The sequence below is a fragment of the Xiphias gladius genome, chromosome 17 (genome assembly GCF_016859285.1).
Source record: "Xiphias gladius isolate SHS-SW01 ecotype Sanya breed wild chromosome 17, ASM1685928v1, whole genome shotgun sequence".
NCBI classification, from domain to species: Eukaryota; Metazoa; Chordata; class Actinopteri; order Istiophoriformes; family Xiphiidae; genus Xiphias; species Xiphias gladius.
In genome coordinates, this window is record NC_053416.1 from 1,248,397 (window position 1) to 1,390,491 (window position 142,095).

The 142,095-nt window shown below is 43.4% G+C and overlaps 6 protein-coding genes and 1 long non-coding RNA gene across 17 annotated transcripts in view; 4 read left to right on the forward strand and 3 right to left on the reverse strand.

Moving 5' to 3' along the window:
• The first annotated feature begins 1,489 nt into the window (after nucleotides 1–1,489).
• siah2l (seven in absentia homolog 2 (Drosophila)-like) lies at nucleotides 1,490–23,529 on the forward strand. 2 transcript variants are annotated; one of them, XM_040150407.1, is made up of 4 exons: nucleotides 8,388–8,981; nucleotides 10,042–10,271; nucleotides 19,557–19,736; nucleotides 21,335–23,529. In XM_040150407.1, the coding sequence occupies exons 2-4, from the start codon at nucleotides 10,059–10,061 to the stop codon at nucleotides 21,704–21,706; spliced, it is 765 nt and encodes a 254-aa protein (XP_040006341.1). In that variant the 5' UTR covers nucleotides 8,388–8,981; nucleotides 10,042–10,058; the 3' UTR covers nucleotides 21,707–23,529. The 2 variants fall into 2 exon arrangements, with proteins under 2 accessions (XP_040006340.1, XP_040006341.1); XM_040150406.1 differs by lacking the exons at nucleotides 8,388–8,981; nucleotides 10,042–10,271 and adding an exon at nucleotides 1,490–2,021.
• A 4,197-nt stretch (nucleotides 23,530–27,726) lies between these two features.
• Nucleotides 27,727–31,077, reverse strand: rbmx2 (RNA binding motif protein X-linked 2). The gene is made up of 7 exons (XM_040150998.1): nucleotides 31,055–31,077; nucleotides 30,828–30,943; nucleotides 30,551–30,602; nucleotides 30,273–30,402; nucleotides 29,272–29,455; nucleotides 28,885–29,055; nucleotides 27,727–27,818 (listed from the first exon to the last, which is right to left on the reverse strand). The coding sequence occupies exons 1-7, from the start codon at nucleotides 31,075–31,077 to the stop codon at nucleotides 27,727–27,729; spliced, it is 768 nt and encodes a 255-aa protein (XP_040006932.1).
• A 496-nt stretch (nucleotides 31,078–31,573) lies between these two features.
• On the forward strand, nucleotides 31,574–59,893 carry ap4m1 (adaptor related protein complex 4 subunit mu 1). 4 transcript variants are annotated; one of them, XM_040150388.1, is made up of 16 exons: nucleotides 31,574–31,689; nucleotides 33,554–33,612; nucleotides 34,301–34,386; nucleotides 36,654–36,760; nucleotides 37,425–37,521; nucleotides 38,352–38,462; nucleotides 39,362–39,439; nucleotides 40,911–40,973; nucleotides 41,201–41,267; nucleotides 41,744–41,797; nucleotides 45,266–45,372; nucleotides 47,667–47,758; nucleotides 52,284–52,328; nucleotides 55,287–55,337; nucleotides 58,510–58,627; nucleotides 59,387–59,578. In XM_040150388.1, exons 1-16 carry the CDS (start codon nucleotides 31,664–31,666, stop codon nucleotides 59,576–59,578), a joined length of 1,353 nt encoding a protein of 450 aa, XP_040006322.1. In that variant the 5' UTR covers nucleotides 31,574–31,663. The 4 variants fall into 4 exon arrangements, with proteins under 4 accessions (XP_040006322.1, XP_040006321.1, XP_040006324.1 ...); XM_040150387.1 differs by having other exon boundaries at nucleotides 31,575–31,689; nucleotides 33,551–33,612; nucleotides 59,387–59,893; XM_040150390.1 differs by lacking the exon at nucleotides 31,574–31,689 and adding an exon at nucleotides 32,358–32,772.
• Nucleotides 59,894–64,783: 4,890 nt separating this feature from the next.
• On the forward strand, nucleotides 64,784–97,564 carry arrb2a (arrestin, beta 2a). Of its 4 annotated transcripts, none has more exons than XM_040150394.1 (17): nucleotides 64,784–65,007; nucleotides 78,140–78,170; nucleotides 78,564–78,624; nucleotides 79,026–79,070; nucleotides 80,109–80,206; nucleotides 80,935–81,033; nucleotides 83,810–83,869; nucleotides 85,483–85,550; nucleotides 87,687–87,822; nucleotides 88,993–89,077; nucleotides 89,635–89,707; nucleotides 90,662–90,799; nucleotides 90,887–90,970; nucleotides 91,829–91,852; nucleotides 92,380–92,456; nucleotides 93,728–93,782; nucleotides 95,291–97,564. In XM_040150394.1, the coding sequence occupies exons 1-17, from the start codon at nucleotides 64,985–64,987 to the stop codon at nucleotides 95,379–95,381; spliced, it is 1,248 nt and encodes a 415-aa protein (XP_040006328.1). In that variant the 5' UTR covers nucleotides 64,784–64,984; the 3' UTR covers nucleotides 95,382–97,564. The 4 variants fall into 4 exon arrangements, with proteins under 4 accessions (XP_040006328.1, XP_040006329.1, XP_040006330.1 ...); XM_040150395.1 differs by having other exon boundaries at nucleotides 95,294–97,564; XM_040150396.1 differs by lacking the exon at nucleotides 91,829–91,852.
• A 3,853-nt stretch (nucleotides 97,565–101,417) lies between these two features.
• Nucleotides 101,418–108,875, reverse strand: taf9 (TAF9 RNA polymerase II, TATA box binding protein (TBP)-associated factor). 4 transcript variants are annotated; one of them, XM_040150417.1, is made up of 7 exons: nucleotides 108,750–108,875; nucleotides 107,271–107,352; nucleotides 105,808–105,944; nucleotides 104,689–104,823; nucleotides 104,491–104,572; nucleotides 103,239–103,352; nucleotides 101,418–101,911 (listed from the first exon to the last, which is right to left on the reverse strand). In XM_040150417.1, the coding sequence occupies exons 1-7, from the start codon at nucleotides 108,783–108,785 to the stop codon at nucleotides 101,754–101,756; spliced, it is 744 nt and encodes a 247-aa protein (XP_040006351.1). In that variant the 5' UTR covers nucleotides 108,786–108,875; the 3' UTR covers nucleotides 101,418–101,753. The 4 variants fall into 4 exon arrangements, with proteins under 4 accessions (XP_040006351.1, XP_040006354.1, XP_040006353.1 ...); XM_040150420.1 differs by lacking the exon at nucleotides 108,750–108,875 and adding an exon at nucleotides 107,518–107,950; XM_040150419.1 differs by lacking the exon at nucleotides 108,750–108,875 and adding an exon at nucleotides 107,450–107,950.
• On the forward strand, nucleotides 101,830–105,823 carry LOC120802540. Its single transcript, XR_005709237.1, has 3 exons — nucleotides 101,830–101,937; nucleotides 103,084–104,638; nucleotides 105,709–105,823. It is a non-coding gene; the product is annotated as an uncharacterized LOC120802540 (long non-coding RNA).
• A 24,557-nt stretch (nucleotides 108,876–133,432) lies between the features above and the next one.
• cdx1b (caudal type homeobox 1 b) overlaps nucleotides 133,433–142,095 on the reverse strand; it is a 10,500-nt gene continuing 1,837 nt past the window's right edge. The window contains exons 2-3 of the mRNA XM_040150409.1: nucleotides 134,641–134,789; nucleotides 133,433–133,684 (exon numbers count right to left, since the gene is read on the reverse strand). Of these exons, the coding sequence (XP_040006343.1) occupies nucleotides 133,433–133,684; nucleotides 134,641–134,789 (401 nt within the window). The remainder of the gene's footprint in view (nucleotides 133,685–134,640; nucleotides 134,790–142,095) is intronic.

Below are 142,095 nucleotides of genomic sequence, written 5' to 3' on the forward strand. Positions count from 1 at the left end.
AAACCCGACCATTGGTCCTTTTACTTTCTAGAGCAGCCGGTCCAGGAGGGGTCCAGATGTAAGGTAGCTGTGTCTAGTGATACAGTCAGTAGCAGAAGGACCCGGATCCTTCACTTCACACTTATCGGTTCAAAATCTTACTCTGTTCAAGGAAAGATCATCAGAAAATCGTAGTTAGAGTTCAACCTGTTACCACCCTCACTTTTGGGCACAAGCCCCAAAATAATGTTCCCAAAATAAAAAGGTAACTGGAGTCAAACCGTTTTGATCGCAGTCGTAACCCCGGTCTCCTCTGAAAGGAGCCTCCTCAAAATGAGAAGAGGAGACACTGAGCCGAAGTCACAGAGGAACCAACATGGTAGAAGGGAACCAGAGGCCCGTAGTGGGACCTTCGGTGTGGAAAACCCTGGGGAGCCTCAAGTCTGAACCAGTTCAGCGTGAACAGCTGCTGCAGCGACGCGAGCATCCTAAGATGCTTTGCACAGACAGAGTCAGGAGACCTACAGCTTTCAAATGAAGTAGGATCAGTCCAGGTCGTGCGAAGCCTGAGTCCAGTGCAGACCAGAACACACCTGAAGTAGCTCTAGGAAGTAAAAGGACGTACCTGCACATTACTTTTCAACAAAAAGCCAATCCAAGGTTTGAGAGTGTTACCATCATTATCGGTGATCCGTTAACATCTAAGCAGCATCGTAATGTTGAAGCCTCCTGTGCTGAAGTGTGTGAAGGAGGTAAAAAGAAATGAATCCAGCCCCTGCAGCTTCTTCAGATGTTAGTGCTCAGTTTCTCTTTATTTCATCGACCGAACAGCAACTCTGACGCGTGCCATAGGTTGGGCACCCTACTGGAACTCAGCCTACGACAGACACCGGCCTCTTTTCACTTTTTTTGACTGACTGCAGGACGTTTGCCTCCAGAATCTGCTGATGTCTGTGGAGTGTTTCCTGCTCCACTGGCTCCTACTACCCCCCCTCTCCATTTTTCCCCGGTCTACGGGTATTTTAACGGAGCCGGTGTGAACCACCGGTGAATTCGGCGTCAACACGATCCGCCAGGTGCCTCCGCAGGTTGTTAAATTTAACCCTTACTTTGCTGCACTGGCAGTTAACGGCTGTGCTCCGCTGACTGAGTCTGTCTCCTCCACAAACTTTTGTAGGTGCCACAGTAAATGTTGATCTTTTTTTTCTGAAATAAAAAGTGCAACATTTCAACCTCTAATTATCTGTTGACTTCTTTTCGCCCCACAAGTTGACAAAATATGGAATTGGCCCAAACTTTGGCAACCGTACGTATATTTTGGTTTATGGATAAAAACCAAATCAAACCAAAGTCAAAAGTAGATAAATGTGATGATTCACAAGGACGCACCGTCTTTATCTCGCGGTGTTTTAAACTCATTCATTTCTTTTTTCCTTCTTTCACTTTGCTGCTGAACTTTACGCAGTGACACGACTCCGCTCTCCGATTGGCTGAGCGTCCTGTCAGTCTGCGCTGCGGCGGCCAATGGCGGGCGGCGGCAGGCGATACAAACTGACAGCCGCCATGTTGTGTCTCCGGGGGCCTGGAGGGACGTCCGGTAGTAGACGGTAGATGTTACCGCTCGGCAGCTCACGGGGAAGGGACCGCAGCTGGAAGCCATGAGCCGCCCGTCTTCAGCCGGAGCCGGAGGTGGAGGACTCGGGGCCGGGAAAGCAGGCGGTGGAAAGCACGGGGGCCCGGGAGGCGCCGCCGCCGGTGTGGGCTCCGTGGCCGGGTCGGGGTCTGCTGCCCCTTCCTCCGCCGTGTCCCTGCCCTCGACCGGCCTGCCCGGGCAGTCGTCGGAGCTCACGGCGCTGTTCGAGTGCCCGGTATGCTTCGACTACGTCCTGCCGCCCATCCTGCAGTGCCAGGCGGGTCACCTGGTCTGCAACCAGTGCCGCCAGAAGCTGAGCTGCTGCCCGACCTGCCGAGGCCCGCTCACGCCGAGCATCCGGAACCTGGCCATGGAGAAGGTGGCCTCCACGCTGCCGTTCCCCTGCAAGGTAAGACTCACCTGGTCACCTGCTCCCAGAGGGCCGACGCGGACACGAGCTAACTGCTCAGCTCGGAGCACCTTTCGCGCTACTTCCTCGTCAACATGCTAGCCGACAGGTGCGCGCGCGCGTGTCACGTGGCGTCACAGGGTACTACGAGACCAAAACAAACCGAGTCCGGACTCTAACAAGGGTCTGGGAACTGTTCTGTCAGTAACAAGCCCGATCAGGATGTGTCGGCTGAAATCGGGGTTTCTAAAGACCTGTACCCAGACAGGTGGTCTTAATCCAGATGTGCGAAACGATAAACGGGGAAAGGGACAAATCTCAATGTTCCAGTTGATGTTTTCAACTTCTGTTGGGAGTGCCAGGGGCTTGGAGAGCTGCCGTGAAACCAGGACTCCCAGATCCTGTGCCAGGAGTAACAAAACCCCACTCACATTCGTAACCAAAAAATCCAGCCTTGGAACGGGGCCTTCCTCAACAGCATGTCGTGTGGCTAAGTCCAGATGTTGAGACAAGGGCGGTGGATCTGAAAGAAAAGCACGTCTGATGTCGTCGTTTATCCATTAAAGTGTGTGTGTGTGTGGTTAGTTCACATCTGTAATAGCGGCGGGACAGAGAGGCCTGAAGACAGCTGTGACACGCGGTCCAGTTTTCCATGACACGGACATGTTAATGTGTTGAAAATCGCTCGAGATTCTGAATCATACGATCAATATAATATTATCTTACCCGGCTGAAAAGAAAACACTGGTGAGAATTTTTAGTTCATGTTGATAAATCAAATTCCAGACCTTGGAATCTGATTTATCCAAATTCCAGACAGAATTCCAGACTTTGATTTTATTTTATTTTTATGTTTTTTCCTCCTATATTTGCAGACTTATTCAACAGAGTTCACCTTCCACTATTAATCTTAGAGCACACGAGACACACACACACACACACACACTGTCTTTCCCCAGCGTACGGACAGAGAAGGGAAAGAAAGCGTTCATGTTCTCTGCTCCAGGCACTTGGAATAGTTTGCAGAGGGAAATTAAATCAAAGAACTTTATTCTCAGCTCAGTTGAGCCTCTATACGTCGTCGTCTGGTTTTCAGTTTTTTGTCTTACTCGTGTGCCTGATTGTTGCGTTGTCCAGTCTGAAAACCTGTGACGCCGCCGTCCCGGCCCGGTCTCCCTTGGAGGAGAGGTTGCCGACCTCAGTGGGATTTATCTGGTTAAATAGAGGTTAAACAAATCTGCGAAGAGTGAAAATGCCGCCACGTGCGTCGTCACGCTGAGGCGTCAGACACCGGAGCTCACTGAAACGCTGAGCTGCCGCTGTAACTTTGCACCAGAGATGGTCTTTCTAATCTGAGATCTGTCGGGGGATGTGGTGCTGTGAGGCCGTATGACCTTACAAGTGTGGACATGTGTAGCAGGCTGCGTGGACTGATCAGGACTGACACACGGGGTTCGTGTCTACTACTACTGGACGGGCCACACAAGGTCAAGGAAAGGGGGACATCATTCCTGGCTGGGCGTGACAAACAACCCTCCGATTCCATTACACGCACATTAAAGTTGAATTGAGTCTCTGAGGCGCCTGAAAGCTGAGGAGGTCTGACAAGGGAGGGAAACGGGTCATGAAGCAGGGAGGTGAAAACCGATGCCTGCTCTCTGCTCCGATCAGAGAGGGAGCGAGCTGATGGGCCACTCGATGCTCTGATTTCAAAGGGGATAAATCATGACTGTGCTACAGAAATTAAAGCAGAGTTACGCCACCTGGGCCGCGGCAGCAGGTGAGTCCTCAGCTTTGTTGCGGTTGTAGAGTAAGTCCACAAACAGCCTCATCTTCGTCTACGGCGCAGAACCCAGAAGAACTTCCACACGCTTCGTTTCCCAGATGCCTCGGTGTCGTGATGATCCGATCAGTATCGTCCGTTTTTATGGATGAGTTTACTGATGAAAAGGAATTCTTAAGAGCGCCCACTGCTGAGCCACAAAGCAAACGCCCTCAAACGCTTTGTTGAGCCTTCGGACTGTTTAAGTTTTCAATTTTCTTCCCCCATATTTTGAATGAAAGTGACGACACTACATCCTGCACTTGTACCAAACTTATACAGGACAAACCTGGACATATTGTGCACCCTTTGAATTTTGGACTCGTTGGACAAAAAGAGACATTTAAAGACTTGAAATGGGCTTTGAGAAACTGTTGTGGGCATTTTTAACTCAACGTTAAACCAAACGTTTCATCTATTTAATCAAGAAAATGATTAACGGATGAACTGATAATGAAGGCAATTGTCGGTTTTAGCGTAATGTAGTGTAATAAAATACAAAAACGTTGAAAGATCTCAGTTATAACATTGTTCTAGTTCTAGTTCTTGTTCTTACCCTGAGATGTGTTGGTTGCTGATGTTGGTGGAGGGGATCTGCAGTGGACCACACATCTTTATGTTTAACATCCGGTTGATGCTTTTATGATTTTGCATACGTTGCAATTTTGTGATGTATTTTCAAACATCAGATCATTGTTATCGATTTCAGTCCCACACTCCCCATCATGTCTGCTGGTGTTGCTCCTCCTCCCTCCTTCTGTTTCCTCACCTCCCTGTGTGTGTGTGTGTGTGTGTGTGTGTGTGTGTGTGTGGTCCTTAATGCGATGAATCTGATCTTCCTGAGTGCTCACTAAAGTCTCCATCAGTGTGTAAATGAATTACCGTATTTTTTTTATTTTTTTTTATGAACGTCCCCAGCGCTGCTCTTCTCCCTCCTCATCCTCCGGCGCTGCTTCCTTCAGTTTTTATTCCCCCGCGCTGGCGACAGCCGTGGCTGGAGGCATAAATTCTTCGGGTTGTAAGTTCGTCTCGTGAATGTCATATCTCAGGAATGCCTTCGGGGGAATTTCTTCGAAATCTGGCACAAATGTTTATTTGGACTCAAGTATAAACTGATTAGAATTTGATGGTCAAAGGTCAAAAGTCCAGGTGACTGTGACCTCACAAAACAGGATTTTGGCCAAGAGTCAAGAATTCATACGCTACTTATGACAAAATGCACTTAAAAGTCTTCACTACATATATTATGCGTCTGGACAGACATGGATGACAACTGCAGCTTGACCCCAGTTTGATCGATCTTCCTTATTTCTGTGCCTAACTGGCCAAATGCGGGTGACCTGACATCACAGCACGGGGCGGGAAGAAAAGCTGTAGAAACCAGGACCCCTCCGACAATGTTTGGGAGCGCCGTCGTTTGGATTCATTGGCTACCACCAATTTAGTCAGTTACTGGAGCCAGAAAATCCTAATTTGGACAAAATGACAAAACTTACTGTGGAAAAATTTAACTCTCAAGTGAAAAAAGTTGCTAATTATGTTGATTTAAGTTAATAAGGACGTCGTATCCCATAACTACGAGATCTTTATCTGTCCTAATTAACAGATCCAAAGGTTATAAATCTTATCAATTCAGCCGAAACTCAGAACTGATGTCGTTGATTGTTGTGGTAGTCTGGTCCAACAGGTCCTCCAGCCCAAACTGCCATATAGGTCGTTAGGCCATTTCCTCAGACACGACCCGTAGTAGCGTGCTTGGCGGCAGGTGTGACAGACGGTCGTTGTCATGGTTACAGTAGTAAACACACGGCTGAGGTTTTGGTCACGGTTTGGTTCAGTTTAGGCCCAAAAACTGCCGGGTTGGGTTCAGGAAAAGATTGTGGTTAGAGGGCCTTCATCAGAGCCAAATGCTAGCGTCTGTCTTTCAGTGTTGAGACTGACAAAGGTGCTGGGACAGGTTTAAAAGAGAGACACTGTTCATATCTAGCAATTAACTATTTTCTATTTTTTGGCTGAAAAATGACTGAATTTATAACCTGATTTATTTTCAAAATATTTTGCTGATTAATTTGCTGTTGCTCAACTTATCAGCTTCTTAACTCGTGTAAAAGTTCCCACTGGACTGGATATGAATGTAGCGCATTTCTGCAACAATAAGTGTGTTTCCCTCCACCTGTTTGTGCAGCGCTGCAGGTGTTTGGCTACGAATTGGTCGGTCGAGCTGCAGAAAACTAATCTGCAGCTGTTTTGACAATCGATTAATCGTTTCAGTCATTTTCAAGCAAAGATGCCAAACATGCTCTGGTTCCAGCTTCTCAAAAATTGAAGTCAAGTATTTATTTATTTTTAACAAAATTTAAACATAAAATGTAATAAACTAAACGATCAACCGATTATTTGTGAAAATAAAAAGCAAATTAATCTATAATGAAAATATTGTTAGTTGCAGCTAGAAGCCCTACTAAACATTACATCTATCTACTTATCTGTATTTAATAAAGAAACGAATAAAAAATTTTGACCTGATGATGGTGCTACATGAAATGTCAGGATCACCAAAGTTAATCATTACGACGGTGAAAAGCAGCAAAGCTGAAACCGGTTTTAACTATTTTTGTTTGAAAAGTGACTGAAACGAGAAACGGATGATGAAAATAGTTGCCGATTATTATTCTGTCGATCGATTAATCGACAAATCGTTTGATCTCTAAACTGGAACAAACTCATTTACATTCAGGTACAACATGTGATGTCAACACACTGCAGAGTTGAAAGGAAGGAGAACAGAGAGAGGCATGAAAGCAGAGAGATCAACGTGTCCTGGAGTGTGTGTGTGTGTGTGTGTGTGTGTGTCGGTGGGAGGGGGGGGGGGTCGACAGATGCTGGGAGGAGGAGGAGGAGGAGGAGGATCACACTCAGATGAGTGATACTCCCCTTTTATTCTCTCTCTCAGCTTTCTTTCTCCCCGCCCCCACTGTGTGTGTGTGTGTGTGTGTGTGTGTGTGTGTGTGTGTGTGTGTGTGCGCTGCAGCGTCTCATTGCGGTCGGTTGGAGGACGAATGTTTTTCTGCCGCTCAGTCAGAGAGCGGTTGAGAGACATTTACTGAAAGCTAGAGAGAGAGAGTATCCTAGTTGGGATGTGTGTGTTTGTGTGTGTGTGTGTGTTGCTGGTATTCACTGCCTTTCGGTCGGACGCCACACAGCTGAGAGAGAGTGTGTGAGTGTGTGAGTGTGTGAGTGTATCAGCATCTGTGCCTTGGCTCCGAGTCTGTGTTTATGTTCTCGGTGCTTGGTTTTTTTTGTTTTTCACCACAGAAGAAGAAAACGGTTTTATTTTTTTCTTCTTCTGCTGCTGCAGTAGGAGAGGGAGCGGGCGAGCGAGGTTCAGCTGCATTACTGCTGCGTCTGTTCAGATTCACCAACAGGAGCTGGTATGTGTGTGTCTGTCGCAATGTCGGATCATGTGCATTTATTTTCCTTCATGTTTGCACACTGGGGGGCTACAGATAGGAATTCCTCTGCTTATTGATTATCTATCGGTTACTGTTTTGGATGAATTGTTGAGTCTGTCAAGTGTCGGAAGGATTCGTCTGTCGGACTCGTTTGTTGTTGTTGTCTGACAAACTGGAGCCAGCTGATGTTTGACATTTTGGTATCTCGGCTGGAGATACGGTTCCACGCAAATTTTTAGATGTGGTCGGTTTCTGAGGTGAAAAGAAACGTCGATGCTCACTTACTCTTTGTTTCATCAGCTTAAGAAAGAAGGAAAGAATTAAACAGTAACTGTGGCACGTGCAATAGTTTGGGCACCCTCCTAAATCTGTACTCAGTGACCCCCCCTCTGGCGGATATCACAGCCTGTAAATACTTTGTGTAGCAGCTCAGAGTTCAGCCTCTTCCTGCAGATCACTTCGGGTTCTGAGACGTTTTAGTCTGTCCTGCAGGTCTAACATCTACCCGCAGGTTTTCAGTGAAGTTCAGGTCGGGGGGGGGGGCGCGTTCCAAAAGCTTCAGCTCGTGTTTCTTGAAGTGGTTCGTGGTGGATTCTGAGGTCTGCCTTGTAGAAGCCAGACTCTTTTCACGTTTTTGACTGACGCCAGGACATTTGCCTCCAGAATCTGCTGGTATCTGTGGAGTGTTTCCTGCTCCACTGGCTGCTACACACCCCACAAAGCAGAATATTCCCACCCCCAGTTGGCAAAGGAGGGGTCCCTGAGTACCGACTTACTCTTAGTCCTGCTCTGACTGTTTTTGCTCGCTGGATCTCTTTCAGCGCAGTTTCTAGAGATGCATCTGAGACGCTTGATAAACACAGGTCCCAGTCTAGTTTTGAACCGTGTCCCGGAGTTAATCTCAAACTAAACTCGCGTGTCGTCACGGATCGGTTGTATCTGAGTCTGAGCAGAGGATTTAGACGGAGGTGAATCATCTGATTTCCTGTGTTTTTACAGAAACCGAACATGGTCAGACAGGCGGCCGGTCTTCGCCCTGCTGTGGCGTTTTAATCTCTCTGCTATATGATCTCCACGCGGCGCCGCATTCTGGCCGAGCAGCTGCTGACCGGCTGCTGTCTGTTGTCCTCCTGTCTGTCTGGTTATCTAAGGAGAGCAGAGAGGGACAAACAACAGCAGAGATTCTGGAGCGAAGCAGTGAATGAGCGACGTAGTCGATCAAGGAGACGAGCTGCCTGCTAACCACCATGCAGCTCTGCCCGTTCTGACCTTGTGTAATTTCTACTCGCACTGTAAACTAGAGTTCCAGCGATCCGTCGATCTTTTAAGCCAAAATGCCAAAACTTCTCTGGTCCTTGTCTCTCCAGTGTCTCAGATTTTCTGTTTTTCATCTTTTTTTTACATCATTATAAACTGATTATCTTCGGGTTTTGTACTTTTCATCGGACTAAACCAATTTGAAGAGATCACCTTGGACTCTGTTTGGGAACTTTGTGATGGACATTTTTATCTATTTTCTGATATTTTTGTAGAGCGAACAATTAATCAATTAACTGAGAAATAATGGGCAGATTAATCAGTAATGAAAGTAACTGTTGGTTGCAGCGCTAGTCTGAGGTTTAGAAGGAGCTGTAGTCATAGCAACAAGTCCTTTGGCAAAACCGGCAAAAGTGCAGCTTATTGACAGTAAGTTGGATCATGAGCAAGATGAACCTCAACATGAGCTAATTTTCAGATAATTCTTGCATTACAGGAGATTCAGTTTTAGATAAATTCAGTAATTACACCAGTGTTGGTTTAGGTCTAGAGCTGCAACCATTAGTCCATTAATCGATTAGTTGATCAACAGATAATATTGTCAACTATTTTTGATGGATGATCAATCATTGCAGTCTTTTTTTTTTTTTTTTGGCACCAAAGCCCAAAATTCTCTGGTTGCAGCTTCTCATTTGTGATAATTTGCTGCTTTTCTTTGTTTTATTTCATTGTAAATTGAATATCTTTAGGTTTTAGACTGTTGTTCAGACCAAACAAGACATTTGAAGTTGTCAGCTTGGACATGTTATAGACTGAACAATTAATTGATTGATAATTATTAGTTGCCGTCCTATTTGGGTGTATTTTAGCCCTGATCCAGGACTGTTTACTACTTATTGGTCCTGCATGACTATGTCCAGCAGTTTGGACATTTCGGTCGCAGACTTGTTCATAAAACTAGTTACAGGAAGAATGTTTAAAATACAAACTCATTGGATGGAAATCTTCTTAGCAACCTGGGAAAAAAAACAATGCCGGGCTGCTGTTGGCTAACAAAAAAACGTGATTTGTCTGATCTCTTACATGGTTGTAAAAACAAAAACCCAATGTCAAGGCGATTTGCTACCATCCGCTGTGTTCGAACTTTCAGCGTGGTTCCTGTAAATAATCTGAAATGACCGAGAAGTTTCGAAGCCACGCGGGACTGAATCGTAGTTTACGGTTCTGGATCAGGTTGAAGGGTTTTCATGTGATTTGTTGCCAGTAAGAAAAATATAGAATAACAGCAGAGTTATCTTGAAATTATCCAGGAGAGTGTTTCTGTTGTGAGGAACATGAAGGAGGTCGTTAAAAGAAAACTCTGAAATGAGCATTTACACCGAGGGAGAAACAACCTTGGTCTGTCTGAGGTTTCTGGAAAGTTGGGAAGTAATCTACCTGTTTGTGTGTGTGTGTGTGTTTTGTTTGTTTGTTTGTTTGTTTGTGTCAGCTGTGTGTGTGTGTTCGATGCTGTGTCCTGCCTCCTGCCTGCCTCTCCTCAGGGAGTTGGCTCAGTGGCGCTGCCTGCTGGGCTGGCATCGCCACCACGGAGTGGGTTCAGCTAGCACCACAGGGCTAACCGCTAACACTGGACAACAACAGCAACTGCAGCGGGGGTCAGAGGTCGGGGACAGGGCCGATCGCCCCGTCGGCCGCACCAAACCTCTGCCGAGCAGCCAGGTGAGTCCTGGACAGTACTGGACACGTTTTAATATAAAACCAGATCCGTCCTGAAAACGTCGTCATGTCTCGTAGCTTCAGTGCATTCTGGTCTCTGTGAGTCTTCCTCGGTGAAGGACTTCTCCTTAATTGGTTGTTAAACGTTGTTTCCAAAGTGGAAGCGCTGGAAAGAGGCCTTTGCTCTGATCCTGAGGGGCTGACACCATAACCTGATGTTTTCTGTTTTTAAATCGCTCAAATGTTTTTCTTTTGTCAAACTTTCTGAATGTGACGTCGCAGCGTCTTCGCCTGGCCAGTCACCTGCAGGAAAAAAGAAACGACCCCAGTCTGAAAACTGAAGGTCAAGATGATTGTGTTGATGCGGTGGATTTGTCAGTTGTAGATGCGGTTGCATTCCTCACACGTAGCAGAGGAAGCGTTGGCTGGGTCCGTCCAACGCTTCAGTCCCCGGGGCGTAATGGGGCCGGATACTTTTTACAGTCTGAAATCTAAAGTTATATTATTTTTAAAAAAGGAAAAATTGCAGGCACTAGGACCACGCGGAAACGTCGTCCGATTTAGCTCCGGGTCCCCCTTCAGACTCCCCTCCCCTCCCCTCTCCTCTCTTGTTCCCATTCAAACAGCCAGAGGCTCAGCAGAAACGTCCAAAACCAAAAGCCCAAAATGTCCGAATGTCCAAATGTCCTCTGATTAATCTCACTTCATCACTGATCTAGAGACTGACTCCACTGGGAAAAAAAAACAAAACCTGAACTCATCTGAAATGAAGCATGATGGAGTTGGCACTTACCAACCTGTCTCACCACACACACACACACACACACACACACACACACACGCGCGCGGTACTTTTATCCTGATTGTTATTGATCGTGGTGATACAGGCAGAGGCTCTGCAGAGTGTTTTTCCTGCTGTGGTGGTTTTTCAGCTCTGCTCACGTGGATCCGATGGATCCGTTCTGTACAGAATCGGTGTGAAGAAGAACTTGGCTCAGCTGAATCTCTCGTACTGGTATAAAGCCGTTTTGTTTGGGGTTTGAAACCTGAATCCTGCTCACTTCTCCTGACAGGCAGCTGTTCACCATCTGGGTAAAGATGCTGCATGTGCACTACGGGTGTAACCGGAGGTGAATACATTGTTTGGAAGTGAACGGACGATGCAGTCTGAACAAAATTTGAGCGATAATATTAATTCTTCTGTCTTTTACTGATGTGCGACCGAGTTTAACTCAAAAAATCGCACCATTTCTTCTCGGATTCATAACTCAGACAATCTGAACACGCAGACATGAGCATCGCTTTTATTTCTTCATAACATTTTACATTTAATAGAAAAAATACACAGGTACAGTTCATTACACGGGGCTCTAATATTAAAGACAAAATGGAGATTTAAAAAAACAATTGCCGTACATTTCCTCAGAGCAACAAACCGATTTCATCCGGTACTTTTCACACTTTCTGTAGTTCACCCTTTCCATGATAGTGCCTATAAAAAAGGTCCATAGTGGAAGGTATCACATGTACACAAGCCTTAAGGCATGTCTCCAACAGAGCGGTATCTGTAATGTCCGTCAGGCAGCTGGTGTAGCGGGACTTTTCTTGGTGCAGAGTCAATAGAGTGAACATAGCTCTAATGTAATATAAACTCTGGATTAACAGTTGTAACCTGAATATCCAGACATTCACTGAGGTTCATCCTCCAAAGCTTTTCAATAAGATTATCAGTTTTACCAGGCTTGTTCTGGTTACCGGTATTGAACTAAACAGTTTGGTCCAGGACTTGTGGTTTCACAGTTCTGGACCCAGAAGGCTCTGAGAGTGAAAACTACTATTTTCCACTGATCAGGCTCAGGGGCTTGGACTAGAGGTTTTCGTTGGTCCAAAACTTTGGCTCTGATCCGAAACGGCCCCCGTGGGGAACCTAACCGAACCCGACGTGCCTAAATTAATTTTCAAAAAAGAGAGACCCCGGGGGTCCGAGAACAGCCAGACCCGACTCATTACATTACATTTCCATTTACTCGTTTGACAGATGCTTTTATCCAAAGCGACTTACAATTGAGGGACAACACTGGCGCTTCGGTGCAGTAGGAGACCCTTGAAGAGTGGTGGTAGATCAGGTAGGACCCAAATAGACCTGGAGATAATTAGACCCGATCCAAAATGTGATCAACCCCAACAGAAAAATAAGACCAATACTGGAATGGCGCGCTATCAATTAAATGTATCAATTAACAAGCAGCTGTGGTGACAAAGAGCAGCAATATGTTGTTGTTGTTATTATTATTATTATTATTATCATGTCCTAGGAATAAATGTAAAGTTGTTCATTTTTATGCTTCAAAAACAATTTATACAAATAACTGAAAGTCCTAATAAAATGTGCTGTAGCTGACTGAGTGATAGGTAAGTTAAAACATTGTCTGTTGTTTATTTAATATCTGGGAATCAAATAAAAAGCAACTCTCATTTAACAGCATCAATCTTGTAGGCTGCTGATTTTTCTAAAATAAGCTCAGCTTCAGTTCCCTCGTCAGAACAAAGCTGCCGGATGCATCCTAGTCCGATCTGGTTTATTTCCATTTCAAAGAAAAACATCTGAACAGTGTTCGAATGAAATGTGACATTCATTAGAATGAGATTAGTTTGAACCTAGTCCAAGTCGGATCCCGGGTCCACGGAACCCAGTGGACCCCTGAAGACCTCTTGTTTGGACAAACTCTGAGAGCCAGAATTCGGTGCCTGACCTTTGATGATGTAGTGATGAAGCTGTGAAGAACGTTTCTTCCATTAAGATCAGTACTCGGTTGTGGTTTTTGTATCCGTTCCCTGACCCCTGAACCTAATTCTAACCCTGACCCTGAAACCAAGTCTTTACACTCACTGTGAAATCTTAAATGGGTCCTCACAAAGATAGAAGTACACACTCACACAGTCCTGATGAGACGCTGCACAGGTTTGCTTTTCTAAATTCATGAATGCTTCAGCTGGATAAGAGGATTCGTGTCTTCGTGTGTGTGTGTGTGTGTGTGTGTGTTTGGGACAAGCTGACGGAATATTCTGGCCTGCTGTCGTCAGAACCAAGGATTGACAGGTCCTGAAAAACCGATCAACAACCTTGAAGTCGGGGTCGTCGTCAGGCTTCGCAGGCTTCAAGTCTGGGGTGGAAACGTTTCCTGGTTTTAGCCTCTGGACTTAAAACCAACAGACGGAGACTTCGCTCGCCGTCAGACAGACTGTTACTAGCAGCTCGCTTTAGAAAACCTTCCCGTCAGCCTCCGGGATGCGATTCAGAGTCGAAGATATCAAGACCTTCTCACAGCCACGACGTCTTGGTGAAAAGAACTCCAGAGTACACTTTAAGCAATTGGTTGATTAATCAGTTGACAGAAAATTAACTGGAAACTGTTTTGATAATCACGTACTTAACTGACAAAAAAATTCCAAACATTCACTGGTTCCAGCCTCAAATTCAGAGGATTTGCTGCTTCTCTGAGTCTCATATGATGGTACATTGAATATCTTCTGGTTGTGGACTTCTGATTTCTGATATTGTTTATTTTCTGCCACTTTTAGTTATAACAATTAATCCATTACTCGGTAAAATAATTTACAGATGAATCATCCTTCTCTTTTTTTTTTTTTTCTTTTTGGGTTGTATATGTCTGAGAATTGTGACAGACATGAAAAGCGTTTCTGAAAGGATAATACAACAAATCAGCTGTCAAACTAATTGTTTTCTTTCTTTTGGCTCATAATTATTGAATTCATTGGACAGGTCAACAGATGTGTGTAGTAAATTGTGAAAACCGTGGCTTAAATTCTGGCTCATTTTAACGTCTCGGAGCTCAGATCTTTCCCTTCAACTTCCTCTCAGCAGTTCTAAACATAAAGTCTCACATTCTATTTAATATCGTGTTGTTCACTGAGAGACGTTGTTGGTTTTTTTTTTTAAAACAGTTCTGTGGAATTGAACGAAGTTTTGACAAACAACGCGAGTTTGTAGAGATGGAGACGCCTGATTCTGGCAGCGCTGAAAAAGCAAGCGCAGCGCTGTTTTTCGTCTCTCCATTAGTGGAGGAATTTTTACCACCTAGAAGACAAGCAGCAGTTCGGCCTAAATGAATTAAAGCTGAAACCTCAGGTTGTTGACGGCGTCTTGTTCTCCAGCCTGCTGCCCTTTTCAGGAGGCTGCTGCTGCTGCTGCTGCTGCTGCTGCTGCTGCTGCTGCATTCTGACCTGCAGCGGATGAATTTTTAATCACACACACAGTGAAGCCTCCTGCCGGGACGCTGACAGGACTGGAATAAACACACACACAGCTCCTGTGTCTCTCCATCACACGGCTGTGGTATCGGTTTACATCTCCGTTGCAATGATTCACATCAGTCTGTTGTTGGGCTACAACAATCAGCCAGTTACTTGGTTAGTTGATTGACAGGAAGTGAATCTGCAGCTATTGTGTTGATAACATTTTTCTCATCGGTTAGAGCAACGTAACCACTCCTCCTAAACAGAAAACAGCTCATATGATGCAAACCGAGATGTTAGCTTACTCTGATTATCCGGCTAAAGGCACGAGCACAGTTTTAGACGGCTAACGAGACGATTGGTCCGTCAATTAGCAGTCAACAGGCTGAAACAGATGTTGAGAACAATTTGAAGGCATTTATCAAGAAAAAACACCAAGGACTCTCTGGCTGTAGCTTCTCCAGTGTGAGAATGTTCTGCTTTTCTCAGTTCTATATCATTGTAAACTGAATATCCGGGATTCTGACGTGAAGACGGCTTTGATACCATTCTTCATTATTTTTCTGACATTTTATAGCGTAAAAGCTGGATATTTAAGGTCGATTTGATAACGAAGACCCTGTCTGTTCACTTTTTATTTCAGGTCATGTGTCTGAGATGATGAACCTGTTTCCATCAGCCTCCGTCTCATCTCCTCTTTCTCCAGACTTCCACTTTTTTAAAATCAGCAGGTTGTAAGAACCTTTTTTCATTATTTCAGTGTTTTCATTCAGGTCAGGCTGAGCTGAAATGAATCAGTGATTCATCAATCAGTCAATCAACAGAAAATTAAGCAGCAGCCATTTTGATATTCGATTTAATCTTTTTTTTTTTTTAATTCCCTGTTTCTCATGTATGTATATACTGGTTTTCTTAATCTTCTGTGATAATAAACCAAATATTTTTGTGTTTTGGACAAAATAGAACGATGACGATGAATTTGATGGAAATTTTTCACTATTTTCTGACGTTTTTATGGAACAAACGATCAATTGATTCATCAGGAATATAAAAGGCGGATTAATCAGAAATGAAGATAATGGTTTGCTGCAGCTCTAATTCAGGCGTCTCTGCCCTGATACCCACTGTTGTGGCTTCATGTCCCTGCAGCAGGTCATGTTGCGGTTTGGTCTCCTGTTGACGGACTCGGGGTCAGTGTCTCAGTGTGATCAGTCGTCTTCTGTAAATAAGAAATGTGACACCAGGCGTGGGTAAATAGAAACCATGAATAAATGGAAGCATCCATCATCCTCCCACTGTTTGCTGTCTCCTCCTGCACATGTGTACAGTAGTTTTTTTTTTTTTTTTTTTCCCCTTGTAAACACACACTCCTTATCCAGGCCAAGCAGCCAAATCCACTCCAGCAGTTCACCTTCCAGAAGCTAATCCACTTGTCATGCTGCTCGTCGAGCGTTATCTCAGCAGGCAGCAGAGTAGAGCAGAGAAGAACAGAAGCAGCCTGTCAGAGGGATTGTTCTGGCTGAGCCTCGGGACGATGTGGTTAAATCCTCCAGCCAGTTACTCAGGCCCAGCTTTTCACACGAGCGTCCGCTGCTTCCCTTTGACTCACATGACAGTCAGCTGATCAGTTTTGAGTTTTGATCGTTACAGAGGAAAAAAAACAGCCATTTTAGATAAATTGCTAACGTTCACTCAGGGATAGTCCTTATAGAATAAAACAGTGCAGTATATTGTAGCCTGTTGTTTCGCTGGCTGCTGTTGTTTTTCAGGCCCGTTGGCTGAGTCTTCCGATGGTGCTGTGTCGGCAACTTTAGTGCAAAAAAAACCCCATGAATCCATCTGTCTCTCTCTCCCTCTCTGTCTTTTGCTGGCTCGCTCGCTGAGCAGACATATGTCCGTGCGTTGGCACCTGGACGTAAAAGGTAGCCGGCGGGCGGGCCCACTGCGAAACTGACCAATCGGCAGGCGTCTTCTGGACACGCTGGTGCTCTCTGCAGGAGGTTTAATGCAGCAACCAAAGCAAAACAGCTTGAGATCTCGTGTTTGTGTCTTCCTGAATCTCCCCGGCGGTGAACAACTCCGCCTCCCTCCCTCTCCTCGTGTTTACGGACGCTCTCTCCCATCGTGGCAAATCCGGTTCGACATAGTTCAAGCCGCACCACTAATGATGCCGCCTGCCCCCCTGTTCGCCGTTCTCATATCCCCCCCCATACCTCATACACCGCTATAGGCTCCTGGTCTATCTATAGGTGCTGTTGATGAAGATGGAGGAGGAGGGAGAATCCCATCATTGTGACCTTCAGCATCCCAGAGAATTGAGGAGAAAGCTGCAGCCACTGTCTGCTCCTGACTGACCAGAATACACACACGCGCACGTTTGCTTTCTAAACTTGTGAGGACCCACATTCCCCAGCCCCTTGTCCTAACCTAAACCAAATTCAAACCTCAACCTTAACACCAAGTCTTAACCTCCAAACGGTCCGAGGCCAGAACGTCCCCACGACGATGGTTCGAGAACTGAAGCCGGTCCTCGGAAAGATAGAAATACAAGCCCACACAAACTTAATCTCTCTCTCTCTCTCTCTCTGTGTCAGGTTATATTTATATCACAACACGCCTCACTTCATCTGGATCGGTTATATCAGGAGATAATTAATATACAGGCTGTTCCCTGAGCCGCAGGCAGCAGCAGTGACAGCTGAGTGTGAGGGGGAAAAACTCAGAACACAATAGACTGAATATATCATCGGGTATATACACAGAGGGGGAGGATTCAAAATTATACCGTGGCCACTGAAAGTTCTGGATTCTGACTGGCTGGAGGGTGCGGATTCATTTTCAGACAGGCACCTGTGACGTAGGTGTGTGGCTGCAGCTCTGAATTACTGCGCCCACATTAAACTGCAGGTAAAGACGGCACCTGCCAGGCTTAGGGGAAACGCTCGGAGCTGATGTTATTTGTGGAACCAGAGCCCGGCAACAACTGCAAAACAGAAAAAAGTGAAAGTCGCTTCTCGGTGAGAACCGTGCAAATCTAACTTGAAATGTGTATCGTTGAATGTGCAGGAGGAAGAGTAAAGCTCGGCCGACCAGACGTCTGCGTATCTGCTCGAAGACTGTGGCTCAAATAGTTGAGTTGAGTTGAACTTCTGCTAAAACAGCGGCGTCTGGCTGATGATACTACGCCAGACCCCTCTCACATTTATTTAGTTAAGATTATCAGCTTTTTCCATCAAACAAGACTTGAAGTCCCACAGGTTAGACGGACCAGATCGAAAAACTCTTCTTCCTCGGTCTGCAACGCTGTGAAATCGGAGTTTGGGTTCTCGCTAGGCCCCGGCGTAGACATACCCGCAGAACGCGAAAGTGAGCGACCAAAGGGATTGCGCTGCTCACCGGCGTGTGTCCGACGTGTTTCAACATTGGAAAGACAGTTCAACTAATACTGCGTCACCGGACGCATCGCTACCACCAATCGGTGAACTTTCACTTCCGGTTTCAACGCTCGTCGGGATTTGAAAACACAAACGCGCCATATTTTATGATGTTTAAAAGAGAAAATCAAGAGTGACATGAGTTGTATGTGTAAATGAATGACTGAAATTTGATTACACACGGCCTTTTGTTGGCTAGTGGCCGTGATATAAACGGGATAATACCCTCCATGATTGCAATGGATTCAGGTTTGTGGCAAGTGGCTCTCAGCCCTGGTTTCGTCCATTATAATCAAGCATTTGTTATTTATAGATTTTTTTTTTTATCTCACGGATGGTTTAAGACAGTTCCTGAAAATGGAGGAGGGGGGTTATTTTGACCTACTCAACACAGGTGCAACCAATAACACTGTTGGGCGCTGCACTTCATTTCAGTAATGACTACAACAGAGCAATGATTAATATCATATGGTCCAGTTCCCTTTTTCCTGCTTTCCATGACATGTTGTGATAAAAGGTCCTAGAATCATATTAGTTTTTGGGAAGAAACAAAAAGTGATTCTGATTCTGAAGACTATCAAGATTCATGTTCAGAAGATTTTTTCTGAAAAACAAATGACCTTTTGTTAGGTACACGATGGACAGAGTTTTAAACGGGGACGCTGATTCCATCAAGCAGATATGTGTTGGTCGAATCCAACATATGAAGAAGCCAGTTTTTCTAGGGAGTCTGTCACTGTAGCAGGAGACTTGCGTGTTTTTGTGTCTAAATCTCCTGCTTCAGAAACCGTTTTGATTTAATCCAAACACACGTTGTTGCCTCTCTGTCTTCTGTATTTCCTCTCTTTGTTTTCTCACCTTTTTGTCGGAGACTGAGCAGATTTACTCCTCAGTCACATCTGCGGCCTCTGAAAACCACGCCCCCCCCCAACCACAAAAACATCACGTGGTTCCTTTTTAGAGAATAAGAAAGTTAATCCTGGGTTGACAGTATGATATAGTTTTACAAGTAATTAGACATTTTGAAAGTGATAAAATTCAGGTAATCCCATTTGCCAGCGTCGTGGCTCTATGGACGGTGATGTTATGATGGTAATGTAGATTATTAGTCTTAATAATTGATAATTTGTGCTTTTATTAATGATCTTCCTGGCATGTAAAGATTACCAGTCACCAAATAAGGACTTGACTGTATAATGTTGAGAAATCAAGTCGTTGTCTGTGTCTTGGACTGGCTGATGAGTTTGAAATCGTTATGATCCTCATTAAAATATTCTTCTGACGTCGAAACGTTATCACGTAGCTCTGTCTGCGTCTGTTTTTCCCGTTAGACCCGCTGGCTTTCTGTTGATGCTTGAAGACGGTCCCTAAATGTATGGATCTTTTGAATTTTTATTTTTTATTTTTATTATTTTATAATGCAGGTTTTATAGTTGAACACACGGAGCCACAAAGAATAAATTGAGGTTAATTTAAAATGTGATAATCTCCGCTGCCAGTGAACAGACAGGAAGGTGTCCGCACAGTGAGCTGGAGAATGTGTTTTCCGTGGAATGTGCCTTTAACGCTCAGCCCCGTCTGTGTCTCCTCCCCACAGTTTTCGTCGGCCGGCTGTCTACTGTCTCTTCACCACAGCGAGAAGCCCGATCACGAGGAGGTGTGTGAGTTCAGGCCCTACACCTGTCCGTGTCCCGGGGCCACCTGCAAGTGGCACGGCTCGCTGGAGGCCGTCATGCCGCACCTGATGCACGCGCACAAGTCCATCACCACACTGCAGGTCAGCGCCATAACTTTGACTTGACAGACCCGAAGCATGTGTTACCGCATCGTTCAGAAATGAGCTGGAAAAACCTGATTTCACTCGGCTGTAAAACAGGACTCTCAGATGGGGACGGGCAATAAAACGATCTGGATAATTGGGCAAACAAATTCCCACGGTAACAATAATAAACTGATGAATGTATCTGCTCTGTATTTGGGTCAAACCCTCATCTGCACTGTCACTGCATCAGGCTACAGCAGTAGGATTATGTGGCTGACAGGTGCGAGGCCCAAAACAAAATCACACATTGCTGGAAACGTAAAAATTTGACGACCCTGAGCAGACGAGGAAACTGTGGCGAAGAGAAGCTCAAACAACATCAGTGATGTGAAAATGCTTCTGGTTCCTGAAGCCGGATCCACAGCAGAGTTCAATTCAATCGTATTTATACAGCAGCCAGATCATGACAGAGGTTATAACAGGTCACTCTTCATACAGAGCAGGCCTAGACCAGGACTCCTTATAGTTATATTTACAGAGACCCAACATTCCCCCATCAACAAGAACTGGGAGACAGTGGAAAGGAAAAACTCCCTTCAACAGGTAGAAACCTTGAACACAACCCGGCTCGTGGTGGTTGGGGGGGGTCTCGACCGGTAACACAGTATTTCACAGTGGATCGATATCTGTTGTGAAATATTCAGGCCACACAAACCTTCTCCCCCATGTGAGAAGGCGACGTTACCGTCCCACCGAGGAAACAGAGAGACAGAGTCTGAGCTCCCAGAATGCAGCGCCAACAGCCAGACTGGGTAACAGGCCTCTGTAGTAACGATAGTTCAGACCCCAGCAGCGGTCGCTCCTGTCTGACCTTCAGTCATCGCTGAGTCTGGAACAGGAACCAGTATAACACATAAGTACAGCTGCCAGGACCAGTAGCCTCTACTGCAGTAACCAGTCTGTGCAGCAGAGCGCGTTGATCTGTCTGATGTTTATTTAAAAGCTCGTTGAGGCGTAAACGTGAAGCCATGTCGGCTGCAGAGAGAATCCAGACACTGATTCGAAAATAAAGGAGGGTTTAGAACCAGAACAAACCTTCATTTGATTTATTCTGGGCTCGGTCCTGATCTGAGTAAAACCGGCAACAAGGTTGAACCTGGGTCAACTTTTGCTGCAACGCAACACAACGTTGTGTGGAATGGCGCTGCGTTGCTCGCTCACATACATGCAAGCGAACAGTCCTGGTAGATCACTCTGTAAAACGAGCGCTGCGTTTCCACTGGTTACATCGCGGTCGTAACGACAGATACAATCGGTTGTCGCCATGACGACTTTCTAATTATAAATCTGTGCGGTTTTTTTTCATCCGATAAACCTTAAACCTCGGGGATCTGATTCTCAAACTGGACTTCCTGGATTTATTTGATCGTCTTACTGGCACCTGAACCTGTTCGCCCAAACCAACACAACATTGTCTATTGTTTCAGCGCGGAGCTGAACGCCTGCTAACACGCAAAAATACTAACTTTGCTTGACAGTTTATTCGGAAGAGTAAGGACGAATAAAAGCTAATGTCTGGGCCATGATGTCTTTTTCTTCTTTCCTGTCTTCAGGGGGAGGACATCGTTTTCCTGGCGACGGACATCAACCTGCCGGGCGCCGTGGACTGGGTGATGATGCAGTCGTGTTTCAGCCACCACTTCATGCTGGTCCTGGAGAAGCAGGAGAAGTACGAGGGCCACCAGCAGTTCTTCGCCGTCGTGCTGCTCATCGGCACCCGAAAGCAGGCCGAGAACTTCGCCTACCGCCTGGAGCTCAACGGCAACCGCCGCCGGCTCACCTGGGAGGCCACGCCGCGCTCCATCCACGACGGGGTGGCGGCCGCCATCATGAACAGCGACTGCCTGGTGTTCGACACCTCCATCGCCCACCTGTTCGCCGACAACGGCAACCTGGGGATCAACGTCACCATCTCCATGTGCTGAGGGAGCGGAGCGGCGTTATCGGCAGTGACAGTCCTAACAAGCAGACGGACATCACAGAGACGCAGTGAGCTCAGGAGGTGTGGCGTTCACCCTCTGTCTCGCTCTGTGCTGGACTGTTAACGTGCTGCGGCGTTGGTGATGCAGCTGGCGGTGCAGCTGCGGCGGTTTGAAAGGAAAAACGGGACATTTGCAGCAGATTCTAGCGCCGAGAGACAACTTCTCAAACAACTCAGCAGCCGTGGCGGCAGAAGGCCGGCTCCACCCCGTGTGATGTTGGTGTTTGATATTTGATGGATGACGGGACAGAAAGCGCCGACGGTGGAGGAGATCACCCGTCCAGGGTGGGACGCCTTGGCTGGACAGAGACCGAGCTGTCCTGAGTTTACTCTCCCGAGCAGAGAGGATTCTGGTCTCACTGGAGGGAACCAACCAGGTCTTTAGCGCAGCATCGGACTTCCTGTCGGCGTGTTCACAGTATTCGGATCTTTGCTGGGAGCAGCTGCTGTCATTGGCTGGGGTCCAGTTTACAGCGTTCACCAGCGGAGTCCTTGTGAGCGACGACTGTTAGCTTTACGTTTTGTTTTTTTTTCCTTCCGCTTTTCCTTACGAAGATATTAAAACTTGAAGACACGTGTGGTTGATTGACAGGCATCTCAGCCTATAACAGTGGTCGCTGTAGTTCATTCCTTTGCCCAAAAACCGCTCCTTCTGGTTCAAAACAACTGAGAATGAGGTCAATGAGCAGTGGGCGATATGGATAAGATTGGTTTACACAACTCCGTATCTCAGTATCGATATGTTGTGAAGATAAATCTAAAAAAAATCAACTGATAAAGTGTTTATGGATAAAAGAACTAGACAGAAATGTCTTTTATTTATTGGTAAATCCAGCAAATGAAATCACCTGACATATGAAAAATGAAAATGAAAAACCAGTACCAACGTAACACAGGCTTTCTCATTCATTTGCGCCACTTCCCACATTGGTCTAATGCAGCCAGAGATACACAAATTAAACAGACGCACAGCTGAACAGGTTGTTATTGCGATATGGTACGATATGATGTCAGGACTTGTCATTATAGATTAATCTGCCGGTTATTTTCTCAATTAATCCTTTAGTCTATAAAATGTCGGAGAAGTGACGCTTCAGATGTCTCTTTTTGTCCGATCAACAGTTTAAAACCCAAAGAGTTTCAGTTTACGAAGATATAAAACACAGAAAAGCAGAAAATCTTATTATTTGAGAGGCCGAAAACAGCAAATGGTTTTTTGCTTTTCTGCTTGAAAAACAACAATGAACCGATTTTTGAATAAAGTTGCCGATTGATTTTCTGACGACCGGTTGATCGACTCATCGTTGCAGCTCTGGAGTTTTCACCCACTGGAGTGACTCTTCCAAAACTTCGTTGGGCTGAGAAAAGGCGAGGTTTTGACCGTACCAGGCTCTTCGCAAGAGCAGGAACGAAACCGAATACCTCGCGCTGACAATCGCGGTCAAGTGATGGAACCAAAAATATTCCACACCTACAATACGACCCGCTAAAACACGATCACGTACCAAAATAGATGCACAAAGCTTTCGACTTCTGTGCAAGGTACGGCCAAAACGTTGCCTTTCGCCGCATCAGTTGGTTAAACTTTGAGGAACTTGAGTCGAGCGTGTCTGTGTTGTGTGTTGTGTGTTCTCCTTCCCCCCGACCCTCGATGGTCGGACGGGACGTTCACACGACTAACACCATCAAACCTCTCACATCCAGTCGACCCCAGACTTCAGGATTTGAAATGAAGCGACACATCCGCCATATTTGTCCAAAAAAAAAAAAAAAAAATCAGCCATTTAGTTTTGAGACGTTTTTGATCAGAGCAGCGATTAGTCGATTAATGGATTAGTTGATCAACAGAAAATGAATCGGCAGCTGTTTTGACATTCGGCCAATCGTTTCGTTAGGAAAGTATATTAAAAATCTTTAGGGAAAAAATGTGGATGCCATTCTGTCTTAACTTTTAAACATGTTATAGATGAAACGATGAATCGATTTTACACAAAATAATCAGCAGATTATTGACTCGGCTGTTTGAACAATGCGAACGCGCCTGCTCAGCTACGTCGGCTTCACTGATCGGAGCAGTGGCCCGTGTCCGAGGCTGCTGGCTCGGACTCCGGCTGTGGACCGCGACGGCCAACCGGCGGCCCGGCGGCGTTTCGACCGGACAGTCTGGCCTCCTGCAGCGTTCGACCTCTGTGGGAACGGGCTGAGCTGTGGAATCCAGTTAATCCTCGCACCTTCTTTGAGCTCAGATGAAATAAGGGAGGAATAATGCTGCAGTCCGTTTAGCCGCCAGCGCCTTACTTTTCTACCACCAGCCTCCTCCTCTTCATGTTCAAGCTCTTTCTGAGGGAGTCCTGGTGCTGATGTGCTTCACCTGACATCGATCCGTTTTTTTTGTTTTGTTTTTTTTAACTGAAAACCTGCCCAGGGAAATACGACTAAGACTCTTTGCAGAACTGATGTAAGAGAAATGTATTAAAAACTTGCTGCTTGCTTGTTCGAAGCCACAGTGACACGATGGACAGACATTATTATCTTTAAAGACACTGTGGGTAAAGAAAAAATCTACCTGACATTTCTTGTGTCTGAACCTTTGTAGCAACTGGCCGGGACCAACGTCCCCAGATACCTCCGATCACGGCCACGTCTGTCGCCGGACCGCAAACCCCTCAGACCCCGGCGGTGTTTCCTCCGTGTTCGTTCGGCGAGAGAAAACCCGACCTCGCCGGGCTGCACCGTAACCGGGCGACCGAGACCAGCTGTCCGTTCACACTGCGCGGTTCAGGTGTCGCTCGTTTCTGAATGGAGAGAAACCACGCACTGTTAGTATCTGGTTTCACACTGGTCTCACTGGGCTTGATTGACACTCATCCGGTGTGAAGTGTGAAATTTTAAAACCAGAATAACAGAAAGGTTTCCCGACTTTTTTAGCAACTCAAATGGCAAAAAGACAGAGACTCCAACTGAGATTCGACCGGGGAGAAAAACGATCATTCGCGCTTCCGTTGACTGAGCAAATTTGATATTAGGTCTGAGGGAGAGAGTTAGACACCCACGCCTGTAAGTCGGCTTTCAGCCTCCTGTGTGATGCGTGTTTGAGTCTGAGCGTCGACCTGGAAACCTGCAGAAATTAGTCGTTGATGTCACTGTGTTTTAATTCCACCATTGTACACTATGGGGGGGGGGTTGATGGTTAGTGACCAGCAAATTATTAATCTTTTGCCACGTTAACGTTACATTTATTAGGTCACATTAGTTCAAACAAGAGCCTTCGTGGCCTCAAGTCCCCGGTTTTCACTGCCAGGGGGTTTAGTCCAGTGGTTTTTGGGCAAAAGGTCTAATTAGGTCCGAGTTTCCTGTTTGCTCAGCTCAGTAACAGTCAGAGCGTCGACGCCGTGTGAACGAACATCGGGACGGTGAGCGCTGAATTAAAAACGCAGAGGAAACACCGCCACCCCCTCTGTCTCTCTCTCTCTCTTCCTCCCTCTCTCTCCCTCTGCCCCCCTATTTCTGACATATTGTAAATGGAGCTTTAAGTGCAGTATATTTTCATAGAGAGGACGCGCTAGTTTTATCCCGTCATGTATTTGTGTCAGCGTCTGTTCAGCTGTACAGAGATTTTCAGAGTCACTTTCTAAGCCGACCTCTGTCTTAAATTCTTCTTCTTCTGCTGCTGCTGCTGCTTTAGCCGGAGTCCGAACATCTGCACTGCCACACCTCGACATCTGTACTGATGCAGAAGAAACACGGGGACAAAAGAAAAGCAGGGGCCGACATCGAAAAGCTGCCGGTAACTTTTCTCCGTCGGTGCGGGAATATTTCGTGTCCATTGAGCAGCGAAAAGCCTCCCGGTGACTCGTCGGAGCAAACGAGGAGCGACCGATGGAAAACACCCGCTTCCGGTTTAGACACGAGGCGTTAACTCGCGCTGCCCGCGTGCATTTCAGTAACAGGCGGCCAATCACAGAGCAGACACCTGTCGCACGGTGAAGTTACCCGGGACACCGCCGTGGTTTCCGTTTGAGGAGCACTGAGGACTTTTCTTCTCTAACTGGGCCCGACATTAAAATCTGTTCCAGTTTTTGTACCATCAGGGAGCTCCATACTCAGCTAAAGTCTGGTCTTATTCCAGAGGTTGACACCTTGAGGGAGGGGGATGTGGTTCCTGTGGTTTTTCTGCGCATCAACACGACCGGCAGCAGCAGCAGTGACACGCGGCTCACGGAGGGGATTAAGGGAGGATACTGTGAAAACCCTCAGGGCCCGACTCCAGCAACCGGAGTCAAAACTCAGTCAGGTCACCTTCCGAGGAGTTCGTCCACAAACCAGCTTAGAAATCATGGGGAAAAGACTCCACTTCCAACTGCAGAACTTCATTCAGAATCTCCCCGTTTTTAAGTTTCCTCCGGTATCACAGTGACCCAGTGACACTTGTCTGAACATCCACGGCTACACCGAGAACAGGAGCTGTTAATAGTTAATTTGGCTTATTTCATTTTCCAAAATGCAAACAAATCTGGGCTGAAGTTGTCGCCCACAGCGTGGCTCACTGAATCCATGGCAACGTTGCACCTCCCGTTCATCAATGAAAGCGTAGGCTCCTGTTTGGAGGACTGGCTGGATTCTGGACTCTGACTGGGCTGCAGTCAGATCTGGCCACGCTGAGCGTCCAACGCCACTTCTCTGTCCACAAACCCCTCCCGTGCCGTCTCGTCCCCGTCACTCAGTGCGTTGTCGTCGCTTTCTTAAGACGAGGCCTCCGCTCCTCGGCTCTTCGGCCTCCCCACGTTTCTCCTAATTTGCCGCGAATCGTCTGCAGACAAGCGACCGGATCACCACGACGCATCCCACAACCTCCCCGGCTACTGAGGCCGTTGTTTGGCCCAAATACTGCTTCAACGAGCCAGTGGCTCAGTGTCACTGCTGTTTTCAGACTTCACATTATGGCCTGGAAGTGTGGCTTTATTACGGGTTGTTTTCTTCGTCTGTAATTTCTGAATCATTTTAACAAGGTTTCTGTCCCATGTTCAAACCTGCAGTTTTTTTTTTTTTTTTTTTTTAAAAAGACCTAAAAAGCATCAAATTCAGTTCCCATTAAAAAAACAAAGGTTCTTTCTGTCATGGCAGGTCCAGGTCTCATCACACACACCTAGACTCACCCGCCTGTGATCTGAGGCGGCTTTGAAACCACTCTTCTTTGTTCCCGGTGAATCACTCACTCCTGTCACGTTTCCATAATAAATGGCTGCAGCTTGCTTCCGTGTGAGTCTGATCTTGACACTTTGTTTTTTTTTTCTTGCTGTAAAATCACACGTTTTCTATTTTTCCATGGTCAGACGTGATGTTTCAGGGTTTACATCAAGTTCAGTGCTCTTTAAACCTTTAGTTCTACATCCTGGGAAACGTTTTTTTGTGACGTGTTCATCGCTGAGCTTCAGGTCACAGTATTTATCTCTTTTCTTTAAGCCGCACAAAAACAAGTGCAAAAATGAAAACTGGTATTTTGGTAACTGGTAACCGTGTCCCCGAACGTCTCGGCCTGGACCGACAAGTCTCTGCTAGCGGCACCCAGCCACCAAGTAGTCTGGGTCCCAACCCCCCCCCAGTGAAACCACAGACGGCCATGTTTACGGTTTAAAGATGTAACATGTTGTTCAGTGAGCTTTAGAGGTGCTGGGCAGAAACCGCCCTGCTGTTTGCCCATCATGTGTTGATGAGGCCGCTCAGACGATCCAAATTCTGGTTTCATTCTACCGTATCCCAGTTCCCAAAAGCTCATGTCCTACCAGCGCAGCGCACCTCGAGAATAAAACACGAAGCGCTAGGTTTGCTGAAAAGAAAGGCGGAAAGGAGGCAGTGACAAACGGAACCGACGAGCCGCTGTAGTCCGACAACCGAGCACAGCGGGGTTACCGTGCAGCAGCCGGTCAGGGCACTTCTCGGATCAGAGGCTGCGTTCAGCTGCCCTCAGACGGCTGCAGGCAGCGTAATGAACCGCAGGACGAACTCTTCCTTCAGCGTGAAGCAGATCAGCGCAGTCTGATATGCTGACGATCCCGCTTGAGACACAACAAACGTTCATTTTTTAAAAATGCAGATTTAACGTTTCCGTTTTCAAGCATTATTCCCTCATTTCCGTGTCTTTCGTTTGCTCTTGTTGATAAAATCGGGAACGGACGTGGCTCTGAGACGTCTGTTTCTCAGCGTGAAGTCAGACACATTTTCTCACCAAAAAAACCCGACGACTGTCGCCCGGCACTGCCTCATCCGAACGAACCTCCCACTTGTGATCAGTGAGCTCGGAGCCAAGAGGCCGCACGGACGCACGAGGCGAACCTCAGGGACAGGAAATGAACAGACTGTCGGAGCGCGGACAAAGAAGCTTGTAAGAAACACGGGGGAAAACATTTCTTTGTTTTATTAAAAAATGGAATCAAACTTAACTTTGCTGAATGGGGGGAAACCTGGGGGGGTCCAACTAACACATTTCACTTTGCACAGGAGCGTTTTGGACATGTCCTCAACGCTCAAGGAAAGACAACGTACAGAAACATTTTACAGTGAACTGAAGGAACCTACGGAATCCTGACAAATCTGTCTATCTTCTTCTGTCGTCTCTGTCTGTCTCTCTTCTTCTACTGCTGTCTCTATCCTTGTCCATCTCTCTCCTTCTGTCGTCTCTCTCACCGTCTCTGTCTGTCTCTCTTCGTCTTTCGTTGTCTCTGTCTGTAACTCTTCGTCTATCATCTCTGTCTATCTCTCTCCTTCTGTCGTCTCTGTCTGTTTCTCTTCTTCTGTCGTCGTCTCTGTCTGTCTCTCTTTGTCTATCGTCGTCTCTGTCTGTCTCTCTCCGTCTGTCGTTGTCTCTGTCTGTCTCTCTCCGTCTGTCGTTGTCTCTGTCTGTCTCTCTCCGTCTGTCGTTGTCTCTTTCTGTCTCTCTTCGTCTATCATCTCTGTCTGTCTCTCTCCGTCTGTCGTCGTCTCTGTCTGTCTCTCTCCGTCTGTCGTTGTCTCTTTCTGTCTCTCTTCGTCTGTCATCTCTGTCCGTCTCTCTCCTTCTGTCGTTGTCTCTCTCCCGATCGGTCTCTCTTCTCCTGTCTCCCTCTCTGTCTCTGAATCTGTCACTCTCCTTTTCGTGATTTCTCCTCCTGTCTTCCTCTCTCCTCCTCTCCGCCTCCTCCCCCCGGAGTCTCTCGTTCTCCCTCGCTCTCTGCCCGTTGTGTTGTCCTCCTGGTGGCGCCACCCTCTGGTTGTACTTGTCGTAGGCGCCGTCCACCTTCTCCTCTTTGACTCTGACTGCGGGAGGAGGAACAGGAATAGGTGGAGGTGAGGAGGAGGGCACTCGGCTCCCCCTCTCTCTCTCCTTCTCAGCCTTCTTCTTCTCCTTCTTCTCTTTCTTCTTTTTCTTCTTCTCTTTCTTGTCTGGGACAGAACAGGGAGAGGGGAGATCAAAATCCACCCTAAAAAGACCCTTGTATCGGGTGGACTCGAGACAACAAGGGGTGACCTCACCTTTCTTGGGCTTCTTCACGGGTATGCTGTACTGCTCCTCTTCCTCCGAGGAAGAGGAGGACTCCACGGCTTTGGGAGCGCAGCCCTGCTCCCTCAGATGCTTGGTCACATCGTCGATGTCCTCAGAGTCTTTGGGAGGACGGTAGTCTTTGACGTGATCCACGCGAATGGTCCGACCTTTAATCTGACGAGAGAAACACAAAACGCGGCGTCAACTTCTAAACGAATCAGAGAAATATCGGAGATAAAAAGGGACGATTTCAGACGCAATCACTGCTCCGACCTGCTGGAGGTCAAGGAACTGGCAGACACTCAAATATGAAGCCATCCTTCAATTAATTTCACTTTATATGTGTAAACAGATTCAGCATCAGTGTGTGAACCGCTCTGCTTTCTGTTCCCAGGACTCATGTTTATGAACCGGTCCTGGCAGTTGTTGAGGGTTAAGTGTTCAGGTTGATGCCACCTCTAATGTCTGTACAGTAAGTATGAGGCGGCAGGCGGCAGCCGGTTAGCTTAGCTTAGCATAAAAACTGGAAACAGAGGGACACAGCTAAAAAATACACCGGCCAGCAGCTCTAGATCTCAACAGTTAACACGTCGTAGCTCATCTGTTTAATCTGCACAAAACAGAGTGTGAGGTTTCAGGGGAACTATTTCTTGTCCAACAGCGGCTGGTCGCAGTGACTGTGTGCAGCTTGTTTCGCAGCAGCAAGGGCGGCAAAAGTCTGCTTAAGATGGAGTGCAGGCGACATATGAGGAGGCAGCTACGACTGAACCTCAGTCAGCTGATGATCAAACTGCAGGAGGTGGTTTCACAGCTTTTAAGTGTCGGCATGAAGTTCATCGATAAATTAAAAACTATTCACAGCTTTATTTTGAAAAACATCCTCACCCTACTTTTAATGCCTAACAGCTTTGCACAGTACAGAAGCACCAAGTAAAACCACAAACTTTTATTTTTAAATATGTAAGTTAACCAGGTGTGACAGCTGTGTCACCTTGATGCCGTTGAAGTTGTCCACGGCCAGGATGGTGCTCCTCTGGTCCTCGTAGCAGATGAAGCAGAACCCTTTGGACTTCCCCGTCTTCTTGTCGCGCACCAGGTTGATGTTTACCACCTCGCCGTACCTGAAAGGTTTGTTTTGTCAAGGATGCAGAGAAAGGAAATTCTCACGTCATCTGGTTATGGTTGTTACAGTGAGGGAGAATGTACAAAATATGCTTGGCCTGGGTGGACTGAGAAAAAGAGGACGGGGCAAAGCGCTGAAGTACGTACTGAGAGAAGACACAGATGATGTCGCCTTCAGTCAGCTCGTACGGAAATCCTCCTGCAGGAAACAAAAAACTACTTCAGTCATGAGTTGTATGCTCAAACTCAGACACAACCGACTTGTTTTTTAGAAGACGTTGTAGAAATCATTCAGCCGATCCCTGTGTTCACGCCCTCAGAGTGACCAAAGCCCGGTCTGAGAGGAACGACAGCTGGAGCTCAGCGCAAGAAAGCGGGCAGCCTTAGCTCCTGACTCGTCCGCACAGGAAGGTCCGTGTCTCACCGACAAAGATCCAGGCGCTGTCTTTGTACTCCGTGTGCCAGGAGACACTCTCGTTCACCCCGAGGTTGGCCTCCCGCTCATTCAGCTCGTTGATCAACTTCACCTTCGTTAGCGGACTGAAAACAGCGGACAGGGAAAACGTTGATCTGATGAGTATTTACCAGCTGTTTCTCTACAGTACATCACCAGGCTATATTTTCTATTCGCCGGCCGGTACCACCCGGTACACTATCTGCCACTTGTCCGTCATGCGTTGAGGGGAAATGTGGCGTCAACCAATGCAATATATCAGGCGTTACTGAATTTGTCCCCTTTCATCGCTGGGATTCACTACCTTTGTCTGAGGAGCGCGTGGACATGCCATTTGTTTTGATCCCCGAGGCTTTAATTGTTTTATACAATCTAAACCCTCCCGAGGCGAGTCACAGCACAATAACTATATAGGTGTGAGGCCAATATATTTACTTGACTAAAAACGTGCTTAAAACACAAAATATGGCAAATTACTGGCTGTTCTACATTCATACCTACTTTGTGTATATCAAATTATTTATTCAGTATTTATTAAAGATTATTTAAAAAACACCCACCATTGCAATAGTTGTCTATTTGTTCACAATTTACAGATTTGACTTGAACATAGACATTATACGTTGTCTTGTTTATATACATTTATATATGCACCTACTTGTATGCACGCATTGAGAACTGCTCGAAATCGGAGTCGGATTCCTTACGTGTGAAAACCTACATGGCTCACATGAATCGGACTGTATGGATGGAGAAACCGTCGAGTCAGACTCCAGACTGCGACGATTTGATGTTTCTCATTTAAAATGAAACATGCGCGTCTGGGAGTCAGTTAAAGATTTAAGACGTTTCGTTCGAGTCAAGGATTCATTTCAAATTGGACGAATCCACTGAGTTTGAATACTTAAAAAGAAAACCGACCGTGGAGCGCCATGGCAGAGGGAAATGAAACACGCAGCGAAAATGTTGATATTATTGAAATACGAAATCTTTGGAGTGTGCCGAATTCAAAACTGATCCTAAAAGTTTATAGTAACGTCAGCTGTTAAGTTTGAAGTATGTTCACTCGCCAAGTAAAAGGGGATCATTAAATTTTAAGAATTTTGAACAGGGTTCGGGGCAGCGAGAACGAGTGACGGTGGTCTGTTAGCTGTTAGCACCAGCTAGCAGGTTAGCGTGCAGCGGAGGAGAGAGCCCGTGGCACCGTAAATAAAGTCGGTAGACAGAAGTAGATAGAAACCCGAATAATTAGTAATTGGCAATCAATTAATGTGAAAATGTTCACTTACTTCATGGTGAACTACAGGGAAGAGGAACCGATGCCAAAGTGGAAATTAACTGTTTTGCAGACATGAGCCGTTTCCGTATTAATTACCGCCTCTGCTGCCGCCTGCCGTCTGGATGTCTTAACTACAAGCTAAATAAGTAAGAGTAAAGAGTAAATACTGAACAATTATTGTTCAGAGTGGATGTAAAACTGTATATTATCAGAAATCCAGTCTAATTATCCGAAAAATGCAGTTTTTAACCCTGGTTTCCTTATGTTTGAGTTTACCGCCCGTACATCAGGTGGCGCTGTGCGGCCAGCCGCCATTTGCTGACCCTGTTAGTAAACACCGGTCTGTCAGTTGAGAGCCAGGCAGCTAATTCAAATAACACACGTTTAAGTTGTATTTCAGTTGATAATTTAAAACTTTAGTTAACTGTTTTATCGGTAGAACTTTCTCAGCGTTGACCAGTTTATCACGGGCTGCTCTCGTGTGAATTCTCAGAAGTGTAATGACGCTACGATATCTAACTCTGGCGAGGCTAGCGTTAGCAGCACTACAATCACTTTCAATGCCTTTCATGGATTAATAACTAATAATCAACATTTCAACAGATTTACCGCTGTTTCACTGCAAGCCCACCTCGGGTAAGTAACGCAGTAACTGAGATATGTAGCTATTCAAGTCAGTGTCACATGCTCACGGTTAAAATCCAAACTCGTTTACAAATTTAGTCAATTTAACGTACTTTGACCTGTTTTCAAGCCCTGTGTGCAAGTTAAAACACCATCAAGGATTTCTCTGACTCGCCAGGAAGTTCTGATCAGTTCGTCTTAAAATAAATCATTCCTCACTCCGATAATGTATTTTGATTTAGTTTAATTTCTGGAATGGTTCACGCACTGGTTAAACTGGTGCACTTGTTACTCTCTACTCCCTGTCCGCATCTACGGTGGAACATTTGCGAATATATGTGTATATATATATATATATATATATATATATATATATAATAAAAAATGTACCTGCTTGACAAAGGGATGTTGAGAAAGACTGAGGTAATCATTACAACAAGGAGTTTTGTTTACGCACAAGGACACTTAAAATTGGAAGAATGTTGAGTGGAGTTTGGTGCGAGCTATTCTCCAAACGAGAAAATGTTACAGGCTGGTTTTAGCTGCCTGTTAGTCCTGTACAGTGAAGCTGCACATAGTAGATGTTTAGAAATAATGCCAGTAAAAAAGGAGCATTCAGGACTCTAGCGACTTATCACCGGCAGGGGGAGCAACTAGATCACAGTTATCTTGCTCAGCCAAAAACCTTGTATTTAAAAAAAAAAAAAAAAAGTTTGAAAAAATTGAGCGGCAGTCGATTTGATTTCTGTCTCTGACCCCCCCGTCTTGTCTTTTTCTGTATGTCTCTTAGCAGGATGATCTCTCAGGTCTTCATCTTGTCCTCGAAGGGCGACCACCTCATCTATAAAGACTGTATCCTCACCGTCTTGTCCCACAGCTAAACACAGCCGAGGCCAAATGCAAAGACACGCATTTGTTTCTGTCCCCTGATCTATACTTTCCCAACACAACCCATAGCTTAAAGTCTGTTAATTGGTCCCCTGGGCAAATTCCATGGTTTGTTGATTTTTGAAGTGAAAAGAAGTAAATCCAACCCCTGCAGCAAACAGATGTTAAGCCTTTCTACAGATGTTAATGTGGTGTTGACATTTTTTATTTCATCAAATGAAAAAAGACTGCTAATGCTAATGTGCAAAGGTTTTGACTCCCTGCTAAGTTTGCTGCAGGGGTTGTATTTACTCGTTCTCTCTTCAAAAATCAACAAAATAGAAACGTAATTTGTCCAGAGGAGGCCAAACCTTTGCGTACAGCTGAATCTGAACTTATCAGGATATAGTCAGACGGATAGCAGTACGTAGTGAACAGTTCCAGTTATCAGTATGTCTGTTAAGACGATATTTGTTACTGCAGCTGTGATGCCAGAATCAGTCACAGTGTGTTGAAGAAATCCTGCGGGGCATCAGTGTGTTTGCAGTTTAGTCTGTCAGTAAAATGGCAGCTGATTAATAGAGAAGCATCATTTGTTCCTGCTCTTTTACTCTTGGTCTATGTTGCTTTTTTTTTTTTTTCGCCGTTTAAAAGTTCTTAACCGTTCCACCAGTCCGCGGAGAAGCCGGAAGTGACGTCGTCAGTACTTTCTACGAGAAGGTCACAGCGCTGACCGGAGACCAGCCTCCCGTTGTCATGGTAACACCACATGTGTATGTGTGTGTTAGGATGTTATCAATCAATCAATCAATCAGTCAGTCAAACTTCATTTTTATAGCCCGTTTTGTGCAGGTTATTGCTAAATTAGGAATAATAGAATCAATAAAAGTATTTTTTTTTAAATGTATAATTTTGAAATAAACAAATAGATACCAAATAAAATAAATGAAAATTAGATAAAATAGATAAAAGACAATGACAAATTAAATCGATCGATGAGGAGGAATAGAAAATTTTAAAACATGAATAGAATAGAATATATTATTCCACAAAATAAATAATGGCCATAAAACACTGTAATCAAAAGCCAGGCTAAAAAGGTAGGTTTTAAGTTTGTGTTTAAAAATGAACACAATGATCTGTTGTCCGATGTTCTACAGACTGTTCCAGTGGCTCAGGGCATAGAACTAAAAGCTGACCCAACAGAAGTCTTTGTCCTGAACTTTGGAACGACTAAAAGACTCAGAGGAGGGTCCTGGTTCATAGATTGGCAACATGTCAGACAAGTAGGCCGGCCGAGGACCATGAAGCGCTTTAAAAACAAGTACAAGAGTTTTAAATCAATACAGAGCCGACAGGCAACCAATGTAAGGACATTAGTGTGTGTGAGAGAGAGAGAGGGAGCGAGAGAGTCTGGATGTTGTGAGGCCTTTCAAGGAAAAGTACAGGGACAAGAAAAAAGTATGTGAGCCCTGTGAAATGACTTGGTTTTATGTGTAAATTGATCTGATCTTCATCTAAGTCTCAACTTCTGACAAACACAATGTGCTTCAGCTAATAACACACCAACAACTCTAACCCTTCTTGTCTTTACTGAACACACACATTAAACCTTCACAGTGTTACTGGAAAAAGTCAGCGAACCCTTGGACTTAATAACTGGTGGAGCCTCAAACCAGCTCTTCTAGTAGTTTTTATTAGCTGCACAGTTCAGAGGAGGAACGTTTGGACCGTCCTGCCTGCTTCTGCTTGCTCTCGCTCACAGTCTCAGGGCGTCTGTCTCTGGTGACTCTGAGCTCTTCTTTCTTCTTTCCTCTCTGGGGTAAGGTCTGGGCTCTGACTGGACCGCTCCAGAAGTTGGATTTTCTTTGTTTGAAGTCACTAAGTAGTAGATTTACTTCCACGTTTCAGCTCATTGTCCTGCTGCGTCACCGATCTTCTGCTGAGCTCCAGCCGGTGACATTATCCTGTAAGAGAGCTGGATAAACCTGGGATTCATTTTCCCCTGGATGGTGGTGAACTGTCCAGGACCAGAGGCAGCACAGCCCCAAACCACAAAGCTCCCTCCACTGTACTTCACCACTGGGATGATGTTTTCATGTTGGTGCAGTTCCCTTCATATGCCATTCACAGAGCTGCCTGTTCTTCCTAAACAGCCCACAGAACTCAGTAGTGCTGTGGAGAGTCAGGCTGCTCTTTGACAAACTTCAGGTGCAGGGTGATTTTTTTTTTTTTTTTTAAAGACCAGCAGCTTCCCTTGTGGTCTCCTGCCATGGACACTATATTCCATGCACCATCATCACTATATAATAGACTAATGAACAGAGATGCTCCAATGATTCCTTTAAGCCTTTAGCTGTTACTCTGCTTGTAGCCTTTGGAGTCGTCTCAGCTGGACGTCCACTTCCAGGGAAAGACACCACAGAACCAAATTATCTCCTTTTATAGAAAGTTGGTCTGACCGAGGACTGGTGAAAATGTAAACTCTATGGGAACCATTTACAGCTTTATATCAACATCTCTTGATCCTGAGATCTATTTTGTGAGGCATGGTTCACATCAACAGATGCTTCTTGTGAATAACAAACTCAAAATGAAGAACAACACAATGATGTGTGTGTTATTAGTTGTAATTGATTGTGTTTGTTCATAATAGTAACTTGGGTGAAGATCTGAACATATTTTAAGACAAATTTATACTTTAATGCAGATAATTCCAGCTTTCACCTACTTTTTCTTGCCACTGTATTTGATTGCCAGATGCTCCTACACCTGCAGCTTCAATCTCAAACCTTCACAAAAATGTTTCATGTCAGGATCATGTACTACTGAGAACCAGGAGAAGCAGAGTCAATATTCTGAAATAAACAGTCAGATTTTTGTTCCGCAAAACTGTACAGACTTGACAGCAAACCGTCTAAGAAGAGAACTGAATTAAATCTAAACATTAATACTAGCAGGAGAGCTATACATATTGTCCATCTTGGACCTTAAACACAACTTCAGTCCTGTGTTCTGTTCTGCAGAGTCACAAAGATCTTCACTTCGTCCACGTCAGGCAGGGGGGACTGTACTGGGTCGCCACGACCACAGCCGACTCCTCACCCTTCACCGTCATCGAGTTCCTCAACAGGTACGTGTTTCCATAAAAGTGATAAATATTTAATCATAAAGTGAAAGCGAGGCACAGAAAACCGAAACTACAAAAATAAACAGTACTGTACGCCTTCAGAGCACCATACATGGTCTTTAGAAACATTCTTCCTCCTCTTCTTCTTCTGTCCACCTAACATTAACATTAGCTGTCTCTTTATTGGCAGGTTTTTATCATTTTAATAGTAGAAATAAAACTTGCAGAAAAAATAGAATAAAAACACTGAGATGTTTTAAATATAAATAAAGCGACTGTTTGAATTAAAAAAGAGAACAAAAGATCAAAAATCAGGCTCTGGATAGTTTTACTGTTGATCTTTTTATTATCACTTACACTGATTTCCTTTTGTTTTGTTTTGTTTTGTTTTGTTTTAAAGAAGTAGTATAATCACGTTTTCATGTCAGAAACAAGTTTTTCCCCTCATTTTGAAATATTTAGCCAAAAGACCCAGCGAGAGATTCAGAAGGATTTGCACTGAATAAATGGATTTGGTAATCTGTTCTAATCTGCCTGCAGTGCAGTTGGTGAACAGTGAGGAGGAACCAGTTCACATGTCAGTTAAAACGTGTGTGTGTGTGTGTGTGTGTGTGTGTGTGTGTGTGTGTGTGTGTGTGTGTGTGTGTGTGTGTGTCGGCGTTGTCAGGTTAACAGCTCTGGTTAAAGATTACTGTGGCAGTCTGTCAGAGAAGTCGGTGCAGATGAACTTTGCCCTCATCTATGAGCTGCTGGACGAGGTTGTGGTGAGTCTCCCAGCCCCAGGTCCTCCTCCTTGAAAGCCAGACCCAGGCTGAGGCTGAACGTGCAGCCCCAGAGCACCATCTGGACTCCTAGGGCCTAGAATGAACCTAGGACAAAAAACACTCAGACTAGACCTTAGAGCTGTTAATGAGGTTTCAGACACCGACTGTCGACAGTGAGTAGGACTGCTGCTGGGAGTGTCTGGTGTTGCCGTTTTATCACACTCTTAGGCACAAAGTAAAATTACGACGTAGATTCCCGACAGCTACTCTGCCAGGTCACTCGTGTGGATTGAACAATTTGATTCCGCTACTTGACGTAGTCTAATCAGTCGTCTCCTTACGTTTTATGTCCCACCTTATAGGTGGCAAAATTGTTTTTTTTATTCTTATTATTTTCATTTGCATTTGGAACAAAGGTTCAGTTGTACATGTTACACAGCACAACCCCTTTTTTTTGAAAGTCTTTTAATAAGCTAATAAATTGATAAAACACTCTTATTCATGTGCAGAACATTAGAACCATAAACAAACGTGTTTTGCCAGTTAGGACTGATTTTCCTACTGTGAGAAGTTTGATAAGCACAGGCTCTGGTGCAGCTCCTGAAGACCTCTTTCTGTACCAGGTAAAAAGACTCCAGCTGCCTGGAGGCTCCCTGTCTTTATAGACTCTTCGTTCTGTAAAGATAGAGGAGTCAGAATGGTCAGAGTGAGCTTTAACAGCTGCAGCGCAGCTTGTAACTGCACGAGGTCAGAAGTGTATGTTTTAGTAGCTATAAAAGTTAAGAGGAAGTAACTCTGTAAGACGGAATGTAACTCTCTCTGTCTCGTAGGACTACGGTTACATCCAGACGACGTCCTCCGACGTCCTGAAGAACTTCATCCAGACTGAAGCTGTGTCCTCCAGACCATTCAGCCTGTTTGACCTCAGCAACGTCGGCTTGGTGCGTTAACGCCAACAACACCCGACACCATTAGACCAGAGGTCGGAGGTCACAGGTTTGATTGCCTGAACAGGGAAAGTGCAGCAGTTGAAAAAAGGATCAAACCTGTGAGCTGTGTCAGAGGTTTTTCAGCCTTTACAAGGAGAAAACTCTCTGATAATCGTTGTTTAGTTATTTTCCTACTGTCATATTTGAATAAACAAAAAAATTTGTATCCAGCATAAAGTAACTTCAGTCCACATCTGTTAATGTCACATTTGAAGTTTCACAATTGATCCTTAAATAATCAAAACTATTATTCTGTAACAGTTTACTTTAGGTCCCCCTCTTGAACATTTACAAACAGTATATTAACATTCAGTAAATTGTTTGACACTATGATGTATTTGTCAACAACTATGACTCCTCCTGTCGGCACCACCCCTGGTGTACAAACAGATAATGAAGGACAACATAGTTTATCACATGTAATATAAAATATGTCTTCATAGGAGAACTGATCATTGTTGTTAAAATGTCCTTATATCTGTGTACGACATCGTTATAGTTGGACACAGAACGTTTGTTAAATGTGTTAAATAAACTGTCACTTATTATTCCTGCAGTATGTACAAAACAATGCTAACCTTTCATAGCTAAAGCCCCGGGGTGGCTGCAACTGAATTTGAATGTACTTTATCGAAATCGGTGTCAGCAGAGTTGGATCGTTTGTAGCAGCGTTCGTCGGCTCTGTTGTTAGGTCAGTTTAATTAAATGTACATATAGTACAGCACAGTGCAGAGCCCGGAGTCACAGGTCTGCGTCAGAGGACTTTAACGTCTCAACAACATACAACAGTCTCTAAGCGGAGAGCCTGGATTTACTCTGCTGCTGTTTTTTGTTTTGTTTCTTTGATGCAGTTTGGAGCGGAGACGCAGCAGAGTAAAGTGGCTCCTAGCTCTGCAGCCACCAGGCCCATCCAGTCCAGCAGAGAGCAGGTAAACAGCATCACACCTCTGGTCCCGACGAAGCCCAACATGACGACACAGTGACAATACTGGGAAACAGTCCACTGTCATAGACTTGAATCTTCACTCTCCACTTCACTTTTAACTTCAAGTTCACATGTGAGGCACAGTATCGTACATACGTCATTCAGAGCGCTCTGCAGAGTGACAGAGAGCACGCGCACGTGAACGCCCGCACTCATGACCACCCGTACACACACATGCAGAACTAGTTGAAAGTTCATTTAAAACTAATTACAAGCTAAGGTAAATAGAAATGTCTTCATTTAGTTTTAAAAGAAGACCGTGCTGGTGCAAATCTCACTTCAGCAGGTCGGATATTCCATTGTTTAGTTGCAAACACTGAAACTCTGTCACCTGATTTTTATTGTACTCTTGACCCGATGGATCTGGTGGGTTGATAAACTGGTAGCATGTTGGATATACTGTATAATCTGGAGCCGGACCATTCAGTGCTTTGTGAACCATTAGCAAAACCTTAAAGTCAAATCTGTAACGGCTACGTAGCCGGTGGAGTTGTGTGAGAATCGTGGTGATATGGTTAAACTTTTTGGTCGTAGTCAGGATCCCTGCAGCTGAATTAGCTGAAGCCGTTGGATGACCAGTGAAAAAGCTGCTATGATAATCTGCTCTGCTGGTGACAAAACCATGGACGAGTGTTTCAGAGTCTGACTGACATAGAAAGCCAGCATTTTTCTTTTTAAATAAAATAGCCACTAGTCAGCCCTGAAACATGTGGGCATATATCAGACAGGGAAGTTTATCCAGTCTGAGGAGCAGTTGGTGAGTTTCTGGGACTTTTTAGGAGTAGCAGCTTTTTCCAGAAGTATAATTTTGTCTTTTAGGAACACACACATGAACATGGACAAACCAGAGTCAGAAGCCGCTTCAGGCCACGGAAGTACAAGGAATTAAGTGAGAAGTTGTAGAAATGTATGTTCAATCATGGCGGTTTGGTTTTTTTCAATCAGCACCTTGTTAAAACGTAACAACATAATTGTAGGCACTTTCATAAAAGAAAAATGAGCAAACAGGATACAAAGATCCCATTAGTTTAACCCATAGAAGAAATGAAAAAGCATCCAGGAGCTCGCAGTTTTCAAGTTTGCAGTCTGAATCTGCATAAACCATTGTTGGTTTATGGCCTTTGAAATTTTGAAGTTTCCAGTGAATCAAACTCATGTCCACTGACGTATGGACATTGGAATGTTTCTTGCTTTAGGGATGAAATTCAGTCAGTTTTTTTCCAGGATTTGGTCGGAGCTGTTATGAGCACGTGCCACTTAAATTCGGTCGAAGTTGCACAGTCTAAGAATTTTGGTAATGAGTTAAAGATGACTGAAAGGGACTGACATGTTCCAGTCAATAGTCTGGTCCCAGCTGGACTGTGATGAAGCAGGAACAGACTTCCCATGTTCCATAAATGTGTGTGTTTTTCCAGGGAGTAAAGAGCGAGATATTTGTGGATGTGATTGAGAGGATGTCGGTCGTCATCGGCTCCAACGTGAGTAACGTCAACGTGATAAGATCACCAACTTTCTGAAAGACTTAAATGAGCAAATTCTAGGCCCCTTAAAAGTGTTACAGTATCTCAAATCTTATGACCTGAAGCCATGGTATCCTACCCTGTTGGATGTTTGTGCTGTTGCTTACGATTACACAGTAAAACGTGTTCAACCTCAGTAACCTGCTTTGTCTCTCTGGTGGATAATAAAACACTTTGTGCTGCAGGGAGTTCTGATGAAGGCAGACGTCGAGGGAGAGATCAGAGTGAAGTGCTACATGCCGAGCTGCTCAGGTGAGTTTAAAAAAAAAAAAAAAAAAGGGAGAACCTGGCGGAAGGACTAGAAGACTCGAAGCTGAAACCGCTGCCAAAGTGGCTCCTACAAAGTACTGGACTAAGCCTCTGAATACCTTTTGTAAATGAGAGATTTCCTTTTTTGATATTTAATAAATTTGCAAAACTTTGACTTTATTGAAAACAATGAAGTGTACAAAAAATGAAGAGGTGTGAGTACTTTCTGAAGCCACTGCAGGCAGGGCAGAGAACGCTTTGAGTTTGCAAATGGCAGAGTTTTTGCTGGCAGTGTTTGTGCATTACACTCCTAATGTTAATAATAATAATAATAATAATAATAATAATAAGGGCAGAACTGTACATTTATAGTGGGCTATTACCTCTTAATTCACTTCTCAGTAATTTCATTGAAAAGACCAACACCATTGTGGGCTATCATCACTGTCTCTCTCTAACACGCTGTCCTCGTTTACCAGAGATGCGAATTGGTCTGAATGAGGAGTTCAGCATCGGCAAGTCACAGCTCAGAGGTGAAACGCACACGCTCACACACACACACACACACGTACTGATAAATGCTCATTCAGGGGCTGCTTAAGTTGATCACATTTAGATTAAAAATGTCCTTCCTCTGTCACCTCACATGAAACAAGAGACCAGGTCACGTAAGAAAAGTAATAACATTAAAAAAAAAAAAAAAAGCGTTAAACAAAATCTGTTTGATAAGGACGGTGGTTTTACGAGGATCCCATTATTGGCTGGGATCCTTGGGGACGGGATCTCACCTTCCACCTCTGTATATGTTGGAGTCCCCCAGGGGTCCGTCCTGGGACCACTCCCATTCTCACTGCACATGCCCCCATTTTGTTACGTCATTCACAGGCATGACATGCACATGCTGGTTAAACCTGATGATCCTAGCATTAGCATTTTCCACAAGATACTGTTCAGCAGATATAAAAGACTGACTGGCTTCAAACTGTCTTCAGATAAATTCAGACAGAATAGAAATTCTGATCATCCACGCATCCAGCCATCACTTGGTCCACTCTGTAAAATATCCCCAGCCTTCTGCTAAAAACCTCGGCGTGACGTTGGACTCTAGCCTCCACTTCGAGACACACGCCGACACAGTAATCCAGTCTTGTTTCTTCCCTCCTAGGAACACTGCAACAATTCCCTCAATTTGAAGCTTTGAAGATTCGGAATCTGTCGAACACACTTTTTATCTCCTTGTTATTAAACCACTGTAGTAACCTCCTCGCTGGCATAAATCAGAGATCAGTTCACTGGCTCCAAACTCTACAAGATGCAGCAGCCAGACTTCAAACACAGAGCAAGAAAAGAGAGCCCATCATGCCTCTTTTAACGTCCTCCCGCCGGCTGCCGGTTGCTTTTATAACTGATTTTAAGATCCTGCTCGTTACGCTTAAAGCACTTCGTGGCCTGACCCCAGATTACATCTCTGAATTAATCTCTGAGCTTCTAACTGGCTGCAGTCTGAGGTCCTCAGGCAGGAACCTCCTGGCTGGTCCTGATGCGAGGTTGAGAACCGAATGTGGCAGAGCTTTTCCTGTCAGGGCACCACTGTTCTGGAAGAACCTGCCTGAGAATCTTAGACTAGTAAACTCAGTACCGTCTTTTACGTCGCTTCTGAAACCTCCCTCTTATCGTAAGGCTCGCTTATAATCTATAGTCATTGATTTATTCCCGGTGGTTTTTTAATGAGATATCTGTGGGAATGTGCTATATTTGTATGCTGATCAGTAGGAGTAAATGTCACCAGGTAAATGTCAAAGATACGCTGGAGGTCAGAAACGGTGACTCCATCGACCTGATTTACTAAAAAAATCATGCAGCACTAATGTGTGAAAAGGAGAAGATCAGTGTGTCAACAAAAAACAGACACATGCAGTTGCAGCCTGTAGGATTTTTACAGTTCATCTACGGTCCATTTTTCCTTCTAATACTCAGGTTTCAGTTACTGAAATATATGTATATACCTGTATTTAATGCGTGTTTATTTCCCCAATGCAACCTTCGCAGTGGCTGCTGTAAATCCCATTCATGCTTATGTTTGCACCTCCTTTTCAGAGACATTGAGTTTTCCCTGAAAAACTGCCACAAATTTCATAACCTTATAAATTAAACAGAACACAAAATCCGCCTCTGTTAACTTCCTCCTAGTATTTGCGAGATGCTCCCTTAATGCGTATGCAAAGAGCACGAGTTGTACCTTGCAAACACTCCAGCCTGCTTCGACTGCAACGCGTCGCAATGCATCGCATGTGTGAGGGGGCACGGTGTGTCACGTCTGTGCTCGAAAGAAAAACTGCACAAAATCCGCAGCAAATCTGGCTCTGGCGAGTTTATTTTTACACTGTAATATGTCCCGCTCAGTTCATATCTGGGTCACAACAGCCACATTTAAGGGATCCTTATCTGAAATGTTTGTGTTTTCATGTTCATGTGTTTATGTAATCTAATCATTTAACTCTCAATATCGAAACAGGCCTCAAATTGTCCTCTCCTAAAGGTCCAGCTGGGTTTTTAGGAACATTGGGGGCATTTTATGTCTCAATTACGGAGCTGACAGTAGAAAGAGAGGAAATGAAGGGAGAGCCAGTGATAGGAAATCACACGCAATTTTAATTAAATTAAAATTTAAGCATTTATCGTAATTTGTGACCAATATAATTTTCAAACTTCATGTTCCAGATTAAGATTTGATTAGAATTGAGGATGGAGCTTTAAGGGAGTACCTTATTTCTGCATTTCACAACTACTGTATGTTTCTAACGCAACAGGAAGAGAGGAGTAAGTTTTGAAAGATGAAATCCTCATAATTGATGGGCTTTATGTGGACTTTTCATGGATTTTAGCCATGATCTCAGTCAGACATACAGTGTTTTAACTGACTTGAACTGGTGCATAAATGTAGAATCTGTTTTGTTTGGATTATGTTTGTTTAAATTGGTAAATAATGTTTATACTTGCGAAGCTGCATTTATGTATGTGTTCATTTGATTTCCGTTGTCGGATATCTCCTGGCACATTATATGTATCTTATTTATATGTGTATGAGGTGAGTTTATTGTGCTTATGGACGCTCGTGGGTTTGCAAGTTAAAATATTTGGTTTACTGTTGATAAATTTCAATAATACCTTGAGGGATCCTGTAAAAAGCCAGACCCAAAAATATTCATTCAGTCTTGGCAGCGGAGGTCCCTAGCTGGGCACCATGAGTCATTACCTTAAAATTAACCTAAACCCGTGACCTGGTTTGAGTTAAGTTTTTATCACAATCCCAGTTAGAAAAGTAAGACGAATGCTGATTTGTGTTGTCAGTTCTGTTGGGTTTGATTTCTGTTGTTTAATGTTATTGAATCTGACCGGTTGGTCATGTGAGCTCTGTCCTCTGCTGAAAAAATACAGATCAACATTAATCCTGTCGGCTTTATTAAAAACAGCTGGACTTCATTTCCTCCAAAACTGAATTTCCTGCTGTTGTTTTTCAAGTTTCAGTTGACAGTGTTGTCCCATCAGGGACAAATTGTTGCTTTTCACAGACGAATGTGTCTTTATTTTGGTATTTATTATTTATTAAGCTATTTCAGGTGAAAAGTCTCATTACACTCGGCCTTCTGAGGTCTGCACGTACTCTGTTGATTCCCGTTGATTCGTGAACATGTTGGATAATGGATGATGGTTTTATTACCTACATAACATTTATTTTTTTAGATATGTTGTGTTCAGTGTGTATTATTTTGGTTAAATAGGTCTGATTCTTACGAAACTTTTGTGGTCATTTTAACAGGATGCAGTGTTTCGGGGCTTGTTCTGAAGTTGTTGTTTTTACTGGCAGGTTGTGATTGAAAAGGAAGGAAAACTTAGCTGTAATTGGTTTAAAATTTGTCTCTGCAGGGTGAGGCTTGACTTTGTATCAGGTGTTGGAATCGGTCTCGTGGTCTCTGATCAGCAGCGTTTTCTGTTTTCAGGTTACGGGGCTGCCGTTCGCGTCGATGAGTGCAGCTTCCACCAGGCGGTCCGACTGGACGAGTTCGACAGCCACCGGATCCTCCGACTCTGTCCGAGCCAGGGAGAGGTGCGCTCACCCACTCACTCTGTCATTTAGTCTGATGTGTTTGGGTCTGTTCTTTAGCTGTCTCTCTGTCCATTGGTTTGGACCGATGTTCTTACCTCAATGACATTTTGAACACAGCTGATGTCTCGCTGGCTCCAACTGGTCGACATGCTGCAGGTTGAGGCTGTAACCTGTAGAACTAGCTTGTAGTGGCTTTTTTGTCCATAAGCCAAACGCTGACACGACCTTAAGAATAAGTTGCAGGCTTCTTTATACTAATCAGTGTGGACAAAATATTAGGAACACCTTTTGGCATAACATAACAAAGTTCAACAACACCACAAAGTACAGCCTCCAAAATGACCATAAAATCGAGATTGAGGGCTCTATTTTCGTGTCGGTGCGAGGCACGAAACGCGGTGTCGCACCGGCGAACCGACTCCTGCGGCGGTATCTCGGTGGCTCGCAGTGCGGCCCCGTGGGAGGAGAAGCGCAGTAGACGATGTGGCAAAATTTGGTGTCGACAGCGTCTTGCGCTGCCCGCCGCCTGCCTGCTCAGAGCGGGTCAGAACATTATTGTTCCATAATATTTTAGTCACTTTATTTGGTGAAGACATATAAATCTTCCTACAACAAAAAAGACACAAGTTTTATAACGATTATGGATCAGTGCCAGCCAGAAAGAATGAAGTCTAATGAGTGATTCTGATGAGCTCTGTAATCTACGACAGTTTGCAGGCACTCTGTACTGACGGCTTTGCCCACGGTGCGATGAGTCACTTTACGGCCGTCTGGAGGCAGCAGGCATCTGCTCCATCCACAGTCTCTGACAGGAGTGACGTTGCGCACCGTCGGGCCATAACTACGCACGACAGATCTGCTGGTTAAATTTTGTGCAATGAGCGCTGTTGCAACAGTCCTGTCATTTTGCAACGGACTGTTTGCAAGATAACCACAGAAACCTGCGTGCTCAGGAGCACACAGAACTTGTTGTTTTGATTACTTATTCTGTGATTCACTAATTCTCCTGAAAAACTGTAGATCTAGAAGGGTTCTCTCTCCGTTGATAGCTCCCTCAGGACCATCCGAGCCTGCCGGTCCTCCCCCGGTTCCTCCATCCAAAACACCACCAATGACTGCTTGTGTCGTCTTCTTCTTTTTCTTTCTTTTTTTTTTTTTTTAAACGAGTCTGGCCAAAGTAAAACCTGGAGCTCCGCATTTTGAATCGCAGTTTCGGCAGACGTGTGGCTATAATGAGCAAAATGACGTGAAAGAGATCGTTGGGGTTTGATTTTCTAGCGGCGTGATGACTGCAGGATTTTCAACATGTCCAAGTGAATCCAAAAGTGAATTCAACTTAAAAGACACATCGTCTGCTGCTTGCAGTAGATCTGATCTGCTGTATTCATTTTTTAAAAACGCTGTATGTCCCAGACAACAATGGCTTTCCTCTGAGGAAAAGGATGTTCTGAAGAACTGTCCTCTCAGAGAAAACATCTGTGCCTATACCAACAGCTGCTTTGTCCCTGGCAAAGAGGATGCGGGTGAGAGTGACGTGGGCGGAGATCTACAACAACTCCCAGATGCAAACAGAAGTCCTCCGCACCATTACTGAGGCTGCTGTTTCAGTCAAACTGGAGTGATTAAAATTGCAGATGTTTTCAAAGAGCTGAGAGAAAAATGGAAGTTGAACAACCACCCAATTCCAACAGGGCAACTCCATCCGAGGAAGCGTAAATTAGCCTGAAGGGCCTGCGTTGTAGTGTTGCCCAAATCTTAAAAAACAAAAATACTCAATTAAAGAGTAAACAGTTTTCATATAACTGAATACTTTGTTTTCCTGCAGTAGAGCTTAAATGTAGTGAAAGTCTCGCAGAGCCTCCTTAAGGGAGCGTACCGCGGGTTTCAAACGCTTCAGCGCGTAAACATCATCCCATCACCTGTAGATTGATTTCCTTCCTCATAGTTAGACATTTGTTTCATTTTGTGTGAAAATGGACGTAGACTGATTTGAAACTCAGAAATCATCCATTGCGGCGAACACTGAAACCTGAACCAGAGAGTACTTTTTCTAGTATTTACCACCTGAAAGCTTTTCATTTTATCACATAACCAGGACATCCACTGTGCACGTCAACATGCTCACTCAAAGCTCTGATTTATATTATAGCACCTGCTCTAATTGAGTCTAGAGCAGTGGATTATTCCCCCTGACCCTAATGCCCTCAGTTCTTCTCTCTCCTCCTCGCCCTCTGTCATTGTTTCCTCCTCCTCCTCCTCACCTTCTCAATCTCTCGTTTTTCCTCCTCTTGCAGCAAACAGTGATGCAGTACCAGCTGAGTGACGATCTGCCCTCGGCTCCTCCTTTCCGTCTCTTCCCTACCATTGAGAGAGACAACGGAGGGAGGTAAGGACTTCAAATACCCACACACACACCCAGAAAACCGCTGCTGATTGTGCTATTGCTCCTTTCTGGTTCCGTCTAGTTGCTCTGAATACTTTCTGCTTGTGCGTGACTGACCAAGCACATAATGTGCTGTCAGTTGAGTGTGACTGCAGAAAGAAAAGCGTGAAGTTTTGTTGTGAGCTCCCCAGAATCAGAGAGTGATTTCTGGAAGGCTGTTTTGAAAGTGACATTCAACAGTCATACGAGGAGAAACCTGCTGGAAAACAGGAAACCAGACAGCTTCAACATTTCTCAACCCTCCCCCTGTTAACACGCAGTTTCACATCAATTAATACCGCTTTATTACAACTGTGGTCCTATTTTTGTAGTTTTGCCCGTCAGCTTTATTGTTTATGATAACATAACATTTCTTTTGTTAAAAGAAACAAAATACTCAACATAAAATACTTTACTAACACATTGACAACATACAGGTCTGGATTACCTGTAAAACTGTGTTGGCCCCCTATTGAACTGTGCTGAGAGAAAGTGGCCTGCAGTTGAATCTAATGGCTGATCCCTGGTCGCATAAATCAATCATGTAAATGGTAAATTATGAAAATATATACTGTCCTCTGTGTTCTGCTGATTCAAAGGGGCCTTTTGTTACTGCAGAACACTAATAGAAAAAATAAATAATAGTAATTCCAAAAAGTACCGTTGCTGTAGCATTGCCACAGTAGACCTGAATAGCACATACATGACAACCAGGCTAAAATTTCAAGAAATCACTTGAAAGAGGATGAAATTTGCAGTTTTCCTTTGAGGAAAGAAACAGTTTTGCACAAATGAAACTGTGACTTAATGTGACGCCACTGTGATCCAGAAGCTGAAGCAGGGCAGACACTGTACGAACTGAGGTGAATTTCTGCGAGATCAGTTGTCATGTGGCATGGGGTCTGGGGGGGGGGGGGGGGGTCACAGTGCCTGATTGATTACCTAATCGATCTACGATCTGACTGTCGGACGGTTGGATTTCAGTTGGATTTCTGGCTGTTCAGAAGTCTTGGTCGGCAGTCTCCAGTCTGGGCAGTTCAGTGGTCTGATTTCCCTCATGGCTGCTGTCAGACCATCTGTTATAAACTGTAGTGAGCTTGTTTTAATATTACTGCAGCAGTATTTTACACATTGCTGCTAAAGCTGTAGTCTTGAGACTGCTGTGAAAACAGGCTGCAGAACAGAAAGACCATGTTGTCTGCAGCTCCAGATTTTTCTTTGTTTTTCTTCTTACTTTCCGGTCATAGCAGAATTGCTCAACGTAATACTACCTTTCTGTGTGTTTGTCAGCATTGTTGACAAAACACCGCCTGCCCAGCTTAAGAAATGCACTGTATAAACCTCAGCGTCCTCTGTTTGAATCCGCCTGTGAACCTTGGAAGCGTATCATCCCTGTCTGCCCCCACATTCCCTCGATCATGGACTGTCAATTAAAGGCAAAAATGACTTCAAAAAAGGTGACTTAAGGATAGTCCTCAGCAGTCTGAGTTATACAATCCAAAGGGGTTTCTTCCGACGCAAGTCTGTTTAGTACAAAATTTCCCCCTCGTGTTTCCACAGTGTTTCCTTGCTGAGCTGCAGTGAAGGGACAGTAACACAAAGCAGGAAAAACAGTAAAAAGTTTGGAAAATACTGACTCCATATGTACTAACTCGGACTCCTGAGGCCTCACATAAGCTTCAGATGACAGACTTGAAAACATGTGAACCCATCCTTCAATACTGTATATGAAGTCACGAGTGGTTTTGCCTCAGCGTTTGTCTCTGCTGAGAGACTGTGTGGATTGTAAACACACTATATTTACATTATTTCCAACAATTCAAAAGACCACGAGAGGATTTTTACACCAGCAAGTCAGCGTTACTTTCCGAGGATAAGTTAAATAACTTCTCAGATAAAAGCGAAGGAAGGAGGGCACACGACGGAACACTGCACTCGATGGCTTGAACTGGAGAAGTCGGGGCTGATAGGCCTGAGCGTCCTAAGACTAAGGATACGTGCAGCAGTGAAAAGAGTCCTTAGACCGCAAAAATGAGTCACTACAAGTAAAAGTCCTGCATTCAAAATATTACTGAAGTAAAACCAGATTAAATATTATGAGCAAAAGTAATGGTATTCATAATGCAGCAGAATGGCCCCTCTCAGTGGTATTAATACGTAAAATATTACTGGATTAAATGTGTACATGCAGCATTTTAATGTTTAAGCAGCTTGAGGTTGAGCTAGTTTTAACTACATTATATAAGTGGGTCAGTTTTATCCGTAACATATTTAATCATATTTAAGTGCTGATCGTATGTTTTGCGTTTATGATCTTAATCTTCAAACTAACCAGGAACTAGAGCTGTCAGACTATTTTACTGGGATAAAAACAACAGTATTTCACTCTGAAATGTTGTGGTGTAGAAGTATAAAGAGGCAGAAACTGACCTTTTAAAATGTACTTAAAGCAACTTTAATATTAACAATATTAACGATGTATGAAATAACAGTGTGAACAGTATCTCTGCTACTGTTGAACCTACAGTGAATTATCAGCTGAATCTCCAGCTCTTTGTTTATCTGTCCAGACCAGAACTTCACTGCTCCGGTTCTCTCTCACCACTCTCACAGCACCGTGCGTAGGCTCGGCCACAGCGGGCAGATGTTTTCAGAGAAACAGCTGTAAAGAGCCACTGTCCGCTACCTGCTCAGCAGCAAACAGTAGACTAACCCAGTCAGAGACCAGCTGGTGAACATGGTGGAGCATTTAGCAGCTAGAGAGCCAGATGTTTCCCTCAGGAGCTGGTGGAGACCAAAACCGGAGCTAAAAGAGAGGGAGTACTGGATTTAGATTCATCAGGTGACACAGACACCAGATCCAGATGAAGGATCATGTTGCTCTGTTACTACTGGGTGTGGAAATAAGCAGCTGTTTGATCACAAGTTCAACAGGTCAACTTCAAAAGTGATGAAATGTTAATATTGTGTTCACTTCTTGTTTCTGCTGAAAATAACTGGCCAAAAAAATCAGTTATTGCAGGTTTAAGTACGTTTCTCTGTTTTTACGAAAACGGAGAGAGCTCCCTGTAAATGAACTGCATATTTTACAAATATTTCGTTTTTAGCAAATTTATATCAAGTTAAGTACAGATACCTCAAAATTGGCATACAGCAATTTACAATGCTTGAGTAAATGTATTTGGCTACATTTCACCATTTGATATATTGATAGGTGTTTGATATGAATTTACTGAAATCTAAATAGTTTTGAATATATAGTTTATATACAAGGATACAATTTTACAGGCTGTTTGTCTGAATAGCAAATACTTTCACTTTTAATTGTTTTGTAGTACATTTTGCTGATACTACTTATGTACTCAATCTTAAATAGGATTTTTCATGCAGGACTATTACTTGTAATGGAATATTTTTACGTTGTTGTATTGGTACTTTTACTAAAGTAAAAGATCTGAATACTTCCACTACTGGTGAAACTCAAATTTGACTCCAGGCCTGTGCCTAAATACAAACTGACCTGTCTGTGTTTAGTGTCTCTTCACTCTAATTGTGGCTTATAGGTATAAATGTGAATTCAGACATGTAAAATTAGAGGTGTAAGGGTTTAATGTGCTGTCAGTTTGGGCAGATGTGTTTGCTCAATTGTAGCACATTATCTTGATGACTCCTGCTTTCATGTCAGGTAATCCTGATTCCTGAGGGCCTGCGTAACCCCCCCCCACCACACACACACACACACACACACACACACCAAAAAAAACCAAGATAGCAGTTACCCATTTTTCCAGGAGAAAACTTCCACGTTGCATCTGATTATTTTTACCAGAAGTTTGGTTTATAACAATATCTTTGAGGCTGGTGGCACCGAGGAGTTTAATCTGACTTTTTCTTCTGATGTCAGACTTTCACATTTGTGTTCTAGAAGATAATCCACCTCATCCGCAGAGACCACAGCTGCTCTCTTCTTCAAAAGAAATACTGACTTCTGACAACTATAAATACACTGTGGCAATATGTAGTCCGCCCCAAATTTGTTCCGTCTGCCTTCCTGACCAAAGACTTTGAGCGTGTGCGTTGGGGTTTTCCCACTCAGGAAACTACATTGTGTTGGAAAGACCTCTCCAACCAACAGCAATTAAAACACCATTTTAAAACTATTCCATCAAACACTGATCTTAAACTGTAGCGTAGAGAGAAATAGCTGCAGCAGCTGAGGATTTTGAATGTCACGCATGAATCCAGAATCTTCTAAATTACTCAGTGCCACTAAAACCACACTTGTTTTTCTGCTGCTTGCATTTGGCACTGTGCTTCAGATTAAATATTTGGTACCATGGGAATATTAGTCAAGTCAAGTTTATTTGTAGAGCACAGAAGCAATTCAAAGTGGTTTACAGAGTGATAAAAAGTAAAACATTAACCCTAACACGGGGTCAGAAAAGGTTGAAAACTGTGTGTTCACAGTTGATGTTCTTCTTCTCTGCAGGCTGCTGATGTACATGAAGCTTCGCTGTGATCTGCCACCAAGGAGGTCAGTTTTTATTTCATCGTCAGTGGATATCAAATATCTTTACGAACCGTCAAAACCAAAAACTTTATTCCCCTCAACTATATTGTAGGTATCAAACTGTAATTGTTTAAAAAACTCTCTCTCTTTGCACAAACCTCTATAGATCAACCAGTAGTTTGTGCAGGTGCAGCAGGTGTGTTTTAATAATTTAAGTTCCTGAGTTCTGTTGGAAAATACACTGGCAAACATGCCTTCATATAACAGAAGAAGAAGAAGAACTGGTGTATCTATCTACAGAGCGGCCGCTCGTTGTTTTAAAGGGGCAGTCCACCAGTTTTACACAAAGTTCAGTTGGGTCATCCCATCAGGAGGAGTTATTCTTATGTTATATCTTTTGTGTCTGCGGATTTTTTTCTGGAAACTTTTAACAGGAATCGATGCAGGGTTTGAAAGAAGTGGGCCTTGAGGAGGGCAGGGGGGGATCTAAGGAAAAACAGGATCTAGCGGCATCATGGGAAATGTAGGATCCAGTGTTTTTGAGCTTGTCTGATAACTAGGCAGTTAAAGTTGGGATAGTTCAGACTCTGCTGCTTCGATTTTGATCATTCGTTTTTCAGTCTGTCTCTCCTGAGTTTACTAACTTTATGGAAATGCACCACTAAATTGCTGGAGTAGTCCTTTAGTGAAAAAAGAAGAAAATAACTGGCCCTTTACCGTCATGCTGTGAGTACAGTGTGAGTAGTTTTCTACATAACAGCACAGCACAGTAAAAAGTGTTTATTAGAGATGTACTTATCCAACCTTTCCTCTCCTGGCACAGATTCCCAAACTCAAATCTAAAATCTGTATTATACCGCACTGTGTGGAACTCAGCAGCATGGCTCGAGGGACTGAAATGTCGGTCAACCTCCTTGGTCCAGACTGATATATCTCAACCACTACTGGATGGATTATCTTGACTTTATGTGCATATGTTGAAATTGAGCTCAACTATTAAGGCAAAAAGGATGAGTCTTAAAAGTGCTCCTGACAGCTCAATAACAACAGAGCAAACTCAAGCTGCTGCAGAAACGTTTTTTATTTAGTCAGAATCCTCCAGAACAAATGAATAAGTGAACATGGAGTGGGGATTTTGTCAACCAACAACAAGTTGCTTTTTTTAACAGCGTTTTGGGCTGTTAAAAAAAGAAGAACTGCTCAATGGGCAACACCCATGGAGCAGCCACCACGCTACAGACAGAAATTGGTCTCAGTCCTCCACAAATGAAAACATCAAATTATGATGATTGGTGAGTAATTTGGTGACGTAAATGGTGTTTTATCATAGCATTGTGGCTAATTAGCTCAGGACAGGACAACAACTCAGCCAGCTAAGGCTAGGTGGCACACTTCTTCTTCTTCCGTGGTAATATTTAACAGGTACAGGAAGCATTTCGGAAGCAAATGTTATCAAATGTCATGGTGGAAACGATCCTTTACTAAAATAAAGGTACCAGTAGATGGATGTAAAAATACTCCAAGCAAATGAGTATAATCAGCTACACATAGTTCCAGTATCACAGTAAACGTACTTCCTGTAGTTCCATTATCATAATAAAAGTACTTAATCTAGTTCCAGTATCACAGTAAAAGTACTTCATTGTGCAGGGACCTGTCTCCTGTGACTGGTCTCTGATTCTCTCTGACGTAATCAGATCATTGATCCTGATTCACGGAGGCTTCAGCAGCATTTTACTGTTGGAGCTGCTCCAGGTGGAGCTGCTTTTACCTACTTTAAATATATAAAAAATAAAGTTCTGATTCACTCATTTATTCTCAGTTTTTGAACTTTTCGTTAGTCTTTGCTTCATTTGTCAAATAAATAGTATAATTTTACATCTTGGAGGTCCCGAATAGTCATAGAAATGAAACCATGTGAGAAGTATTGAGGGAAAACGTGTCTTTGTTAGAAATTATAACTTATAGTCATCTGAAATCGGGCTTCAACTACTGATTATTTTACATTGAGTGATCTGCCCATTATTTTCTCGATTTAAGTTTTTAATCGTTTTGCTCATAAAATTTTAGAAAATAGTGAAAATGCCCAACACAATTCCCTAAGGGTTAAGATGATGCTGTGAAATTGCTTATTTAGTCCAACCAATCCCCCAAAGAACAAAGAGATTCATTTTACTGTCACATATGACAAAGGTAAGCAGAAAATTCTAGCAAATGAGAAGCTTGAACTGAGGAATATTTGTCATTTTTGACAAAAAATGACAAATTTAAACAATTAATCTATTGTCAAAACATTTCACTGTGATTTTCCGTCCATTGACTACTCATAGTTCTAATTTGAAATGTGACAAGTGACCCCAGCTAAACAAACACCCCCTTGTTGTAAGATGCTGTAGGCCATAAAGGTCTGGAAATTATTTAATCACTAACAATGACTTATATTTTTCATAGTGTTTAATATGTAAATTCTTGACCTGTAAAGTAACTACAGCTGTCAGATAAATGTAGTGCAGTGTAAAGTACAGTATTTCCCTCTGAAAAGTAGTGGAGCAGAAGTAAAAAGTAGCATAAAATGAAAATACTAGACATCACTTTTGTGCTTTAGAAAATTAAAAATAGACATTGTTCACTATTTTCTTACATTTTATAGATGAGAAATTGAGATAATTATAATCGAAATACTTGACAGATTAATCAGCAATAAAACAAACCTTGCGTTGCAGGCCCAAATAATTCCTGCTGAAACGCAGCGGAGTAGAAGTAGAAAGTAACACAACATGGAAACATTCAAATAAAGTACAAACTACGTCTATGATGTACTTAAGTAGAATAGTTGGGTGAATGTACTTTATATTCCACCACTGCTGCGGAGTCTGACAGGTGATCTGTGCAGTGAGCACTTACTGACACAACGTTAATATGTAAACATATGGAGGATTAGTACATGACAGTGATGATGATGAGATTGTTCTGTTTTTGCAGCGCCGCCATCAACGTCTGTGCCACCATCCCTGTTCCCAAAGGCTCTGTGAGGTGAGACGCTCCCATTCAAAACTGATGTTTTCTATGGAAATCAGTCTGTATGTAAAAAAAAAAAAGCCTGACACCACCGCAACCCTGCTCCGGCCTCACAGCCAGAGTCTGAACTCCTTACACTTTGGTTTTTATGTGAATGAGTCTTGTGTTGTTCTTTCTGTAGGTTTTGTGTCCGAGTGAGTCAGCTCTCTGAACATAAACAGGAAGGTTGGGTCCCAACAGGGGAAGTCAAGAGTTCCTCATCTCTATGAGGAAATCAGATATTAAAAACTGGGTATTTTGTGTGTGTTTCTTAAATGGGAAACAACATAGGTAACAAAGTAGGATGCATCACAGATGAACAGAAGAAAGCGCACATAATTTGTTATTTAAAGTCATGGAAATTTAAATCATCCATGGGTGGAAGGTCATGGCCGCTTTTATACTGTTGCATCAGTTCTAGACTAGTTAGAGATGTAAGTTCAGACCCTCTCAAACGTCACTGGTGGGTCACTACAAACTCATGTTTTGCAGTAAAAAAAAAAGAAAAAAAAAAGTTCAAACACAGAACTGTAGTAATCTTTGGAAACTTTAGGCGATCCACTAGAAATAAATAAATATGTCAAACTGAAATATGAGGAAAAGGCTATAAAATTTTGCATAAGACATCAGGGAAATTTTCATATTTGGTTCAGTGGCGCAGCCATAAAAAAACATAAATTGATGGATTTGAATATGTCACAGAGGTTCAAGCTGCAACAAGATGATACAGAACATACAGCAGCTTCAGAAAGTATCCAGACCTCTTTTTGCAAACTTTGTGTTGTACATTTTTTCCTATCAATCCACACTCTGTAACTCATAATGGCAAAGTGCAAACGTGTCTGAAATTTTTACAACTTATTAAAAATCAAAAACTGAAATCTCTTATTGACAAAAGTATTCAGTCCCTTAATTCAGTACTTTGTAGAAGCCCCGTTGGCAGCAGCACCTGGATTTGGGCAGTTTCTCCTTTTTCCTGGCAGATCCTCTCAAGCCCCGTCAGATTAGATGGGAAGCATCCTGCCATCTTCAGATCTTTCCACAGATGTTCTATGGGGTTTAAGTCTGGGCTTTGGCTGGACCACTCAAGGACAGTCAGAGACTTGTCCTGAAGACACTCCAGCCTTGTCTTGGCTGCCTGCTTCTATTTGTTGTGCTGAGAGGTGAACCGTAGTCCCAGTCTCAGGTCGCGTGGAATCTAAAGCAGGTTTCCTTCAAGGACCTCTCTGTATTTAGCCGGATTCGTCCTTCCCTCAGTTCTTACCTGGGAAGCCCCCCCATAGCATGATGCTGCCTCCACCATGCTTCACCGTAAGGATGGTATCAGCCAGGTGATGAGCAGTACCTGGTCTTCACCAGACATAGTGTTGGGGTTCTGCCTAAAGGGTCCAGTTTTTATCTCTGAGACCAATGAATCTTCTTCCCTGTGCTCTCAGAGTCCTTTAACTGCCATTTGATAAACTCCCAGCAGGCTGTCATCTGTGTTTTACTCACAGTGGCTTCTGTCCTGCCACTCAACCCTAAAGACCCAATTAATGGAAGCTGCTGAGATGGTCTTCCTTCCCGCAGGTTCTCCCATCTCTACAGAGGTGTTCTGAAGCTCTGTTAGTGACCGTTGGGTTCTTGGTCAGCTCCTTGACCAAGACCCCATTTGCCTAGTTATTCCGTTTGACTGGACGACCAACTCTATGTAGAGTTCTGGTGGTTCCAGACTCCTTCCACTTCACAGTTATTGAGGCCACCGTTCTCCTGGGAACACTCAAAGCTTTAGAACTGGTTTCATATTGTTGCCCTGATCTATGCCTCACGGTGGTTTTATCTAAGAGGTCTACAAAGAGTTGCTTGGACTCCATGGCTTGGTTTTTGTCCTGACATGCATTTTGAATTGTGGGACCGTATACACACAGGTGTCTGTCTTTCTAAACTCTGTCCAATCAGTTCAGTTTGCCACAGGTGGACTCGTTCTAGACACATTTTAAAGATAATTAAACAAACAGGAAGCACCTGACCACAATTTTTGGAGCCATCGCAAGAGGTTCTGAATACTTTTGTCATTGAGAGATTTCAGTTTTTCGATTTTTACAAAATTTTCAAAAGTTTCTACAAAACATGTTTTCACTTTGTCATTATGGATTGTTGAGTGTAGAGTGATGGGGAAAGGGCATTTTGCTCAGTTTATAATTAAATGTACAACACAATAAAGTGAACAGAAAGTGAAGGTGTCTGAAAACCTTCTGAAGCTGCTGTATATGATGATACCATCAAAATAATATAATAGTATGGAATAAGATGATTTTCCATCCTTAAAGCTGCAGTATTCATTTAGATTTTTTTCCTGGTTCTTGTTGTAGGGTTCTTTCACAACAACCTCTTTGGTTCATTTGAAATGAACCATGGAGCATTTGAAAAGGATTCATTTTAACTGAACTTCATCCAAAGTGCAGTAAAGAGAAAAAAAAACCTGAAACAGATCAGTATTTGCTGTGAACCAGAAACAGTTCTCCTCAGTGCGCCTGCACATAGTTTTTCAGGTTCTTGGCAGGTAGGTCTAGCATCTTGGAGAACCTGCCTCAGTTCTCCTGTGGATTCAGTCTGTCTCAGTGTCTTCTGTCTCTTCATGTGGTCCCAGACTGACTCCACAGAGATCAGGTCTCTGTGGGGTCCAGACCACCTGCCGAAGGACTCCTTGTCCTTCCTGTCTCTGCGGACGGTTCTTTATGAGGATCAGACGTCTCCTGATGAGACCGATGATGGAGAAGAATCTGAAGTGTCTAAAACTTCTCCACAGTCCAGTACATAAAAGCACCATTCAGCCATGAATGAAAACCCTCGTGTCTTTGTTCATTTTTGTTCTGGACCAAAGCAGCGATGTGGAAAATGACAGAGTTACATCAGCTGAAAGCCCTCGGCAGGATTATCTATCAAATCACCTTCTGTGCGCTCACCTCTGAAAGCATTTCTGCTTCGCTGCTTCACCCCCAGATCATCTTCGTAACACCACTGCAGGAGCATCTAAACCCTGATAACGTCTGACCTCCTCAGGCGTCATCTGTTGACGAGCATGAAGTTGAATATTGCACTGCGGACGAGAGGTTTGTGTGCGGGGGTGTAAATGAAACAGTTGAACCGTTGTGTGTTGTGGGTTCAGTTTCTCGCAGGAGCTCAGCAGTCCGGATCAGACCGCCGAGCTGAAGCCGCAGAGCAGAGCTGTTGTCTGGCAGATCCCCCGCTTCCCCGGAGGATCACAACTCTCTGCTCTGTTCAAGGTGACCACACGCACACAGACGCACATTAGCAGCGTTAAATTAATGTGTATAAAAATGGACAGATATGTCCCGCAGCCGGTTTCAGTTCTGAACTTGTTAGATGCTTTTCCGGCCTCTTACTTTTTCACTATTTTTATTTCTCGTGTGCATTAGTCTCAAAAAGTTTGCATTATGCCACTGTTTACATTTAAACTGTCTTATCATCATCTTGTCAATCATCTCAACTGCTCATCTTTGTCGTGTTCGATATTAAACTCAGCTCCTTCTTTTTCTAATTTCTTCATTTAGGCACATCATAAAAATGATTAATCAAATTGAAAAAATGATTGTCAGATTAATCGATAGTGAAAGTAATTGTTAGTTGCAGCCTTGACCAGCAGGTTGTTATATTGCCATTGAGAGCATGTTAGCATTACAGCAGAGCTGCTGCCAAGACTGTAGTCTTGTTTTAATTCAACACTATTTTGTTCAGATATTATTCTCATTCAAATGTGCATATCTAAGAATACACGTTTGAGAGCTGCAACGAATAATCGATCAATCAGTTAGTCAACCAACAGAGAATGAATCAATAACTAGTTTGATAATCGATGAATCCTTTGAGTCATTTTTTGGGTTTCAGGTTCTTAAATGTGATCATTTGCTGCTTTTCCTTCTCTTACGTTAAATTGAACCCCATTAGATCAATCATTAGACAGTACTTGAATTACCCTCTGATGATTTCTTCCCCGCCCTCCTCCTGTGTGCGGCTGTTTTCAGCTGGAGGTCCCCGGCCTCAGCTCCGCCTCAATGTTGGAGGTGGGTCCGGTCGGTCTGAGCTTCGAGCTGCCAAAGATCACCGCCACGGGGCTGCAGATCCGCTTCCTCCGCCTGTCGCCCATCCAGCCCGGCCCGTCGCAGCGCTGGGTCCGATACGTCACCCACTCTGACTCCTACACCATCCGGATTTAACTTTTCCAGTTATCTCTGCTTACCGCCTTAAATCGTGAACGTGTGGCATCAGTTTCGTGATGAAGCAGCGAGAGAACGATTTATTTTATTGACTGATGATACTTACGGGACGAACACTGGGGCTGAGAAGAATGAAATAAAAAGAAATGATGTACATTTTTTTTCCATTCAAAATAATTTGTATGTGTGTGTCAGTAGTTTTAACATCTCTTGGATTTTATTTTTTTAAAATACTATTTTCACTCAGTTGCTGTATTCTGTTTTAAAACTGGCTTTAATCTCTTGAAGAAAAAGAGAAGAAATATAAAATATGAATATGAGGAAATATGAAAAGGTCGTATTTTTCTCCCTCTGTAGCCTGTAGAAGCTCCTCAGCCTGACAAGATACAGCAGGTGAACTGATGCTGCTTAACATTTTTATTCTGAATTAAGTGATCAGTCTTTCTATATTCTATATTTCTCCTCATGTCGACGAATCCCACGTGCAGAGCCGAAACAGCAGTGTGTTGGTCCGTCTCTCAGCACTTTCTGACTTCCCTGCTCCGTCAGTGGCTCTCAGCTCCGAAGTCCATTGGTTCCTGCCGAAGATGTTAAATCTTTAAAAAACACTTCTTCCAGAAAAGCTTCTCGCTGTTGTTTTTAATCCAACAAACAGGAGGAAACGGTGCATTAGTTGGGGACTATTTCCAGCGGCGGATTAATCCACGTTTGGTGCTCTAGTGAGTGTGTGTGGGACTGAGTCAAAATATCAGATACATCAGCCTTTAGCTGCAGACACTGTACTTGTTAGTCTGAGACATGCAGTGATGGTTTGGTCTTCTCATGGGTTTTGATGACAAGAAGAAAAACATAGAATATCATCAAACTCATGCTTTTATGAGTTTGTGACACCTGTTGTTTTAACCCTCAGTTACTTTGGCCCCAGAAGGAAAATATTCCTGAAATTCTTAAATCCTGAAACCTTAGTTGTTGGAAAAACTCTGTGTTTATACAACTCAGCTCAACGGCTGCTCATAATAGACAGGTCATGAATGTTACTAACTGCCTGGTCTGCAGATAAATGTGAAGTCATATTTCCTCTTTATGTGACCGTGTAGGTTTTTTGAGGTTTTCTGTTTTTACTAAGGACGAGGTTGAATTTTAAGAAGCTCAGCTCGAATATTTCTTGACACAAACTAACCTTATATCAGCAGCTTCAGTTCAGAATGATCAAATATCATCGCTCGAGTTGACAGGAAGCTTCAAAAGCAGAAATTCTGCTGAAAGCCCTGGTCAGAGGATTCTTATTTGTGCTGATAACAACTCTTTCGGGACTTCTGTTTGCTAATCGTTGACCGTTTTGTGGTTTTCAACCTTTTAAAAGTGATATGAGCTGAGCTGATGTTGTAACCGACTGAAGAACATGTAGTAAAAAGTATTTTGTAACAGGATACAGCGAAAGGAAAATATCCTGGAAGAGAACCAAGAGCAGGAGGTTGCACAAACACACACACTACAGTATAGCTCTGGCAGGAGTGTGGTCAGCCCTGCACATCCTGTTCCAAACGCTCAGTCACAGTATAAACGCATTACATGTTCATTACAGTTAAGTACGTAAGTATTTGGACAGTGACACTGTTTTTTTGGAATTCTGCCTCTGCACACCACCACAATGGATTTGAAAAGACGCCATCAAGATGTGATTGAAGTGCAGACTTTCAGCTTTAATTCAAGGGGTTTAACAAAAATGTCCATATAAATGAGGAATTACAGCCATTTTAAACATAGTCCATCATTTTCAGAGGCTCAAAAGTAATTGGACAAACCGACAAAATTATAAATGTGAGGATTATTACTACTTGGATGAAAATCCTTTGTCTGTGGGTCTTTCTGGCCTCAGTTTTGTCTTCAGTCATTGAAAAAACATGCTCAGTTTGGTTGAGGTCAGGTGACTGACTTGGCCATTGAAGAATATTCCCTTTCTCTCGCCTTGAGAAGCTCCTGGGTTGGTTTCCCAGTATGTTTTGGGTCATTATCCATCTGTGCTGTGAAGCACTTCCCTGTCAGTCCTGCAGCATTTGGCTGAATCTAATGACGGCCTCCTTCATTTGCATCGACAGCTCTGTGGACCACATATTGAGAGTTCCCATGAACAGCTACCGAATGCAAATTCAACACTAGAAATCAACTCAAGACCTTTTGTCTGCTTAATATGTCATTTAATAACAAAACAGTCCACACCTGGCCATGAAACTGTCCGGCAATCAATTGTCCAATTACTTTTGAGCCTCTGAAAATGAGGGACTATGTATAAAAACGGCTGTAATTCCTAAACAGTTAATGTGATATTTTTGTTAGACCCCTTGAATTAAAGCTGAAAGTCTACACTTCAGTCACATTTTGATGGCTTGGCTTTAAATCCATCGTGGTGGTGTACAGAGGCAAAATTACGAAAACTGTGTCACTGTCCAAATACTTATGGAGCTAACTTTGCTTGGCTCTCAGCTCCAAGCCCGTTGATTTCTACTGAACCCGTTAATCTTAAAAAATATAGTTTTATTGTTTGAAAAAAAAAAAAGCTCAGTAATTTAAGCTGCTCACTGTAGAGTTTAACAAACAGGAGGAAATGGAGCATTTGCTGGGGGACTATATATTCAGTGGCGGATTAATCCACACTTGGTGCCCTAGCGAGTAAGTGTGTAAGTAAAGACTGATTTATAAAAACTATTACTTTTCAAAATAAATGTTACAAAGCGCATTTCAACAGAAACATCTAGATCAAAGCGTCGACCAGGATAAAAACACAAAAATGTATTAAAAACAAACAAAGCAAAAACATCCATTAAGGAAAGCGAGGGAATGTAAGTAGGTGTTGAGAAGTTTTGTTTTTTTTTTTCTTTTTCCTAAATGCCAGTTGTTGTGTCGGATGATCTAATAGTGAAAGATAAAGTACTCCAAAGTCCAGGGCCAGAAACAGTAAATACACAGTCTACCTTTATCTGGAGCCAAGCCCTGGGAACCTCCAAAAGGCATTGGTTCACCGGCCTGATATGAGCGCAGCAGTTCGGAGATGGACATGGGGGCTTCACCCTGTAGAGACTGATAGGTAACAACTAAGATTTCATTAGAGTCCGACAGACACATCGTCAAGTTTACCAGGTTTGTCAACTTTTATCAGCCGATTTTAAGGTAATTGCAGATAAATCAGGAGTCGTTTATAACGGACGTATGCAGCTACAAATGAAGGTAATAGAAAGCCAAAGATAGGGCTTGAAATACAGTGTTGCTATGTGTCCACCAGAGAGCGCTGCAACTGCACTGCTGGCAACACGTAATAATCCCTAAACACATCACATGTGTGGGCTTGGATGGTTCTAGCGAATAAATGAACAACAGCCCTGTCATCTTCGACTGCAGTAAAACACACGCTCTCCGTTCATCTGTCGTTGAATTAGTTAGCCACAAAGCTAACTAATGCCATGGCTCGTCAGTGGAAGACAGCTAATGAGCAGTTAACGTATAGTGTTAGATTCGGTGCATTGGAAACACGTCTGATTTTCCCCGTAGATATTAGAAAAAGAATATACCGGCAAATATATGGCTCTTGGGTTTTTTTTGAACCCCCAAATATCGAGAGCAACATCTTCCTTAAAAATCCTGTATCAGTCGGACTCTAGATTTTATGTTTAATTCTAAATTCTACTGGCAGCCAATGACGTGAGGCCAACTCCGGAGCAATGTGCTCCCTGCTGCAGCATTTGAGCCGAGCTACAGCTCCTTGACTGAGGCAAGAGTATAAAGAAATACAACAATCCAGGTGTGAGGGCACAAAAGCATGAATTAAGCTTTTTGGCACATTGAAATGACAGAATATGTCTGATTTCAGAGATACTTATTAAATGTAAAAAGCAGGATTGAAAAAGATTCATAACTTGTTTTAAAAATGAAGGCTGGAACCACCTAAATCTTTATTGTTTGGTTTGACACTTGTGGTCAGAGGTCCCAGAGTTTGGCCCAAAATGAGGTCCTCTGTTTTATCCGTCCGGCCTCTCATATTGTTCAGTCGTTTAGGTTGGTTTAATTACTGAGATCGTCAAGTTTCACAGAAAAGTACAGCAGGGTGTCATCTGCGTAAAAATAAGAGCCACAGAAAAAAGGATTTAGAAGTCCCAATGGTAATTTATGGATTAAAAAATAAAGGTGACCATGTCAAAGATGCGAAATAATCTCTAAAACATCGCCGGGCTGGGTAAAATAAAAAACAAGGTTTCTGTTGGACATCACATAGATAAAGTTTACTCTTTGAAGACAATCGCACCAAAGACCCATTTTGCAAACAGTCCACCAGAGGATATTTACCTGGAGCTCCCCACTAGACAGTCAGAACTGAAGGAGCCTCTTGGACGAGAGGCCAAACGTCTTGGGAAACTTCAGGCAAGTCCCGTTGCCTTTGCAGAGCGCTTACAGAATCATAGCGGAAGGTTTCAGTCGAGTCCCCTCTGCAGTTCAGTGATAGGTCATGTGAGTCGGCAGGATGCTCAAAAGCATCAAATGTGATATCACTGGGATATTTTACGTCGTATTTCATCGTTATACCTGAGATTTACAGAGGACTGTTTCTTGACCAGGAGCATGGACGGATTATGAGACGACGGTCCCCTAGACACAGATAAGGGCCCCCCACCCAGCTAAATGGGGGCAACCCCCACAGTTTGAGTGTATTTTTGTATAGGTTTTGCGTCTCTTTGTGGTAAATGTTTTGTCTTTTATGGACATTTTGCATATATTTGTACTCATCTTGCGTCTCTGTGGTCGTTTGGCATCAGTTTGAGGTTGTTTTGTGTCACTTTGTAGTTTTTTTGTTTTTTCTCTGGTCGCGTTGGGTCTTTTTGTGGTTGTTTTCGTGGTCGTTAGGCAACTCTTTGCGGCAATTTTATTTTTGTTATTTTAACTGAGCCCTGTGACTTTCAAACAAGGAATCCTAACTGTCCCTTCACACAGAGGCTCCGGCCCCAGGGCCCCTGACCTCTCTGGGGCCTGTGTCAGTACACCATCCCTGTCAGACACAGTGAGTCACTCCTCATGAATCATCTTCTGTCTTTTTAACATTAAATGCTTGGTGTTGTCATGTTGCCGGAGACTCTGCCTTGCGCAACGTGATCTGCAGCCACTGAAACAACAACAAGACACACACACACACACACACACACACAGAGAGAGAGAGAGAGAGAGATCCTGCCTTTGCGGAAGCCGGAGGAGCAAAGGCGGCGCTAAATTAAATTAGCATACTAACTAGTTAGCTGTGCGCCGATGTGGATGGACTGGTGAACCGAGCTGCCTGAAGAAATACACATTTTCTAAAGTCAAGACACCACCGATTCCGGGCTCATTTTGTTGGGATCTTCCTGCCGTACGCCTGCCGAGGAGATGGGGGACAAGGCGGGCACCAGGTAGGACGGCAAGGCTACAGCGGCTAACAGCTAGTTAGCATCCGATCTCACGCACTTTGCTAACGTTAGCCGAGCTGCCGCTGGTCCGGGCGGGGGAGTCTTTCTCAGCCTGTGCTGCAGAGATTTACCCGCTTCAGGGGAAAAACCTGACACAAAGATCACCCGGCCTTTCCCCGATTCGTGTTCGAGCCTCCCGGACGATGACCTCGTCCGCAGGAGGCGAAGTTAGCACAGCAGGGTGGGGTTAGCTAACCGCGATACGTCTTCAGTGGACAGGATGGTGCTCCAGCCTCCGCTCAGAAATCTGTCAAATTTCGCTATATCACTGATGCAGCTCTTTAATGAAAATCAAAGTAACCGACAGATCGTTTAAACCGGTTATTCAATCTGCTGCACACATACTACATGTGGCTATAGTCGTTTTAATCTAAAATACGTTTTAGTGTTGTAGACAGGAATTCCCACGGTGCTTTTCCAACAAAATACGGCCGTAGTGGGCGGTATCGACCATAAGAAATCGCCCGTCAAACTCGAGATTTTATTGAGTTAAAGAGCTCTTTAGTGGACGGTGTCAAGGCCAATTTCAACGAAAAACTTGAAGGGTCCCTAAGAGATGGAGAGTCGTGTTTTATCCCGTTAACTACACAAGGAGCGTTTAAAATTAGTACATTTTGCAATGGAGTTTGGTGCGACCGTAGGTATCGGGGGGCTATTTGGGTTAGCCTGCTACCAAAACAGGCTAATTTGGGGTCTGTGGTTACCGCAGGCTCGTGTTCATTAGCCGTTAGATTCGGGGCTTCTTTTTTTAAAACATCACCTCATGGGAAGGGACGGGGTTTGCTTTAGATGCCGTTTAAACGCCGGAGAGAGCAGGTGAACAGCCTCTGGCTCGGTTTGTTGACGGGTGGAGAAGCCGGGTTTACACACTGAACGTCTTCCATCCCGACAAACTGGTTCCCGGCTTCCGTTAAGCAGCAGAATGTCTCGTTTTGTGTTTTTATGATGATCGTTTTCATCCGAAGTATCAAGACACGGTGAAACGCGCCAGACGTCCCGTGGAGGCTCAGTACTCACGTTAAACCGATTAATTAACCTGCAGCGTATTTCCTCGATAAATCGTTTCCCCCATAAAATGTCCGAGAATGGCCGAAAATGCCTGTTGTACCTTTCCAGAGCCCAAATATGTTCAGTTTACTGTCATTTTTCACAAAGAAAGGCTTCAGACCAAACGAACGTTTGGCGGTTTTGCTTAAAAAATCCCATTCGGATTTTCAGGTATCGAAAGAGCTGCTGGTTAATTTTCAGTCGGTCGACTAATCGATAACTCGTCAGCGTATCAGCAGATCCCGGTCAGTATGAAATTCTCTGTCGGTGCCTAAATAGGTTTTCAACACGAAAAGACAGACACTTCCCAGTGCTGAAGTTTTCTAACCTGACGGGCGTGCGATGCTTTTTTATGTTTATGGTGGAGCTGAGTTGATTTAAAGCTGTTTTGATAGTTGACTAATCGTTTTAGGGTTTTTTTTCAAAGAAGAATAAGTGGAATATTTGCAGGGTCCAGCTTCTCAAATGAGAGAATTTGAAGCTTCTCTTTGTCAGACATCATAGTAAACTGGACTTTAGCAGTCACCTTGGGCTATAAGTCATTTTAAGTCATTTTCCAAAGTTTTTTTGACGTGTAATAGACAGAATGATTGATCGAGAAAAGAATCAGCAGATTAATCAATAATAATTTAAGCGTCAGTTGCAGCCGTAGTTTACTGCAGCTGAAACGATGCTTTTTTTCTGTTTCCTTTTTTCAACAGGGCAGTGCAGTTTTTTTTGTTTTTTTTTTATTTTCACTCCTGCACATTGGATTTTTTTAAAATGATTACTATCAGGTTAAAGTGCTGACTCTCAGCTTTAATCTGTTTACATCAACCATCCTGCTTGTGTGTTGTAGAGACACGGGGCTGGACGTTTCACAGCTTATGCTCCGGATGCACAAATGCCTCTATGTTTACTCATTTCACTCGTGCGTTGCTTGTTAAGCTGCTTCGTTTGTTCATTTTAAATTCAGTTAAACTGCTGCACGTCTTTCCCCTTCTTTAGTTTTTTGTGATTGGCTGTTGGATTGAAATTTCTAATCGGGTGTCTTCATCTGTGTCGGGCGCTGACTTTACCTAAGCAAACAGCTGTCCCCGCTTCTGCCTTAACTTTACTGTCCCTCTCTCTCTCCGCACTCAGCAACCCAGTTACTTCCTGTTAGGAAACAGGTGGGAAACAGGGAGGTGAGGAAACGAGCAGGAGGAAATACAAACATCATGCAAACAGTGACGGCAGAGATCTGCCCTCTGGTCCAGACCAACCTTCCTGGAACATTTAGGCATTATCATACAGGAAAAGTGTGGCTTCGCACTCAGTGGCAGATCAGCTGTGGATAACACGATGTACAATATCAGCATTTTGACCTGCTGCTGTCAGGCCTTGATGTTCTGTGTTTCTGCTTTAGCAGTTTTGGTGATAGTAATAACAATAATGATAATCTCTATTCGTATTGTACCTTTCAAAACTCAACTAGCAGCGTGCTACACACGGGGCAGCGAAATGAACCAAAATCATAAGATAAAAGGTCAGTTCAGCGATGTGGGATAAAAGAAATTATAAAACAGGGATTTAAACTGAATGCGAAGACAGTTGAAGTAAAGAACAACTCAATAGAGTCGGGTTAGGCTCTCCGATAAAAGTGTGTTTTGAGAAGGGATTTAAAAGATGTCACTGATAATCCATTGGCCTGACAGAACTGTCTCATAATGCATCAGGGGCCGGATGCATGAAACCCTGTGTAGATTCATGACCGAGGCTACGTTTGCATTAAACCGTCCAAATTTAGCATGAAAGCGATTTGTGCCCGCACGAGTGTCTCCAGGTGCTTTTGGTTTTTAGAGCTCTGTCCACAGTGAGACACCTGAACAACATGAGAACACGAGCTCGTAGATTTGTGATAGGCCTATTTCCTTTGGCACGTCTGGGGCTCTGTCCCGGTGTCAGTGCTGCTAACGTCAGATGAGAGCTGTGACGCACAGAACTATCCCTAAGATTAAATGTACTTGTCTGAGAATAACTAATAATAATTCGTGTTGATGCACAGTGAATGATGCTGGATTATGATTTCATATTTCACGGGCTATTTGGGATTTTTGTGAAAAAAAACAAACCAAAAAAACCCCCCTGCAGCGTTGGAGACCATGGCAAGGTCAGAGCTCGGAGGCATTGGGGTCAGCCCCAGCCCGTATGACTGGATACGTCGGCGCTTTAAAATGCGAGATCACGGGAAAAACCCAACAGAAAGTTACCTCTCTGATTTCGATGCCACATAGTTTCTCTGCAGAGTTTCAGTCTGTTAAACCTGTAGTCGGTCTCCTCCTGCTCTGTGGTCACCTACTTTGTTTTAATGCAGCTGAGCTCACAGTGTAGTGGGTCTCATTTACATCTACACATTTTTCTGTTTCTGTTGTCGGACGGCTGAGAGAAATGGAAAGTTGCTCTTTGGTTGAGTTTTTTTTTAACTCTCACACGTCCTCCACCAGATGTCTGCGGGAAATCTTGTACATTTATCTGACAGCTGTACACCCATTTTCCACTATTTTTACATCAACGGATCAGTGCCTTTTGTATGTGGGAGGTGTTGCTCGAAGTGATGACCCACGGAGAATAATCACCCAGATCTGCATTTCCTCTCAGCTATATGGAGCTTTTAAGCCTTTCTTTTCAGCTCATTGTTTTTGTTTTATGGCCCACGACGTGGACTCAATATTAACAGTCACGTCATACAGAAGGCTCCGGCCTAGTGGTCCCCTGACCTCTCGGGCCCCCGGGCCTGTTCAGTGATCCATACAGAGGTCCCGCCCACGGAAGCTGTGTCTGTCTGTTGGTTTGTTAGTTTGTCAACAGGATTACACAAAATATTCTGAACCGAGTTGCATAGTACTTGTCGGAGGGATGGCGCGTGGGTCAGGGGAGAACCCCTTACGTTTTGGGCGGGTCCAGGAATTTTTCATTTTCCTTAACATTGTGAGAGTGGGCATTTTGGGCCTTGGTTGAGGTCTGAGTTTTACTCAGTGCCGGTCTAGTTTTACTAGGAATTATTATTATATACGGCCAGGAAGCACTGACAAAAATGTGATACAGATGTTGGTAAATTCATGTACATAATATATAATTGTAGGCGTTATTGTTTGTCTTCTGTCATTCTTTGACCATGAGAAAGACATTAAATTGGACTCTTTGGCACTAAAAAGGTCTTAAAGTGTTAAACGTTGCTCGGTAAACACTTCAGAAACCCTCAGCTTCACTTCTTCATTTGCGGTCTCTCCCACCACCGCTTACTTCTCTCTCCTACAAAACAGACCAGAACAGTGACGCAGCCTGTCTTGCTGTCAGCTTTTTATTATTATTATTATTATATTTGAGACGTCGTGTTTAGTAACATACAGTGGAAACGAGAAGAACCTCTTACCAAAGACTCACTGTTCTTAAAACTTCATGTTATGGGAAGTAACCAGGTTAAAGGTTAAGTTCCTGCAGCGGAAAAGGGCAAATAAAGATTTCACGTGCAAAACATATGATGAGCTTTAAAAATATGATGCCTGCGTACAGTTGAACTACTCAGCGTTATATAAAGTATTTAGGGCTTTAACATATTATCGGCTAATCTGCCGATTATTTAATTGTTTAACCTATGAGCTGTTTTCAGTTTGCTTGTTTTGTCTGACTGATGTTATTAAACCCAACGATATTCAGTTTGCCGTCATAAGAGACAAAGAAAAACAGCAAATCTGAGTGTTTGCCAACTTTTCTTGGAAGTTGACTGAAACAGTTATTCAGTTACCAAGGTAGTTGGCCTTTACTTTGCTGTTGTTTGATTAACTGATTAATTGATTAATTGTTGCGGCTCTAAAGTAATTGATAGAAAAATAGCTGTTGGTGGCAGCTCCAGCTTGAAGTACACTACAACAGTAGTTATGTAGTTTTACTTAAACTAATGGTAGAAGGGCTTTTACTTGTCGTAGAGAATATTTATATTGTGGCACCGCTAAAATGTTTTACTTAAGTAAAAGATCACGACCGTCACCAAACAACTCTGTCTCCTAAAAATTAAGTTTATATACAACTGAACTGCAACAGCAAATAAGTTTTTGTAGGAGACGTAATTGTGACTGGATCATGTTTTCAGTTGACGTAATGAGGAAACGTTGTTCACGGATGATGCTGAACAGTAAAATGTTTCACAGACAACATATTTCTTTTCCACCAAAACCTCCGGTCTAGCAGTACAGTAAACTGGTTTACGGTTCTGTTCAGAGTCACACCGCGCTTGGTTCAGGTTCGGGAAAGATCCTGGTCTTCTTTAATACAGAAAAAGTTCACGGCGACTTCAGACACAAGCTGTTTATTTACATTGAACCAAAACATCCGTCCTTCCGAACCTCAACCAAAGAGCTGTTGTTGCCTGGACTGTGGATGTGAACTCCGGTCTGCGGTTTGACCTGGACTTCGTGCGTCCCCCATCCACCTCCTGGTGACTGTGGTGCTGTTAATAAATGTGGAGCTTCATTCATTCATTCATTCAAAAAAAAAAGTTTTCTCAGCACGTAATCCACAGATTACGTTTCCGACAAAATGTAATTGCTGTTGCAGTCCACTTGTATATAAACGTAATTTCTAGGAGACTGATGGGAAGATTCGGGGTCTTTGTAGGTTTGGTGACGTCTGTAGTTGTTCAGGTGTGAAATGATGATGCTGTTTGAGGAAGTCGGCTGGTTGTCGTCGTGTCTGAGTCATGTACAAGGCTGCTGCAGGTGTCGTGCTTTGTCACTCTTAATAACAACGCTTGAAAAAAGTCTTTTTTTTTTTTTTCCTTTTACAGCCTTGCTCTTATGTTAGTAGCTGTGACTCTCCCCGTTCCTTTTAATCACGACGACATTGTGTTCATCAGTCTCAACAGTTGGCTCACACACAAAGATAAAAAGGAGGCAGGCAGAAGTATTCAGATCCATTACTCTGATAAAAGTACTCATACCACACTGTTAAAAAATACTCCAGTACGAGCATAGAAAATGTTACTTAAGTAAAAGTATTGAGAACAGTGAGGAAAATGTACTTAAAGTATCAACATAAAAGTACCCATCATGCAGAAGAAGTTTAGTTTACAGTGACACATGACAAAGAAAAGCAGGAAATCCTCTCACGTGACAGGCTGGACTAAGAGATTATTCAGCGTTTTTTCACTGTTAATCTAATATAGGTGTCAAGAAAACACACTTATAATATGTAGTATTATAATTGGTGACAAACATTATCACATACAGCATATTGTCCTTACTGGCTCTTCATTGTCCTTTGACTAGTTTGACTGTAGCAAAAAGTATTCCACTATATTTGACAGTATTAAAAAGGTCTTAAAATCATTTGGGGAACATGGCAGAAACGATCTTCAGCTTGATCAACAATAAAATCAGTCATTAGTTGCTGCAGGTGCAAAAACAACCACAGCTGAACCATTTAATCCAAATCACCTGATAGCAGTGGAAAGAGTCCGTCTGAAAATGTGAGTGAGTTCCTGCTTCATGGCTGATCCTCAGCGTTTTCACCAGCGGCTTGATAATGCAGCGGATGATTATAACTAATACATTCACCCTGTGTTTTCAGACAGTGGTGTTCAACCCTGTCTGGTGGCCTCGGCTGCAAAGCCCTGCGGAGCTACGGCTATGTTTAACCGTGTCATTATGTCTGCTTGTTTTTAAATTGCAGCTGGTGAGTTAAATGTCACCAGGACGGACAGGAAGGAAGGGCTAAACTACCAAAATAAGATAGAGATTGTGAGGAAATGGAATTTTCCTTCAACACCGACAGGCCCGGCTGCTGCTCTTTGGGATTTAGCTTCCATTTTTTTCTACTTTTGTTCCATTCCAATTTAAAAGAGGGTGCATCAGACGTGTTAAACGATGGTGCGTTTGAACTGTTTAGGCTGGTAATGACGCCACTTAAAGGCAGACGGCTTGTAAACATAAGTGACAAGTGCTTGTGGGTGGCAGCCTGGCAAACCGGGTGTGATTAACGCTGCCGTGTGTGTTTGTGCAGAGGAAGTGTAGTGAGGAACCAGTCCAGTGAACATGAGGAAGTGCTGTCGGCTAGAATTCAGACTCAAAAAATAAAGCGAGCGTCACAGAGTCTGTGTTTCTCTGAGCGTGTAGTTCACGCTGGTTTTATGTTTGGCTAATAAATAGCTGTGTTTTCGGCCGGGCCGCTGATGAAAGGCCTGAATCAGCATGAAACCGTCCTGCTGCAGTCTCTCTGAGCAGCACGCTGAACTCTGACCGAGAGGAAAGGCAGTTCCCTCAGTGGTGGAGTTTTTTTGGGTTTTTTTTTTTTTTTTTCACAGCACATTTCCTGCTCTACAGATCTGTCTGCATAGGCAGTATACAGTCTGTTATTTAACCTACCCTCGGCGATATGGACGGGGTGGACAAAATAACAAAAACACCTCTCTGTATAACGCAATACAGTGCAACAGCAGCGCAAACTACATCCTCCAAAATGGTCAAAAAGTTGAATCATCACGTCTCTAAAACAGTTTCGACACAAACTGAACATTATTATTAGGATTTACTGCAGGACTGGATTAGACCACATTAGTTTTAGCTGAGTGTTCGTAATAAACCACCAACTGACTGTATAATTGATACGGGATTCATTATGGTCTTTACTTTGAGTTCCGACTTCTACCCTCTGACAGAAGACAAAAGTTCCTCGATATAGAAAGATCAGGTACAAACACGAGTTTGTACCTCAGCGTGTCAGTGGCTTCAGGTTTGGGAAAGTCCAGCACCAAGGTAACACCAGAACTTGAGGGTTTTTTTTTTTTTCTTTTCCCCCAGAAGCAAGGAAACCTCCCTCAGAACCACAGTGATGTGTAATAATGCTAATAACTAAAAAAAGCCTGCCTTGGAACATAAACCCTAAACGATACACTGATTAATCAAGAGAGTAATCAGCAGTAATCAACCTTAGATGAATCTATCACTAGTTCTTCAATTAAAGAATGAATGATTAAAGGAGTGTTCCAGTATACAGTATGGCTGTGTCCAAAATCACCATCTACTCACTATATAGTCTGCTATATTTACCTGCAGGGGTTTGATTTATGCTCTATATGGTGGCCTTATGGATGTGGAAAAGAGGCCGTGTGGTGCGAGTCTCCCCCTGTCAGTGATGAGGGTCGGGTAATGCTTGAGCAGAACTGGTGTGCACGATGCGTTGTCTGAACGGGAGCAAAGCGTTGATTGTTCCTCTGGCGGTCGTAGAGAGGAGTTGTGCTCAGTTCAGATGAAAAGTGACAGGAATATTGTGTCAAGATTGGAAAAAGCAAAGAGCTGAGAGAGAATTTCAAACCCCGGCGGCGTTCTCATCTCCACGCGGCTGATGAATCGAGGTATAAACTGGGTGTGACTGTTGTCTTTTTTTTTTTTTTAAGGTTACTTTATCTAAATTTTTCAGAAAAGTGTGAGCTGGGGGGGTGCTCGGCCATCCAACGAGCAGGTCGACAGAGCTTCTCCGGGGCCGAGTCTCAGTCCCAGTTTGACACATTTACCACCAGTTGGCTGGTCATGGTCAGTCCACCTCAGCCTGTGAAAACCGTTGCATAATCTTCTCTGCAGCTCTTTGCTCGGGAGCTGAGGAAATAACGCCGCACTGATAGCATCAGGGTTATCTCAACTTGGGCTCGGGGACTACATTTTTAAGGAAGCTGTGGAGTTTGAAAGATGTGGGAAGGTCTAATGAAAGATGCTATCTGGTGGCGTTGTGGAAAATGTGGGATCTAGTTTTTTGGGAGCTTGACCAATGCTACGTGCTATAAGTCAGGGCTTCAGGTTGGACCATCCTTATTTTTATCTGTCTCTTTTGAGTCCTCCAGCGTCATGGAAGTGGTTCACTAAACCACTGGAGTGCTCCTTTAACCATTAAGTGTCCAACTGAAGAAATAATTGATTGATTCATCTAGGGCAGCAACTAACCACTTAATCATCGAGTCCATAAAAGTCCACAAGTTTACCTGAATCCAAGGTGACCTTTTTTTTTTCTTCCAAAAACAAAAAAATATTAAATTTCTTATCACGCGCACTAATACAACTATCAGTGAGACAACATCTATAAAAGCTCACACACATTCTAGCAAATATTCACATTTGGTGGAACCAGTGAATTTTTGCCACTTTTGCCTCATATCAGTTTCATATCATATTGTTTCCGCTCCAGATTAAGAGCTTGTAGATGAAGTGGTCAGTGAATCGCCAGGAAATTAATCTGCAGCTATTTTGATAATCGATTAAGCGATTTTTGTCAACATTCACTGGTTCCAAACTCTCACATGTGAGAATACGCTGCTCTTTATTGGTTTATATTTCATATTAAACTGATTGATTTTGAGTTTTAGACTGTTAGTCGGGAAAAACCAGACATTTGAAGGCATCATTTTTGGCTCCCGGAAATTATAACGGGCAGGTTTCACTATTTTGCAACATTTTGCAGACAGAACAATTAAGCGTCTAAGCTTTCATTTTCAACCATCCAAACATTCGTTTCTCCTTCACGTTCCAGTGACCTCAACCACATGAGATTTTATCAAACCACTTTTGTGGCGTTATGAGACAATAAATCTCCCCACTATTTAAATCGTCTGAAGAATAAATGAACGAATGAAAAAATGAAGGATTAATTTGCCGAAAATCAACTCACCAAGGAAAGGCAACAAACGAGTTAAAATTATCCAGTAAGATGCAGAGCCCTCAGTTTTTGTCCAGCCGTGAAATCACAGCATCAGTTTGTGTTCAGGTGTCGCAGGAGGACGGGACTTCCCTCAGCCTGGTTGTTTTTCTGAGACGCCGTCCCCGCAGACCTTCCCGCTGCAGGCGGATCAGCAGCCGCTCGCTGCTCGTCGGCTCCACACGTTTATCCGGCTGGAGAGTTGTGGAAGCAGCCGGCCGGGCGTTAGAGCGTGTTTACATGCAGTCGGCTGTTTTCTTGTAAAGCTTATTCCCAGGGCCGCCGCTTCAACCTCGCATCGCACTCGCGTGGGGGGGAATCGGGATCCAGAGGAGGCAGTCGGGCTCTGCTGCTGTTTGTGCAGAGATAAACATCTGATGCTTATGCCAGGAGTAAGGGATTCAGAACAGAGTGTCACATTTCAGTGCAGTCTCACAAATTCAGATCCTGAATCATCTTGGAGCTGAAACGATGTCATTGGTCAAATCCATTCGTCTCGATCGACAGAAAATTAACTGGCAACTATTTTAATCATCGAATAATTGTTTGATTTACTTTTCAAGCAGAAACGCTGAGAGTCTGATGCTTTCTCCTTAAATGTGAGGATTTGCAGCTTCTCTCTATTTTATGTAACTGTAGACTGAGTGTTTTTGACTTTTGGTCTGTTGATCGAACAGAGCAAGACATTTGGAGACGTCGCATTTCGAGGACATTTCTCACTGTTTTCTAGTGTTTTTGTCAACTAAACAATCAAGAAAAAAAAATCAACCACCAATCGTTAATGAAATTGATCGTTGGTTTCAGCTCTAAGTGGGAAACCAGTTGGTTGAGAAATATGAGTCCTGCTGCTCATTAGCTGCAGCTGAAAACACCACAGCAGAAAATAAGCGTTTCGTACCAAAACTGGAACCACAGAAACTTGTAAATGAGTTTTAATTTTTGCTTTAAAGTGTAAGTGATCTAAATATAACTGCGGTGTGGAAAGGCTCAGCAGCTCTGACAGGAAGCTGGAACTGCCGCTCTGTTGTAAACACTTTGTTCGCTGCTAAAACAGTGAGAGCAGCAGCTCAGTTCACAGCCCAATGTTTCCAGCTCTGGCTCATTTAGCAGAGCTCCAATGTTTCTCTTGAACCTTTCTTTTTTTTTTCTTTTCTTTTCTTTTCTTTTCTTTTCTTTTCTTTTCTCAACCGTTTTGGCTGCAAACCAAAAATGCGAGGAGGCGAAACTGCTGTTTTTTTACTTCCTGTTTTTGTGTTGCGGTTGTCAGTTGTTGACCAGGACTGTTTTCTCACACCTAACCTATGTGGTGGGATTTTAACGCGGGTGTGCTTGCACATGCAGCTGTCACTCAAACTCTTATGGTAACTAAGCAACTGGGCCGAGGCCGCCTGAAACGGAGGGTCTGGTTCCAAGTGGACTCTGGTGCAGTTCATTTGTGGTCTGAAAGCAAACGCACCAACCGTAGGATTCTGTGGTGGCAGCATGATTTTAATACCTGAGCTACTATTAAATCCACCTGCTGATGGCGAGCTGTTCGGGAACCCGTCTCGGGTGATCTGTACCTGTCTGTCGTACGCGGACGTTCGGGCAAATTAAATACTTTGTGGATTTTTGAGGTAGGAGTAATTAGACCCCCTGCAGCAAGCAAACATTAAAAAATGAGCCTGTCTTCAAATGTTAATGCACTCTGCCTTTTTTTTTTAAGAAGGTGAGAAACAGAAAAAAAAATGAAATTGTATTGTGCAATGTGCAGAAGTCTGGGCATCCGGCTAAGTCAGTACTTAGTGCCCAAACCTTTGCACACAGCTGTGCGTATGCGTGTGTGTGTGAAAAATGTAAGTCGCTTGTTAACTGAGGATGTCCTGATCAGACCTGAGTCCTTTAATATTGATTACCTGCTGATACCGAGTCTGATCTGTTACTCGTATCTACCGAGATGTTGATCCAATATGTATCTGACACACTGAAAGAACAGCTGTAGACAACTGACTTTGGCACAATTTTTACTCCGCTTCAATCATTGACATATGGATGAAGCTTTAACTGGTAGAATGCCCGATCAGCTGGAGAGAAGGCGTCTCGCTCGGTCGGAGGTACAGAAATACTCGGCCCCCTCACGGCTGCGTTGCAGAGCGGGGTTTGTCGATTCAACTGTCCAACATCCAAAACATTTCAGTTTACTGTCATAAATGACAGAGAAAAGCAACAAACCCTCACATTGGAGACGCTGGAACCAGAGGATCCCTGACATTTTTGCGTGACAAATGACTAAATCAGCGAATCAATTATCTGTCCGATCGACTAATTGTGGCAGCCCTACTACCGGCTGTAGCTCTTAACAATGTTTGCAAATGTTTATGCATTTATGCACTGAGTTACCCGATTACCTCATTAAATGTTTGCATTAACAAGCAGGAGCGCAGGTGACTAACGAAGTGACCACTGCCTGTATAATACAGACAACAAGCATAAAATATAAAGAATCGGTGGGAAATTAAGGAAGACTTTCGCGGGGTAAGGTCACTGCAAGTAGAAAATGGGGGGTCGGGGGGGTGCGTGAAGTAATAATGAAAATAAAAATTGTGAGTTTCAACTCCGTCCAAAAAAAAGGGGAATTTTCAAAAGAAAAAATGTTTGTAAATTTAAAACTAAAGGGAATTTCTGGTGAAAATCAAGAGTTGACAAGGTTAAACAAGCTTCGACTCTTTGCACCGCAGAATTATTTCGAAAGTTTCAGTTGTGATATCAAAGTGGGAGCTTTACTGCAGGCTCACAGCACAAGATAAGAGCTCCATCGGATTAGATACCGAACCAAAACAATTCGGCTCGCTGAACAAATTGATTTGATATTTAATTTTCTTTTTAAAATTCTCTGTTTCTCCTGTGAATGTCTGAGGGGGTTTAGTAACCTAGAAGGGTGGGTGTTTGTGGGTTTTGGGTCAGTTGGGTGCAGGACGGACTGGGACCCTCCGCCCCCCCCTTTTGTGGTGACATCCTATAATAACCCAGGCCATATAGAGTTTTTTTTTTTTTGTTTTTTTTTGTCAAACCACTTCCCTCCTAAGTTTCCTGCTGTGTTGAAATAAACAGTGGCTTGTTTGAAACTGAGACATTTCCTCAGATTATTTCGACAAAATGTTTTCACCTACACAGAAGACTCACGTTCATTGTTTGTAGGTTTTCACTCTTGATGTTTTTCACCTTTCTGCTAAAATAAACACTGATTAAGACAAAATGACTAACATGAGTGTCTTTTCTTTTTTTTTTTTTTCATCTCTGTTCTGTCCCCCCTTCCTCCTCCTCCTCTTCCTCTTTCCAAACATCTCAGAGTTTTCAAGAAGTCGAGCCCCAACTGTAAGGTGAGTCAGTGCTTTATTTATTCTGCAACAGCTGACGCGGTGACAGGCGACTGGGGGAAATACTCAGGTTTATCTGTCTCAGCTTCTGAAATAAAGATGAAAAACATGAAGACCAGTTGGGGCAAAAGATTGTTGACCTTAAAGTGAAAGGACTTTGGCTGAAGTGGCATTTACATCTATGACACGACTGATAATTTGACACTGGCTAATGATAACAACCCACCGATTTATTGGCTCTCATCCCCCTTTCACTGAATATTTTTAATGATTATGTTTGTGCTGATTGGTCTCGTCTGAATTTTCTGCCATGACAAAGGTCTCTCAGAACGTTTTTAAGATTTAAAAAAAACAAAACAAAATCAATAAGAACTAACGGGAGAATAACCTGTGCAGGTGACAGTTTACCTGGGAAAGAGAGACTTTGTGGATCACCTGGACCATGTGGACCCAGTAGGTGAGTCAGCACATCTGGAGGTTTGTATATTAATATTTTATTAAACATAATCCTAAATCTGCCAGAGTCCTGTAAAGGCTATTGAACCACAGTGTTTTCTTTCAAGGACTCAAAATGTCACCAAAAACCTTTGAAAATTTTCTTAGAAACTCAAAAATACATTTCAAAGGAATTATTTTGCAAATTTTGCAGCGTTTATGCATGAATGCTGCTGTAATGGGGTCACGTACGTTTGAGAGGAAATTATACTTTAAAGAACCCGAGCAGGTTAAAATCCATCAGTAGAGTTTGGGGTTGAAAAGTCAGGTGTTTGAAACGCAGCAGAAACAGTCGCGTGAACAAACTGTGGACCGAGTTTTGTGATGACGCAGCCGTTTGACTTCCTTCCTCCCTGCTGACAGATGGAGTGATCCTCGTCGACCCCGAGTATCTGAAGGACAGGAAAGGTAGGACAGCTTCTTCCTGAGCTCTCAACATGTGAAAACAATCCTGTAGTCAAGTCTCCAGAGTGTCTGTCAGGTCTTTGAAAGTATAGTGGCCTCAGAAATCGTTAGGACACCCTTCACTTTTCCAAACATTTCTAAAAACGTGTTTTGACTTTGTCATTCCAGGTCATTGAGCGCAGACTGATGGACAAAAATGTTAGTTGTATCCATTTAAAATGAAATCAACACAGTGAAATGTGTAAAAAGTGAAGGGGTCTGAATACTTTCTGAAGCCACTGTATCTTGCAGTGTCCACATTTAAACACACTATGTATCCGGTTGTGTTTGATTCAGTCAAGGTACATTTTAAATTGTTATTAAACTTACCTCTCCTCAAACTATTTGTCCAGCATCTTGCAAGTAGAGCAGCAGGTTAGAGTAGAGCGGCAATGATCACTAGATTCATTGATTGATTGATTGGTCAATCAACAGAAAATTCATCTGTAACTATTGTTGATAATTGAATAATCGTTTTAGACATTTTTAAGAAAAAAATGTTTCCAGCTTCTCAAATGTGAGGATTTGATGCTTTTCTTTGCCGCACATGACAGTAAACTGGACATTTTTCGTTTTGGACTGTTGGTCGAACAAAATAAGTCATTTGAAGACGTCACCTCGGACTGAAGGAAATATTTAACAGGCATTTTTGACAATTTACATTTTCATTTTCAATAGACAAAACCATTAATTGAAAAAAATAATCAAAATATTAATCGGTAATGAAAGTGATCATTTGTTGCAGCGTTGACTCAGAGTGCTTTACATAAGGTGAAGAAATAAAATCAATGTATTATATGAGATCAAAAGAAATTTGTAAAATAAAATACAAAAATAAAAATAATCGATCAGACTACAGTATAGCATGGTTACAGTGCAGTAACAGGTTGCTAGGTTGGTTGAGAAACCAATCAATCAAAGGCAAAGCAGAACATATAGATTTAATGGACATTTCTGAACCCCTCATTCTACTCACCTGTTTCTCCTCTTCCTCCCTTGTAGTCTTCGTCACGCTGACCTGCGCGTTTCGATATGGGCGTGAGGACCTGGACGTGCTGGGTCTGTCGTTCAGGAAGGATCTCTACATCTCCACCTTCCAGGTTAGAGCTCCGCCACAGATCTCCAGCTACACCTGAGCAGAAAAATCTTTTCTCTGACATCTGTCCAACAGTGGGGGAAAAAGTAACTAAGTGCATTTACCCAAGTACTCTACTTTTCCTTGACTACACTTGGAGGAAAATATAGTACTTTTTACTTTTACTAGAAATATTTGACAGCAAGTTTATTTACATACAAAACACGAGGAGCTTATAGAATTTGATGCATTACTATCCTCTGTCACCCCAGTCTCACTCCCAGAGACTGGAGTGACATCTTCAAATATCTAGTTTTGTCTGATCAAATCCAAAGATGTTCAGTTTACTGTCGCGTGTGAGAAAGAAACACATCAAATCTTCACATCTGAGAAGCTGGAAACAGCAAATATTTGACTTGCTTTTGAAAAACAATTATTCGATTTATTAAGATAGCTGTCGATTAATATTTTTTGTCAGTTGACTAATTGATTAATTGTTGCAGATCTTTAGTGGAGTACCTATACCGTTTGGTATTGGTACTCTTACTTGAGTAAAGGACCTGAATACTTGTTCCACCACTGCTCCAGTCGGTATTTTGACATTTTGAACGTCCTTTTCATCCCCTCTGAGTTCACAGGCCTGGTAAAACTGTTTGATTGACTTGAGGTTTCAGCGGGGGAAACCTGTTCAGTTAACAGAATACCTGAATGTTGAATGTAGTCACATCCTCCCCCTCTCTCTCTCTTTGTCAGGCCTTCCCTCCGGTGCCTGAGGAGCGGAAACCAAACAGCCGGCTGCAGGAGAGGCTGCTGAAGAAACTTGGCCAGCATGCACATCCATTCTACTTCACTGTGAGTCACTGCTGCTACTCAACACGTGTTTTTGTGGTTTCTCTTCAGAAGCGTTTCCAGGAACCCTTGAAGGAACCAGGCTCTACGGCTAGTCCTGGCCCCCCCAAAAAAGTCCCTAATCTGGGGGTAGAACATTGGAACTATCAAGGCAGTTTGATCAAACACAGTCCTCCGCCTGCTACAACTTGTGTCCAGCCTCATTCACACAGTAAACAGGCCTGGATGACTCCTGTATAAATATTTGAAGGAGTGTGATGATTATTAATAATAGTCTGTTTCCCGACTCTAAAAAGAGTGATAAAGAGAGATGTGTGAATAAAAGGGAAAGAACAGTCCAAAACACAAAAATCATTCACTTTAGAATCAGATATGACAAACAAGCAGCAAATCATCACAACCGAGAAGCTTTCACCAGCAGACGTTTGACGTTTTTGCTTGAAAAATGACTAAAACGATTCATCGGTTATCAAAATAGTTGCTGATCAATTTTTCTGTCGAGCGAGTTATTGATTAATCAACAACAGGAAGAGTCACTGTTGTTCTGTGGAAATTAAGTTTTTTTTTTTAGTTGCTCAGGTTCCATTGTCCCTGGAGTTTTTTGGTTGAAAATGGCTACCGAAGGTGCTTTTCCACCAGACGTTCCAGGATCTTGAATTTCCCTGGAACTAATGCCCAGGAGCTCTCCCCGGGGTAGATGTTTCTCCAGCGCGGTGCGCTATGTGTTTCCACTGCAGGGCCAAAGCCCCGGGAAGATTAAGCAAATTAATCTGCTTACGCATCAAATTCATCATTCATTTGTTTGTGTGCATCTTGTCGCCCGCTGCCAAAATGTACAACAAAGCCTGGACTTTGTTGCCTTTGTGTTCTCCTGGGCTGCTTCATCGGGATTATTGTCGGCCACAAACTACCAGCAAAACAACGTGTTTGCCGTTGTCGGTTTTTAAAAATGCCAGGCGTCAAACAGTGCTTCGGAGTCCCTGGTGCACTTGACCAATCAGCAACGATCAACGCTGCAAGCCTCACCCCAAAAGTTTGTGAACCTTCAGAAAGTACTGCCCCTTGAGCAGGGACTTTCTTTGGGGTAAAACGGTCTCGCCAGAACTTAATTTAGACCCTGGTTTCTCCAGTGGAAATGCAGGTAGGGGAACTGAGTTCCTCAGAAGGTTCCTGTTCCCCTGGGAAAGTTCCTGCAGTTGAGACTCACTTTGAGTGAACCATCAGACAGTCAGCAGATCGTCGCCTTTTCTTCCTCTGCACGTCTGTTTTGCTTCCATTCAAACGTGTCAGACGAGTCCCTTCAGGTCACCAGAAGTGGTGGAATGCGAAACTGTTGTTGAACAAGGGGCTTTTAGTTGTTTATTTAGGTTGCTGCAGTTCCCGGAACTCTTTGTAGGTTAACCGGTATATGGTATTCACGACGCTGGTCTTTGAGGTGACACTCTAAATAAATCGTCTAAATGTTTTAGTCCTTAAAATTACGATTAAATCCTTAAAAGCTTCATATCCTAATGGACAGAGGCTCAGCATAAAGACCTGCTCAGAGTATGGAGGCGGACTTTTTAGAAAGCTTCAAAGTTTGTCAGGCTGCGGCGAAAACGCCTACAAGAAATAGAGATGTAAAAAGTCTCACCTGATACTGATCTCTGGACATTGCCTGGTTTCCTGTGTGCGGGTAACCTTGTGTTGCAGATTAGAGCAGTTTGATGTTTGTGGTGGATCTCGTCGAAGCCGTGATCGTACTTCCACTGACTGAATTAACAGCGCGAAGCTATCGGCTGAACCTCGCAGTGCAGGTTTCAGTTCTTCTGCGTGTGCAGCAGCCATCAGATTCACTGTTAATGGATGAGGAGACGTAGTGAACCTCCACACGTGTCTTGATGAATCTGCGTCATCGCTGCCTAATCTCTGTAATCTGAGGCAGTTACTCTTAATCAACACAGCTATTTATGTCATTTTACCAAGTCAGGTGAGATACCAAACTGCATCCATCCAGTTTATCTTCATATCTCTGTGGCTTCCTTTAATTTCTGCAGCCAACAATTATTTATATTATCAATTAATTTTGCCAATTATTTTCCAAGTCCAAGGCAACGTCTTCAGATGTCAGGTTTTGTCCAACCAACAGTCCAAAGTTATTGACTTTACAAAGATATAAAATAGAGAAAAGCCGCAAATCTTCATGTTTGAGAAGCTGAAAACAGAAACTTCTTTTCGACATTTTTGCATGTAAATAACTAATCGATTCGCAAGGTACTTGCCAATTATTTGTCGATTAATTGACTAGTGATTGCAGCTCTCTCCTCAGGTATCAGGGTGTTTCTGAGCAGTTCTCAGTTGTTGACTCTTTTAAAGAGAGAATTTTTCTTTTTTACAGCTGAAATCCACACGTTTTTAAAATGACCATGTGGTGGACTGTGGTTAATGTGATCTCTCCTGGTTGATGATGCCAAACCCCTTTGACTGCATCACTACATTACCAAGTTTCAGCTTTAATATATGTCGCTGTGGAGGGTGGAGGGTGTTTTCACCAAATGACTGGTGGCCCCAGGGCGTCTAAGGGTAAAGGTCGGAGCTCTGTGAGAATCTTTGTGAACGCTGCCCCCGGTGTTCAGCGCGTGCGGCGTAGAACGTGAATAAAAGGGGAGAGTTCACCCTGAAGAATGAACTCTGTGACATTAAAGACACTGTGGTCTCTAAATCAGAAATCAGAAGTGGAACTGATGAATTTTTTGTTCATTTATTTATTTATTTTCTTCCCCTCTCTCTGCTGATTCAGATTCCTCAGAACCTGCCCTGTTCAGTCACTTTACAGCCCGGCCCAGAGGACACTGGGAAGGTAACACACACACACACACACGCTCAAAGTTGACACATAATCACTTAACATCTCAGTGGTTTCTCTATTTCCTTGTAATCAAAATACTCTGAAATAAAGGGACACGACTGACGCTTTTCTTCCCATGCGGCTGCTCCGTATTCATTTTTTATTTTTCAGTCCCGTGACATTTTTTTTGTTGCTGGTTTCATGCTGTGATATTGACTCCTCGTTCAATGTGGAGTAAGTCTGGACTTTTTGGAGCCTAAACACAAAGATCAAACACTTCTAAATGTAGATATTGATGAGAAGTTCAAAATTCTCAGTGTTACAGTTGTAAAGGTTGTTAAGCAATGTGTTCTTTTTCTTTTTTAATTAATAGAATAGAAACTGTCTTTAGTTCACCACCAATCGTCATCATTATTATTTTGGATTTTTTTTCAGACTGACCAAACTTGCTTCTGTTAGTTCAGATCAGACCCAAGCGATCAGATAAATTATCCTCTGTTTTATTGGACAAAGTAAAGTGTTAACCGAGGAGTAGAACCACTCCTGCGCTCCTCGGAGCAGGACTGAGGAGTTGACGAAGCGTCCCTCACTAGTTATCTTACCACCCCCAGAGCAGCAGAAGTAGGAACCATGATGATGGTTTGGAGAGTTAAGCGTGGGTAAAACTCTAAATGCGGAGAAGTGCACCACCTTCTATGTGTAGGTTTAGATCACTTGAGTCACATGGGCAAACATATGATTCCAAAATTACTAAATAACTCGATCGCATAGTTAGTTAACGTTGACAGGCTGCGTGTGTGGCTCACAAAAGTGACTGGAAATGCAAATTAACTTGCAAGCGAAGCAGTTTGTCTTTGACTGTGTGAGAGGATCTGTGTTTGCTGTCCGTGGTGGTGCCACGTCTTGCATGTGTTGTGCAGCAGTGATGCTGAAAACCATCATGGGATCTGCTTTACCACTCAACGTCCAGTCGCTATTGCCGGCTATAGTAAATAGCATTAATAATATGTGCTGTGCTTCCCGTGGTTCAGCACCAGGCCCGAGTCCTTCGTTGCATCGCGTACCCTGTCTCTCCCTATTGGCTGTCACGTAAAAAAAGGCTTGGTCCTGATTGGTCCTGGGAACACATGCCCAGCTTTGAGAAATGTATAGCACGTTACATCCAGCATTAAGGAGCCATTTTCTCCACTGCGAAAAAGCGTAAGGTTGTGAGGACATTGGTGTCTGCGGGGACGTTGTGTTCTCGTCTGCACCGGGACTCGGTCACAACTCTCTTCTCGCCAAAGCGCCGCCTTTTGATAAGCTGGCTGTCACCATGATCGGCTGTTCCCCGATCATCTCTCCTGACACGAATGACTGTCCTCCATCCTCTGAAGCTCTCCTAAAATAAAATGCTTCTCGAACTGAGAGTTTCTGGTCTAGTGAGGAGCGATATCTTGTCCAGGAGTGTCTCCGTGCAGTGCTGAGCTCTGAAAACGGCACCCGGACATGAAGCGCGACTCTGTTCAGAGCGCCTGAGCGGAGTCGGTGGAACACCAGCGGGTTTGAACGTAACCGTGAAATCGTAGCAGCTGGAGCGGAGGCAGGTTGTGGTGCTGACCTGCTCATATCTCCTCTCTCCTCAGGCCTGCGGTGTTGACTTTGAGATCAGAGCTTTCTGTGCCAAGTCGATAGAAGAGAAGATTCACAAGAGGTGAGTTCGAACCCGTGGAAGGTTTCACCCTCAGCAGACTGTGGGTGGGGCTTTTATTTTTTAGGTTTCTTTGGGATTTTTGCTGAAAAATGCCGCACACACTCTGGTTTCAGCTTCTCGGGTGTGACCGTACATTGAGTGTGTTTTGGTCAGACAAAACGAGCTAACTGAAGACAGTGCGGTGGCCAGACTAAACGATTAATCAGGAAAATAATCAGATTAATCTGCGAAGGATTTTTTTCAATTAATCATTTTGTCTGCAAAATGCCACAAAATGTCTAGTCTTTTTAATCCAATTCCAGAGTGACATCTTAAAATGTCTTGTTTTGTCTGATCAACAGCGACGAGATTCACTTGACTATGACGTTAAACACAGAACAGCAGCAGATCCTCACTGGAGAATCTGGAACCAGAGGACAAATTAAGGTTTTGCTCAAGGAAATGACCTAAACACTTATCAATTTTCAAAATAGTTGACAGTTGATTGATTTTCTGGAAATCAACAGGTCGTAATCATGGTTAGTTGCAAGCCTTGTGCTGGTCACGTCTTGTTTGCAGTGCTACAGTATCAACAAACTCAAACAAAGTCAGGAGTCACAAAAGGAAGGTTTAGAAGAGGTGGTGGGGCTTTAGCTCTGTCCCGGCTAAATTGGCGGCAGATAGCTGGGTAACGAGATAACGTCGGCGATATCCTCAGCAGCTCCGGTGGAGACGCTCCACAAAGCGTGTCTGTGATCTGAAGTATCAACAGAAACGCGTAGTGTTACCGTCAGACCGTCGGAGCCATTGAGAGCTCAGGCAAAGAGCGAGTTCTTCTGTCTGGAGCGACCGTTTTACGTTCGCCTTCAACAATCGCACGGACAGAAAACAGAAGGAGAAAAGGAAGCGCGCGGCAGTTTCTACGCCCACAGGAGCAGGACCGTGATGCGATGCCGCAACAAGACACGAGCAGGGTTTAGTACGAGCATGTGAGTCAGATTCTCACTTGGAGCTTTTCTCACAATCTGTTCTCGGTATCAGGAGCCTCGCTGCTGCATTTTGAACCAGCTGCCGGCGAAACTCGCATTTAGTTTCTAAACTCTCTAAAAGAGGGAAGAGGTTTTACTGTCTCCTTCAGCCTGATGTTTGAAAAGCTGCTACTTACGAAACGCTGTGTTTGCAAAAGTTAAAAGCAGAATCAAAGATGACACCCAGACATTTTTCACGAACACAGAGATCCATGAAAACTGGCTGCACCACCAGAGGAGTTTTTCATGACCGATGAGGAGGGCCTGCTCAGCCAACCGCCGGTGTTACACTGTGAAACAATGAGCTCGCTTCAGGAAACGTTAAGAGCGTCGTACAGAACTTCAGCGATTTGTTTAGCTGATATCCACTGAGTGATGAAGTAGAAAGGATGTTGTTGTCGCTGTGTTGTGTTTTTTTCCCCCAGTGAGGAGCCAACTGAGTGAGGACAGGGTTAGCGAACGTCACGGAGCAGAGATTAAATATGTGTTGAACGTCCTACAACCAGCTCAGCAGGACGTCCAACGGTTTAGGTTTGACAATTAACTACTGTAGTTTCTGTCCGTGTCAGCGTCGTGTTCGTCTGGTCCGTAAATCAGAAGTAAAATTAGCTACTGTAGAAGAAGAAGAAGCTGGATTCTTAAATATAAAGTTTGATCTCTTGTTACACTGAACAGTTGAATTGAGTTTGTCACTGTGCTGAGAAAAATAAAAAAACAGGACATTTGTCTTCATCCAACCAGACAAACCATGAGGTTTAGATCCGTTTAGATCCGATGAGGAATTCAAAAGGATTTGGATTCAATAAAATGCTGTCGAACCTGATCCCTAGTCTTGGCTCATTTAGCTCATTTTGCAGCCGCAACTTGAACTCTGTTGGCATTAGGACTGCAGCTCGTGATTATTTTCATCATTGATTAATCCACCAGTCATTTCCTCGATTAATTGTTCGGTCTGTGAAACATTAGCAAAGTGTCCTGGAGCCCAAGGTAACGTCAAGACCCGTCTCGTTTTCCGACCATCAGTCCAAAACCCCCAAACATCCAGTTCACAGTAGCGTTAAGACGAGGACAAAGCAGCGAGTGGGCAGAAAGGGAGAGAGGTCTGATCCTTCCGTCTGTGTTCGAGCAGGAACTCGGTGCGTCTGGTGATCAGGAAGGTTCAGTACGCTCCGGAGAAACCCGGTCCTCAGCCCATGGTGGAGACCACCCGCAGCTTCCTCATGTCTGACAGATCCCTGCACCTGGAGGCCTCTCTGGACAAGGAGGTAGTCTCTCACACACACACGCACACACACACACGCTTTCTTCGTGTACGACCAGCTGCTCACATCTGTCACAAAATCCCACTGACAGCTGGTTTGTAACATCACGAAAAACTGTCAGTGCAGGACTACAACTGAAACCAGACGGTGTGTGTGTGTGTGTGTTTGGCAGAAGTGGAAAGTAACTAAGTACATTCACTCAAATACTCTACTTAAGTTCAGAGGCAAACATTGTGCTTTTACTTCACTACATTTATCTGGCTGCTACAGTTACTTTTCAGATTAGATTGTGCATAAAAAATGAAAATACAACACATGGATAAAGATGAAACCAGTGATCAGCAGCCTTTTTGTCATGTGACTGTTTATATCAAATCAGTGTGTAGTTGTGTCTCATCGTGTTTCAGAGACGTTTCTTGTCACACGTTTCACTTCTGTCACTGTTCAAATGATCAATACTTCACAAAAAGGGCAAATATTAGTCCAGAAACTGAAACCAGATCAGTGAATCAGAACTGACGACCCCTCAGGTTCACCTGGTGACCCTCTGGAGGGGCCCGACCCCCATGTTGGGAACCAGTGGACTAAACTAAAAGCAGCTCCAACAGTAAAATGCTGCTGAAGCCTCCGTGACTCAGGATCAATGATCCGATCATGTCAGAGAGAATCAGAGACCAGTCACAGGAGGCAGGTCCCTGCACAGTGAAGTACTTTTACTGTGGTAGTGGAACTACATGAAGTACTTTTACTGTGATACTGGAACTAGATGAGGTACTTTTACTGTGATGCTGCAACTACATGAAGTACTTTTACTGTGGTAGTGGAACTAGATGAAGGACTTCTATTATGACAATTGAACTACATGAAGTACTTTTACTGTGATACAGGAACTAAATGAAGTACTTTTACTACTGATACTGGAACTACAGGAAGCAGTTAATACTTGTATAGGATTTTAAATGCAGGGGTTTTACTTGTAATTGGGTACTTTTACTACAGCACAGGGTCTGAGTACTTGCTTCACCACGGGAGTGTGGAATTTGAACACGACACGCATCAAACAACTTTTCTCGGCCTTGTAGTTCTCACGACTTTGTTCACAGCCATTTTCCTCATGAGGTGTTTTAACGACCGTGTTAAATGTCTTCTCCTCCCGTGTTGTGTTGTGTGTAGCTGTATTACCACGGAGAGCCCATCAGCGTCAACGTTCACGTCACCAACAACTCCACCAAGACCGTCAAGAGAGTCAAGATTTCCGGTACGTCCGGCTTCTTCTGCTTTGTCTGCGTTTGTGACTCTCGTCTTCTCATCTCGTGTTCCGTCCTTGACTGAATCAAATTAAATGTGTCTCATATTAAAAACCCCCGACAAGTAAAAGTGCCGCTAGATGCAGCTCGTAGAGGTCAGATGTGGTTACTAAACGCTGACGTAGATGAAGCGTGAGGAGAGGAAACGTCAGGTCTGTGAGGAGCCGGGAGGAGACCGGACCCTTCCTCACATCAACACGTGGAACCAACAGAAACGTCTGTTCTACGTTTGGACTCAAACTTGATCCTCTAGTTGAAATGATCCTCTGGTGTGAAAGTGTGTCCCGCCTTCAACAGAATCTCTGCTACCAGCGTTTTAGTCGTTGCTGAAATTAAGTTATGAATGTAACAGTTCTCTCTCTCTCCCCCTGTGTGTTCTTTTCTCTCTTTTGTCTCTCGCCCCCCCCTCTGTGTGTGTGTGTGTGTGTGTGTGTGTGTGTGTGTGTGTGTGTGTGTGTGTGTGTGTGTGTGTGTGTGTTCTTTTCTCTGCCCCCCCCCCTCTCTGCAGTGCGTCAATATGCAGACATCTGCCTTTTCAGTACTGCCCAGTATAAATGTCCAGTGGCCCAGCTCGAAGCAGAGTAAGTCCCAGTTAAATCTCTCTCGGTTCCCAGTAAAAAAAAAAACCAAAACCACAAGTCTCCTCTGGGCCAGTCCAGCGTTTCCAGACTGTCAGAAGGTTACTGAGGTCAATAAGAATGAATAAAAGATATTTAACACAGCCAGACGTCTTTAAAAGCCTGACCCGACTCCAGTCTTGGCTCAGGCTCAGCCAATCTCTCGCTGGCCTGCAACGATGTTACATGGAAATGAAAAACAGGCAAAATAAAACATAAGATACAAATTGTAAAAACGAGACCTTGAACCAGATCGTCTACATCTGTCCTTTCTTTAAGATTAATTAACCCATACATATTGTTTATTTCTCTCTCTTGTTGATCAACAAAGTGTCAAATATTGAAAGCTGGGGATAAAGAGACGACCAGGTCGAAATGTCTAAATCGCCTTGTTGTGTTTTGTTTTTGTTTTTGTTTTTTAAATATTTGATCATATTTTACAAAGAAGCCTCCATGTTTTCTGATCTGATAAACCAGATAAACCGTTTTAACATGGTTTAAACAAGAGCGAAACCGGTTTGAAGACATTTCAGTAACGACATTCATCTCTTTAAACTTGTGATAAACTGGATTTAAGTGGGTTTTAACTGGTTTAGACTGGTTTTAAATGATAAACAAATGAACTCTCCAAAACTTGTTTACACCATTAATTAACTGGTTTAAACCGGTATAAACTGACTGAATTAAAACGGGTTTGAACTAGTTTTAAGCAGTTTTAAGGCAGAATGAACGAGATGAACTGGTTCAAACCAGGGATAAACAACACGGTGACTTTGATTTCATCAGCGCAATAAGTTGACGACCCATAGTCTTAAATAACCACCCAGCGCTATGGTTTGAACTGATCTGAAGTCAGCCTGTGGAGTGGGCGGGGTTAACCGGAACAGTTTGATTGACAGCAGTGTGTCGTCTCCACAGCGACCAGGTGTCGTCCAGCTCCACGTTCTGTAAGGTGTACACCCTGACCCCGACGCTCGACAAGAACAGAGAGAAGAGAGGACTCGCTCTGGACGGCAAACTCAAACATGAAGACACCAACCTGGCCTCGTCCACCATGTAACGCACGCACGCACGCACGCGCACACAGATGTGTACAGACGTGTTGTCGCAGTCACGTGACCACAGCGCTCTTGTGTGTTTCAGTGTGAAGGATGTCACCAACAAAGAGGTTCTGGGGATCCTGGTGTCCTACAGAGTCAAAGTGAAGCTGGTGGTCTCACGTGGAGGGTACCACATGCACACACACACACACACACACACACACACACACTCTGCTGACATCACTTCCTGTCCTCTCAGCCTCGGTGTTTCCTGTACATATCAGTGGAGTCGTGGACTCTTCTCTTCTGGACTTGGCTCCATGAAACGTTTGTGGCTGAGCTGCAACAACATTAACTTTGAACCTGGACTAAACCATCAGGATTCATTTAGAGCCAGAATCAGTCTTAGTTGTTTATAATTTGATATGATAACTCAACAGCCCAAACGATGGCCTGTTTAACTTTGGCTGAAATACTACGCAGGTTATTTATTGTGTAACACATCTGCAGCCCTGTTGCAGCGGCGGCGTGTAACTTCAAGTGTAGCTTAATCTGAATGTTGTGTGGGAGTTGCACTGTAACTCAGTGAAAACAGGATCTGAGTGAATACAGTTCCCTCAAAAGGGGCCTGAGGAGGTTTTCAAAAGTCTTACATTCCTTCGACAGAGGTCCGGAATATTTTTGCCGTGGACAGTAACATCAGCCATAACATCTGGCTGTCGGGAGCCTGGTGTTATGAAGCTCCGCGCCTCATAATTATTTCTTTTTTAATTGGTTAATCACCTGTTTTCAGTCCATCATCATTGAGACAATGGGGCCCTGGACATTTTTACCAGGTCGACTCTGTGTCGCTGCAGCTCAGCCTCAGTTTTCAGCTTCATCCTCCAACTTTTTGCTTTTTGCAGTAGTCGCTTCCACTGTAGTTTGTTGTGAATGTGTTGCCTCCTGCTTGTCGGTTCATCTCCCCTCTGTGTTTTTGGCTTTTTGTGTTGCCCCCCCCCTCCTCACCCATCTGTTCGTCCTCCCCTCCTCCCCTCCTCCCCAGGCTGCTGCGAGGCATGTTGGAGAGGTAAATGTGACTGACAGCCTCAGTTTTCAGCCCACAGCACACATGAAACATGAAAACACAACCTGGTTGAATGAAAAATAAACTGCTGAGTTTCTGTGTCTGTCAGTGACCAGAGTTAAAAGTTTTTCGGTTTCAAATGATTAACTGGTTTAAACCAGAGCTAAATTAGATTGACGTGTGTTTGAACTGGATTAGTTTAGTTTGAAACTGGTTTTAAAATGTGTTTAAGCAAGAGACCAACTGGATCGAAATATTTAAACTTAAGACTAGTTTCAATCGGGTTTAAACACGAGAAACTGGTTTAAAACCCAGTTAAACAATAGAGAGATTGCTTTGAATAAGATGTAGACAGAATTCAAGTGGGTTTAGACCTGTTTTTTTTTTCTTAAGTATATTTGAGTGAGAAGCCTTTCCCCATGTTTACCCGTTGTGTTGTCATAAACATCATAAAACTAAATGTTACCGACGGGACCTGGACTTTAGCGGCGATTTCCCGCTGAAGTTACCGTGTGCTTGTTGTCTTTCAGAGACGTGTCGGTGGAGCTGCCCTTCATCTTAATGCATCCTAAACCTGCGGAGCCGCCGGTGTCCCGCCCACAGTCGGGTGAGTCCCCACGGCGCATCACTTTATTTACTCACCCCAAAATGTGTTGCCAACATCCGCCCGGAGGAAAACAAATGGCCGGGGAGTTCATTTGCATGAATGAATGAATGAATTTCTACGTGTCACCGTAGGCTTGGCGGCGTCAGGGCGCGTGTGCTTGCAGGATCGTTTTAGTGTCCTGCTCCGGCCGCTCCGCTAAAACCCCGCTTCCTTCCCTAGAGAGGCTCTCGCTCCAGCCGGAGGCTTGTGTACAATTTCAAATTCACAGACTGATTTATGAAGCCAGAACCGTGGTCCTCAATGTGGAAGCGGTAGAAATATACATTTCTTAGTGAGTTTATCTAAGTTCCATTGTTTAGTGCTGTAAATTTATAGTCAATTTCTTATTAGAAGAATTTAACATATGCAAAAGGTTTGCAATAAAAAAAGTTATTGGAGTAATTTGACAATATGTGGTTTTATTTTAGAAAGGACTGTTTGAGTTTTTAAAGGTTTTAGCCTTCCATCATTGTTGTTTAATTTTTTTAATTTTTTTTGCCGGCCTTCCAGAGGTGGTGTGACTCCGTGAGATGAACAAAATCTGACCCAAAAATATTCCGTTTCCCGTGATGTAAAACAGTTTCAAAGATTCATTGACAAATAGTTTGAACTCGATAGGTGTGAATAATCTTCGTAACAGTGAATTTTAAGTGCAGTCCTGCCGCTATGAGAGTTTTCCGACTACGTTCCCGTGGGTCGTTCTGGGAGGTAATAACTGATTTTCAATAACTGATCATTTAGTTTGGGGAATTGTAAAGAGAGGACGGGGTGGATGAGGCCCCGCTGAGCCCCAGCTGCTTCCTCTCCCTTTAAGAGAGAGATTTTAGAGTGAAGTCGCAGAAATAAGCAGCTTTTTACTCCAACACCAAACAGCGTCGGGAATAAACTGTCCTCAGCTTCCCTTGTCTCTTCGGAGCCGGAATCTGAGAACATTTGACTTTTTTCACTACTTTTGCTTGAAAATGACTGAGACGATTAATTGTGTATCAGAATAGTTGCATTTTAATTTTCTGTCGATAAACCGATCGATTAATCGACTAATGGTTTCGGCTCTGCTTCTCATGTGACAATACACACACACACACACACACACTGCTCTGTCAGCCTTTATGTAACTCTCTGGGCTTCTCCATCCTTATCCCTTCGTTATCATTCACTGAATTACCATGGAGACAAGAGGTAGTTTCCATGGAAACAACGGTGTGACATGCTAGTGTGTGTGTGTGTTACAGCTGTGCCAGAGATGGACCCCCCCATCGACACCAATTTGATAGAGTTCGACACAAAGTGAGTATAAGACCTAATGAGTTTATTGAGAAAAAGAAGAAAAATGCAAACTTTAAAAGAGAGTTTTTTTTATAAATACATACACAACATGTCGTCTTAAGATATGAAATCAGACTCCACCTGGACGCGTAGTGAAACTCTTCTGTTTGTTTCTGTATTAACTGGACGTCAGTACAGGAGCTGGGTGTGTCGATTCCGGTGCTTCAGTACTGATACCAAATCAATACTTGTTTTCAATCTGTCAATAGAAAGGTTTTTCTGCCAAACGCGTCGGAGCAGCGTCGCTCCACGGACTGAGGTGTCAGTCAGTCCACCGCTTTGGTCCAGACCTTCACGTTCCCCTCAGGATGAACTCTAATAACGTCGGAATAACCTCCGACTTTGCCTCCAGCGCCACCATCAGGTCAAATTTTACATTTGTCCAGCTTCCGGTTTACGACCAAATCCCTGCAGAGCTGACGACGTTCCCGTCGGCCTCCGCCGGACCTCGTGTTTAATGCTGACCTGCTAAAGACGGTGCGCACGAGGAGCACTCGATACCCGCTGAGCATCAGTGCGGGTCTGTCCCAGCGCCCACGCTTCGCTGTTGAACACTTGAGCGTGTCCAACGTCAGAAAAACGCCAACGCGCGCGCATCGAACCCACACCGGGCGCAGCTTCAGTCTGCTGCACCAGTCAGGTCCAGCTCTGGGTCAACGACCTATAAACTGGTTTTATCCAAACGTCGCTCAACGATGGCAGAACCTCCACGTGGCCAAAAGTCCAAAATCAGTTCCTCTCGGTGACACTGATCCGTTTGATGCTGCATGTCTGACATTGTCAACATAAATGTTAAATATAATGTAGTTTGATCCGTAATTTGGAAAAATCTCCTTAAGATTTGATTTATCTTTTTTCTTTCTTTTCTTTTTTAAACTTTCAGAATGAATGGACGTCACGTCTCTGCCGGTCTCAGTATAAACCTACTTGCTTCTATACTCCTCCAGCTATAATGTGTTTGACTTTCAGTGTCATCTGACTCCAGCTGTAACACTGTGTTGATGCAGCTCATTTAATTATGTGGAAATAAACCCAACAAAATCATGTGAGTCTGATGAAGACACACACTTGTCTTTGTGCGAGGCGCGGTACGCCCACGTCCACCAGGCGGATAAACCTCCACGTGCGCTGTCGCGGTCTTAACGGGCACGTGGGCTCTGCGGCAGTGGCCGAGTAGGGACTCAACGCATACCGCCAACGTGGGCGTTGGGACGGACCCTACGCTGGCCTCGGCTCAAAGCACCGAGCCTGAGTGCTGCCTCTCAGAGCCGCTCGCCTGGCCGTGGATTCTCAGTCTGGTTTCCGTCCGATAGACTCAACGATCCCTCGATACCCGATTGATCGATCGGTAATGAAAACCACCACTGAGCGCAGCCGCGCTGGATGTTTTTGTGCGTTTTCTCGTGGTCGAAACTCTCTCAAACGGTTTGAAAACGAGATCCCTAAACCGTCTGTCTTTGTCCTGTCAGCAGCATCTCCCAGGACGACGACTTCGTCTTCGAGGACTTTGCCCGCCTGCGACTCAAAGGCGTCGTGGACGACAAGGACGAGGACTGCTAGGAGCTCGCCGACCCTTCATACGCTTGCTTCAAAACCACATCTCTCTCTCTCACACACACACACACACAAACACACACACACACACACACACACTCTCTTCACGTTACATTCCCCGGTGGAGGGGATGGATGAGGGCATGTTTGGACGGGGGCCTCGCAGGGGCACGGTGGTGTTCTTCCTCTCTTGCTTCAGCCATTCTTCACGCCTCCGCCATTTTTCGATCGCCGTCTTGTACAAACGGGATATATATATTTGAAACATAGAAAAAGAATTAATCTTCTACGAGCAGTCGAGACCTGTGTTCAGTGGTGATCGCCGTTTTTCTTCGAGTAAATACTGTAGATGCTTTTTACATGGTGGCTGCGAAAGGGAGGAAACACACACACAAACACACTCACAGCAGTCTTACACAGGCGACTGAAGTTCGATTTCACCAGCATCCGGTCTCCCGCTCTCGTCACACTCTGAACTTGACCCCCCCCCGTCCATTTTGTAAAACGTTTGTCACGTCGTCACGTCCTGTCGGCCGCACTGTTTCTCTTGTTTTCAATCCCCGCTTTTTTTTTTTAAGAACCATTCCAGCGTTGATGGAGTCGTTTCCTTTTATTTAAAACACTTTGCATCTTTCAGAAGTTGAAGAATAAGTTCTGGTGTCGTCTGTGTTTTTCTCGCCGTCATCAGATCTCGGGATCAGATCAGAACCGAAAACTAGACACTAGCTGAGGTTCATTTCTGGCTGTCTAACTCCGTCAGAGCCCATCGGTTCCTACTGAAGAAGTAAATCTTTAAAAACAACTCACAAATATGAAATTTGTATGTATATCCACCTATTAAACCTGACCTGCAAGCGAGTGCACCGGGGTCCAAGTACGACTTCTAACCGAAGCCCAGACCCAGGCCAGTTGGCGAGCCAGCAGACGCAACGTCAGTGATCTTCGTTTAGAACTGGACCTGCAAGCCGGCTTGTTGGGGTCTAATGCTGCCACGCGGCGCCTCTTCTGATCAGGGAGAGTAAGATTATATGTTAAATTCATTCTTCTAAAGTGAGATACATCCGCTCGTATTCCAGCGCTGGAGAACCTGCAAGTTTCCCAGGGTTCAAGCGTAGGACACACAAACAGAAATCTACGTCATGTGGTTAACACATCGGGACAATAATAAAACTTAGATAATGTTCTGACACAAGTTTCCTCTCTACAGGATGAAACGAGCCAGTTCGCAAAAGTAGGTTTGGCACATTTTGCGTGATTGGCAGAGAGCGTGGGTGCGTGGTACCACAGAGGAATATCTGGAATACGTATCGGTTCCGAACTCGCTGCTGGGTTTTATGTTTTCGTGGCGTCTCTGGACAGCGAGAAAAATACAGAACACCGCCAGACTTGGCCTCACATCTCACGCTTTCTCGGGGCAACAGGTTTGAAGATGTTTTTAAATCAGGTGTCTGATGTTTCTCGGGCTCGTTTGGCTGGAGCCGCTGGTTTGGGTAAACGGAGGCTTGACTGAGATATCTTACCTCTATCTGGTATAAACTGGTCTGGTTTCTGTTCCTGTGGAAGTAAAAGCGTTCTCTCCACCTTTTCTTAAACGCAGATTAGCATTTCTTCAGTTCTTAAGTGCTTTAAAATGGATGCTGAGCTCGTCTCGTGGTTTCAGCGGAGCAGTGAAGTCGGTGAATATCCGGGGCTGTTTATCAAAGTTGAAGCTGAAACAGTCTGAGACTCGATCCTGCCTGGTTCAAACGGTCATCGTCCGCTTGTTAAAGGGAAATACTGGAGTTTTTTGTTTGGTTTATTATCATCATCTCCGTTTAAAATCTGAACCAAATACAGATAATTACAATTAGTGTCCATCTTTGAGGGATGAAGCTTGTAACTTAGTAACTACTGTAAACTGCTTTGTGCCTTCTAGATCTCACTGTTGCCAATATAACTGTGTTTTATTTGCCAGTCCCTTTTGTGTGATGAGAAACCGAGATGCAGTTTGTGATTTGTTTATTCATCAGCAGTAAATTGCAGAAAACTACTGTAAATAGCTTAAAAAAAAGAGAAGAAAAAAAAAAGCTAATCATTGTTATGGCTGGTTGATAATTCTGAGTCATCGTACTGTAAGTAAAGTCGTATTTCTGACTCCTTGTGTCGAAATGACTTTTCAAATGCAGGATAATAAACTGTATCTAAAGGAAACGAGATACTCTAGTAAATTAGAAAAACAAAAAGTGTCCATTTTAGACCAGCGCACGTTGGACCTCCAGTCATCTGATTTTAAACAAGTAAATAAACTTTATTCTTGTAACATTGTGTCTTTTTGTCTGGTAAAATTTTCAAAATCCGAGTTTTCTCTTAAAAATTGCGGCTTAATTATTGTAAAATCGTGACTTTACTCTCTAAATGACTTTTTGTCTCGTAAAACCGAGACGCTGATTAATTCTTGTAATTTTACGTCTCTTCTCATAACAAAGACTTTTTTGGGTAAAAATTACAACTTGATTTCATAAAGTATGACTTATTCGCATGTTACCTTTTCGCCTTGTACAGCTACGACTTTGTCCTCTAACACCACTGCTTTTTTCTGCCCGTTCAATTTTAAGCAGTTTTCAATTGAATGAATGACTTCTCCCAGTTTGACACTTTATTCTCACACCACCACTCAACATGTCTGGACTTTCAGAAGCCAGTGTTTTCCTTCTAAGGTCGACGCCACGTGACAGAGCGTCGCATAAAGAGAAAAATGACCAAATTGTTTATTAAGTGCCATGAAACCAACTCCACAGCCAAAGAAAAGAGCAGTAAACGAGATGGATTAAAATAAACCAAATGCCACCAGTGTTTCCCTTCACACCCGCCGCCGCCTCCCGACCATCGTCCATATTTTAGTTTCGTTCAGACTCGGACACGACGCGAAGGATTTCAGCAGCTCGGGTGTTTCTAGCCCCCCGGGCCGTTGCTCTCCAACACTCACGCGTCGCCGCCAAATCTCTCTAACGATTTTCGAGTTTGACCCCCCCCCCCCGGAAAAAAACCAAAAAACTGCACAGATCAACATTTCAGATGAAGCAGGAGCACTGCACTTTCATTGGACAAACAAACCCACAGAGCTGCATACTTGGTTTTTTTTTCCTGCTTATTTCAGGAAACAGAGGAAGCTTGGTCTTTTCTTTTTTTAATTCTTCGTAGTGTTTTTGACCGGTCACTCGACTCATCGGGTCGTTGACTTGCTTCACACAAACCAACAAGCTTTTGTTTTGTTTTTGTTTTTCTTTAAATCTCCCCAACTGCCAGATTTCCTCCCTCCCTCATTGAAGCTGCGACCCTGAAGAAGAAGAAGAAGAAGCCGACGCGGAGCATGTTTTCGGTTTTCTGATTTCATTCTTTTCTTTTCTTTTCTTTTCTTTTCCAAGCAGTGCTGTGAATCGTACGAGCCGTGATTCTGTCCTTACTTTGTCGTGCATATGTGGGGTAACTTTGCTAAGTGTGAACATATTTTGACAAGTGCCACGCCCCGGCCTGTGCGATGCTTTGACCATAATGTCTATAAAACAGGAGGTGATTTCAGCTGGTGGACGAACACCAGAAAAGATAGAATTACGATTATTATGCTTCTGATTATTATTATTATTATTATTATGGTGACTATTATTGTTATTACTTCTACTGTATCATCATTCGCGACCATGATTATTCTCATAATCATTTAAGAGTCTATTGTTTTTGCCATGTATTTTTTATTTTGAGATTTTTATTTTAGTTTTCTTTTTATTATTAAAGGTAAAATGAACTAACAGACGCCGCTGTCGTGTGATTTTGTTTCCGCCCCGCATTTTGTACCAAACGCTGGATGCGGTTTAAGGTAAAAAGCCGCTCGAGGTTAAACTGGAACCGGATTCGGCTTAAAGCGAAAATTGATTCCTTTCTTTTCTCTTTCTATTTTACGTGTAATTGTTGTTTTCGAGAGTTTGTAAGCGACTCTGTTCCAGCGTACTGCAGTTGACCCGGACGACTACAAAACCACGCGGGATTCAAACGCGTTCCCGTTACGCTGACCGTCCCCGTCCAATATGCAAATGAGTCGGGTAGACGTCGCCGCGAGCTACGGTGCGGAGGACGGGACCTGCCGGCTACTGCCGCTACTCGCAGGCGCTGAAATCACACGCAGTGTAGATCTGTTCGTGAGTAGCAGCGTCCGGAACCCGCCGGTTCTAAAAACTACGCGTAGTGGACCCCTTCGCTAAGCCCCGCCCCTTCGTCGGTAGCCGAGAATGGCCTGTCGGAAAGTGTCGGGGCCGAAGCGGCGCTCACGCCGACGTACTGCCCGAAGAAGGGTCGATAGCGAGCGTTTGAGGGAAAGATACTGGACGTCAAATAGATAAAAGTTAGAAGCCAAAGCTAAAGCGAACCGCCACGTCGCCTGGCAACGAGACATGAAGGAGCAACGCTGTTCCGGTAGAGCAGCGACGGTCGTGAGTTCATGACGCTGAACCGAGACCAGTCCGAGACCAGCTCCGAGACCAGCTCCGAGACCAGCTCCACATCCACCAAAAACAAAACAAAACAGCCCGAAAATCCGAAGCGACTGCACGAGAGTCCCTGGAGCTCAGTTGTGTAGTTGTCGGATCCGGGTCGCGGCCGGCCGGTGCTACGCCCTGATTGGCCCGTCGGTGTTCGAGGGTCGGGACCCAGCGAAGGGTCGAGAGGTTTATGTTCACAGGTAAATGTGAGCGTGCAGCAGGTGAAATAAACGTGACAATGAAAAGGAAAAAATACGCTTTTTTTTTTTTTAAACGTCTAACAACACGTCTGATCCGGATCTGATTTTGAGATAATTGCGGCCAACGGGTCGGTTCCGGTTCCGAGGTTCGGGCTACACATTTGGTTTGGTGTCCTACGCAGTGGACAACTTCCTGCTGATGAGGGCCACCGGACCAAAGCGGAGCCATTGAGGGAGGTCGCCCGGTGCCGGTCCGGGTGTTTCCCCGTGTCAACACCGTCCTGCTGGTCACCGGCTCAACCGATGCAGCTGATGCGACGTGTCCCGATCACGTGGTCAAAATGTTCATAAAAAACCTTCATGAACTCAAACGGTTTTTGTATCTTCGTTTCCACGGCGTGTTTGACGTGCGGCGGGTGTTTGCTGTTTTCCCGCTTTGCAGTGTTTGTTTTTTTTTTTAAATTATACCATATGATGCCGCACGTGTGTTCTCTTCGTTTTGCTGTGTTGAGCTCTCAGGGCCACCGTAGTCCAACACCTGACGTAGGACAAGTTCTCTACACAACTAACAGACCTCGTTCTTCTCTGCACCAGCTGGACTTTGACCCTCACCTGAAAACCCGACTTCCTCTGGATCAGGTTCTGGTTCGAGGTGGATGTAACTCAGTACATTAAACATTTACCTCAGTCTCTTCCTTTTTTCTCTCTACTCAGCAATTCAGAGGGAAATATTCTGCTTTTTACTTCTACATTTATTTGACAGCGTTCGTTACTTTACAAATAGAGACGATAGAATATGATGTAATAATATCGGCGAAACAAGTGCAGCTGAAACGATTAATCGATTGATTGAAGACGCCAGACAATTTCCCGCCAATTTCTTGCTTTTCCCTTTAATCGTTTTGATAATTTCAAGGTTTGGACTGTTGACTGGAAGCATTGTGAAAGTTTCACGATGAAACTGTGTCCTGCACTGAAGGTTAAGTAAAAGTAGGTTTTACGGCTGCAACCAACGATGACGTTATAAATAATCGATCAATCGACAGGTTCTTAGCTCAGTGACGTCTTCCATTCGCTTCTGCTCTACAACAGTTGAGAAGCTGAAACCTGCAAATATTTTCATCTTTGCTTGAAATCATCAGAATAACAGTAATGGATGCGGCTTGAGAATCCCGTGATCAATGCTATTCAATAACATATCACTAGCTTGTTGCTGTTGAACATTGTTGAGGTGGTAACTGCGCTTGAGCTCCGTATTGATCCTCCTTCCTCACCCGAGCGATGTCTCGGGGTCCCGGACTGCGGCAAGGCAAAGACAGACGCCAACTCACGGTCGTTTTAATGCAGTTTATTGTAAATCACATCAGAGCAGGTTTCCTCCGCTCTACTGAAGCTTCCGGCGCGTCGGTTTGAATCCACAGTCCAGCTTTAACACCTCACGGCAGACTGGTTTTACTGGTAAACTCCCAGTGGGAACAGGCGGAGGCCTCCTCTCTGGTTAAACAAATGTTCTAGAAAACTTAAACTAACACAACGGGGTTCTGAATGAGCCCTGATCCAAAGTTTCTAGTGAGAACAGTAGCTGGGGTCAGTCTCTTATGTTATTTTTTTATAGGAAGGTGATTTTAAAAAGAGGCGGCGGCGGCGGCGGCGTCTTCAGTCTCGCCGTCATAAAGTGTCGTAGTCGTCCTCGTCCTCGTGCTTCCTCTTCAGCGACTCCCCGCCGGTGTTCTGCGACACCATGTTGGTGGTGATGAGGATGTTTTTGGAGCCGATCAGAGACGGGTTGATGAGGACGTTGGAGACGGCCGGCGTGGACGGCGTCGCTGTCGGGACAAGAGAAGCGGGCAAGGTTAACTGGGTTTTTTTGGTTTCCACATATTCACTAACGGCACCAACGCCAGAGGCCACACGTGGTTTCATGTGGACTGATACCATTTCTACTTAGTTTTCTCGTCAAACCTGCTGTAAAAACTTCGTAGGGTGGAGTCAGAGTGTTGCGACGACACTCAGATGGAAACGGGTTTGGCTCGCTGCAGTCGCTCCTGGTCTCGCTGGACGTTTACAGATCTCTTGCTAACGCTCTCTCAGTGTCAGGGGAGGGAGACTAAACCGCGCTCCCAAGTTTATCTGAAGCCGTCTCTGTAGTAAATCCAACCCCTGCGGCAAACTGACATTAAAATGAGTCTAATGTTAATGCGTTGTTAGTCTTTATGTTAGCGGCAGGAGGGAAAGTGGCCGACTGTAGGAGGAGGCTGAAAATCCAGGAGCCAGGACCAGAAAGGCTCCGTATGCGAGCGACAGGTGTATTAGTGCAAAAAACTCAGTGTAAACAGGCAGAGCTTCACTCTGTGCCAGTACAGGACTTAATCGGGTTAATGATCAGTCACACAGGAACACGAGAAGAGACTGAGAACAAACAAGCGGCGCATTTTCCACGTCTTTGCCGTGTCAGTGGGAAACGTCCACAGTTAGCAGCTACTTCCTCTCCGAGATAATGAACATTTTCCACTCGTCGCTTCTGCATTTGTGCAGTTTTTGGCACAAATGCAAGTCAGCGTTGACCTTTTCACAAACCGCCATTTTTCTTTTCTTTTCACGGTGCATCTCACTGGTGGCGTCGCTCAGAAAACCGTCTACAGACTGAAAATCCCGAATCTATCCTTTAAAAACTCCATCAGAGGCCGTGAGCGTGAACTCTGGCGCCTGATTTCCAGTTTCTTCTCAAAAAATATACAAATCAGTTTTTTACATTTTGGTGGTTCTGTCTTCCACAAGGACGAACCTGCACTATTTATTTATGGTGTCGTGATAATATAACGGCTGAAATGTCCTCACTGGGTTTAGAAGGAGTTTGTTTTACGTCGGCCTCATTTAGTTTGTCTCTAGGATGCAGAGTTTTTATTCCTGATTTTGTTGTTTCTAACTCCCGGCATTTGCTGCCTGTTTAAGGTTTTGTTTTATTTTCTGTTCTCTCTCTCTCCCCTTTCCTGCTTAGACAAAGACTAAATAAACAGCAGCTTTCTTCACTCAACTCCAGACCTCCCATGTATGTTTAAACAGACTTGACCTCTCAGTGCTTTGAGCCCAGATATATAACTGGTGTCACACTGCTTCAGATTAAAGCAAGTGACTGGGAGGACTGGTTCTTACTGGTTTTGGTGGTGGCCGTCTGGGAGGGCGGTGGGATCTGCACGGTGAACCTCTGACCCGTCAGAGACACCGGAGCTCCGACTTTAGTGGTGACGGACTGGACAGACGCAGTTCCTGTGGGGAAAACACTGGTCAGAACAGACTGGTCCAGCTGGGACCAAACAAAAGCCAAACATCTGTTCAGGTAACTGCAGCAGAAAATACTGAGAGCAAGTGAGTTCCCATCAGATTCTTCTCCTTTACTCCAGCTCTCCAGACAAACACCTATAATGGTGCCACTGTGACTATTGTCATTGCTGATTAATCTCTGGATGATTCTTTTGGTGTTGACAATAAAATGTGGAAAATGAGAACAAGTGAAAAGTGCCTCTTGTAATTTCCCACAGTCCAAGTCAACGTTTTGTATCGTTCAGCATCATTCAGGACGAAGAAAGCACCAAATCCCCACATCACATTTTTACTACATAAAAACGGACTAAAGGAAATTATTCATTTAACTAAATAGTTGCATTTCGATTTTCTGTCGATCGGACTGAGAGACTAATGGATAATCTCTGTAGCTCTGCACCTTTTAGTCCAAACACAACATCAGAGTCAAAACGCTGCTGCAGCAGTTGTCCAACTTATTTTCAGGCAGAAAGATTTTTTAAACAAACGTAGTAACGTGATCCGGCCGGTGAGCTCTGATAAACTAGGCCTGGACACGGCGCTGATCTCTGGGTTCGATTTCAATTCACAAAGTCCAGAATCGATTCGATTGGATTCGATTCTTGTTGATTCTTCTACGTCAGATAAACAGATGATGCGTAAAGCGATTCTCCGACTTTATTCTGGGAACTTAAACCTCTTCTACGTTCAACATGTGAACAACGCTGTCGTTTCCATCAGCGTAAAAAAGTCACATTATCGACTGAACTTCAAACACTTTCCAGGTTTATTTTCCTCTGCAAATGCAAACGAGTAAAACATGATACATCTGCTTGTTTTCAGTTCTGCATGAGCAAGAACAACAAAGATCCTGCGTATGTTACAAAGGCGTCGTCATTCTGCATTAAATAAATCAATAACAATAATGTCCCATCCAGCTACACATGGACTGTGAGTAGCAGACGCTTCAGCTGAGCACAGACGGGACAGAATTTTACAGCTCTGTTACTCTGGTCTGGAATTTGTATTTAACCTCTTTGTGTTTCCCCCCTCTCAATAAAATGTCTGACAAACATCTGCATCCTGTCCACGTGACGGGACTCACCGAGGGTCGGCGTGGTCGGTCTGCTGGAGACGGAGCTGACGCTGAGGCGAGGCACCGATATCCTGCCGGCGGACGACGACACCTGGAAGAAAGAACTCACGTGACGGAGCTGTACCGTAGGATAAAAGGAAAACCAGAACAGCACCAGGTAAAACCCGAGATTAAAGTTAAGGCGAGTTAAAGGGGAAGTGTTTTTACCTTCTTCTGTATAGACTTGAGTCTGTAGTTGGGGGCGGTCAGACAGTAGCGGTCTGGGGGAAGTCGAGGTCCGGTGTAGGGTTTGATCAGCGGGAGAGGAGCCTGGTTCTTCTGCCTCGCAACCTCCAGCAAGAACTGAGCAGACAGCGGAGAGGAGATGCACGTTAAAAGAGCGAGGAGACGGAAAAGTCGACAACAGAAATACAGAATGCTTCGGTTATAATGGAGCCTGGAGTTGTGGAGGGTTTCACAAGCACAGAGCTGCAGGCATTAGTGGATAAATCGATTATTTGAGTCACTTTTCAAACAAAAATGCTCGACAGCTTCTGAAATGCATCGTGTCAAGTTGAATATCTTTTGGTCTTGGACTTCATCAGACGTCTGATGGCCTTTTCACCAGCATTTTTCATAGTTTTGTCATTTTAATCAATTAATCAAGAACATGATGAGTTGCAGCCCTAAGGCATAAACAGACGTTGGATGTGGTCACGAATGGCTGCACTTTTAAGGGAGACTATGTAAAAGAAGAAAAAACACATTCTTCCTTTTCCAAATGAAAACTTGGAATTCATGAGCAGTACAACACACCACTGCTCTGTTCAACACACTCATGGGTTTTGTTGCTATGACCGGTAGCTTGTGGTTGCTAAATGTTTCCAAACTTCAGCTAGATGTTACTCAGTAGCAGACATTACTGAGGCAGTCATCAGACTTCATGTTTTTCTCCACTATTCCTGCTATTGCACTGAGTTGAAGGATTTACCATCATCCTATAATTGTCACTTGTTGCAACAGTGACAACTGTTTAACTGAAGCTGCGCAGTCCATCTTTAATGACAACCTGTTGCCTCGAACTTTCTCCGATCTCTCGTTTTAAATGTCAACAGCCGCTGTCATTAGTCTGTGTTTTGTGTGATCATAGAATAAATTAACACAACAAAATAGAAAATTTAAGCAGCAGCTTTGGAGATGTATTTATGAGCCGCGATCACACTTCATACTTGTTTTTGTTGACAACAGAAACTACGTAAATGAGAAGAACTGCATCGGGAATTCAGCCAGAAATCGGTGATCAGGAGGAGCAGCAGGAGACCGAACGGAGGTCGACGGGCGACTTACGTCTCGCGGTGGCGGTGAGGTGAACGACTGGTCCATGCGGCACTGGATCGCCAGTTTGATGTCGTCGGCGTCCACGCTGGACTTCTTGGCATGTGTAGCGTAAATTTTGGCGTCCTCGATGATGGTCGTCACGTATCCTACAAGTGGAAACAGCAGCTGAGTGATCTGAGAGTTGACAACGAGCTCTTATTTTAAAGAAATAATCATGTTAGTCTACAAAACCCGGTTCTATTAAACCGAAGAAGCCAAAGTCCTCAAACATCGAATGTTGTCTCATCAATTGCTGCTAAAAAACTACTGACACACTTAATTATCTTTTGAGAAAAACTCAGCATAAAAACAAAAAAAGGCTCCACATTCAGCAACAGGGCAGGTTATAATTTGACATTTGTTTAAACACGATGCCCGTGTTTCAGTCCTGATACCAAAATAATATTTTTTCGATGCCTTAGTTTGAGAAGTAGAAGCCTATTTTTTGTCGTCAGAACTGATCTTTAAAAATTACCGATATTTTCCAAATTCTCACGTCAGCATAATTATTCGCTACATCCTCAGTCCCTTTGGGGGAAAAAAAAAAATAAATTCTTAGAGAGAAGTGAGTCAAGTGTAGTTTTACACCATCTTGTAGTTTTGAAAACACTAATTTTTAAGTTAAACTATTTACAGAGAACAAAATCCATCGATTCATTACAATAATGGAAAGCCTGTTTGAGGATTATTGTTCTGAAAAATACATATAAATATGTATATTTGTAAATTCACAGCATCTAGATATTATTTTATACATCACACAGAGATTATGAACCCAAACTGTATTAACATGAATACATCAGTGGGACATTATTCTGCAAGAACATACAGAATTATCAGTGTTTTTAAAAAAATCTTAAATCTCCAGGAACAATTAACATGGGAATGAAGAGCAATGTAATATATTTATCCTGTGTAAATAAGACGTCTGTAGACAGCTCTCTTTCAGCTGACTGAGTTACTGTAGTGACTCGATTCCCTTCTCTCTCATTCCTCTCGCATAATCATTTTCTCTGACCATTAACATTTTTTCGGACTTCAGTCTCTCGGAGCTCATCGTCTTGAGTGACAGATGGGATTCGTGGCTGTTTGACAGATTTTTTGTCCTTGGTTAATTTCTGCAGTAAAGACGTCGGGAGACGCCGCGAACTCGTTCTGAACATGTTACACCGGCCTTCAGCGACTCCTGCGGCTTAAACTGGACCAACCAAACACTTCTGAGGCTGATTAACTCTGACAGACTCACTCGAAAACACTCACTAGCCTGGCAACATAATTAGGCTACAAATAACCCATAATACAACACTCTGTAAAAGACTGTAGTTACACTGGTACTCTGTCCATTCTATTACAGGCCTCCGTACCTCTCAGTGTCACAAACACGAAGCTCATTTGTTTTTCACAGATACATAAAAACAAAGTTGTTGACTTACTGTAGGTGAACTCCAGCATCTGGTTGATGACCCGGGGCTCGTACTCTGTGATCCCCATGTCCTTCAGGATCTGGATCATCACCTGCAAAACACAGACAACATAATGATATTAGGGTTGAGAATATGAAATCAACATATCAAATACGAATATATATTATGACTAATGTATGCAAAATCACATTTGAAACTAGAAGGGCACTCAGCAGAGCGCAGACCTCCGCCAAGGCCAGTGTCAAACAACACGCACCAGACTTCAGAAGAAAAAACTCAGTTTCATAGTAAATGATTCATATCCACCATCCCACCACCAGGGTTCAGTGCAATCGTGTTTGTTGGTTTGTTTTCCTGCTGACAAACTCACCGACAAACACGGGTGAAAACATAAAATTCCTCGGTTGAGGTAGTAATAAAACTGATGTTCGGTGCGATGAACTGTTCTGAATCACATCATAACTCTTCACGCATTGAACAAAACCCTCAAAGTGCTGAAACAATTAGCTGATTTGAAAATTTAGGGCCAACGATGTTGATATTTGATTCAAAGTCAATTAGCAAGTAAAACTAGCAAAGCTAATCCTAGAAGATATTCACTGTTTTTAAACAAAACGGGCTAAATGGCTGTGCTGTATCCATGTCCAGTGGGTGGATATGTACTGTACAAACACTCGCCGAGCACTTTATTAGGAACACCTGTACACCTGCTTATTCATGCAATTACCCAGCCAGCCAATCACGTGACAGCTGTGCAATGTATAAAATCCTGCAGGTACAGGTCAGGAGCTTCGGTTAATCTTCAGATCAAACATCAGAATGAGGAGAAAATGTGATCCAGTGACTCTGACAGTGGCAGGACTGTGGGAGCCAGAGGAGCCGGTTTGACTGTTTCTGAACCTGATGATCTCCTGGGGTTTTCACACACAACAGTCTCTAGAGTTTTTACTCGGGATGGAGCCAAAAAAACTAAAAACATCCAGAGAGCAGCATCAGTTCACGTTGATGGGAGAGGTCGGAGGACAACGGCCGGACTGGTTGGAGCTGACAGAAAGGCTTTCTAATCATAATTTACGTACTTTTACATTTTCAATGCAGGAATTGAGTATTTTTACAGTGTGGTATTAGTACTTTTACTTCAATACATGATCGGAGTACTTCACTGTTCCTCCGAAGTCAACTCACGGAGTTTCAGTGTCAAACAAGGCGACAAAACCGACCGTTAATGTTCATAAAACCCAGCGTTAGTCGTTGACAAAAACAAATAACGGCTGTGCTAACACGCTAGCCGGTCACTACTGTTGTGAACGGCGGACGGATGCTAACGTTAGCTGCTAGGCTAGCTGACGTTTGGAGGTTCAGAGAAACGTGCACAAATGAACCAGATACCGACGCTAACTTTGGCATTTAAACCAAACCAGGGCCAGGCTTAGTTTAGACTGCGTTTTAAAGGCAAGGAACCCCACCTAACTGTTTTAGTAACGTTACCTGAGCATCTTTCGGGATGGTTTTCGGAGCAGACATTTTAATTCTCCCCGCAGCGCCGAAGCTGCTTCTTCTTCTGCTGCTGCTGTACCAGCCGCGCACACACACGAACCGGCAACGACACCTGCTGGTCACGGCGAGATTAGCATGACATTCTCGCGGGATTAAATCAGATCCGAGATCAGAAAATAAAACAGTTTTACCTCCTGGATCAATACACGTTTGAGTTCTCAGCTGTAAATTACTCATCTTTTTATTTCACATTCTCGAGTGCAAATTTGCAAGTAAGAAGCCGAACTTCGTGGTTTTCACAAATGTACATCGAGTTTCCACTTTTCTATAAAATGATTAATAGTAGGCCACCTGTTATTGTTTGAAATCTTTAATTTGTGACCTCACACAGTTCAGAACTGTTAGTTTTCTTCAATTTTCAAAACCATATAATATATAATCTATCATCTATACTCTGTTTATGTTTTTTAGTGACACACACACAATTTGCTCCTTAATATCCATGAAGAAGAGGAATAAAAAGTATCAGGCTAATCTCTACTTTAAAAATGTAAAATCTAGGAAAAAGTAAAAGTAGGAGTGTTAGGACAGACAGACAGACAGACAGATGGATAGACAGATAAAAGTGCAATCAATTTTTATAATTTGATGAAATGCTCTAAAATCTTAATCTGCAAGGTAGCTAGGAACCAATGCTGTAAAATAACTGCGCTGCAGAAAAAAGTACAACACTTGCCTGTGAAATGTGGTGGAGTAGAAGTATAAAGTGAGTAAAATGGAAATATTCAAGTAAAGTACAAGTAGCTGAAAACTGAGTACTGTACTGAGTAACTTTTCTTTCTTTCCACCACTGCTGAAAATATTCCATTAAATGCTATAAAAAGAAAAATTACAACCACAGATATCAGCAACAAAATAAAGGTGGAAAGCAGCCAAGTATGTTTACTAACATATTGTCATAAGTACAGTTACATTACTTTTTACAAGTTGCTGATTTTAGTGAGTGCTATAGAAATAAACACTATTATTATTTTTATTAGTAGTAGTATTAGTAGTATTAATTGTAGCCTGTAATAAGCTTTAAAATTCTGCAAACACTTCAACGATTCAATAATTTAACACTTTGAATAGAATCATTCCATTATTCAGAATTACACTTTAATCTAGACTTAATGGAGTAATTTAACATGTGGGCGTCAGTAATTTTAATCATGTAACTGAGCTTTACAGTGATACTGAAACAGACTTTAGCAAAGCTTTAACAACAGAAACCCTGTACGAGGCGCTAGAGGAAAACACACTGAACTCAGCAATTTGAAAAAGTGAAGGCTGCAAAAAACGTCCTCCACATCTCAAGGTCTGGAGCTGAAAACATCACAAATGCACAGTGAATGGGACAATCGGACAAACAATAACTATCCTGCAACACGACATTTCATCATGAGAAGGACAAATAGTAACAACACAATTATAGAAAGACTTTTTATGGAAAGTCCTGAATTCAAAATCTCAGTAATAATCAAAATACAGAAGCTTTAGCAGCAAAATGCACTTAAAGTGTCAAAGGCAAAAGTGCTCATTGCGCATAAAATGGCTTCTTCCTTTTCTCACATATACTGAGTCTAACTAAACTAAAGACCCTATTTTCTCAAAACAAATCTTCTTTTGTCGATAAGACACTTTTATGTGAAATGTAAAATCAACTTGAAGAATGTTTTATAACTTGTAAGGCAGGTCAGTAGTTGTCAACAACCACAAGCTCCTCTAAGAAGCTGACTGAGCAACTGAAAACGAAACGAACCTACAAACCGGGGGGGGTCATAAAAAGATATCAAAGTTCATAGGAAAGACCTGGCAGACCTAGAAAACCTTCCGATAAAACCGGTCTGCTGGTCTCCCGATCACAGTGGCAAAGCCAAAACCCCCATGACAGCGGCGCAGCCGTGGACCGTGATCCAAAGCAGACCTCCAAGTCCACCATGAACCACCTCCAGAAACACAAGCTGAAGCTCTAGGACCCCCCCCCCCCCTTTTCCTCGATTATAATCTGATGAAATAAACAGTAACTGAGCATTAACCTTCGAAGAAGCTGCAGTTCGGGGCTGGAATTATTTCTTTTCACTTCAAAAACCTACTAAATTGTTGAGAAGGTAATTTTCCCCCGTGGTGCCCAAAGTTTTGAATACAACTGTATATCTTGTCCTTAATAATTAAAAAACAGCGGTAAGGTCCTTTAAAACAAATTAAAGTCACGATTTTCTTATTCCTCTTTCTAAAACAACCGGTTTTATGAAGGACTCCCCATGTGACACTTTTCATCAGAGCAGATCCATGAGCAGCACGTTAAAGTAAGTTAATGCAGGTGAAGACATCGATGTGAAATGAATAAAGACTGTACACTGCGAGCGGAGCTGATAAGAAATCCCCCCAGAAGTCGTAAAAGATGCTCCGTATCGAGTCTTATCGCTGACTCGGCAAACTAAACCCTCAGAAGACAAAGCGCTGCAGGTTTCCCAGATGACCAATGCTCCCAAAAGACGTGGGATTTGAGGACGACGAGGGGAACGATTCGAGTCCACTGATAAAACTGTTGACTCACAGCATGTGGAGCAGCAGCCGCCGTGTACTTTTACACGAGAGGACAGTTCAGGTTGTGTAAACCGACATATACAGCGTGTGCTTTAATAAGCGAGCAGCGACCGACATCAAAACGAAGACTCTCCATTATAACGCAGGTCTTTGTAGGTGAAGGTTTTGTTTCTCTCTGTTCAGCTGCCGTCACTGGTTAAAAACATGTTTACATACGTTTGGTCTGGGTTGGTTTTTCCTGGTCTGGTCTTCCTCATGTTAAAGTAACTTCACACACACACTTAAAAATCCTCTTAAAAATCTTAAAAATACACACATCACGAAGCGCACGTGTTGTGAAAGGCACAGGATGAATGTTTTATCCCTGTTGAGTATGAAAATGCAGTTGAGCTCATCTTCAAAAGCAGCTGCGCTCTATTCAGACTCAGAAAAAGGGGGCTTGTTTGACTTTTAGCCTCGGTGTAAACAGCTTCTTGAGCTCGGACAAACCGTGTTACACCTCAGGTGTTTCTACCTGCCCGGGGCGACCAGCGCAGGTGGAACTAACCACTCTGGTCAGTGCCAAGCCACAAACCAGATCAAACCAGCAAAGCACGAGGCCTTTACCAAAACAGTGTGAGAATCGGTTCCTCATTCATTCCATTCGGAAAATGAAGTTTGAATCTATAAATCTACTCTGCCTCAAGTGCAGTGTCCATGGTTACCCCCCCAAAGAGACTCAAAACATGACCTTAAAAACATTTAAAAGTACTGTCACCGTGACTCTGTCACACTCGTCCAGGGGAAACTGGAATGTAATCTGACCTTTGACCCCTGCACTGTCGGTTGACTGTAGCAGCTCGAGCTTACACCGTCAGTTATGGCGACAGTGTGAAGAAAACGCGTGCTGTGTTTCCCACCGCCGAGCTCTTCGCCAACCCCATTTAAAAAAAAAAAAAAAAAAAGTCCCTCATCAGCTCGTCACTGACGGCGTCTCCGTGTTTACCTGCGGCGTTTATGGACACATTCACACACAATTTACGCCATAAAGCCATGAGAACCGCGGCACCTCTCCCACAGTACGCCGCCGCCGCATGTGGACAGGTGTGTGTTTTTAAAAAGCAGTAGCATTTACAGCCCCTCTGCCTCCCCCAGCTCTGCTCGTCTCTCAGCGTCGTAAACGAGGGGCTCGTATCTTCAGACGACATCGACCGCTCAGGAAACCACACGGAGCTCACAGCAGAATCTTAAAAGATCATTTCATTGATCCCCAGCAAACAAAGCAAGACATTTCTGGTTTCTGAATAAATCCCGGTTGAGTCCTGCACACACATCGCGGTGTGTGCATGTTAACATCATGTCCTGGTTTCAGGAGCCTGAGTGTGATACCTGCAGTTATTCATCGGAGAACGCCTGATCCAGGTGCCGGATCCGATTTGTCACAAACGAAGTAAAACTGATCACCGCGCCGAAATGAAAGCGGAGGTCGCATCAACAAATCTTAGGGTGGATTCATATGTGAGCAAATAATCAGAGTAAAGATTTGAATCTCACAAGAAACGGAATTTCTACTTATGAAACTAATCACCGCTGAGTCCTGAATTTATAGCACTGCAGTATTTTAATTTGAAAACCGTCTGTCTGAACTTATGTGGTCTGATCAAGTCTTCGTGGGTTTCCTGTCTTGACTTTTTAGCTCTGAACTGAGCTTTTAGTGGATCTGAGCAATTTAATTAGTTGTTTGAATGTTAGTTACTCAGATGTTTTGTAATCCCAGGGTCTGAAGCCCTCACCTCTGCTGGCCAAATGACCCCTGAGACCACTTTCCTGTGATGCTATTGCTGTTATTTGAATATACTAATTTAAACTTTCAGTGCCTTTAGTATTTTAACTCTTCTTCGGAAAAACCCCAGGAAAAGCAGCTTCATCATGCGTAGCATCGAACTGTAACTGTGGCGAGGTGACATGTACATTATCTTTGTGCCTCATCAGTTTGTTTTGCTCCTTCCTCTCTGTTGTTTTCATCTTCGTCCTTCACATTTACTGTGTCTCTTTCACATCGTCCCGGTGTTAAAATTCGCACTGCATGTCTGAAGCGCCCGGCCACACTTCACAGGTGCAGTCTGGGTAAACAATGGCGGGAAGCGGGAGCCAGGAAGAGCAGGGCCGGCTCCCTCCCCAGTCATTAGCATTAGCATTAGCATTTTTAGCATGCAGCTGCTCAATTGCGTGAGTGGTCCTCGGTCGACTCTGGGTCGTGACCTTTGACCCCCACGTGTTTTAACATGGAGTGAAGTAAGACACAGGTTAATAGTGTTGTTAAAGTGTCACTAGTGTTCATGTGTGAAAGGTCAAATTATGAGATTATTGCAAGGCAAACAGTGGCTGACACACACACACACACACACACACACACACACACACGCAAGCACACACAGATTACAGCAGGCTGACTGGTTCTGGTCAAACAGAGTTACAAACCTCTGGAGCCTCGCTGACTGAAACACAGCAGGGAGGGGCTGCTTTGATGTGTATGAGTATCTATGTGAGACTGTTAGTGTGTGTGTGTGTGTGTGTGTGTGTGTGTGTGTGTGTGTGTGTGTGTGTGTGTGTGTGTGTGTGTGTGAGCTAATCATATATGGAAAACATACATAAATCAGCTAATTTTCGACATTGTGCAGGGATTGGCTCCTTTAATGGGGCTAATGAGTGTGTACTTATGTGAGAGTGTGTGTGTGTGTGGTCTTGAACTTCAGTCCAAGAACCGGTTGAAATGTTGTCAGGTCGTGATAAGTTCAGACTCAGGACTAATCACTGATGTGTTTCTCTCTTTCTAAAGTCAAGGACGCTTCGACACGCGGACTGGAGGAGCCGGGGATCAAACCGGCGAGCGTCCGGTTAGTGGACGACCCGCTCTACCTCTCAAGGCCACAGCCGTCCGTTTCGGGTTGGAGGATTCTGAGGATCATCAAAGTCATTTCAGTTCACCCTGAGGTGAACGTGAATGTCGGAACCACATTTCACGGCGAGTCCTTCAGATGTTGAGACGCCAGTCCAGACCCGAGCGGTCGGCCGACCCACAGACGCGCTGTGAAATGAACAGTCTTGGGGCCGGTCCTCAAAACATCCACCCTGGAAACCACTACAGCAGATCTCCCGTGTTCATTAACCAAGAATCTCATTTGCCTAGACTTCGCTTTACTGTAACCACAGTTTATTTTCCACAACCACAATCTTTCCATAACTTTAACCCTCCCGTTGTTGCCGTGCACAGACGTTGTAGAGAGAAATCATTCTTATGATTGATTGGCCCGATGGCGGCGCTAGATGAAGAGTCAGAGGGTCAGCAGAGTTACTACAGTTCATCCTGAGGGGAACATGACCGTCTGAAGCAAAGTTCATGGCGACCCGTCCGACGGACGATGAGATATTTGAGCCTGGAACAAAATGGTGGACCGACTGACGCTGCCAACCGTAGAGCCATAAAGTATTACCATCCTTATCTGAGCCTGTGAGGCGAACCACACGACGCACTGAAGAGTGAGCTCATGTTGTCGGACTGGATGCTTGGTAATCTGTGGTCCTGCCGATGTCAACGTGATTTTGAATGAAGTTTTTCTTACCTCTGGAACAGAACCTTAAAGTTCTGGTTTCACTCTGGATCTCTACGGCATTTTGTCAAACACAACCACTTTCTTGTCTCAGCTACAGCTGTCCTGCGTCTCCAACAGCTTACCTGGATGTGTGAACTTGTGATTGCACAGAGCTTTGGAGGCGACGTGCCCCTCAGTGCGTATCTATAAATCCAGCTGTTAAATGTTTACCCGGCAGGGTGCGGTGGTCGTGTTCTTTTCTGTCTGCTCGTCTGCCTTTCCGCTTGTGCCGAGGGGAGTTCGGGGATCGTAATGTAAAGTCTGGAAAGCATAAGCACACTGACACAAGGTCACGTAAAGAAATGATTTGGAGGAACTTAAGCTTCATCAGCCGCGGGTAGAACAACAGCAAATCTCTTTATTTCTGCATTTCCAACTGACTCTCAGCCTCCTCTGTTGCAGCTCTGGGATATAAACTTGATCGGGGTCACAATGAGGACACGAGCATTGCATAAAACCGTGCCTATGAGGGGATGAACCGATGAATGATGGCGCTCGGCGACTTCCTTTTACTTTTTCGTTGGTTAACTATTGACTGTGTTTAACAACCCGCAGGCCGCACACAGAGCTGAGACACACGGAAGAGACACGGCGATGGTAGAGAGTTAAATCACAACTGAGTCACTGAGCCATTTTTGGTGCAAAGGTTTCATCTGCTTTGTTTTTCTTTAGCAGAAGGTAAAAAAGAAAGTATTAGTTGATGTTAGTGATGGTTGTCACCCTGTTAATGTGGGATCAGGACTACAGGACAATGCTAGTAATGTGACTGCAACAAGGAAACATTGCATGTTGGTGATTTTAAGAGCATATAGTTCGATGCTATAGTTTACTGATAAGCTTCTCACTTTCTGTCAGTCTCCTGCACAGATTGTAAAATGTGTGTTATTTATGTTTATGTTCTGTAAAAATAGGTTTGACGACACTAAGCCACTTTATATCAAACTGAATTACAGGATAAACCTTTCGAGATGCTTCAACTTTTTTTCAAAGGGGTCCTCAAACACAAAAGTGTGGAAACTGACGGATGTTAAACAAAATCAAATAAGAATTAAAAATAAAATCATCAATAGATAACTACATCAACAAGAAAACACACACTAGGGCTCTCCCACTATCCCAAACCACACACACACTCATCTGCACAAAACGAACAAGAAAAGAAATACATTAGCGTCGCCAATAAAGGTATAGCTAACGTTAGCAAAGTCACGGGACGTTTTCTCCAGCTACACAGGCAGAAAAAGTAAACTTGAGATCGGTCCATCAGTTCCCTCCCATCTTAGTCTACAACCATTTCAGTTCCTTCAGCGAGGCTCCTGCACAGTGAATGAGGTCGTCGCAGATTTTTATTGTTTAATGGACACAGACTTTCATCTTCTTCTTATTACTCATGCACACAGGCTGTGTCCGAGCCATTCGGTTCGAGTGCCTGAATCCCGAACGTGAGGTGGATCCACTGTACAGTATAAACTCACCAACGCCCACAAACAAAGGAAATATCCATTTTGTTTCTGTGATATTTGTACTTTTGATGACTTGACGTGTTGGGGATAAAAACCCAGGATGGAGAAAGTGCTGACGTACGAATCGCTGTAAACTTTCTGAGGTGAGCTTGGATCTGCACTTCTTTATTATAAAAACAAGGTTATCATTGGTTTTATTTCATTGCTTACCTACAAGATACTCCAGGCAGGAACCAGAGTCCACATGTGAACAAAAACCACAGACCACTGAACCTACAGTATCACTTGAACTGAACTTTGAAGACTTTGCACTCGGGCTGCCACTTTTTTTTTTTATTAGAAATTCAAACATTCATTCAAACGTGGTAAAAAATTAAATATTCAAACTGTAATGACCTGTTCGAGTTTCAGATTTACAGTCTTTAATCCCAACAGAGCGTTTGAAGTCATTTGCACTTGTGGTTCTGCAGAAGCTTGACCTGTTGCTGCCTTACTGACCTCTCAGTGCACCAAGCTAATCAATAAAAATGGAAGAGGACACTAAGCCTCGCTGATCGGATCATCACGACTCCGAAGCCTCTGAGAAACGGCGCGTGGAAGTGACCAAAAACAGGTGACCAACAGCAGTGAGGCTGTTTGTGGACTCACCTGCTGCTGCTGCCCAGGTGAGGCAGCAGAGGCACCAGAGACCAGTGGAGCAGCATCACCTGTCCAGCCTCGTCTGACTGAACGCATTTCACCACAATCGTCCTCGGGAGACTCGCAGGAAGATCGTAAAAAGACCATCCCCCACAGGACGGACAGAGTTCTATGAAGGAGACGAGGCCCACCGGCTTTGCTCAAATCGATTTGAGAGAGCAGCACGTTAGTTTCCACATTGTGAACATGACTCATATTTAAAAACTACATGAGGATGGTGAAGTATGAGAGAAGAAGAGCGTTAAAAGGTGCAATATAAAGATAAATGACTGTAAATGTGCTCTGAATGTTCAACAGCAGACTTTAAAGATGTGTGCTGAGGAAGAAGAAGAGGAAGAAGAAGAAGAGGCCTATCTGTGTTTCTTCTGCTGCTAAAAAACATGAACTTGGAGAGAAATCAGGGTTCTGCAATGTTGTTTCGAAACCACTGACACTATCACCAGGACGAAGGTTAATGAGGGGGAAAGGTAAAGCGGGAAGGAAACACACACACAAACACACACACACACACACACACACTCTATAAACCCCCCCACACACACACACACACCTGAACCTGCAGTTAAACCTGCTTTTAGAAACTGCAGGTAAAAGCAGGTCAGAGCAGCTGAAGGTTTTCAGAGGGACCGACTGCAGCAGGAAAATGTGATTAAATTAGATCACGAATGACTAAATATTACATCCACTGAAAGTTGTTACTGGATCAACGTGAGGTTTATTTTTAAAACGTGTGGAGGTTTCATATATTGTTATTACTGTTATCATTATGAGATATTCTCTCTTTCTGGTATTCAACATGTAACCAGGATGACCACTTCAAATCTAAATGAAAAGCTTCGTTGTGCTCTTGTTGCCTTGATTGATCCGTTTCGTTACTAGACTTTTATAGAGCTATGAAGCGGAAAGAGCTATTTCAGGCGCTCCTCGCTGAGGAAGTAAAAGTCTCACTCGTTTTTCCCAGAGAAAGATGTTATGTGATTCACCGTCTGAGCTCTTCAAGTGTCGGGTAAACATGAAACTCTCTGGTTCCGTGGTTAGTGCGAAAGATGAACACCCGCGACTCCATGTTGACAGCAACTGAGGTTCATGGGTATTGTAGTATTTAGAGTCGTCCTACAAACCGCTACAAAAATCGGGATTTCCCAGAAAAAAATGTTGAAATAATTAGAACTAATAGACATAAGATGAACTATTATGATTGTTACATTATCCAGGAGAGTCCTGTGTTTCTGTGTCCAGCAACATTGAGGATATCGTGTAAAGAAAAATATGAGAAGGGGACAAGCACTAGCTCCGCTTCGCTACTCAGTTTCCTCTGTTGAATTTGGGGCAACTTATTACTTCATTGGCTCTGACTGTGCATCAAGTCCTCCAACCTAAACGGCCGTGTAGGTAATTTTTCCCAACCCTCTGATAGGACCCGTGGAAGCGTTTCCTGAATCAGAACTGCGTACCGGCGGCGGGAGATTCACCACAGATAGACTGTTAGAAGTCACGCTTGAAATATAGCTAACCAACCCGTTTATGATGTCACAGTGCTACGCTAGGGTGGGGCAGACACGGCTACTCGGTTAAGGTTAGAGGACCTTCGTCGTCATGGTTACAATGATAACCAGGTGGTAAAGGTAATAGAACGCTCCCGTCAGAGCTACTGTGGCCACCAGAGGGCGTTGTCACTTGAACGTAATCATGTTGTTTTGGGGCATGTGCTGAAATGACCGATGCTGTCTCACACGACCGCTGGATGTCGCTTAACAATTAAATATAACTATTGGTCGTTTTTTTTTTGTTATCTATTTGTATTTTACTCTTATTTCATCACGTTTTTTAAATCTATTTTTTTTTCTACTTTTTAATTTTTGCATTTTTACATGTCCTTGTAATTCACCTTCGTCCCACGCAAAACACCTCAAATCGTCTGTGAGTATGAAAGGTTCTTTAAATACGCTTGCCTTGCCTGCGATCACCCTCCACCCCCTAGCCACACCATAGCAACCACCCAGAGCACCATAGCAACCACAGAGCCACCATTCAGAAACACCCTAGCAACCACTCAGAAGGCCTTGACAACCACCACCCAGACTCTAGAACCCTGACAGTCTCGGGCTGGTCCCAAAGTCTCTCCCTGCTTGCTGTCATCTCATATTAATTATAATCTAATCAAAAGAGGAAAGTGTGGTGAACACGATAATTTCTTAATAAAAAACTTTTTTTTTTCTCTGTTATTCTCTCTATTTTTTCTCTGGTAGTCATGGGTCATTCATCCACCACTTTACGTACATACAGAACTTAAGGCTTCTGGTCACGGATGTTTCTGAGAAGGCAGAATACGGTAAATTGTCCTGTCCGACAGAAACTTCTTCTCCCTTTTTCCCCACAGCTGTGGACAACTAAGCCCGAACTCTTAGAGACACAGAGAAAGAAGAAGAAAGACAAGTGACTTCTCCAGAGGTTTTCGGGTTTTAAACACTTTCGTTTCTGCTGCAAATGTGATGCCAAAACCATTAAACACTATGTGTTTACGAAGTGTTTTACTTTGATTGTGAGTGATGGAGAGACTTTATTTGAATATCATTGTGTTTTTCGGAGGGAACAATGTCATCAGTGCCAGGGACATTGTTCTATGTCGGATTCATTTCCTTAGAATCTTCGGGAAATTCCACAAACAAAGGTAAAAGATTGTCAAAATTTCTCAAAATCTCGGGATATTTTTGAATCTATTCATCACAAGAAACCATAACACCAGAGGTAATATAAAGTCAATGAAGAATTTTTATGTTCTATTTTATTTGTTTCTTTACTCAGCTATTTATTATTATTTATTTTGATTTTATTTTCACTTTGGATGATCAATCTATTCAAGAAGCTGATATTTGAAGCTGATTTTTTTATTGTGCTTTGTTATTTTCACATTAAAGGTAGTAAAATAATAATAAAATAACAGTGAATCATGTCATCATTACAATTATACACTGGACTTAACTGAAATTGTTCAACTGATAAGGGGATAGACTTAAGTGTGTGTGTGTCGTCTATCTGATGTAGGTTAATGGGGCTGCAGCAGTTCACTGTATGATGAGCTGTAATTGGAGACAACAATCTGTCTAACTGATAGACTCTAATCACTCTGTTCATAAAACTTCTCATCTCACCTGAATACACTGCTGCTGAAAAAACGCGGGGCTGGTATTTTAGAGAAAGAAAATCTAGTAATTAAAACCTACAATTATAAAAAAATGTCGTTGTTTTTTAACTTTCAGTTTAATTGTCACTATAATACAAATTTTGTGATTTTTTAAATTTTTTTTAACGTAGTCTTTAAATTCTCACAATTTTTTAATTTGACTTTTAATTTAAAACATTTAAAACGTTAAATTAAAGAGTATAGGTTCATGATCTGCACACTCTGATTTGCACAGACATTTTTTTTCACATATATTTTCATTGTTTAATTAGATTTTTTTACATTTTGAATAGTTTCTTTATATTTAGTTTTTATTTTATCTATCCATTATTCTTGATATTTTATTTGGTGATTACTTTTCATTATAGAATTGCATGCAATTTTGTCTTTTTAAGTCTCTTATTGTTTTATCTTTTGATTCAATTTCCTGTTTTATTGCATCGTCTGTTAATTTCATCGTCTGTTTTTCAGTACTTACGCACAACTTCAATGAGCTGTCGCTTATAGAAGCAGCGTAACACTTACTCTCAGTCACAGACCACACCTCATTAAGAATCTGATGCGTTTTGAGGAGCTATTTTGGGGGAATACCAGTAGTCCCCGTCGTGTCTTCAGTATTATCTGCCCTTTACAGCGCACTACCGTTCCAACACTGCTTCTTTACAACTCCACTGTTTATCCACAATCAATGTGGCCAATTCAGGGGCGTATTAGGGGCAGTAAGTATATTGTAAATGAAAGTTTATGGTAAAATGGCCCATAAACATGCGGCTGTATAAGTCCGAATGAGCTGCTGCGAGGGATGATTCCCTGAGCGTTTATGGATCACGACAAGAGGTTAGAGTTATTTGCACACTTTTTCATTTTATTTGCTCTAATTATTGGCTCTGTTGACAAAAATGATGTAGTAAACATCTTTGATTGGCTACAACCCCATTTTATTGCGACGTAGGTGAGGCGTTTCACGTGGTGTTACAGTAACCCAACTTTTAACGTCAAACCTGCACTTCAACATGAACATTTTGACTCTCTACGTCCAACCTGAGGCCTGAAATATTTGTTCAGGGTCATCTCTGTGGTGTCTAGCTGTCAGCCATTTTGTTTGGGAGGGATGAAATGCGCACTGAAATGGCCGCCGTCCCAGTCACATACTCACGCTGTTGTTGGTGTTTGGACGAGTCTCTTCTCAAACACACACTGACTGTTTGACCGTGTGTGTGTGTGTGTGTGTGTGTGCGTGTGTTTGTATGAGTAGTTTCCAGGAAGGACAGGCCAATACAAAACAGATACCTGATACCGAGAGAGCTGGTACTGATAACGACGGTTCAAAATTACATTTTCCGGTCATACAAAGTGTGGAAGTCCAATCCGGCACAAAATAAACAAAAAAGATGAGAAATTTGGGGTAATCAATCTTACAAAAGAAATTAAAATGATGAGATACCTTCTCTAATTTTCGACTTTACGGGTTACGTCAGTTCAGCGATAATCGCTTGATCCCTATTTTGAAAGTTTGCGCCGTGTCCTTGACATCCTGACTGACTGCCAGATGAACATTTGACCGCGGTGATAACGGCCGAGGATATTGTTCCTCATTAACACTGTCACTTCCCACAAAGAGAGCAAAATCACCAGGCCTCGGCCATAAAAAACACTCAGTGTGCTTCCCACTGAGCAGTTTTACACTCGTTTACTGTTTAAAAGTGAAACTGTATTTCAAGCCATGGCCGGATCAACCTCCATTAAAATTGGTGGTGGGTGTCATTTCTTCACACACCCAGAAACCGACCGCTAGAGCTGAAATGATCAGCTGATTAATCACTTGGTCATTGACAGAAAATAAACTGGCAACCATTTTTAAAAGGGCTACTTTGGTGTAATGCGTCAACTCTGTCCAGTTGGAATAATGGATGTTTTTACGGTTCTTCAGCAGCGTTAACCTGACGACCTGGTTACTTAAAAAACGATGTTTTTTCTCACATATATTTTCATTGTTATATACATATATATATATATACATATATATATATATATATATATCAGTTCCTTTTCATATTTTATTACTTATACCCTCATTGTGTGTTTTTGTGCATTTATTCACCATGTTTGATGAGCTGTCATCTACAAAAGAAGTGTAACACTGCTAGAAGGCTGGATTTTAGTTATTTAAGTTATTACAAATGTCAATGGGATTTTGAATGAGGTTTTCTTTCGTCGGGAACAGAGCCCTGAAATTCAGGTTTCGCTGCGACTCTCTATTCTGAACACATCCAAGCGCAATATCTCTTGTCTACTTAAATTTGCTTTTACGTAGTTTTTAACTTCACTTCTCCTTTGTTTTATCCCAGAAAACTGTAGACAGTGAATGTAACCAGCAGATTTTTGTACTGAGATCGGTTTTTCACATCTTTCTGACTCGCATAGGACAAAACCTTTTAAAAAAAAATCTTTGTTCAGTCTCATGTCTGTATCTCCACGTGACACAGACAGGACACTGAATCCTCTGGCTGTCGTCCATCGCTGCTATCACAGCTCATCACGCCTCCTCAACAAACATATCTGCGTCTCTGTGGTGAAACCATTTTTATTGCGCCCCCCCCCATTAAACTTTATGGCAGTGAAGAGGCAGAGAACGAACAGCTATGCTCTCATTAGCCTCTGTTTACCCAAAAATAAGACATGAGGACAACGGTTGCTACTCACAACGTGGACGCACTCGCTTTGTGCTTGTTTGGTTCACAGAAATAAAGATGTGTAAACGTAATTTCTTAAGACTTATCATGGAGGAGGAGGGTCTGTACGGAGACATGAAATCGTTGAGGTTGATTCCATCAAGTCATTTTGTGTAGTCGTTGGCTGAGTCCCACGATTTCATTTTACGTCCTCAGACACCTGCAGCTACAAAGCTTCTAAGGTCCACATTGCTTCATTACTTTGAGTTTAGCTTTGTTGATATAAAAGAAATCCTCTATGGCTAAGAAACCCTATTCGAGAGTAATAATTTATATCATTCACTGCCACTGAACGTAATCTGAGGTTTCACCGAATTGCTTAGTATTTAAATGCACAGCAGGACTTTTTTTTTTTCAGAAAACAGTAGTATGAAAGGTAACAGTAGGCAAAAAGGTAAGCCAATCTTTAAAGACTTATTCAAATTTAAAATCCCCAGTGTATGGGCGCCCTGTAGCTCCGTTCGCCAGAATCCCCATTAGAAAAGCATTGGGAAGCAGCTGTGCCCTACACTTTAACGGAGGTGGGGAAGTTAACATTTGCGAAACCAACCAGTTAGTCCTCATCCTTAAAGTCTCATCTCTTGCAAAATCGAAAAAAAATACAGTTTGAAAAGTATTCCAATGAAGCATAACTCTCAACGGTTGTGTTGCTTTTCCATTAATGTTTTCTAGTGCGACGTCATCTTCACCTCATTGTGGGGCACTGCGCTGTAACGGGCCGATCACTGCCCCCTGAGGTCGGAGGCCCACTGGTACTTGGTGGCTGGTAAGAAGCACAGTTGTTAACCCCAACGGCCACAAGAGACATCAATGAACCCATTCCACACTCGAAAACAAACGTCGACAAGCAACGCAAAAGTGTAACCAACAGAATTTGTTCGGTTTACTGTCATAGCTGACCACAAAAACTGGCAAATATCCAGATTTCAGAGGCTGTAACAGGTGAATTTTAGGCATTTTTACTTAAAGATTGTTGTAGATTTGATAAGTTCAGCAATTGACTTGGTTTCTGGGTGTCTGGCAAAATGCTGAAACTGCCATGAACAGTAGGGGTCGTTAAGGGCTCGACAACAATTTTTTTGCCTGAGGAGATATCAATCCAGCCATGTTCTCAACATAGTCCAAACCAAAGTCAATTTGAAAGGTCTACGAACCGAAGGGCTCGGAGCTGACAGCCACAGACGCGATAGGGAAGTCAGAAAGTTCAGACAGAATAAGTCTCAGTCCCAGCCTTATCCTTTAACAACACTACACCTCTGCCTATGCTTCAAGCAAACTGTGGAAAGTGGGCATAAGTGTCAGACTCGATCTGTTTTCTAAAGTGACTAAAATGGTTGGGCACAACCCCCCCAGTTCAGCCCTCAGAAAACCGGCTATAATACACTGTTTGAGGATCCAGCAGGCACTTAATTTGAAGCCTACTGAGGCCTGACGAACCTTTGACATGTAGGTGTTTTCAGTTTGTGTCCAAGTTAGATTTATATGGTTATGGGCAGTGTTCATTTCCTTATTGAAAACTACGGTGAAAAATATCAATAGACCGACTGTTGTTTCACGACGAAAACAAGACTAAAACTAAATAAAAAGTAACATTTGAAAACGAGAACTATGAAGAAATGTTTTGCATTTTTTTTGACAAATAAAAACTAAACGATGTTGTGAAAAACGCTTTAATGCAAAGTCTTAATTGACAACCAGCATCTGTGGAAACACAGGCTATAGCTCCCGATCAGCAAAACAGTTGCCTTTGCTGTTCAGAAGGTGATTTATCCGCCCGACCTGCTGCACTGCTATTAGTAAGAACCACTCTGCAAAGTGACGTGTCTGTCAGTAATGTTGTTATGACGTTACCTGACGTTCTACTTGGCAGAACCAGATTTATGGACTAAAGTCATCCACAATCCACTGAGAATTAGACAAGAAGCAGCAACAAAGCAGCTGAGACGAACTATGAAAGAGGTGAACTAACATAGCGATCAGGTGCTGTGGACGAGGAGGTGACGTTGACCTTAACTCTCAGTCTTTGGTCTTGCTGTCAGGAGGAGTGAATCAGTTCCAGGGTCAATGTCAGCGTTCCATCTAAATCGTCCCCTTGACGTTCACTAAATAAGATCACAATATCGATGTTTTCCGACGATATAGCGTCTCCTCTCCGACTAAACCCAGACGGTGAACAGTGTTTCGGTGAACAGGTGAGCGACTCCAGGTTCTGAACGATCAGCCGCTCTGCGGGGAACGGCACAGGTAGCCGCGGCAACGCTGGCTCAGCAGGAAGGACCGTACTAGACCAGATTAGAGAGAGCGGTTCTGTTCAAACACAGTCTGGAAATGCTGCAGAGCGGAGACACGCGTAACCAGTGTAACCGCACACAACGTTGGCGACAGCTGTAGCATCAAAATGCACTGAGGAGAAAAAAAACAAAAGAAAATACAGGACAAAAATGAGACCAACATGTCACTGATGAAAACTAAACTAAAATGTCTTTAGTTTTCTGTTGACTGAAACTGATGAAAATCACACGACCAAATTTTGACTAAAACTTTTACACATTTTTGTCAAAAGACTCCAGACTAAAACTAAATCAAAACCAGCTGCCGAATTTAACACTGTTTATGGGCACACTGCCCTCATCTGTATTTATCCAGAATACTGCAACTAATCCAGACGGGATCAAGTGGAGCTGCGAGTGTCTGCTACCTCTACTGAACTATGTAATGGAGGCTGTGCGGTTGGCTTCTCTCGTCACCTTCGCTTTTGTCCTTCTTTACGCTGTACTTCAGCTGAAATCCTGTTCAGTTCAGACTTCAGTTTAGGTGGACCAGAAAAATCATAAAAAACTAAACCAAACCGGATAAAATGTTTTTCTATTAGCCCAAGGGGAAGGTGGAGGGGAAAAAAGACAAACCTAAAATTCTCCTGATTTCCATAATAATAGTATAAAACTTCTTATACGCTTACTGGCCAAACCGCAACCCTACTTAAAATCATGTTTAGTTTCTTTGATAGAGACCTGATACTTATAGACCATGTTGTATTTGCAGCAAGCAAATGTAAAAGTAGCAAATGTCTCCAAAAATAAATTTGATTATTATTATTGTTGTTGTTTCTTTGACGTCGTCATCTCCATATTTCACCATGGATTGTTGGTGATTTTTTGAGCAATGCAAATCAGTAACTGGTCGTTTAGGCACATTTCCAGCTCATTTATGCCTTTGTCCGGCTGTTGATATGTCCAGAGAGCCATGTGAGAGCACATTCACAGTGTTCAAGTCTACCCAAAAAAGTTGCTAGATTTATGGTTGGGGCGAAATTTTGAATAAAAGTCACTAAACGAGTCTTAAAAATTGCCAAATCTCTGAGTTGACACCACTGAAGGTGACGCAGATGAATGTATTAAAAAAAAATTTCTTTGTTTTTTCTCCTCTTATCTGCATTGAGGTGGCTGGACAGTGAAATGACGATATTTTTAAGAGATTTAAGTAAGAAAATCAGACTGAAACTGTAAAAGAGAGTGAGACAAAAACGTGATTTTAAAAATTACAACTTTGACTGTGCATCCAAAGGTAACAACATGACATGTGGAGTTCCTCAAGGCTCAATCCTTGAGCCTCTGTCATTTAACATTTACAGTGCACGTTTCTATTAGGCCAAAATACGCAAAACTCTAAAATCAGTGGATGATAGTGGATGATAATCGTACAGATGACAGTTGGAGAGAAGTTGTGTTAGAAGTTAGAAGACTTACACTTTTGTCATTTTTAATTTATTATTGTCGGTTGATGCTGTGATACAAGTTTAAATCCACCTGAAGTTCAAAGATAGCTTTCTGCCCATATCTATGATCCACACACACACACACACACACACACACACACACACACACACACACACACACACACACACACACACACACACACACACACACACACACACACACATTCCCTAGGCCCTGACCCTGTACTTAAACCTGATTCTAACCTGAACCCTAAAACCAGGTCTGAGGACCAACAATGTCCTCCCTCTATTGGTTTAAAACTCAAACTGGTCCTCACAATGTATAGCCACACAAGCAACCACACACACACACACACACACACACACACACACACACACACACACACACACACACACACACACACACACACACACACACACACACTGCTGATAGTCTCTATCAGTGTTATCATAGGCCTGTTGTTGGAGGCATAATGGACCCAGAAGGACAAAGGTCTGAGTGAGGAGACATGGAAACACACTTACATACACCTGCACAGACACACACACACACGCACACACACGCACACACACACACACCTACACACACACACACACACACACACACACACACACACACACACACACACACACACACACACACACACACTATAGCAGATAGCAGGATCCTGTGCTCTGTTTGCCCAGTGTTCCTCGTCGCCCTTTGGACACCACACCTCAAACTGCTGCATCAATTAGAAATACGTGTGTGCGGGTTTGTGTGTGTGTGTGTGTAAGTGTCTTGTCTTTCACTCTTTATTTTTTTCATTCCCTCTCTCCGGTTTTCTCCTGGCTACTTGTCATCCCTGTCGCTTTATTTTGGCCTCTCTTTATTTCTCTCTCTGTGTTATTTCCTTTCAGACATGCACTTCGTTACGTAAATGTAGCGTCGGTTTCGTGTCTGAGTAAAGGCCCGAGTCGTTTTTACCTGAAAGTCTTGACGGCAAACTGACAAAGTTGAACCAAATAACATTACAACAGTCCTGTAACACACTAACGCGGCACAAGTCGTGCACAATTCAGTGCCTTCAGATCACTATAAAGGCTGCAGCAGGTTAAACATACAGAGAAAAATCGATTGGCACATCTCGGTCATCTGATTAATGTGGAGCTGCAATGATTAGTCAATTAATCAATTAGTTGATCCACAGAAAATTAATCTGCAACTATTTTGGTAATCGATTCATCGTTTTAATCATTTTTCAAGTCAAAATTCCAAACATTTGCCGGGTCATGCTTCTCTAATGTGATGGTCTGTGCTTTTCTTTGTCATATCTGATTGTTAATTGAATATTTTTGGTGTTTCAGTTCGTTTGCTGAATAAATGATTGATTAAATGCAGTTCGGACTCAGAGACGTGGTGGTTAAAAGTTCAAACACAGATTTGTTGTAAACGTGAAAAGGGAGTTGAGCCAGAACGGACGATGGAGCGGGGCAGGCCGGCAAACAGGAAATAACTGGACCAGCAGACGGACGAGGAGCTGGGTGAGGGAGGGAAGAGCTGGATGCAGTGGACCTCAGGGAGAGGCAGAGTCCAGGTCCAGGAAAGGTGTCAGGCGGTGTCACGCTACGAAACCAAAGTTAAAGGACTAGGAAAACCTGGCTGTAGAGCTGTTACCACGGTGTTGAACAGAACGATCTGGTGAAGAGTGGATTGAAGAGCCGGGGTCTTCGTACTGCAGGCGTTGATTACTGGACGGGCTTCAGGTGCACGGGATGATTGAGAACCGGAGGAGGACCGGACCACCACGCCCAGCGGACACACGCACACAGACCGGGAGACAGGCAAACTGGGAACGAACATGAAGCACTAGGAAGCGTGAAACACTTTAGATTCAGCAGATCAAGGAACGCGATTCACGTGTGAACAGGGTTTTGATATCAGAACGGTTGCTGATTTAAGTACGTCCTTTTCAGACACGGATGAAGCAACACTGACTTCATCCGTCTGTTAGACTGATGTTTTTCTGTCATTGGGACGGAGGAGACTTTTACGTTAGACTTTTACATGATAGGACGTCCGTGGACTCCACGGTCTTCTCACGTTCAAGTTATTCTGTAACCTCGGGGTCACGAGCGACATCTACAACAATCAGGCCTCTCGTGATGAAGTACAATCCAACAGTGAAAATAAATGCTCATCTGGACAGATCGACGGCTTTTTTCTGTTCAGGATCAATGAGTGGAAGTCTTCAGCCACAGAACTCAAACCGGAGCATTATAGGCGTCGCTTGAAACTCAAACTGCAACGGTTTTTAAAGGAGGCATCAGTCATGCGGTCACAGGTCATTTTATGGTATTTTATTGTATCATCATTTGTAAACTGTTTGTTTTGTGCTGCTTTATATGAATTTTATTGTTGAATTTTATGCCATTTAAAGACCCGTCTCACTAACTAGCTTAGTCTATAAATGCTGTGGTGTGTGGCATCGGTTCGTGATCTACGCTCGTTCTTACACAAATAAACATTAAATGAAATAAATATTTGGCAGCTGGTGAGAGAGAGGGAGCAGAGCAAAGACTGTTTTCTCTCCGGCTGCATCACTGCTGGATTTCAAAACTGATTTTACTGTTGGAGCCTCAAATAAATAACGAAACTACTGTTACATCGTTTCGTTATTTAATGTTATAGAGCGAATTCTTGTTTCACAATGTCCAACAGTGCACAAGCATCGAATGACACGAAATCAAGTTGGGACTCGTTTCATTCTTATTTGCTCACACGCTGAATGTAAAGAGTTTATATTTGATTATCTGTGCAGTTGGCATGGATGACAATTAAAAACCCAGGCAGAGACTGTCGATCAGATTATTACTGTGTTTGGTTTTTTTTAACCTTTTCTCCTTTGATCAAACCACAAGGGGAAAATAGAGACCAGAAGTCCCGATACCAGTTCCTGTCTAACCTCTGCTTCCCCAGCATCTAAAACTCGATGCAATCTCTCATCCAGCGTTTCTCTCACCCGCCTTTCTGAAAAAATGAAGCTCCAGATTGCGGCTGCTGTGAGAAATTGAAACCTTTGGGATTTTAACAAATTGGAACAACAATGACTTCGTGAGCAAAGAAAATAAACTACAACTGCCATAAAAAAATCGGTAACGGTAACTCGTTCTAGTTCATATCCCTAAAACTCACCAACGGCCTTTTTTTCAACTTTCTTGTTGTAATCTCCGCTGTCTAAAAACTTCGAAAGCGTTCAGTCCTCTCTGTTTTTATATCGTCTGAGCTTTGACTGCAGCTCTCTCAACGACCTCGTCTCGCCGCGTCCTCTTCTTCTGTGGTGCTTTAACGGCAGCGACAGGAGAGGCGGCTCCACCAGCTGTTTATCAGCTCATATTCACACACAGCAGCAGTGGAGGGAAACAAGCATTAATTTGCATTTTCCTTTACCTACTTTGTGGAAATTTGTCTAAAAATGGTGCTAAATTTCGACGGAAACCTGACTTCTAATGTGCGCTGAAGAGAGTAAAAAGATCAGCAGCCATCTTGACAATAAAACCGTTCGGTTTTAATACAAATCAGATTTGAAAATATACACATGATAAACATTTACAAGACATATATTGTACTGTAAGTGGAGCAGAGAGGAAAACAAGCCCAACCAGCCTGAGTCTGTGAGGTACATCAGGTGTGTTTGGTCATCGGGGAGGAGCATGGAGTCAGATAATAATGTTCTCGGTCTGATCAGGTACATCTGGTTACAAATAGAGGTTACTGTCAAACAGGAAACTCTCTTCATTGTCTTGACTAATTTTACAGTCAGTCCAACCTTCTGTCAAGGTCGCTGGTCGTTTGACGGTCAGTTTGAGGGGTCACGATCGAGGCCGGATTACCAACCGAGCAAAGGGGCCCTAAAAGCTCCAGGTTCACTACATATCGCTTGGGGTCCAAAAAACTGCACAACAGAATCTTAGTTGTAAACCTAAATTGATTTTAGTTTATATTGGTGCTGTTTGTTTAAAAGTTGTCTTCTATCAAGTTGCCTCCTTTTTTCTGTGTTAAGTGATTAACACTAAACCTTGGGCAAGGCCGTATTATTCCATCATAAGGGAACTCGAAGGCTGCAGCCAACAATTATTTTCATCATCAATATGTCTGACAAATAATTTCTTTAATTCTCAAGTGATTTTTCAGGGAATAAAACGATTATATCATAATGTACAAAAGAACAAGTCGACTTATCGTCCAGTGGTGGGAAGTAACTATTTGCTCAGTTATTTTACAATTTTGAGGTACTTTACTTGAGTGCCTCCAATTCTTGCTACCTTATGCTTCTGCGTCAGTACATTTCAGGGGCCAACATTTGAACTTTTTACATTCATCTAACAGCTGTAGTTACTTTGAGGTCTAAGATCTTAAACACAAAACGTGTGAATAATCAGTTTATAAATATGATTTGGTGTTACAGATTAAACTACCCAGTATATAAATTATTATTATTATATAATACAGTTAAAGTTAGCTTCACCTCAGCCAACTATATCATCAAAGTACTGTTTAAATGTATCAATGAAAGTGATCCAATGGCATGATAACAACACCCATGAGCGTCAGCCACCGTAGTTACTGAAATCATCCAAAATTAATCCATAATCCAAAAGTGAATTGATTTAAACTGGAATTTGTAAAATCAATTTTCTCAAGATCATCATCTTCTGCTTTCACCCACAGTTGACGGTCCACGTGACAGAAGTTGAAGCTCTGTGGTCGGCTGTTTCTTGCTGAAATGCACCTTGGGAGTTGTAGTCGACTTCCCTCCATCATGCTTTATACCCGCAGACTTGTACCTTCAACGTCTCATCTAAGAGCCAGATATTTTGTAGCACAGTTGTTCATCCTTGGCTCTAACGATTTAAGCAGGAGAGTTTCGTGTCCATCCAAGCCGCAGAAGAGCTGAAACTGTGAGTCGCCAAACATTGTCTGGCAGGAGAATGAACGGGGTTTTTACCTCCAGAACCAGGCGCACCCGAAATGCCCCCCCCCCCACACAGCTCTATAAAAGCCGAGAGATCGGGGTCATCTGGAGGTCGTCAGCACTGTGCTTCTGTCCGTCGCAGCAGAACCGGCCACAGTCTCTTTCTGTTTCTTCGTGGGAAGTGATCAGACTGATCTGTCCGACTGATTTTCTCTGCAGATGATGTTATTTTTTCTGCTCAGCCGTCAGATCTATGACTTTTGCAACCCGGAGTCGTTCCCTCTCGCTCATTTGGACGTTTCGTTAATCAAAACGAACACAAAAATTGCCGCTAATGCGTGAGTAGGACTCCCAAATTTATCTGCAACTTGCAGTAGGAGCGACAATTATTTGTGAAGTTCGAAGCTGCCAGTGGTGGAAGAAGTATTCACATCCTTTACTTGAGTTAAAGTATTACTACAGCTTCGTAAAAATACTCCATTACAAGTAAAAGTCTTGCATTCAAAATTTTACTTAAGTACAATAGTATTATCAGCAGAAGTACTCACTGGGTCGCTGTAATGTAGTATTAAGGCTTGTCCACCAAACTGACAAAGTTGAAGTAATTAAAACTGATGGCCACAACATAAACCTGTGAGATTGTACATTATGCAGGAGAGTTTCTACGTTCAGTAACAATTAAAGAAAAATTTGAAAGGGGAACACAAAAGCTGCTACATTTATACAGAGTTTGGGGCTTAGTTGTTGTTCCTGATCGCACACTCGTCAGCAGCAGTGGATCGCACACACAAGCAGTGTTACAACACCGCAAGTCCACTTTTGATGTTTTATCTTCAAATAACAGGATTTCATTACCGTCTGTGGGTCGAGAAAACATTTGTTGATGAAGCGGGAGAACATACTTTTTAAAAAAGCACCATCATTAAGCTCTAGAAACTGGAGTTATCATGAAAAATTCCCTTTTTTAAGTAGCTTTAGCGTTTCAAAAAAAAACAAACATATTTTCCACACTGTCTAACAGTATCATAAATATTCTGTATCTGATTGTTGCAGGTCTTTATTGAAATTAATCATGTTTGCGCGGCGTGAAATATTCAAACCCTAGACTCCATGTTTTTACGGCTGCATCTTTCCATCAAATGGAAATATTCCGCATGTTTTATGCTTCATTTTGTTCAGCCTGATATGTTTGGAACCATTGGAAACTTTGGGATCTCCGGTAGAACTGAAACATAAAGTTCTAGGAATTTGAACAAAGTTTGGACAAACAACAAGAGTTTGCAGTAATGGAGATAGTTCAGGAGATAAAATATTTTCATCTGACAGCTCAAAGTACAACTTTTTCCCCTAATTTTTTCCGAACTCCAATCAAACTCCGGAGTCTCTCGCTTAACTGTTAAAACAGGCCGAACTTCCCTCTGCAGGCTGTTTTCACCTGCCGACACCCCAGCAAGCGAAGATCTAATCTTAATCAGGAACTATCTGCACCGAAGGTCTGGTGGGAGAAGAAGTACTGTTTCTGGCGACGTTGCCCGTTGACTTTTTCTCAAAACTTCAACGAGCTTTAGCTTTAAGAGGTTGAGCAGAGAGGTGGGATGTGATGCAAAAGGTTTTTCAGTCCGAAGGGGAGAATTCTTAGTCCAGATCCCCGACATCGGCGTCCAATGAAACATCCTCCTCCTCCTCAGTACTCCTCCTTGATGTTTAAAGGCAGGGATGAGGGGGGCCCCAGCCCGTTGCTGCCGCTGCTGCTCGTCACCATGGTGACGCTGCTTCCGCCGTTTCCGTGGAGGCCCCCTCCTCCTCCTCCTCCCCCTCCGCTGCCGTTGCTGCCGGTGGGAGGGGTGGGCGTGGTCGTGGAGGAGGCCGGCTGCTGGAGCTTCTTCTTGTTGATCTTGCGTTCCTTTGCCCGGCGGTTCTGGAACCAGATCTTCACCTGGAGCAGGACAAAACGTGGGAATCGTATGAGTATTGACATCATGTTTCTAGACTAACCAGATTTCTATTAATTCAAAATCATTTGAATACCAACATCGTGCATCTACAGTAACCAGATACCTGCAGGATTCAGGAAAACGCGTCTTTTACCAGAACCGCATTTGTGTTTCTGCACGTTTACTAAATCAGTCCTGGCTCCTAGAGGTTAGTTATCACTAAATTATCCATCACAGTTACGCTGTAGTGGAAATCTAATCCCAGGCTGGATTAATGTTCATTTATTATTACATTTGTTAATGGCAATGGATTCATTAGACGGTGGTCGGGGTGGATGGTGGCATACTAAGTCCAGGACTGTTGAAGACCAGAATTCGCATCCAGAGACCTGTCTGCTGTTCAGGTTCGGGAAAGATGGTGGATTTGCTTCAATGTAAATAAACAGGGTTCTGTCTGAAGTCGGTGTGAACGTTTTCTGTATTAAACCAGACCAGGGTCTTTCCTGAACCTGAACCAGGTGCTGGGAGAGTCTGAACAGAACCATAAACCAGTTTAACTATGCTGGACTCACAACAGGTTGATGTTGTGCTGCAGGATCAGATGTTTTGGAGGAAAACAAACACGTCGTCTGTGAACATTTGACTGATACATTCAGTATCGACAGACTTGTGATTTGCCAAGTGTGTAAATTAAGAACATTTCCTCTTTATGTTGAAATGGAACCGGTCGCATTCAAGCTTCCTCCCATGACGTCTAGGAGACAGGGTTGACTACATATACGTACTGTGTATTTTTCAATTTCAAGATCTTGTTAATTTAAAGCTGGTTGGAGGAGCTGGAGCAGATTCAATGTAAAAACAGAGCCACGCTACTGGATCTGTGAGGAAGCACCCAGCTTAAAATCAATAACCCTGATCATCAACAAGGTTTTCTTTAAGCGTTTGCGTGTTGTGGTACCTGTCTCTCTGACAGGCTGAGCGCCGTGGCGAGCTCGGCCTTCCTCCTGATGGTGATGTATTTGCTGTAGTGAAACTCCTTCTCCAGCTCCAGCCGCTGGTGGTCGGTGTAGACCACCCGGTACTTGTCTTTGGTCCGCGTCTTTCCGTCTGTAAAACACAGAAACATTAGCAGGTTAACGAAATACAGTTACACCTAAAGCTGAAATCTGCATGACTGAAATGTTCACTGTAAAATTAAAGGGGCGTTCCACTGATTTTACACACGAAGATCTATTTACTCCTCGAAGGTAAGTTGTGACAGTTGAATCACTATGGAGTCCGAGAAAATAACCCTAATAATGTCACAGTGATCGTTTCTTTGTCTTCTTGCCAGTTGACAATCAACAAAACAGCAGGTGTATATATATATATATATATATATATATATATATATATATTTTTTTTTTTTTTTAGCTGAACTCACCATATAGTTGTTCTTATTTAATATCTTAGTTTTGTTTCATACTGAACCAGTATGAGATTGTGCCCATAAACACTACATGTTAACCAGCAGTCATTCCCAAGCTGCAGCACAACTAATGAATAGATGTTTTCATAAACCGCAACATCCACATAAATCTGCTGTGTGTTCGGCCATATTGGCATTAAAATGAACGATCACAGTGAAACTCAGGGGCGACTAAAGGTTGTCGTCTCGCCTTTACCGCCAGACTGACCTCGCAGCCTAATGGTTAGGGTGCGTTTCCCGACTTCATCTGTGGCGCTGCTATCAAATGAAGGAAAAAATGCCCAAAACAACCCCAACAAACTTTACTGTACAACAGCCACTGAGCATCGCTGGGCTGACTGAAAGGAGATCTTTCTCCGCGCACACTGAAACACTAAGCCGGTTGTTTTCAGATCTACACACGCGGGAGGCCGTTTTGGGTTGGGGTTGTGGGGAGACCACTTCACTTTGGACCTAGGCCTGAAACAGGGAGAGGAGGATGCGTCCACAGATTTAAGCGTCTTAACGCGGGCGCACTCTTACAGACGTTACAAGCGGGAGGTGTATTGTGTGTTTGACGGACAAGGCGGGGAAGGTCTAATCAAGAGGCACTGTCCAGTTGTCTTACAGGAAATGTAGGAGCCAGCGTTTTAGGATCTTATTGATCTTTCCTCTGTCCATCACAATTCCCCAAACTTTATGGATGTGAGAAAAAACAGTGGAGTAAACTCTTTATTTTTCTACCATGTTTTTACGAAGTAGTTTGACATTTAAGGAAATATGTTTAATCCCTGTCTTGCTGAGATTATGTTAGATGAGAACATTAATACCTATAGACAATATATATATGAAATATAAGAACTCTTGACTGACCTGCCAAGTCACAGTTGCTAAACAACTCTAATTGAACTATTGCTGTCAATATACCTTTTAGTAATTTTACTCATGTCCTTTCACACTGGTTTGTTTTTTTTTTTAGCATTTTTGTTTTTAGTTTTCGTGTACTGCAACTCACAGATGCGGTCAGCACCTTGCTCAGGGGCACTTCAGCAGGGAATAGAGCTGACGGGGGATCCAGTGCGATCGCTCCTGGTCATCAATCATTCAGTTAGTTAACTTTATGTCTTCACTTGCTGACACCTCCGTGTTTAATGATCTCACTTCAACCGCACAAAATCACACCAACTGTTAGTGTGTAAAAAATTCGAATGAAGCGTATGGAGCTGTAGTATTTTATATTATGTGTTATAAACTGCTCACATAAACTGCTGTCGGTGCCCGTTCAGACCGACGGAGCTCTGTGTTCTCACCATGGCTCCTGTATTCAAATAGACAAACTGCCTCGGCTGGATTTGCATAAACTGAGCCCTCTCTGCCTTTATAGATCCATGGCTTCAGTGTTCACGCATCACTGTTAAAAATCTACATCGTCATTGGGTCCGGCTGCTGAAACTGAATGAATGAGCTGCTCAAATGTCCATCGAAGCACTAAACTTTTTTTAACACACAGGAGCAAAGGCTGTCTTTAAAACTCACCGAGCTTTGTTTGAAACTCCAGCCAGAAAATTTGGATAAATATGTCTAATATCACGCACAAGACATTTGGAATAGTTCCATTTGATAAAGAAGGAAATTCACACAAAATGGTAGATCGGAATCGTAGATGCGATACTGTTGTACAGCGTGGAGAAATGTTTTATGATGAATGTTTTAGGAGATAATTCGGACAACCCTGGTTCCTGACGTAAATTTCTCTGTTATTTTTCCCGTGGAAAAAGTTACGTGGCTCATAGTTGGAGCTCTTGTTCGGTTTTGGATTGGCATGGAACCGTCCCGGTTCTTTGTTAACAAGCTGTTCTCATTTACGTGTTTTTCTGTTTCTGTTGTCAGACAACGGAACAAGTATGGAACAGTGACTGAAACGCGGCCCATTGAGACGACATGTTAACCAGCAGTCACTTCCACGCTGCTGCACTGCTGCTAAAATCCTGGTTTTATAACCACGACGTCGTCTGAGAGAGTCACCAGACACTTAAGTTAAAGACAACGGCCGTTCTGAGATTTCAGGTAAATTTACCTGTAAAATGATCAGACAGAGAGAAAGTTAGAAGCTCGTTCACGTCTCTGTCAGCTGCAGTGGCGTTAATTGAATGACATGCATACAGAGGTGTGCCTGCGGAGGGAAAGGCCGACCTCGCATTCACCGGATTAATGGCGACTGTCTTCTAAAGAAAGTAGCTAAGGTTTGTCCAAAAAGTCGTTAGAGTTGTCGCTAGGTGCTTTTATGAAGAAAAGACGCTAAAGGGCTCTGAAAGGTCGGTAAATCTAGCAGCAAAGGCACTACCATGGCAACACTGCCTGTAAACGCCCCCCCCCCGATGACGCAATAGAAAGTGTTTGTGCCATTTTTGAAAGAGCAACGACCAACGGTGTAATGTCAGCACTCAGTCATGTGGCATTCGCCTGACCAGTGGTGTAACCGACATTCGCGTCTATAGGGCGGGCCCCGATGTTGAGGTCCAACCAGGGAGTTGAAAGTTAATGCTTGTGGGCATAAAATTATCAGTGGAGAACTTAGCTACGTCTCCCAATCGCCGAGCCTAAAATTCTTTTTACTTGAGCTGTTAATGGCGAGCGAGAGCAAAAGATTACGGTGTTCAGTAAACTGAAAACACAGCGCTGTTGTCAACAACTGTAATGACAAAGACTGGTTTCCTCTCCATAGCAACGGCACCAAGGGTCATGGGTAATATGACGCTCTTTTATAATCTAAACTACCGAACATTACGGTATATACAAGTAGAGCTTAAATGATAAGTCGAGTAATCGATTAAGTATAAGTATGTTGCTCTTTTTTCGTGCAAAAAACCAAAATTAAATAACATTGAGTACTTTTACTTTTAATACATTAGTAATACATTTAATACTTCAGTAAAGCATCTGAATACTTCATCCACCACAGCCCTACTACAACTGTGTCGTACATACCTTTAGCGCCTCATTCACTCAAACAACACTGCCAACATAAATAAAACAATATCCGGGCGATAATGTTTGTCACAACGGCGTAATCGAGAAAAACAAATTAGTAGTATATGAATTTTAATTCCTAGGGGGCAGGGTTGAGATATTGGCCTGCCACGTGAGAACTAAAGTGGAAGGAAAAAAAAAACAAAAACAAAACAGAAAATAAAACATTGCCAAACACAAACTAACACCTGAGGAAACTAATGAAAGAAGAGATATATATTTTTATTTAAAAACTTCCGCAGATCCAGTTGTGATGGCAGAAATATGCACAAACACTCAACAATCCATTTGTCTATGAGTGCAGACATTTGGGGAGGTACATTTTAAACACACAGATGGTTGTGTTAAAGTTAATTAAAAGGCTGTCAGCTCTCTTTAACACGGTCTGATTCAATATTAACACTAAACACACAACGGTTAAATAAGTGATGTCTCTCTCACACACACACACCGTCTGTCTGTCCCATAATCGGTCACCGGGGCAAATTAAAACTCAAACATTTTAGTTTCGGGGGAACATCTGTCTGAACTGTAGAGTTTCTGCTCCATTTGTCGGAGGGTAAAAGCCAACAGTTTGATTCTCCATCGACAGATGAAGAGCTGAGAGAGACCAGACGCTAATGAAGGAGCGTAAATCAAAAAGCTCTTCACTCTGTCCCCGGAGAGAGAGAGAGAGGTTTACCCACCACTGCTTTCTGGTTTTAATACACGCATACTGAAGTACAGCTGTGTTTCAGTCACCGCTACTAGTTCAGTGGCCTTTTGGGGCCACGACAACCTAAAGAAATAATTTATGTCTGCATTTGCAAACTTTGGACAGAGCCAAGTTAAGGTTTATATATATATATATATATATATATATGTGTGTGTACATAAACAGTGGCCTGTCAGGGGCAGATTTATTGGAATAAAACCCAACTTTTCATGGGTGGAAACTGCCCAGATTAGAAAAACCAGCTAAAAACATTTTTTTTTTTACCCACCCCATTAAATGAAAACTAGCCCAACCTGATAACACTGCTGTTTTCTGGCTGCACGGCTGATGGATTTTAAGGCCGATTTTGTTACTGAACCCTTCATTAATTACCTCTGGCCTCGCCCATCGTCTGGTTTTATTAGAGAGTGAATGCTGCTGCCTGTTTCATAATATCCCAGGGTGAACACGCACAGAATGACAGGACGGTTAGTTGCTGAATGCGGTGCGTTTTGCCGGATTAATTCATCCACACGGTTGACACGGGGGAACACTGAAAATGAGCTTGTCTGATTATTACTGTTGTTGTGCAGGGGTTATTTTAATCCCTTTTTCTCTGCATTGCATGGGGAAAATCATTTTTACAAACTGATCTGAAATGAGAAGAAACTCCAACAACCTTAAAAACTAGTCCTATAAAGTGAAGTAATGTTTACCTGTGAGCCGGGATTTTAGAAAAACTGAGTTCAAACAAAGTCAAAAAAGTCTGTAAAATGTTCTTTCCCACAGTTTCTATATTAATTTAACTGTTGAAAGGTTTTATTTTCTATACATTCTGTCAGTATGATTGTCTAAATGCTGTTTCAAAAGAAAAATACAAAATCCCTTAATTTTACTCCATAATTTGACCTATAACTGTCAAATTAAATTATTCATATACTCTAAAACATATCAGAATCAGCCTTTAAAAAGCCATCGTGTTTAATTTAAGCGTATTTGCAAAGTTCTCCGCAGGTTGTTAAAAGTCTAAAACCCAAATCCTGGTTCTGGTTCCCCGTTTACAGGAGTCACTGAACAGTAATTATCAGTTTAGCAGAGCTCATAATTACAGCAGGGAAACTCAGTTCTTCATGAAGACTCTTCGCATATCTGACGGACAGATAGACAGGTAGATAGATAGATGACAGATGGATAGATATTTTTAACCCACAAGACCAACCCAGCACTCATAAAACCACCTTGAATCGACCGTTCCCAGTTCTAAAATCCATCCTATGTGATGTAAACATGGCTGGATTACTTCATGGGTCCAACAGGCACAGGTCCAGGGGCCCGTGAGACCAGGGGGCCCCTGGGCCAGAGCCTCCGTATGAAGAAACATGCAGAGTTTTCTTGTTTGAAAATCACAGAGTTCAGTTAAGAGACCCAAAATGACCATGAAGACAGTGGTTCTCTTTCAGTCTGGGGGTCCTGTATCGGTGGGGGGGGCTTTTACCAGTCTATACCCAGGGGCCCATTTTGTCATAACCCGTCTATGGATGCAAACATGGAAATAGTCTGTAGCATGCTCACAGCAGAAAAGAAGCACAGTCAACCAAACTAGCCCGATTTTTGAGCGAACTGTTGATGGACGGCGTCGTCCCACATCGCAAGGCACGACTGAAGCGGAGAAGCTGCAGTAAAACACAGAGGGACTCTACCAAAATCCAGTTGGAAGACCTGAACCGATTTACTTTACATTGAGCTTGTTTGTTGTAAAGTTGTGTTTTATCAAATTGCTTTAATTGTTTCTGTTTGTCAAGTAACTGATAGACAGAAAACCCCCGGCAGGGTCGTATTATTATCATAATACAGTTATTTTCGATATCAATACATCTGAAATCTGGGAAACTGGCAAATATTCACATTTCAGAAGCTGGTACCAGTGAATTTGAGACTTATTTGCTTAAAAAAAAAAAAAAAAAAAGTCACATTTCAGCTCTAGAGTCCTGGTCGGTCTCTGGGGAAATATCGGGGTATCTGTGGGGCGTGAAAAGTCTTAAAAACACCGAATCCAGTTCCCCTCAGGAAAGGTCTTACAAACTACCTTGAAGTCTTAACTTTCATTTTACAGGAGTCTTGGATATGTTTTCTCGCATGCTGTAACCAATAACGTCGTAACTCTTCCTGCATGTGACCGCGAGCTGTTATACGTCCGTAAACGAACAGCGAGACTAGTGCGACAGCGGACGGTGCTGTGGGAGGCCGTTCAGTCTCTTCTCTGCGGGGCTGTTAAATCACGTTATAATTATTGTCGGTAGCCACAGTAGCTAAAAAGCTCATGGACTTGTGGGCAACGTCGGTCTCAGCAAAAACTCCAATTCATTTTTTGATTTGTTAATCCACTTCTTTCCCCTTTTCTTACGCTTCCGAGCGGCTACGGGTGGAGAGAAGTGACAAAAACGTGTAATAAATGTCGATAAAACAGGTTTTATAATACAGGGCCCGATGTATGTTATCATCAGCAGCCGATTATTCACATTCTTCCTTCTTTTGGCGGTTTGAGCGCGGAAAGGCTGTCGAGTTGTATTTTGACTGGTGCGGTATTAAAAAGCTCTGACTAAACCGTGAATAGTGACACGGACGTGCGGGGCGGGGCGGGGCGGGGCGCGGGGTCAGCGAGGGGCCCCGGGGCCCCTCTCAGGGGGCGAATCCGGCCGTGGTCACGAGGCCCCGCATGTCTGCGCCTTGTCGTGTAAATTCCGGGCGAAGCTCGAGAACTCGAGAGTCGAGAGAAACACTCCGAGGTCACACTTCTCACTTCAAAGTGGGAACCGACTTGTAAACTCCTGTCTCCTCCGCCCCGAGACAAGCGGAGGACAAAGGCGAGCTCGGCCGCCCGGAGTCACGTCCAGCCGGGGGCGAGGGGGCGCATTTACATCTCAACGGCTTCAAACCGCCTCCGCCGCGGCTTCGCGCGTTTGATCCGGCGACGGGACGCGGTGGGAACGTTTCCCCCCGGGAGGCGGAGAAAAGACAGGATCGGTCGTGACAGCGGCGAATGTCGGCACATGCCAACCGGTCGTGGCAGCGAAGATATCGATAATGAGTGGATGAGTCCAAAAGAGCCGGAATTCAGACGTTTTCATCGAGGTGCTTTAAAATCAGGACAGATGTGATAATGATCATGATGATAATAATAAAAATAATAATGATGATAATAATAAAAATAATAATGATGATAATAATAAAAATAATAATGA

What these genes read in the sequence shown, in the direction of transcription:
- siah2l (XM_040150406.1), top strand. Translation starts at nt 1,638, where the DNA reads ATGAGCCGCCCGTCTTCAGCCGGAGCCGGAGGTGGAGGACTCGGGGCC. An exon ending in CGCTGCCGTTCCCCTGCAAG is followed by an intron (nt 2,022 to 19,556) that starts GTAAGACTCACC and finishes TCCTCCCCACAG; the next exon opens with TTTTCGTCGGCCGGCTGTCT. An exon ending in AGTCCATCACCACACTGCAG is followed by an intron (nt 19,737 to 21,334) that starts GTCAGCGCCATA and finishes TCCTGTCTTCAG; the next exon opens with GGGGAGGACATCGTTTTCCT.
- rbmx2 (XM_040150998.1), bottom strand. Translation starts at nt 31,077, where the DNA reads ATGACGGACAAGTGGCAGATAGT. An exon ending in CAGCGCCTGGATCTTTGTCG is followed by an intron (nt 30,603 to 30,827) that starts GTGAGACACGGA and finishes TGTTTCCTGCAG; the next exon opens with GAGGATTTCCGTACGAGCTG. An exon ending in GAGAAATCACGAAAAGGAGA is followed by an intron (nt 27,819 to 28,884) that starts GTGACAGATTCA and finishes TTGTGTCTCAAG; the next exon opens with CGGGATCGTCAGCATATCAG.
- ap4m1 (XM_040150387.1), top strand. Translation starts at nt 31,664, where the DNA reads ATGAAACATGCGCGTCTGGGAGTCAG. An exon ending in ACCTCAGCAACGTCGGCTTG is followed by an intron (nt 38,463 to 39,361) that starts GTGCGTTAACGC and finishes TCTTTGATGCAG; the next exon opens with TTTGGAGCGGAGACGCAGCA. An exon ending in CGGTCGTCATCGGCTCCAAC is followed by an intron (nt 40,974 to 41,200) that starts GTGAGTAACGTC and finishes TTTGTGCTGCAG; the next exon opens with GGAGTTCTGATGAAGGCAGA.
- arrb2a (XM_040150394.1), top strand. Translation starts at nt 64,985, where the DNA reads ATGGGGGACAAGGCGGGCACCAG. An exon ending in GCCCAGAGGACACTGGGAAG is followed by an intron (nt 83,870 to 85,482) that starts GTAACACACACA and finishes CTCTCTCCTCAG; the next exon opens with GCCTGCGGTGTTGACTTTGA. An exon ending in GAAGAGAAGATTCACAAGAG is followed by an intron (nt 85,551 to 87,686) that starts GTGAGTTCGAAC and finishes GTGTTCGAGCAG; the next exon opens with GAACTCGGTGCGTCTGGTGA.
- taf9 (XM_040150417.1), bottom strand. Translation starts at nt 108,785, where the DNA reads ATGTCTGCTCCGAAAACCATCCCGAAAGATGCTCAG. An exon ending in CCATCCCGAAAGATGCTCAG is followed by an intron (nt 107,353 to 108,749) that starts GTAACGTTACTA and finishes TGTGTTTTGCAG; the next exon opens with GTGATGATCCAGATCCTGAA. An exon ending in GACGGCCACCACCAAAACCA is followed by an intron (nt 101,912 to 103,238) that starts GTAAGAACCAGT and finishes TTGTCCCGACAG; the next exon opens with CGACGCCGTCCACGCCGGCC.